At 41.4% G+C, this 144179-nt stretch overlaps 1 protein-coding gene and 1 pseudogene across 2 annotated transcripts; both read left to right on the forward strand.

Moving 5' to 3' along the window:
* Nucleotides 1-24873: 24873 nt before the first annotated feature.
* Nucleotides 24874-92274, forward strand: Baalc (BAALC binder of MAP3K1 and KLF4). Of its 2 annotated transcripts, XM_046464904.2 has the most exons (3): nt 24885-25218; nt 78521-78687; nt 91999-92274. In XM_046464904.2, the coding sequence occupies exons 1-3, from the start codon at nt 25059-25061 to the stop codon at nt 92107-92109; spliced, it is 438 nt and encodes a 145-aa protein (XP_046320860.1). In that variant the 5' UTR covers nt 24885-25058; the 3' UTR covers nt 92110-92274. The 2 variants fall into 2 exon arrangements, with proteins under 2 accessions (XP_058441633.1, XP_046320860.1); XM_058585650.1 differs by lacking the exon at nt 78521-78687 and having other exon boundaries at nt 24874-25218.
* A 46245-nt stretch (nt 92275-138519) lies between these two features.
* Nucleotides 138520-139523, forward strand: LOC124106959 (L-lactate dehydrogenase A chain-like; annotated as a pseudogene).
* The last annotated feature ends 4656 nt before the right edge of the window (nt 139524-144179 follow it).

Raw genomic sequence — 144179 nt, forward strand, 5'->3', positions numbered from 1 at the left:
TATGGGATCCTAATTAGAATAAGTTATACTCCATGTATGCATAACATGTCAGAATACACTCTATCATCGTATATGTCTAAAAGAATAGAAACTAAAAATAAATATATAAAATCACACTGAAAGAAAGAAAGAAAGAACACACATCAAGGTAAACAGCACCATCCCCCAGTTTCTGAGGGATGGTAGGGGCCAAACTTAAGTGGGCACCTCTGCCAGAAGCCATCAATGACCCATATGTGAACTGAGACGTGTACGTGAACTAAAGTGATGTTGAAGCCATTGGGCAGGAAAGCCTGGTATCAGGAACTCCTAGCAGCAACCCCACTGGTTTGAGAATGCCTGGTTCATGTGGCTCTGCCTAGCTCCATCTCAAGTTCAGCACAGCGCCAGACATGGGTGACCTGCTGGAGCCACACAGCCCTCTCGGAGATGGGTGTGGCTTGCCAAAATGCCAATCAACCTGTTTACTGCAAGACCACTCAGAGAAGCAAGCACCCAAGCAAGCACCCAAGACTCCTCCCGCTGAGACCTTATCCCTGCCTTTAATATACTCCCCTTTTTTAGTTGTTCAGTTCCAGCTCTTATCAGGACTGGAAGACCTATCAGGCGCTCCCCTTTTATATCTAATCTCTGGCTCTGTCTCTATTTCTTACTAGTTATTTCAGACTTTTTATTTCTCAGTGGCTCACACCTCCTGACAGGAACCTACCCTGCAGGGTGCGGGTCACCTAGCAATACACCCCCTCCTGAGTTTCAAAACTACCTTCCCTCAGAGATACAAGTCTGTATCTCTGCTGTAAAACACATTAGTTGACCCAGATGCCACCTGATGGCAAAGCCAGCCTGAGCGGTGTGTGACCCATGCTGCCGCCCAGTCCTCCCACTTGAAGGCTCGTTTTTGTTTAACTTGAAAATGTGTTTGGACAGGACACCTGCTTGACTGTATGAGGGAGTCAGAGTCCTTTTCTGTCTGTGGTCTTTCAGGTGACCACCAGAGATGTGCGTCACATTCTGGGTTTAATGCTCACCTAGTGCTAGAATCACATCATTTTCTGCTGCCTTTGTGGATGGACTCCTGAATGGGAGAGTTCGTAACAGTATTTCCCTAGCAATCCCAGTGTCCCACAGGGTGTGTTCTGTGCCTGGCCTCCCGCCTGCACTCCAGATTCCTTCTTTTGGGGGGTGGGGTACTACAGATTGAACCCAGAGGTGTTTTACTACAGAACTACATCCCCAGTCCTTTTAATTTTTAATATTGAGACAGGGTCTCACTAAGTTGCTTAGGGCCTCACTATGTTGCTGAGGCTGGCCTTGAACTTGCAGTCCTCCTGCCTTAGCCTCCCCAGACCCTGGGATCACAGCATGCACTCCCTGTGTCTCACTTTTTCTTTGTATAGCAACAGTTCTCTTTAAGGATTCAGACATTTTCTAAGAGATGGTTTTAAAGCTGGTTGAAGTACAGATCAGATATTACTACTTTCACTGGAAGGAAGGGGCTTATGGAATCAAGAGAAAAGCAGTGAACTGTCAAATCGCTGAACTTGAGAATGATCCATCCGTACCTGCTGTAGTGTCACCTCTCCCCTAGGAATTCGCCATTTTCACTGTATCATGATAGTATAACTTTCTTTTCTAATCACCTTCAACATTCACATTTCTCTCAAATCCCTGGTCATGATCTGTAGCATTATATTTGATAAACTCTTAAAAATATGGTTTGCCCCACTCCTAGGTTTGGGAGCAAGAAAATGAATGCATGTGTCTATAGAAAGAAACTTGTGCATTAATATTCACAGCAGTTTTATTCATGATAACCAAAACCTGAGTGCAAACCAAACACCCATTAACAGGCAAATGGATAAATGAATTTTGATATATTCATATAATATTACCCTGCCATTAAAATAAACAATGATTACATGGCATTACTGAATCTCAAGAACTAAACTGAGTTAAAGAGGCTAAAGACTCCAGACACAAAGACTACACACCATGTGAGTCCATGTACATGTCCTACAACAGGCCACCTAACCTACTGTGACAGGAAGTGGCTTGGTAGTTGCCTGCGTTGGGAGTGGGAGAGACTCACTACAAATGGGCCCAAAGGAAGTCTTTGGAATGATGGACAGCACACTGTCTTGGATTAGGGTGACCTCCTCAGGCTGGTGAGACCAGTGTTGGCCACGACACATACTCCGTCACTTCTGCCTCAGCCCCCTTGCCTCAACTCCCTCGCTCCCGGAGTGGCTGGTAGGGGTGTTAGGTCACCTGAACCAGGATTTCTGAACTGGGAAATGCCAGGCTGGTGCCCTTTCACCCCTCAAGCCCTTGAGGAAGCCCACGCTCAAGGTGGATGGAAACCTAATCAGTGTTCAAGGGTCTCTCTGAGACCCCTTTCGGATATTAATTTTATGGTGTCCATTTAAAACACTGAATTACAATCCAAGACAATGTCCCCTGCCAGAGCTGTGGACAAAGAAAACAGCCCCCTCCCCCAAGTCCCCCAGCTTATGACATACAATGGCAATGTCACTGCCTTCAGGGACAGCTGTGTGACAGAGAAGCAACTTTCCTTTCCACATTAGCTACCACTGGCAAGAGGTGGTTTTCCTGAACCCGACACTGTCTGGTTTTGAGAAAGAATTTTTGTGCTTAACCAAAGACAAAACCTGACAAGAATTCCTTCTAGATGAATCAGCAGGGAGGAGATGAAGTGACTTTAAAAAAAAAAAAAGAAATGAAATATTTAGGGACAGGATTTTCTATTTCTCCTCCTGGGGAAGAGACCCCTTAATATTCCCATCAGCACTGACGTGTGTGAATCACGGCACTCTCGTTAAAGCATCGTGACTCATCGCCACCCCGCCAGCTGTGGGCTGCGCACGACTCTCCTGATGCAGGCTTTCCCCAGGGAGAGCTGGGGACGCACCCTTCCCAGCTGCCTGCCGCTGGAACCAGCCCTCTGTGTCTGTGTCGCTTCAGACTCAGCTGGACTAGGGATAACTCAGATGCCAGCTTGGCACTTACAATGCAGCCACAGGGCTTTGCAGGGGGTCACTCCCTGTTGTCATCCTGAGGATCCTCGGGACTTTTGAAACTTAGAATCTATGACATCGGGGACACTCCTTGAACCTCTGCAGATTGGCTGCATGTGCTTCAGCTGTCACGCGCATCACCCCCTCCCAAAGACCCTAAGACAGAGGCCAAGGTGATGGGGTGGGAAGGCAAAGGGCCCCATAAAGACGAGAGCTCCCCACTTTCCTAGACTTAATATGGAAAATTTGAGGTTGCCATTATCTATATTAAAAGCTGATTAAATAAAAAAGAAAAAAAAATCTGTTCATTTGCTATGAAGTAGATGTTGGGTTGGCCCCAGGAGGCCAAGACCCAGGCTTTCCTCTCAAGGAGCTCCCAGGCCTGTAGGGGAAGCAGATGCAGCAACCCCATCCCAGCATGCAGTGCTTCAGAAGCAAAGATAGTGACAATAAGCAGGAGGGTTGAGGTGTGTAGAGAAAATAGAGAGCAGCCCTGGTCCCAAACCTACTGGTGACAATAAGAGAGCTTTCATTAACCAGGTAACCAGGCACCAGGCTAGATTTTCACACACTCAGCTTCCCTTTGCCTTCGAACCCCTGCGGGAAGGAGCAATATCATCCCCATCCTATAGGAGAGGGAGTTGGGAGTTAGAGAGGGGAAGGTGCCCAAGTCACCTGGAAGGCACAGCCCACTCTCCCTGGTGGCCCTGGGGGCCAGAGGCATCCCTATGAGAGGGATTATTCTTCCAAGCAGCACCACCATAGCTGGCAGCCCTGTGGCTTGCTTCTAGGTGTGCCTACCCCGAGGTTCAGGGGATCCTGCTCTGTTTGCACTGGTATTGAGCCTTGGGGTGACTCAAGAAGGGAAAGCTGATGTAGAGATTGGGACCTGAAAAATGAAGAGTCTACAACAGGGAGGTGGGACTGGGTGAAAGATTTCTGGGTACAAAAAACTATCATGGATTGAGGGTGCCCTTTAATTCATTTGTGTACCCCAGGGACCTCGGGATCTGACCTTATATAGGAGTAAATTTGCTGCAGATGAATTTAGATGAGGTGATATTGGAATGAGGTAGGCTCTTAATCCGAGACGACAGATGTCTGTAAAAGGAGGAGAGGGCCGGGAGCCATCGCACAAGCCTGTCATTCTAGTGGCTGGGGAAGCTGAGACCAGAGGATCTCAAGTTCAAAGCCAGCAACTTAGTGAGATCCTGTCTCTATATAAAAGGGCTGGGGATGTGGAGCAGTGATTAAGCACCCCTGGGCTCAATTCCCAGTACCAAAAATAATAAAAAAAAAGGACCTGAAAATGAGGAGACAGAGACAAAGAGAAGATGGCTGAGAGGTGATGGCAGACCAGAGCAAGGCGTCTAAAGCCAAGAACACCAAGACTCTTGCCCATCACCAGAAGCCAGAAGAGAAGCAGGGAAGGGATCATCTCTCAGAAAGAACCAACCCTAACACCTGGAATCCAGGCTTGTCACCTCTGGAACTATGAGAGAGTGCACTGCACTTGTTTTAAGTGGCCCATCAGTGGCACCTTGTCATGGCAGCCCAAGGAAGCTCACACAGAGCGCTAACACAAGAAAGATCTTGGTGTTTCTGAAGAACCATTGGCAGGCCCGTGCCGGAAGTGCCAAGTGAGAACAAAGGAGGGCTTCCTGCTCCTCTGGCTGCGCTGTGCATGCTGGTCACTGCCCTGCCCCGGGGAGTGGGTGGGAGGATTGCGAGGTGCTCCCAGCCTCGCTGACACCTGCACCCTGAAGGAGCCTTCAATGCAGTCAGAGGAGCTGGCTTCAACTTGCCCCTCTCCATTTCTAACTAAACTCCCACCTTCCTCGCTGTCACAGGGGGGAATAATAATGACTGTCCTTGGGCTCTCTCTAGGGGTGCTGGAGGAAGCAGGGAAAGTGTTTGAAAGCTCATTGGGAATCACGTGCACCCGAGTGTTAGGTACACCTTCTTCCGTTGCCCCAAGTCAGCAGACTCCCAGGGAAAAGAGTAGGCAGCTGCTTATCCTTGCAGGGCTTACTGTAGTTATAACGGCATTCTCAGGTCCCTATCAAAAGAGGCTGGGGACAGAGCAAGGGACAGGCAGAGGTCTTTACGATGAGAGCAGATGGAAAGACAAGGACAGAGCTTCTCTACCCTTTTATTGTTCCCATTCCTATTCCCACCCTCACGGTAAACCTAGTGAAACTTCAAGACTGCCAAACACCCTTTAGGTGCTCTCTGGTGCTGGAGGGACCAAGGGGCAGACACTTGAGCCACATTTCAAATCACAAAGACAATCTGGCTTGAGTGGCCTGTGGTAGCCGAATGAGGATGCTCAACGAGCCGCACTCCCAACCACAGGACTCAGGATGGGCCTGCCCGGGCTACCAGATGACCGTCCCACTCCCTGGACAGAGCTGGCTCTGGTCTATTTTGAAATGGGTTCTGCCCCGTAGAACCACCTGCAAGGCAAGTGACTCAGCAGAGTGAGCCTGGGTCTGAATGTCAGAAGCCAAGGCCTGGGGGCAGTCATCAGTGGGCAACTTGAGGAGCATCCTCTGGGCCAGGGAACTGCAGTCAGGTCCCCTCACAGAGGGATCTCCGAGGGACCTAAAAAGCTCTACATGGGAGAAATCAGCATGTGGCATGCCACACCCCGGACACTAATTCCAGAAAACTCAAATCTGACAACATACTGTACTAGGAATTCCTTCCTTTTAATTGCACCTGCCATTCTTCCCCACTCCGGGTCTAGAGGTGCTAGAAGAGTACTTGGGTAAGCTGAGGCAATGGGGAGAAGTCTACCATTCCTCCTTCTCGGCACTGATTTTCTGAGCCTGATTCAGGCTTGAGGGTTTTGTTTGTTTGGTAGTGGTGATGGTGGTGGTGTTAGTTTTCTTACTTTTTTAAAAAGGGGTATTCCCCCCCACACACATTTTTTATTGGTGTATTATAGTTGTACACAGTGATAATTTATTGTTACATATTCATATATGCACATGATATAACAATATAATTTGCAGGCCTGAGTTTTAAATCGGCTGTGAGTTAGCTTTGATAGTCAAAAGGACTGGATTTACCAATACCTGAAAAAGACTGGGTCCAATGGTTCACATCTATAATTCAGTAACTCATAAGGTTGAGACAGGAGAATCATGTTTAAGGCCAGCCTCAGCAAATTAGTGAGGCCCTGTCTCAAAAAGAAAAAGGACTGGGGATGTGGCTCAGTGGTAAATTGCCCATGGGTTTAATTCCCAGTACTAGAACCCAAACAAAAAAACAAATCCCCCCTTCCACAAGATATGCCAATACCTAAAAAAAAAAAAAAAAAAAAAAAAAAAAAGACTATTTCTTAATAAACAGAGGACTGGAAAAGCCACAGGGCCTTCTTAGAATTCATCCAGGGGCAGATGGTCAGAACAATTTGACAGGAGCTGCTTAAAGAGGAAGTAGTCCAAAAGAATCAAGCTTTCTTTTTTTCCCTTTTCTTCTCTATACCATACCAAATCTTAGTCTCTCAACAAAGTTATAGTTCGATGAGTGCTAACCATGGAAACACCTTTTCTGGGAATGAAAGGATTGGCAAGCCCACTCTTTGCATTGTAGCCAAATAAATATTCACATAAGAGACCTATATTAGACAGTTATCAAACATGGGTATGAGGAACCATCCTTTTCTTTCATTAATTTTATTTAGATTTAATTCTAATTTATCAATAAAAATGCGTATTTCTATTTAAGTAATTCTTTTTTTCCTTCAAAGAAATAAGTGAGTCTATTCCTTGAATTGGTCTTTGCCATAATGTTTGTGAATTGAGATGGCTAGAAGAGATTGCAACTAAGATATCAGTGTTATATATGTTTGTGGGTACTCTGAAATGAATAGGAATGTATTAAATTATAAACTATTTTTAGAATTACTAAGAGTTTAGAAAGAATATGGTACATATTGAGTACCACAGATTCTGATGCTTGAATCTCACAGTTAGCTCTCCACATCCATGGTTTCTGCATCTACAGATTGAACCAATCACAGAATGAGAATATTTGGGGAAAAAATTGCTTCTGTACTGAACAGTACAGGCACTTTTCCTTTGTCATTATTCCCTAAACAATACAATTCTTTACATAGTATTTTCATTGTATTAGACATTATAAGCAATCTAGAGAAGATTTCAAATATACAGGAGTATGCACGTAGGTTATATGTAAATGCCACACCATTTTACATAGGGATTTGTGCACCTGTGGGTTTGGTATCCATAGAGATTCAGGAACTAATCCCCCAGGGATGCCAAGGGTGATTGTACATTGTTCTTGGCATTTACATAAAACCTTGTTTAAGAGTAATTGCAACCCAACTTAAACTAGTTCAAGCTAAAAGATAATACACTGGTCATGTAACTGGGCAGTTTGGGGCCATGTCTGGTTTTAGACGTGGCTGGTTGCAGACTTACCTCTCCCTGTATGTCTTGGCTCTGCTAGTTAAAGCTTTAATTCATTCAACAAACTTTCCTCCTTTGGTGGGCAACAGGTCTACTGGCCCTGTCTGCCTCCTGCACTCCCTCCTTCACAGCTCAGCTCATTCCAGCAGAGTCCATTTAGCAGTGAACCCTCAGAGACAACTCAGGTCACATTCTACCTCTCAAGGACCAGATTCTATCATAGTCATGGGAAGTTGAGATTGGCAGCTGGTGACAGGTGGCCATCTCTGTAGTGGGAGGCTGCTGCACAATGGTTGACTGTCTCATTGGGACCTCATAGAATGGACAGGGAGTACCCTCCCCACCTGGAGGAACTAATAGAAGGACATGGAGCAGCACTGACCTCAGCCACTACAAGCCCCATTTTCTTCTTTATGTACAAAGTTGGCACTTTCTTACCTGGAATTAAAATGGCATTTCTTTACTCTGTGCCACTGTACCTGCTCTACCCAGAGTCAGCCTTCCTATCACGGAATTAATGGTCTGGAGAGAAATTATTTTGAGTACGTGTAGTTTTCTCCCTAAGATAATAGAGTTTATTTCTTAGACCTCTTATCCATTTATTTATAAATTATTAATATACTATGTATAAATAAATCCTGAAGAGGATTTAAGGCATCTTCTAACAATACAAACAGAATATAAAAAATTGGTTGAGGGCAAAACCCAGCAAATACCAAGTAGGAGGAGAACTAGGAAGATGATCATCAAAAGAAAATGGAGCTTGTATTGGCTGAGGTCAGTGCTGCTCCATGTCCTTCTATTAGTCCTTCTATTCTGCCCAAACGCAAGGTGGCTAAAATGCTAATTAAAAAAACAAAACCCTGGTTTTTCTGGCCTGAAGAATCAGATGATAACACTCAAGGAAAGCATAGGGGAAAATTGAAAGAGGTATGTGTGGAATTTGGGAATGGAAAGAGCCCAAATTCTGTACATAAAATTTGCCCAAATCTCTCACTATTAAATCATGCACATGGAGGGCAGTATCCCAAATCATCCACATACTAAGAAACACAAAAATACACTCTCAAGAAAAACAAACATGAATGGAGGCTGTTCCAAAGAAGACCTAGATGTTGGAATGAGCAGATAGGCTTACAAAGCAATTATGATAACAATACTCAGTGACATAAAGGAAAATATGTAATAACTTAAAGGCATAAAATCTCAGCAGAAAAATAGAAACAATGAAAAAAAACCAAATAAGAAGCTTCAGTGATAGAGAACTCACCTAGCATGCATAAGTTCCTGGGTTCCATCCCCAGAATGAATGAATGAATGAATGAATACATACCATGAAACAAATAATGCAATATCTAAAATAAAGTCATCAATGGGATTAACAGCAAAATGAAGATGAAAGGAGAAAGAAGTCAGTTTAAAAAGATAATTATCTTATCTCTAATTTCTACCTCTACTTTGCAAAGGTCAGTCATAAGTTTACTGTCACCAAAGCACAAAGGGAAATCAGATTATGGACTGTGTTGCTTCCTTAAAGGGTCGTTACATTATATTACAAGAGGCTCTAATAGCCAATCCCTACGTATCTGGAAAGACACTTTGTGCTAGTGATTGAGCTGCTGTCCCCCCACTCTGACACCCTATTATACTCTGCTCTGCCCTGCTGGAGTGGGTATTCTGAAAACCGCGTTTCATTTTTGCCAACTGGTTCCTTTTTAGGTGTTTCCACTCAGGGCAACAGGAGAGTGGAAGGCAGGAAGCCAGCCAGGGATTTTCTTTCTGTAGGCTTGCTATTCCTCTTAGCCTTTCCTCTAGTCCTTTTTCTGGCAGTTCCAGCTAATTCTGGTCCCTCTAGTTCAGAGGTACCACACCTGCAGGGCCATGCGCTGTCTCCTTCTTGGAGGTGTGCTGTGCCACTTTTATGTGCTTATTTTTTTTTTTTTCCATTTAACTTCTGCTAATCCCAAACTCGTCCCTTTATTCCCTCAACCTCAGGGTGAAAGTTGCTTCCTGCACATACTGTCTGTGTTAACCTGTTTTTCCTTTAAAAATTTTCAGCCTTCACATACTTGCTTTCAATGTTTTTTTTCTGTTTTTCTGACTAGCCCTCAACAGATATACATCCCTTTTAAGACAAATCGTCATGTATAAAGCTGGCTGTGGAAAAAGACTGTGAAAGATAAAGTCTGTTCTTGGATCCAAGATGCCTCCTTTCAGGCCTCTGACCCACCACAATCATAGGAGACCCCAGGCTCCACAGCCCCTGCCAGCCTGTACGCCTTCATTCTACTACCAGGTCCTCAGGGACCACCTTCTGATAGGTAGCAATAAGTGGTCATAGACTTTGGGAAGATAAATTAATCCCCTGGTATGCTGGCTAGGTCAAGTGTTCACCTCCCAGATAACCTACCTCCTTGGCTTAGATCAACATGCTTCTTAGAAAGTCTTGGACAGAGTGGTTAACCAGTATCTTTCCATGCATGTTGGCACTGCCATCTGCTCTGTCCACACAGGGCTTAGATATTCCTTCCTCCTCTGACACTTTCTTTCCTAAGTCAGTGGGAAGGTGGAAGAAGCTCATGAGTCAGAGCAAAGTCAGACTAACATGTTCCAACATGGCACCGTGTGACAAAGGGTGGCTTCCAGAGCTGTACAGATGCTAGGAGAAATACAGCCATTCATTTTTAGCTGGTACAGAGAAACTTGTTGAATTTTCTTAGGTAGTCATTAAACTTTGCTTCAAGTAAACAAGTGTAATTTATGTTCCAGATTTTATGTACAGTTGATAATTAACAACTATCCCTTCTTCCCCTTTCTGTGGAAAAGGACTTTATGTGCTGTGACTCAGATCTCCCATAACACATATATTTCCAAGCTTAGAAATACTCTCCTAACCATACAATTTAGTCAACCAACCCAATGCTTTAAGATAGTTCAAGATAACTCGCGTGTGTCACGGGCGGATGGCTCAGTAAATGGTAACTACAGAATATTGTGCTGGACTGTATTTCCTAAAAATGGCCATAACAATCTTTTCCTCCTCACACATTCTTTTAGAACCATGCCATTCCCCCATCAAGAGGTGGAATCTACATTCCCTCCCCTTGCACCTGGATGGGCTTTTGTGATTGCCTTGCCTGGTGGAACATGGGGACATGATGCTCTGACCTTCTGATGCTAGGTCATGAAAGGTGACGGTACTTCTGTCAGCTTTCCTTCCACCCTGCTTTTCTTTGGAGCCCTGAGACTTCATGTAAAAAAAAAAAAAAATCTAGCTACCCAAAGCCCACCATGATAGAAAGTCCTGAGAGCAAAATAACAGATATACACTCCAGAAGTCCTGCTATTCCGGCCATCAGAGGTTACCCAGCTGAAGTACCAGACACATGAACGAACTTTCAGATGATTCTAGCCCCAGTAACCACATAACTGCTACTGCATAAGAGAAGCCCTCACATCCACAAGGCAATAATATATTATTGTTATTGTGTTAAGTCACTAAGTTTGGGGTTCATTTGTTGTATTAGCAATGACTAACAATACCTAAGTGGATGCTAAGTGCTTTGAAGGGATTTCCTCATTTAATCCTGATTTTCCCTGAGAAAAGCATTTTTAGTCACAGTGAGGCAAAGGACCTAGACGAGGTCAAACTGTAGTGAATCTGGGATTTCAATCTGGACAGGCTGACTCTAGAGCCCAAACACCCAACCACTAGACCCTAGGCCTGCAGTATGCCCATCTCTGCTTCTCTGCTGGGTAATAGCATGTCCTCTGACTCACACTTTTATTGTCCTGTCCCCCGAAGCAGAGAAGCATCATGAGTGAGCAGGGGAGGAGACAGTTCTCTTGCATCCAGTCAATGCTGAACCCCCATATTATAGTTTTATTCCTTTAGCTTTAAGACTGTAAGTTGCTTTTTAAAAGTCTCCACCGTTGGTGGCGGTGGTGGGTGGATACCCGTTATCTCACATTAGTCACTATACTTAGCGAGGATGAGTTTATAGGAAGCTTTCCTGTTGGGAGATTTTAATGGCAGCTGGAGGCAGGAAAGGGAAAGAAAAAGGAGGGAGGGAGAAAGGAAGAAAAAAAAAACAGCAGAAGCAGGGAAAGACACCTAGAAGGGAAAGGATTCAGGGGAGGCTGAGGGGCTAGAAGCAAACACTCATTGTCATTCAAAAATTGTACTGGCCGTCTACACTACTCCAGGACCTTCATTCAGTTAGCTTCTGTGAATAGAGTGGAACACAATGTCCTACAGGAGCCCACTCCTCCACAGACAGAGAGGTCACAGGCTTCTTGGAAGAGGCAGCAGATGCACTGACAAGAGTTAGCCAGGCCACAGGCAATGGAAGGCAGGCAGAGGACAGCATGAGCAAGGGCGGGGCATGGTGTCCCACAGCCTGGAGTTGTTCTGAAGAGCTGAGGGTAGAGGGCAAGTCGGGACCTCTGAGAGATGAGCCTGGCCTAGAGGTAAGATGGTCCCTGCCAGTCATTACAGTTTGGATGTTGTCCTGTGGGTGATGCAAGGCCACCAAAAGGTATCCATTCTTTTGACAATTCTACGATGTTACCTAGTATTGGTGATTGAGTTTTATTAAATAAATGCTAACTCTTGGACAAATCATTAACTCCTTCAAGGTAAGAGACTTACTGTGAAAAATTTGTATTCCCATTTATTATTTGCTCAAAATAAGGTGCAAGGGCTGGACATGGAGGTGAGATGCTGGCCCACCTCCAGGGACTCCACAGTCTGCCTGGGTAGGTACAGAAGGGGAAATACAGTCACATGCCACAAAGGGACACTTCACCTATGACACACCAGTATATAGCGGTGCTCCCCTATTTTGTGAAGATGAAAATCCTTATTGCCTAGTGATGTCCTAGCCACTACTGTCCTAGCTCAACTCCTGAATGGCCAGTCATGCAAAAGCATAGCACATACATACAATTACATACAGTACATGCTGCTTGGTAAGGAGAATGAAGGACTCCGCTACTGTATTTACAGTTTCTGTACTTACTAACTTTTGTCATTATTTTAGATTGTACTCCAACGTATAACAAACAAGCTTATGGTAAAGCAGTCCACCGTGTCACTCCAGAGTAGCCTCAAACATCTCACATTTAGTTCATCTCTTGATCACATTAAGGGCTAGGGATGTAGCTCAGTGGTTAGAGCCTTACTTAGCATGTGGTAGTTCTGGATACCGAGAAAAAAAGAATAAAGACATAAAAGAAGCCACATCAAGTGGTTGACCTATGTAATCATCTAGATTTGTGTAAGTACATTCTATGATATTTGCACAAGGATGAAATCACCCAATGATGTGTTTCTCAGGGTATATTCCTTTCGTCAAGTGATGCCTGGCTATAAACAGATGATTTGGGCTATGATTGCTCTGGCCTTGAACTCTGATGGACTATTGTGGTTTGGGACCATTTTGAATCCCTTTCCCTACTCTTTCTCTTGGAGACTCCCTCCTCCCAATTTTAGAAGTGGCGCCCTTGTCTAGGCTTTAACAACCTGCACTCTTGTCCTCAGCCATAGTGATTGTCTCAGGGCTGGGCACGAGAGAACCCTGCTTTCTGGCTGAACAGGAACCTGGAATGGGTGAGGTGGGGGCAACTACAGCCTATGGCTCCTATGACTAAGCTATGAATTCTTTTTCTAGAGAGAAAATTCAGCCCAGGCTGGCTGAATTTTCTATCAATCAACAGAAAACACAAGGAGGTATTTATTAGGAGGGGACAGTTAGGGAGCCACATATAATTGCACATCTCAAACACATGTGTTTCTGTGCGCGCACGCGTGTGTGTGTGTGTGTGTGTGTGTGTGTTTGCGTGTGCACACATGTGAGTATTCCATGGCCCCTGGGCTGAATCTTGAAAGGCCAGCAGGAATTAACCAGAGTTATTCCAGGCGGAGTAGCAGGTCTCTGCCTGCCTCCTAACATCAGAGCAGGTGAGATTCAAAAAGCCTTCCCGGGCCTCTGCACCTTATTCCAGTGCTTCCCCCCAAACTTCTGTTGAGGAAAAACTCCTTCAGATGTTAATAGATGTCCAGAGAGAAAAACCAGTCTCCTGAGAAGAAAATTGCTCTAGTTTCTGCTGGTTTTCTCTCAGCCTTTAATATGTTAATGTGCAACCAACAATAGCATGCTTTGTCTGTAGAGCACAAATTCTGAGCTCTGTGTGGAACAGTTTTGTAAAGTTTATGAAGTGTACTTTTCATTGAGGTGTGGAGTAATAAATGATTCAGTAACTCTTAAGTCCTGCCATCCTAGGTCTAATTGACTACACTGTTGTCAAAACAAATTACACAGCACCGAAGACAATATAAACATAATCTATAGGGGCAAACATGGCCTTGGTAGATGACTGCAAACTTGTCAATGGTTCAGCCTCTCTCTGCTTTGCATATGAATGGCTTTTGGCATTAATTTGTTCATTGGAATACAGTGTAGACAGCTGGATCACTGCCATGTACAATGAGCGTGTACATGTATTATTGGTTCAGTTTGTTGAAACTTCAAACAAACAAGCCTATTTTTATTAATCATACCATGGGGATAACATTCAGCAGCTGGTTAGGGGAAGGAGAGCCAGCAAGACAGACATAGTTGTGGGGCTTCCAGTGCTGAGGAATTAGGGGGAGGTACAAACTAAGTCACAAGACACGGGTTTGTGTTTTGACCCCGATTACTGGCTGTGTGATGCAATCCATGTCACCTCCCCAAAACTCACTTTTTTCATCTGTGAAATGTGAATGCTGCACATAATACCTGCTTCCTGAGGCTTCAGTGAACTAAGGCATGTGAAATTGTTTTTCATACTGGGAAGCTGTATGAGTGGGTCCATGTGATCCTTTCCCCTGTTCTGAATCAGCCTGGGTCACTTTAAGAATTCAGTCCACTCAAATTCCTCCCCATGCTGGGACTCCTAGGCAGGAAGCACTTACTGCCCAGGGGTCTTTTTGCTCTGAGCACCTCATGTTCCTGCTGAGGGTGCACCTGATGGGGACTAGGGTTAGGCCAGGCTCTCAGAGAAACAGCCCAGCTATGGGCCATGTGCTGGACACCCTTCCCCTCTCCTGTGCAAACCTCTGTCTTCTTGCACCCTTTCCACAAACTCCCTCTTGTTGAGGTAACTGAAGGGTGTGGCTGTGTCTCTTAGCTTAAAGGAGCCTGTCATGGGAAAATCTCAAGATCCCAAGGAGAGAATGGAGGTAGCTCATAGTAGGAGCTCCAAGAATGGAACTGTTGGTGTCTATGGCCTGGGGCCTGGTAGACAACAGGGGAAACTTGCAATCAAAAACAGAGCAAGGAAGCTCTTTATGTACTGATACGGAGTGATCCACAAGACATTTTCCTAATTGAAAAGTATAAGTTTTGCGATGGTATGTATAATCTGTATCATTTGTGGAGCAAATTGAAAATCATAAAATAGCTCTGAAATATTATATAGAATCTATTGACCCTAGCTGTCTGTTAGGAAGGAAGCTTGGGAGCTGGGGGGTCTGTGGGCTGTGGTAGGAGAAAGAATTTCCACCAAACAATCTGCAATATTTTTTCTGAATATTTAAATCACTATTTAAACCATCAAATTAGAAAAATATATCCTAGCAGCTCAGGAAGCTGAGGCAGGAAGATTGAGAGTTCAAAGCCAGCCTCAGCAAAAGCAAGGTGCTAAGCAACTCAGTGAGACCCTGTCTCTAAATAAAATATAAAACAGGACTGGGGATGTGGCTCAGTGGTCAAGTGCCCCTGCCCCCGAGTTCAATCCCCAGTACCAAAAAAAGAAAAGAAAAATATACATTAAGAACATAGCCTATGAAGTCAATCAGTCCTGGGTTTGAAAGCTGCTCCATAATTTATTGCTGTGTTATGCTGAGCAAGCAACTCAACCTCTCTGAATTGTTTTCTCTACTATAAAAAATAGCAATGCCTATCTATTTAGCATATAGATTCCAGTAGGTAGACCAAGTTCAGAGCCTCACCTAGCACATAATAGGCCCTCAATAAATATTCACTGGATGAATAATGAAATATCCTTTTATAGTAATTTAATTCTTGACTCTAAAATCAGTTTTCCACACAACTGATTTAAAAAAAAAAAAAACACCAAAAACCACCAACAAGAAACAGATTATTCTCTTTGACACTGCTATTTATTATTTTTTAAAAAAATTGAAAGTTGTTACCCTGCTCTGTACCAGGTACCTTGGCTTTTCTATTGGGCATTTCTGTTACTTCCCTGGGCACCTGAGTCTCCTGTTAGGACCAGGAGCCCTAGAGGTGCCAAAGTGCATTTCTCTCCTGTTTTCTAACATTTCATCTGGCTAAGAGGTTGCTGAGGGGGTGAAATCTATGCCCTGATATCAAACGCCTTTGAGTGAAACTGTTTTCTAACTTTTGCTACAGCCTCCTCCTTTCTATGGCATCTGGAAATAAATTCATAGAGGAAGGGCCTTTGGAGACTGGGTTCAGGGTTGGGGCAGGAGGCCAGTCTGAGGAACTGCACCAGGTTGACAAGAACCTTCCTGGTTTCTGACAGTGAAGGCCTGGCTTTGCGAGGAGACTGCTTTCCCCAAATCTTCCTCCCAGGATGCTTCTCTGTCTCTCAAGCAAATAGAGCCCATCTGGGCCTGTGTTTAGATATGTTTACAGACATTTGAACAACTCAGCTTTACATCATCCCTCCACCTAAAAAACAACAACAAACAACAACCACCACCTCTTGTCACCACCTTCTTTTCTCCCTAGAACATCTGCCTGCCTTCCTGTGGAACCTCCAAAGGTACATTGTTCTTTCTAACATGGGGCTTATTTAGAAAACTGTTCTTGTCATTATTATTTTTTTAAAACAATCCTGAAGTTCTCTTCTTATTGGAGATGCTTTGATAGTGAAGTGCCCTATGTTTTGACCTGCGTGATACCAGTAGATCTTCGAAATTCATTAAGTGAGTTTCTTGCTGATAGTTGAGAAGACAAAAATGCACATCAGTTAGCTCAACCTTCTAAAAGTATCTGTCAGGAGGTAAAAATCAACAATGAGGACAGTTCAGACATTCCACCAGCCCATGTGTAATTTTTACAAGCTCATTTCTCCCTGCCAGCATAGCACCCCATGCAGCACAGATGATAGAGGAAAATCAAACCACTGTTCATATTCATGGCTTGCTCCTGGATTTGGCCATATGACTGTTTGCAAGGGAGTTTTAAACCATGGAAGGACTATTTTTCACCCATTTCCAGTAAATGTTCTATTTTTCCTCAATTTTGGACAGGATTATTCACAGCATAGACACTGCTTAGAACTGGAAAATTCCTCCCAGCATCCTTAATAATCTTTGTTCCACCCTCAACCCCCATGACTTACAGGAGAGCGCACGTAGATTTCCCACAATGGGGCTGTCATTCAAGAGGTCCTCACAGACTTTCCACTGGGCCCTGTGGTATAGCTGCTCATTAGATGTGTGAGGTCACTGGTCCCAGGGAGACTGGTGTTATAATTGAGAGGATGGACTTTGGTGTCCTGTAGACCTGGGTTTCAATCCTGGCTTTGGTGTTTGGAGTCGACATTGGACAAGTCATGGGACTCATTAGGACTGCATAACTATTAGCTGTTAGTCACTGAAGCAGGTACCATGGATTTCTGAACACAGATTTATTTGCAGAGGTGGGAACAAAAACAATTCTGATGCTTGATTCAATTATCCCCCAATTCAGGCAGAGTCAGCTCAACCCACCCTGCCAGCCAGCGTCCTAGGAGCTTCATGTCTGTGGACACCACTCATCTCAAGATCCCCCACGAGCTACCTCTGCTTCTTTCCCATCAGCTGATGCACTGGGCTCTCCCTGGAGGCCCTGTTTTCACTTGGGTAATTAAAAGACCTGGTTGTCTGCCCTGCTCATTTTCCCCATGTCCCTACTTACTTTAATCAGGAAGTCATGTTTGTCACTTAGGATAAGGCAATTACTCTTCTGGTGACTGAAGACCAGCAAAAAGCACACTGAACCTCATTTCTACATTTACGTTATGAGGACAGGATGGAGCCTCTCACTCCTCTCCTACTCTGTCTCTTATCTGTCCTAAGCATCCATCACAATAGCCACAACGGAAATGGCATCTCCGTCCCATGCTGAATCCAGTGCTTCCTATGGACTAATTGTCCATGTTCCTCCCAATCTCATATGTTGATGCCAAAATCCCTAACAAGAGGGTATTTGGAGATGAGGGCTTTGGGAGGTAACTAGAGCATGAGGGTGGACCCCTCATGAATAGGATTAGTGCCTGTTAAGGGGATGAAAAGACCAGCGCTCCCTCCCCACTCTATGAGCATACAACAAGATGGTCATCTGAAAACCAGGGACAGGGTCCTCACCAAACTGGATCTGCCTGCACCTTGATCTTGGACTTTCCAGCCTCCAGAACTGTGAGAAATTTCCCAGCCAATGTATATTTGTTATAGCAGCCCAAATGGACTGAGACAGTGTTCAGCATTCTCACACATATGTTTACAATTTTACTACATACTCATCTATTAATACCAAGAATCATTTTGCCAGCTTTGATGCTGATCTACATGGGATCACACTGCTATACATACTCATAGACATGCACACATCACAAATAAGTCTTTATATTCTCATATAGCATTATTATATATACACATTATTTCCTATTTTGTCAAGTAGTAATAAATCTTCTATAAAACCTTCCTGGGCAAAAAAAAAAAAAAAAAAATCATCACTGCTTCCCTGAGCCCAGCCGTGGTGTGGTCTGACTGCATGTACAACTACAACTAACAGCCTGGCTTATCCCAAGAAGTGATAGAATGAGTTTTCTGCAAGGGTTTTTCTTTGTTGTTGTTGTTCAGAGCAAGAAGCTCAATTATTTGACTACTTTGTGCTACATGAACATTTCTGAGAGCCTTCAAGAGCTCCAGGAAACAGTTTGCTTTCAAGATGCAGGCACGGTCAGAGGTGAGAAGAACATTCTGTTCTACACCTCGAGCTTTGCCTGAGAAACCCAAGCCTGTATTCCTATACTCTTGGCATTGTGAGATAGCAATCTTCCGCCAAAAGCATCAGCCAAAATTGTATTATTTTTTGTAGTATGAGGGACTGAACCCAGAGCCTCATACATGCCAAGCAAATGCTCTATCATTAAGATAGACATCCAAAACCTTTTGTATTCTATTTCAGTTACTCTCTTTTCAATTTCAGTTACTCTCTTTTCATCAGATTATATTCCTACAAGTGCCCTATTGATTCTCATACTGAGCTTTAGATTTACTGAATTGCTATATTCTGAAAGTGTGGATTCCCTCCCTCCCCCAAATTCATGTTGAAACTTAATCTCCAGTGTGATACTACTGAGAGGTGGAGTCTTTGGGAAAGTGATTAAATCACAAGGGATTAATTCCAATCCTCATGAATGGGATTAGAGCCTATATAAAAGAGATTAAAGATGGTCAGCTAGCCCTTCCAGTCTCTTCTACCATATGAGGACATGGCAAGAAGGTACTATCTTGGAAGCAGAAAGCAACCCTAACCAGACACTGAATCTGTGGACACCTTGATCTTAGACTTCTCAGCCTTCAGAGCCATGAAAAAATCAATTTGTTGTTTGCAAATTAGCCAGCCTATTTTGTTATAGCAGCAAGAATGGACAAACATGCATGCTGTCAAAATCTTAATGGGCATGTACACAGAGAGCTGATATGTAGTAGAAACCACTGCTCTTCAAAAATGCTGTACAAATACATGGAGCCATAAAAAATGCTCTTTCTCCAAGCAGGGGGAGAAATTTATAGTCTGCTCTTTCTAAGAGAAGTGAGATTCCCTGTTTATGAACTAAGAAATCTAGACTCTAATTTTTCTGTTCCCGACATTTATAGTACCCTTTAGTAAGTTACTCAAAATTTCTTTGTCCCAGTAGAAGAGAAAGCATAGAGGACAGTATTATGAAACTCGCCCTGTACAATGTTAGATGAAACAGAAAGTGATGGCTCTAAAGGTCTTGAGAGAACAAAATGGGTTATTCATTACATTATATCAATGAGCTCGCACTACACCAGAAAGTAAAATAAAGTCAGAGATGTGAAAACATCAGGAACTGCTTTGTCCAATGTTTTAATCTGAGATATGATAAAGCATGATAAAGTTTTAATTTGGGGTATGATAATGCTACAGAACATTAAGTTAGCCACTGAAAGATTCTGAAAAGTTTTATTATCATGCAAAGAACTTGCTAATCTCTCTAGCATTAATTTTAAGGAGCTGGCTACTCTTCTTATGAGAATTATTTGGTTTAAAAATTGCTAAGTGGAGGAAGAATTAACTATACAGTATTTAGTTTCCCATTGAAATTTCATTTCCTATATAAATGTTCTGTGGTAACATATCCAATTTCTTTCTGCAAAATTCCCTATTTTTTTCTAGCCTCCTAAACCAAATTTTTAAAAAATTTATTTATCCTCTTGCTATTTTAATATCTCAGTTTTCCTTTCTCAGTTCCACCATGTTGGTCAAAACGTTTACCTCATCTCTCTGCATCCCCTGAATTCTAGGTGTACCATTCATTTTCTGGGAGATGCAGTTATTCTTTAAAGGGAAGAGATGCATGAATGGCTCCTGTCAAGTGACACTTTCTGACTTTTTTCCTCCAGAAATGGGGAGTGGAATCACTGTTGTGCTTGGGGTGCTGACTTTGGCTTCTCTTCCTTTACAACTAAATTACAATTTATAGATTGATGTAGATTGATGTAGAGGTATCATCCAGACAAGATCAGGGAACTTGGGATGCTGCTCAGTGGAATTGCTTTCACTCCTCTAGGGGGAGGGCTGGGGCTCTGATTCTGGCATGCTCCCTGAAACTGGAGCAGTGGGGTGGCACTAGCTGAGGTTGGGCATTCAGGACTGAAAGGACATACAGGAGTCTACTTGGCACTGGCCCAGAATTATTGCTTCTATTGTACCTTATTTGTACTATTTCTTTTCTGGGAAATATTGAAGCCTGTAAGGCAGCAAATCAATCATTATTCCTTTTAAATGACTGTTCTGAAGGCAGGTTAGGTTCCTGCTGAGACTTCTGTCTACCTTACCAAAGTTCTCCTTTTTCACAATGGTTGGGCTGAGCCCACTGATACAAGGCCACAGAAGTGAGACCTTGGAGGTAGAAGGGTTTTGTGCCCTAAGGCTTCATTCCTGTTTCCATAGAAACAAGCCAAGGGTGGTACCCACTATAGGGGGTCTTAAAGCCACATATACTTTGGAGAATCCCATCCCATAACACACACCACTCAACAATAGTTTTTATAGACATAATTTACTTCATTGTTTTGGAGGGTTTTGACAAAGGCTTTTCAATCCCCTTTTGATTATGTTTTTGCTTTCACACTTAATGGAAAACGATGACCAATTCAAGTCAGTCAAATTAAAGACTCTGAACAGATGAATTAAGATATTTTTTCACATCTATTACGTTTTTTACATATTAACATTTAATTTATTAAATGATTCCTTAGGATTTGGGAGAAAATTCAATTTCAACTAGGGAACTATAATTTTAAAAAGCACAGCTGTGACTTCAGCTCTGCAGAGGTCACTATACTCTGACTTTGGGAAATTCCAGAAAATTCTCTGAGCTGTAATTTCCTAGCTGGTAAACAAAGAACAACCAACCATCTGCCAAGTTCAAAAATTCTCTAGATACCTGGGTACAGGGATGCACATCTATAATGCCAACAACTGGGGAGGCCAAGGCAGAAGGATCGAAAATCCAAGGCCAGTCTCAGCAATTTAGTAAGACCCTCAGCAACACAGTGAGACCCTCTCTCCAAATAAAAACCAAAAAGGGCTAGGGATGTAGCTCACTGGTAAAGCACTCCTGGGTTCAATTCCTGGCACCAAAAGAATAAAAGTAAAATAAATTTTTAAAAAAATCTCTGAATCTATTGTGTTATATTCTTGCAAGAAGAAATTCTATGGAAAAAAACAGAATGTTGTATTGTCAATGATGATTATGTAGGATTGGTAATAAGAACTTCTATTTGCAGGAAGGTTGTCAGTAGTAACATCAGGAAGGAAAAAAGAGGAAAAAGAAAAATGACTACCATTTATCAAATTTTTGCAACACTGTCAAACAAATTCCAAGACCTTTTCACATATGTACACAATTATTTCCATTTACAGATGTGAAAACTGGCAGATAGGTTAAATAATCTGCCCAAGGCCATCCAATTGTTAAGTGGCAGAGTCAAGCCTTAAAGTCAAAGGGATTCTAGAACTTACACTCAATCATATCCCTGTATTACTTCTTGTTATTCATCAATTACACAAATGTTTGATGGACGCTGATTATAGGAAGACATTGAATTAATTCCACCTGAAGATCCCAAGATGAATGAGACAATGTCCTTTTCCTCAAGAAGCTTAAAATATACATGGCAGATACTCAGAAGTATGTGTGGAATGAGTGACTACTCTCAACCTAAGCTCTTTGACAGCCATCTCTTCTGTTCTGAAATGTTAGTGATTCCATTCAAATCAAGGCAAGGACAGCTATTTGTGGAAGGGATGCATGGATGGACCTTGGACTTAAGGGCCCACAAGGACACATGCAAGAATCCTGGAGAGCAGGCCTAAACTGGTGGTAGAAAGAATAGTGGGTGGGTCAGTTCTGCCTGCTCTGCCATTTTCAGTACAGAACTCCAAAGATGAAATTTTAACAGAGAATTTGAATTGGAACCTGGCTATACAGGTCATTCTGAAGAAAACCTGTCAAGGTAAAAAGACAGAATATGTTTTACTTAAGTTTGCTAATTTTCTTTATAACTTCTGAAATATAGATGGGTGGTATATGGCTTTCCATGTATCCTCTTCTCCAGGAAAAAACAACAACAAAAAAAAAAAAACCAAAAAAAAACCCTAGTGTATGATAATCTATGTACCTAATTTAAAAGTGAAACTTTAACAAAAATAATAAAACAATTATAACAATATATTGTTAATAAGACAGCCCAAGATGTGTGCTAAGTGACCAATGGGCAGTGTATTAGCCAGGTTCTTGTTACTGTAACAGATAACTAAGATAATTTATAAGGAAAAAACTTTTATGGTGGCTCAGTTTTAGAGGTTTTAGTCCGTGATTCATTGGTCCTGTGGCAAGGTGGCCCATCATGGTAGGAGTATTTGGTAGAGCAAGCCATTCATCTCACGCAAGGAAATAAAAGAAGAAGAGACTGGTGTCCTGGTACCTTCTTCAAGGGCATGCCTCCAATGACCAGAAGACCTCCCACTATATTTCATCTCTTCAGGTTTCTGCTACTTCCTAATAGTGTCAATATGGTCCTAAGCCTTTAACATATGGGGCTTTGGGGATCATTTTGAATCAAACTATAGCAGGCAGGTAGTATATACAGCATGAATACACTGGATAAAGGGGTGATTCAGGTCCCAGGCAGGACAGAGTGGGATGGCACGAAATTTCATCATGCTACTCAGAATGGTGCACAGTTTGAAACTTATGAGTTGTTTCTGGAATTTTCTATATAAAAATTTTGGAATTCAGTAGACTGTGGGTAAATGAACAGAGAAAGCAAAACCAATATTCCTTTCCACCTACCATTTCCAGATCTCTCCAAGTCAGTATGTTTACCTCTGATATTTCCTTCCTCTGTAATTGGCAATCCTACTAACTCAAAAGCTTGTATCCTCCAACATCATTTTTCTTTCTAGGAGCCTCCAGAATACCCTCTAGGTTCTGTGTGCACCCATTTTCCATTTGCCTCTGGAGTGATGGTTTCCTAAAACAGATCTGATGTTGGCAGTGTGTGGCTTAAAGCCTTCCAGCATTTCTTGGGGTTTTGTTTGTTTGTTTTAAAGAAAAAAGTTCAAATCTTTTTCTATGGTCCTTTCCACCCCTGTATCAGGCTCCGGCCTATTCAATCTCACATCACATTCATTTGGATTCCTTTTCTCACCAGGCCCTTGCTCCAGGACTTTCTTTCATTTTCTGGAACTTCCTGAGCATCTTCCAACTGAGGCACTCTTTCTATTCTGACTGGTTTCTCTCATATGGACTCTGATCTCAGCATGAGGAGGAGGAACCCCTGGTCTTGATCCCATAAGTCTGTGCTCCCCAGATTCTTGTTAGTACCCATCTCAAGGGCCTCTTACAGCTCCAACCCAAGCTTTTAGGATTGAATTACAATAATTAAAGTGAATTTCATTACTACAAAAGAATACTTCATTATTCCTCCAGTGACTATTGGGGGCCTATTTAGTATGTGCCTGGTTAAGCTCTGGACTTGGCCTACCTACTGGATTCTACATGCTAAATATTATATACATTGTCCTCTGATGTACATTCTACACATTGTGTAGGATATAATGAGTAGTATACCTTTACGTTGTGTTTTGTATACTTTGCTGTGTTAAATAGAATGTTACAATCTACATACAATAAGTATTATACATGATTAATTATATAGCTAATTATATGTACTACAACAATGTTTCACCACAATAAGAATTTAGCAAACATACATTCAATAAATGAATATAATATTTAACACCATATTCTATTCTAGGAATGACTGGTCATTGAGGATTTATTCTTCCAAACTCTTCACCTTTCCCATCCCTCTAGGATGGTTTCCTTCTTTTACCTCCTGTTCTAGGTTCTTTGTACAGATAAATTCAGAAGCTTATTCAAGTCTGAGCTCTAGGTCTGAACCCATGTGGACTTTAGAGTGTACCAGAGAAAGAAAGGCTGAATATGGGTGGTGGAATTGTGGAACTAGTCAAGGCCACTCCTGGGCTTGGAGGGAACCCTGCCATGATTCCCACATCACCCAGGGAGGGGTCCTGGATGGTCCTGGTGATCTTTTTTTTCCCCTTGAGAACAAACTTCAGAGAATCATGAAGTTGCAGAACTGGAAGGGGTGTTATGGACGGGGTGTTGCCCAATTCTCTGAAATCATAGGTCCTATTCCCCAAACCAGCCAAGATAGGGCACTCACTCTTCTGAATTCTTGGTGGCCACACTGTCTCCCCAGTTTCCTAGGATTGTATCCAGCTCCACTGCTTTTAGAACAAGTGTCCAGAAAGCTTGTGAGCCCCTTTCTAGAAAAGAAGGGAGGGAGCAAGGGAGGAAGGAAGGAAGGACAAGTAGGTGGGTGGGTGGATTATGCGTGAAGGGATAGTCTGGATAGTCGCCTGGGAACCATAATCCAGGCAGGCGGGGTTGTGTCCCTCCCGGGACCCTCCTCTCGCTGCTGGCTGCTGCGGTGGCTCCCACACCCAGGCCTGCTCCCGAGCACTTAGGAAGGGGGTAGAGAGCGGGGATTTGGGACCGGGTGGGGGGAGAACTGGGAGGGAAGAGGTAAGGGGAGGTGGGGAAGGGGAGGGCCTCAAAGCCGAGAGGAGGCGCAGCAGGCGCTGCAGGAGCTCCGCGCGGGCTCCGAAGCGATGTCGCTGCTGCCACCTTCCCTCGGGCCGGGGCTGCGCCGCCCGGGCTGAGCCACAGCGCCAGCAGCTAGCCGAGTGGCCGCCGAGCAAGATCACAGCGCGGGAGGATGGGCTGCGGCGGGAGCAGGGCTGATGCCATCGAGCCCCGCTACTACGAGAGCTGGACCCGGGAGACAGAGTCCACCTGGCTCACCTACACCGACTCGGACGCGCAGCCCAGTGCCGCTGGCCCTGACACTGGCCCCGAGGCCGGTGGCCTGCACACGGGTGAGTGAGCCTGCAGACCCCCACCTGGCCGCCCTCCCGGAGTCTGCGCCGCGGCCCTGGCCACCCAGAGAGAAGCCAGAGGGGTCCAGGCGGCAGGGGAAGCAAAGGACCCTTATGAACCGATGGGGGAGGGGGACAGTGACAGGACCTGACCACTCAAGCTGGGGTGTGGGATCGGGGTCGACAGTAGCCGCTTACAGAGGGCTGAGCTAATCCCCCGAGCTTCCCACCAACCCAACGCTCCTTTGCCTTGGCCAGTGCATGCGCGACCGACCGGGGAGGGATGGGTGGGAGGATTTACCATCTGGTCCATACGCCTACCTCACAGCCCACACCACGTCTCCCACCCGACCCGGTTTGCCTTTGCCTAGCTCTGGTCCAGCTTCCTCTCTGGCCACCTGCGTACCCAGTGGTTTCATCCACTGGCCACCTGGCCCCTCTCCTTTGATTTATAGACAAGACACCGGAGTAGGATCGCCTGGGTGGAGTCTTCCTGTTGCTTCCCTAATCCTTCCTGTTGGGCTTCCAAAATCAGGGCCAAATAAATGCATGCCTACCCTATTACTTTAACTTACTTTTCAGGCAGTTATTTAACAGTGCAGAACTTCTTTCCCTACCCCCTGTCGTCTCAATATAAGACAGGGCATAAATTTTTTTTTACTACAAATTGAATACTCTTACCTAGGTCATTCTCCAGCCACCAGAAATCTGATAGGATTTGCAAAGAACTTTCTAGTCCACTCACAACAAAGGATTTTTTTTTTTCAAGCAAACTCTAATAACTACAGAGATGAAAACTGTTGCTATGTATTAAACTTTGATCATAAATGTGTGACACTAAAAAGAAAAAAATCATTGCTTATTACATGGATGATGTCAAAAGCCAGATTGATATTTGGATTTTAAAAGTTTTGTTTTCTGACTGCTTTATATAGGCATTTTTGAATGATGAAATTTAAAATTTAAAAATAGGGTTAATTTGAAGCATAATGTGTATTTTATGGAGGAAGAAAAAAATGTAAACTACTTTTGAGACTAATAACGCTAAATCAATGCCTCTTAAATTAAGAGCTGCCATGTTAGCCTTGAGGATAGGACTCTTCATCTTTTAGGACCAATGCTGGTTTTGTTTAAACAAGATGGGGTTGGCTGTGTTGCCCAGGCTGGCCTTGGACTCCTGGGCTGAAATGAATCTCTTGCCTCAGCTTATTCAGTAGCTGGGACTCCGGGCATGTGCCTGGCCTGGCTCCTTTTTCCACATAAGAAAATTCACACCCCACCTCCCCACCCCCGTTTTTTTTTTTTTTTTTTAAACTGAGAACAGTCTGTGAAAGCTGTCAGAACACTGGATTTCTCTCTAAATTTCCTGACTCAGAGAAGCAATCATAACAATTATTTTGTGTGGCCAATGCTTTCATCAAGTTTCCAGATGGTGTGTTGGTCACATTCAGTGTCAAGATGAAGATAAGACATGAGCCTCTAAAGGGACTTGTACACTTTGGATGTAAAAGTATTTCCCAAGGAAGTAGTGGTACTTCTCTGCAGAGTTCAAGGCCAGGGCTGCACGGCAAGGAAATAAGATTGAAAAGATCTGGCATGAAAAAGAACAAAGTACAGCTTCAGAGAACGGTTGCCTTGGTGACTGGCCCTGTATGGTGTGAGAAAGGGGGGGGGTGAGAGGGAGGGAGGGAGGGAGGGAGAGAATGGATGTGAGAGTTGTTATGGACTGGATAAATATGTACATACATGTTCCTCAAGTCTTTCCCAACATTCATTCACTTATTTCTCTGCCATCCTAACTCAGATCCCATCCATCAGGAGATCTGATCCCTGCAACAGGTGGGGACTGGGACAGGCACGCTGTTCATGGAACTTTGCCAAACATGGGACAGTCTTGCCAGGCGGACAGTCCCGAAGATGGATTCAGTTGCAGCTCCAGGACAGCACTCAAATTGGCCAGACTCTTAGATGGGCAGCAGCATTTCAATTCCCTAGAAATTCCCATCAGCCTTGGAGCAGAGGAACATTTCTGAAGACAGAGGTTGAGCCAAGGCTTCCCTTGGAGTACACTGGTATTCTTGGGGGTCTCTGGAAGAGTGGCTTGATTCCTGTGGCTTTACAGCCTGGAAACTGGTCATCTTCAGTCAGTGGGACGTCTGAGAAAACTACAAATCTCCTGGATTTCTGCCACCCTGGGAAATTAGCTTGGATTCTTTATTTTTTATTTTATTTTATTTTCCTTTCTGCCACCTCCTCCTGCTTCACGTAGTCCCACCAGTGCTTTAGCCATGAATTTAATCCCATTAGGGGACACCTAAAGGATCTTGGTGACTATATGGTCATAGGAAGCTAGAAGATCAGTTTTTCCTGTTCCTAGCAGTCCGTTTCTGTTGGAGGGGGGGACAAATGGAAGTACTGGATTCAGGAGAGTCCAGATTGTTAAAAAAAAAAAAAAAAAAAAAATCAACCCAGTCCAGTCCAATGGTTTTGCAGTGGATTTTAGAGCCAGAGAGGGTCTCTGGAAGTGATATACCCAAGCAAATGGACTCTTGGTGAACTGTCCCAGTCTGCACACTACCTCAACCACTTCAAAGCTCTTACTTACTTCTGGTACCCTTAGTCCTCAAGAACCCTTTCTTTCTGGGCCCCAGTTACTCTCCTTTATTGTCAAATTGAAATCACCTTTCTTCTGGCTACCTTAACCTCAGGACCATAGAAGGTAGGGAATGGACCCAACTCTTCTTTGTGTCTTCTATGCTTAGCACAGGTGTGACACAGGTTGGTGTCTCATGAAGATTTTCTGAATGAGCAGGTGCTCTGTCCAAACCTGCCCTTAATTCCCATGTGCTCTTCCTAGATGCCCCCTCTTTAGTTCTTCCCTATAGTGCTTGCTGTTGAACTTCCCCACTTAAATCTGTTTAACCTCAGTCCCTCCAAGCACCTTTCTGATCCCATAGCTGCTGTTAAAACAAACAGGAAAGCCTCTGCCCAACTTTATCACACTCTGCTACAACATCTGGCCCAGCCTCAAAACTCCATAGGTCTCCACACCCCAATTCCATAGCCATGTCTACTGAAAAACTCCAATAGGCATATCTGCTTTGAAATCCCACTTTAATTTTTCATACTCTATCCAGATTGAGGGTGTATCATATGACAGTGTTCAGTAAAAATTTGTTGAATTAATTGTGCACTTCACTGTGGGGCAGGGAGCATGTTTTCACTTCTATGAAGGAAGGAGTATCTTGTCTCTCCTCCTCACTCAAAAAGTGATCCTAAGCCCCTGTGCTTGGAGATCATCTCTACTTGCTAGCAGAACTGAATTAAATTTTTATATTTGACTATTATGTAGGCTAGAATTTAAAACTTAGCTGAAGCCAGTGTCTGATATCCATTATGTCTCTATTACCAAGATCAGGCTCTCCGACAAAGAAGGAAATTAAATTGGTCTGACATGACTTAATCCTCATAAAATCAGTTTGCTGGTCTGATTTTTACTTCTGTTGTCAGATGGGAATCTCCAAGGAGAAGGGGAGTCTGAGTTTGCTGTGACCTAGCCATTCCATACATTAGTAACTTCCTAGCTTTGTCTCACTTTAATTGCAAGTCCCTTTTTAAAATTTCCCCTTAGGCTTTTCTCTAATATCTCCAGAGAATACAACATTTCAAATTATTATCGTATGAAAATTCCCTTAGTTTAAGGAAGTTTGAAGAATTAGAGACAGCAAAATGATTTACCTAAATAAAAGTCAAATAATATGACAAGCATTTAATAATTACTATTAGCTAACATTTATTGACAACTGATCAGGGGCCAGGCAGTGTACTTGGCAGTTTATGTCAATCATATTATTTAATGTTTACACCCAGGATAAGATAGGAACTGTTACCACCTTCCTTTTTACAAAAGGGATTGAGATTTAGAGTTGAGTACCTTTTCCAGCTCAGGACTGGGATCCAGCTGATTCCGAAGCCCACACTCCTAACTACTGCCTTTCTTGTTCATAGAGATTTGTTATAAGATTCTCTGTTGGCAGTTGATGGTACTCAAAAGTTTAGTACATCCTCTAGATGGTCCAGTCTCTCTGACCACACAATTTTCTCTGCATTGTCCCTGAGATATCCCATCGATATCTCTTCCCTAGGACAGGGGGTCTTCCCATGCCATTGCAGAGCATCTTCCCTGCGATTTCCACCTGGTAAAATCTGAACTTATATGATTAAGTCTTGAACAATTAGCTCCTTTCAATCCTTGAAGATGCTTTCCATCTCCTCTAACCTCCTCCAGGCCAGACACATGCAGTTCCTTAATCATTTCTCATGTCTCTTGTGGGCCTGACCATATTCCTATACACATACCACTAGGTTTGTCAAAGTCTTTCCAGATACAAGGGACCTAGGGTAACTCCAAACTCCTGCTGTCAGCTCAACAGCAGAGGGCACTTGGAACATTCTAAAGTGGCCACAGAAGGAACCTCTCTCCTCCTGCAGGTAAAATCAGGTTAGGATTGTTTTTCTGTTCTTGTTGTTGCCATATTACCTTGATGACTCACACTAAGCTTGGGTTTTTTTTAAAACCCTTAGATTTTTTTTTTCTAATTCAATTGGAGTTCTGTGACATTAGGGACATTGTATTTTCCCTGCTATATTCCCAGCACCTGGGACAGTGACTGGAATATAAGTGGCACTCAATAAATATTGAATTAGTTTTTTTTCCCCCTGTGAATCTTGCATCAGAACTATTGGTTTCAGTAACCACCAGTTGGGATTTTTGCATTTTTTCCTGTTAAAATTCAACTTGTTAGTTTCCCTTCAGTGTTTAAAATTGCTGATGTTGATTCATGTTATAGTGCTATAAAGAGAATATTCCAGGTTTATTTTTTTCCCCTGTGTTGACAGACTAAAGATGAAATACATTTGCTCTTCTGTTCCTTCAATAGACGTTTGGCACAAAGATAAAGTCAAGAAACATATCTTACCTAAGAGGTTAATAATGCAGGAGACACAGACACAAAAGTGAACACACTTCAGGTCAGCATGGAACTGGAACAGCATGAAGGGAAAGTGCTGGAGGTGTCAGAGGACCAAGCAATTCATTCTGCCTGGGAAGGAGGTAGTGCATGTACAGACATATGCAGTAGCCCAGCTCAGGAAGTAGGTGTTTCTGAGCCCTTTCCTACTGGGAGAGGTTGAGGAAGGCAGCTCAGGTCATGAGAATGCCTGGGCTTCCTGAGGGACAACCCCCACCCCCATTCCCTTCTATATAATAGTTACCACTTGTGGTTATATTTTATAATACTTAATGACCGATGTCTGCTACCCTTAAGGATGGCTGTCAGGTTAGGTAAGGGGCCTTTTCATTCACTATTATATCCCTGTGTCTGGCTATGGTATCACCTTAAGTGAGCTAGCTCTTTTGAATAATCTCCTAAAATTTTTATGTGTCTATTTTTTTCCCCTGTAGACCTCAGAGCTGATGAAGTCTTTTCTCATCAGTTCCATCTGCTCATCTTTTTTTTGGGTTCTTGTCCACATGATTGGTTACATAGTCAGAAAAATGTCCCATCTGCCTCATGCCCCTTTTCCAAACACCAGCCTTTCTGTTATAAGGGTTGTTTTGCAAAAATCACTAAAAGAAACAGGTGGCAACCATGCAGTTTATGAAGTTTTAGAAAGTCTCACATCCTCATGGCCCTTGTCTCCCAGGCAGAGCATCCACAGCCTGCCCTGGGAGCCCAGACACGGCACTCACCGGATCACATTGCCCAAGCTTGCTCGTGCTCTGCCTGTCCAGGTAGGCTGTGAGCTCTTCCACCTTACCAATGTCTGCATGCCTGCCATCTACCACACATTTGTTGAATGGCTATGAAAATGAGTAAATGGATTAATGAGAGAGCTATGCAAATGAAGCTTGGTCTGTCTTATAACCTCTTTCCTCTCATCTTGGATGTTCTTGTCTTAGACATTTGGTCCATTAAACCTTGCCTTTGTTGTTTACAAGAAAGGCAATTCTGACTCTAATCTGAGATGAGTTTAAGGTGACTCCATGGCTGGGTGTAAGAGCTTCCTAAGTGCATTTCAGAAACCCTCTGATGGTTGAGGACCTGGTAGGAATGATAGACTCCTCTCAGACATCTAGGGGTCTTTTCCTGGCCTGCCCTGTGCTCAGCAATGCCTCAGACTGGACCCCTCAAGGCCCTGCTTTCACTCTAGGGTCTGTGCCCTATGACCCATAGCACCTTCCTGCAGATAAGACCATTTGGCTTATTAGAGAACTTGGGTGTCTGAACCTGTTGGTCTTGGTAGGCATTACCCGCAGCCTCTACCTATTTCCAACAGACCAGTTGGATTCTGTTGCAAAATTCTCTCCCTGCCAGGACTCCCACAGAGATTCTCTGGCCATTCTGAGCATCAACTGGCTCCCATCTAGAGTGCAGATTTGATGGGTATACCCTGTGCCTTAGTCCAAATTGTGATCTAGCCCTTCTAGTTTAGCTACCAGTACCCCTTACTTCTTCCCATGTTCTCCTCCCCCTCTGCCCCACACCTAACCATCTCCATCCAGTGCAGATGAAATTCTTTTAGAATGTTGCTATGGACTGAGTTGTGTCCACCGCAGCTCCACCCAAAATTCATACATTGAAGTCCTGACCCCCAACATAACAATATGACCTAATTTGGGGATAGTCTTTATAGCAGCAATCAAATTAAAATGAAGTAATTAAGATTCTACTCCAGTACAACTGGTGTCCTGAGATTGGGCATATTTCCTTGACATTTAGAGTGAAATAGCTTTTATTGATTATCTACTATATGTGAGAATTTTCCTTTTGGATATCAGTTCACATTACTCTCCAAAGTAACCTCATAAACCATTGTTATAACCATTACCTGGATGAGGAAACCTTAGTTTCAGTGAGCTTTAGGAACTGAGTAAGATCACCCAGCTAAGAAGTGAAAAAGCCTAGATGGGAATTCATCCCTCATTTCTAAACCCAGGCCATGCCCATTGTACTGAAACTGCTAAACATGCATTTAGTACCTTCCTCCACCCATCTGTCTGGTGTGGGAGCCTTCTGCCAGTACTTTCAGGGCTGAGGACATGAATTTGCAGCTCAATGGCACATAGGCCACCTCCTCGCTATACTAGTCTCTGCAGAGCAGGGATGCTCTGAGAATCAGCTAGATCCCAATCACCTGGGGTGCCTGGTAAAGATGGGCAGAGTAACATAGTCTGTGGTTTCAAATGCAATACATGTTCTTTATAAATTTTTAAGAAGTCTAGAAAAACATGCAGGAGAAAATACCACCTCTGTCAGCTTCTAGGCTTCATCCTTCAGATCCTGCACCTGGTTGTAGACTTACATGGTACATTTGATGTGGATGATGTTTAAAGTTCAGGAGGTGTGGAGAAATCTCCCAAAGTATTTGGGAGCTCAAGGGTCAAGAAAAAAAATACTGTTTCTCCTAGGTTTAGGAAAATATTTGGAGAGAGCAGGAGCCAAATTCTCGTTTGAATGGAGGAAGATCAAGGAAAAAATGGCCCTGGATAAAGTGAAGGGACTTTTCTCCCTTTATTTTTTCCATACTGAGCAAATGTAGTTGAATTCAGCTACTCTCTGCTGACAGCAGCCAGAGGCTGTGAGCCTTATGTGGAAAGGCTCCAGGCACCATTGGCCAGTTACACAGCTAATATTTATTATGATAAATACGTACTGTGTGAATGTGGTTCCTCTTATGCCACCTCAACCCCCTGAAAATGGGTTTGGGTTTGTGCTGAGCATGCAGTCTTATATTCTATCCAGCAGTTTTCTGGAATGTACAATCCTTTTACAGATATTGAGGCACAGCCTTTGCATGCATGCATATAGGGGGTTTGGGTGTAGGGACCAGTTCCCTATCTTAGTTTCAAATGCCCATGAAGTCAAGCAGGTTGGCTTTCTAGTATTCCAGCTGGCCTCACTCCATATGCACTGTGTCTGTGGGTCCAATCGACTAAGTATGGAGTGTCTACCTACATCTTGTCATGTGGCTTTTGTGTAAGGAAGTAAAACCAGAAGCCTGAGTAGGTTGTTCTTAATCTGGCTCCATCTGCTTCCCAAATGGTACAAATTTTTCCGAGATTCTAGGATTAGGTTCCCTATTAACCTTCATTGGTGGCAATATTGTGAGTTTTGGTTTTTTCCTCTGTGACTTCTTGGGCATTTTGGTGGGTAGTTAGGCAAAGGTGAGTCAGTGGCAGCTGGTCTGATGTCCTTTGGCTGGGAAGTCCCACCCAGAACATTTTGACCTTCTCCAAGCCATTACACTAGGCTTTGATGTAGCCACAACCCCAGGACCATGCCGGATCTGGTCTTTCTGATTAAACTTCCCACACTTCCTCACTAATGAGCCAGTTTCTCCTTGCTCATTCCAGCCTCAAGTCCTCGGGTGTCTCTCTGCTCTCTTAATCCAACACTATCCATGCTACTTTCCTTGGAGGCAGGATAGTTCTTCAGTTAAGGAATCTGACTTGAACAATGGACAGTTATCAGCTGTGTAAACTTGAGGTTTCTTAGTTGTTCTGGTTTCACTTATCACTTAGTAAGATGGGAATCATAGAAGAATTAGTGCATTCACAAATATAAAGGGTCCAGAGTTTCAGTGCTGCCCCTCCTAGTAGCCAGGACCCTTTGCCTCCCTGGGTGTGACTGTGCTCATCATGCCAATCTTAAGCCTTGGGTCACCCTCCCCCTCTGCTTCCTACATCCCCATTTCTGAGCTGTCTGGAACTGCTGGAAAGGGTCCATGTGACTACATATCATAGCAATCCATGTCCTAGAAACTTGGGGGCTTTGCCACCTTTGGCAATTCTACTAATTCCTTATTAATACACTATGACAGTCCCTATGTTACCCAAGGCTAACTTATTCCTTCCCCTGAATACCAAAATAAATCAAAGACACGCTACAAATTCTTTCTTTCCAATCACCCACTATGTATACTTCTTGCCTCTTCAGAGTTTTAAAAACATCTTTAACAATACTTCCCTGCAACCTAAGTGGAGGGAAAGGATTCTAAGTGCACAGATGACGCTGTTCCTTGTAACCATAACGAGGACCTCATAGGCAGCTCTACTTGGGTGCCAGTCTCCTCTACATCTCCACTGGCCCTCCCTGAGCCCACCCCCTTCCTTGGACCACTGCAACAGCCTGCTCCCATTCTTGTCCTTGAAAATGCATTCTTATAGCTCAGGAAGGACCATCTTTTAAGTACATTTATCATGTCCTGTCACTGTCTTGTTTAACACCCTCTAATAGCGTCTCTTTCTACTATAGGTGGAATGAACCCCAATCCCTCTCCTTGTTCTCCAGGGGCCTGCCTGACTCATTCCCTGCTGCCTCTCCAGCATTGTTTATTCTGTCCTCTTTCACTGAGAGTGTTCCAGCCACACCGAGTCCTCTCTATTCTTTGAACACAGCACGTCCTTTCCAGTTGCCAGGAGTTGGCAATTGCTGGAATATGCTTCCTCTCCACAGGTCAGGCCCCTTTACATAATTAACCCCATCTCTCCCTTTGGCTCTGGGTTCAGATGTCACCTTCTCAGTGACACTATCTTGCCCAGTGATTGTCTGGTTATTTTCTTCCCAACAATAAAAGAACAAGATAATGACTGTTATTTCTGAACTCCCTCATTCCATGGGGGCAAGGGCCCAGTGCACTCACCCACTGTTGGAGCTCAAGTGTACAGCACAGTACCGAGAACAGAGTAGATATTTGTTGAGAGGAGGGAACCTTTCTCATCTTATGTACTGTATTTTATTTGGCTGCATGAACAGAAGGCAAGTTTAGCAAGTTCATAGTTTCCACCACAAGTTTGGAGGTAGGCTGCTGCACCTGCTCAACGATGCTCTCCTGGACCAGGCCCTTCTGTGGCTCTACAGTCCTTAGTGGGTGGATTTCACCCTCATGGCTGTAAGATGTTGCACCAGCTTATTTGAGATGGAAAGAACCCAGTAACCTTGGCTTGGTTCTCATTGGCCAAAATTGTGGGACATCCTGCTGGCTGCAAAGTAGTCTAGGGAATCAAGACTTCTAGCTGAGCACGTGCCATCCTAAAAGCATCAGGGTCCTCTTGGCAAAGGAGAAAGGGAGAGAACAGATACTGGGTAGAGATTGCCAGCAGGGTAGCTGCATCATTCATCCTAAGGCTGTGATCTGAGAGGATCCAGAAGTAGATAGGTGGGGGGGGAGAGAAGTCTGCTAACATGATTGCTGGTATTAAGATTTTGCTTTAGTAATAATAATATGTTAAATAATAATGTGTGAAATGAGTAAAGCAAACATAAGCTATACATTCACATATTACATGTGTTAATACTGAAATATTTCTTAAAATAATGCAATAATACCCGAAATACTTAAATCATATAGAATGGTCTTTTGCCTTGGACTCTGCTCTCTTGCATGAAGTGAGTGGTAAGCATCCCTTTGTTTTCTGTTTTCCTGTAAGGCTAATGCCAGCCAGAGGCGAGTATGAAGCTCATTCCATGGCACCAATCTTCCAATTAGTGAGAACATTTGTGGAGGGTCCCTGTACAGCTTGTCACACTGCTGCTCAGCCTGGGGGCTTCTGTGGGAAAAGTTGCAGACAGCCCATTGGCAAATTTAAAAGAGTTGACAGTGTTTCTTGTGGAAGTTTAAAAAAAAAAAATCCTGCTGCTGTCTCCAGGGCTTGTAGACTTCAGCATAAGAGGAAACCAAAGGGTTTGTAGAAAACAGCAGGGCTGTTTGGAAAACCAGTCACCATAACAACAGGGCATGGCATTGGTTACAATGAACCTGAAATTGCCTGTGTACCTTTCAAAAGAGGAAGGATCCAGGTTTAAGCACCTCAATAAACAATAAATGTGTTTGAAACCAAGTCCTCATTAAGTTATTACCTTCCCAAGGACATTCTGGCCAGTGTTTATAGCTGCTAGACTCGGACCTGCTTACTGGGCTATCAGTGATATATGAATGCCACCTCTGCCTTCTGAGGATGGCTTCCATGAATCAGGTGTTCGGTATGTGCAGGCACTGCATATTTATTACCTCCGTTAGCTCCACCTTACAAAGAGGGGTGTCCAGGAGGTAAGTTGACTTGCTGAAGTGCAGACAAGTAGTTGATGGGGTTTAAACCCAGGTCTGTCTCATTCTGAGCCCTGTGGCCTTGGCTGACTGCTAACTCTGCTTCTCATTGTCTTTTACTTAGACATTTGCAATAGCTTTTGGACTGTTCCCTCCCCCATTCACACCCACTCCAATCTCTTTCACACTGTTGCCTGGTGAACATTCCTGAACCAAAGCTGGCACCATTGTCATGCTGCTCTGCTCAAAGTGTCATGATTTCCCACCTTCTACAAAATGTGAATGTGCCTGCCATTTTGGGCCTTCTTTCCAGCCTCCTCTTCCACCAGCTTTCTGCAAATCCTCTCCACTCAGCCTGACTGGGGCTATTCTTTGAAGCACCCGATCCATCCCACTTCCTGTGCCCCAAACACCTCCCAGTTCAGTGTTTCTTTCTAGCACGTGTTTTAGGGTACTCATTCTGTTTTGAATTTTCTCATTTACAGCTGTGACTTATCTTTGCTGTCAACAGATATGCTTTTAGAGTTGGTTAACAGAATCTGATGGACACCTACTGGGGAGAGCACCAGGGAACACCACCAGCTGGGAGGGGTGAGGGGCGTGGCTGGGGTGGAGGAAGTTGAATGGCTGTTGCAATGGGGTCTTCAGCTGATCCCTGGGGGGAGCTCTGGAGCTGGCATGACCCTTCAGCAATTGCCATGAGGAGCCAGGCCATTCTACCCTACATCAACCAGACACTGGATGCAGGCAGCTCCCAGTAAAAGGACAAGACCCTGGGTGAATCCACTTCCTTCCCCAGAGGGCAATTCCTAGAGAGACACTCAGCTGTAGGCAAGTTGAGGTCAAATCTGCCTGCCTCCTGGCACCCCGAAAGTGAAGGATCTGGTGTTGGAGGTGCCAAGGAGACCCAGTTGGGTGCTACAGAGGACTCTACAGGCAGGAAACACCATCACCATATTCACCTTTCTGCTTCCCCAATAGCTCCATATTGCCATTCACCTGGGGAATCTAAGAGGTGAGGCAGGACAAAAAACCTGCATGTTTAACAAGTTCTCTAGGCCAGTGAAGAGAGAAGCTTCACAGGCTCAGGGTGCCATGAAATTCTGAGTTTTTAACAAGCTCGCAATGCTGCTGTTGCTGTTGGTTCATGGACCACTCACAGGGATCTGAGGTCCTAGATCAAGATTGGCGAACTTTTTCAGTAAAGGCCACATGGCAATAGGCTTTGTGGGCCACATGTATTCTCAATGTTGCTATTTTTAGTGTCAAAGCAGACATACACAATGGATGCATGAATGAGCATGTTTGTGTTCTTGCCCGTTCCTGTGCTAAGTGACTGTGAGGCACAGCTAGATTAAGAGTCACTGTCTTTGTAGCTGAAGGCAGCGTGAAAGAAAAGAACATAGAGTTTGCAGGTACTAGTCCCAGCTCTCAAATGTACCTGCAAATAGCTCAGCACATGCCTAGTACTCCATGTTTGTAAAAAGAACCAGGAATGAAGAAATGGGATAAACTTTTTCTCATTTTGAAGGTAGTCTTTAAAAGTCATTAAATTCTCTCTGATGATATTATGTCATTAGAGATTTCATTATGCAAATTATGCTCTTGATTGGGGAAGAATATCATGCTATCACTTAGAGGAAGGCAGAGGGCGCCTGAGGATTAATTTCATCTCCTTCCTGGTTCTCAAAGGAGCTTTCCCTGCAGAAAAATTGGGACTTTCCTGCCCCTTCAGCCCAGGTCACTGTTGATCAGTTTTGAGAGCAGCTGCTGTGGCCTGAGTTGTTTTCCCAGCTGACCTTGATTCAGATAGTCCTCCTTCTAGCTGCCCCTGGGAGGCATGAGGAGATGATTATCTCCCTGTGTCTATGCTCCCCTCACTTTTCCTTAACTCTCAGTTCTTGCCACAGGCTGGAATGCCAGGGTCGAGGGTTTTCAGAAAGTCGCTGCACGTCTGGTTGGTTCTGAGTCTGGGCAGGCAATGAATGGGGTTCTGTTATGATGTTTGCTTTTCTGAATCAGGTGTTCCTTTGCAGAGGTGGGGGGGGAGGGCTGCCAGCCATTACATAAGTCTTAAGAAAATACCCAGTGAACTTCCTAGAAAATGCATCGTTTAAATGGAACCTTCTAAAAAATGTTAACAAAGGGACCCAGAGAGTGTGTCCATACTCTTTAGCCCCCACTTTTTTCTTTTGCACATGAATCAAAAATCCAAACACTGACTATTCTTGGGACCCCTCTAAATCTCATTCATATGCAAAAAAAGTGGAAAATGTAAGAAAAAGTTACATGAGAAGATGATTTGAAATGATAGCTTCATTTGAGAAGCAGACACCATCTGGTTATAGTTGCTCAGTGCAGCTCTGGAACCCCTCAATCATAGATAGCCTCAGGCATTTATTGTGATAGCATTTCAAACTAGCATTTACAACTTTAATAAAACTATAGCATGTATTTCAAGCACATATACTATACATATGTAAAGTCTGAGTAGAGTATAATGAACCTGTGTACCATCACCTAGCTAAAGCTACTGACACATGGCAAATCTTATTTTATCTCTGCCTCTATTTTCTTTCACCAATTGGATAAGTTTTAATCAAATTCTAGCACTCATATAATTTATCATAAGTACTTCAGTATGAATAGCTAAGAGAAGTTAGATTAGACCATATGAAATTATTATTTTTATAGATTCATACAGTGTAATATAAGCAACCCCATATGCTTCAACCTAATATACAAATGTAATACCATTTCACATCTCAAAATTAACTGAAATGCCTTCATTCTTTGATATACAAATTCAGTCAGTGTCCACATTTCTCTAATGATTTTATAAGTGTTTTTTCTACAATTTATTTGTTTGCTTCAGGAAACAAACAATGCCCATTCATTGTATTTGATATTTTTCTCAGGTTGCTTTTAATTTATGGGTTTTCCATTTCCTCCCTTCCTCTTTCAATTTATTTGAATAAACTGTTGTTGATTTTGTAGAGTTCTGCACCCCCTCCCTTTTTTTCTTTCTTTCTTTTTTAATTTTGTTGACTGCATTTCTATGGGGTTTTTAAAAATGTCCCAGTATTCAGTTAGACAGAAGGAAAAACTTCAGGAAGTCTATTGTGGGAAATGGTGATTATGGTTAATTACAATGTGTTGTACACTTGAAAATTGCTAAGAGTAGATTTTAAAGAATCTCATCACAAAAAAGTATGAAGTAATAAACATTAATTAGCTTGATTTAGCCATTCCACAATGTAGACATATGTCAAAACATTATGCTGTATATCATAAGTAGATACCATTTTTTTTATATGTCAATTAAAAATTTAATTGAACAAAATGTTCCACATTCCCTGTAAACTAGTGATTAGAACTATAGGCTTGATGAGGTTCAGTTTGTTTTTTTTCTGTTTTGTGTGTGTAGGAAGACCTCATGGGTGGGATGAATGCTTTCCTTTGTGACACACCAGGAACCACACGGTACCTGGTTATCGCATTTTTTGGTTAAGATGGCCATATATACAATCTGATTCATCTATTGTAAAGTTTCATATCAGCTTTCTACCTAATGGTTTTAGCAGTTATTGATAATCATTATTTCATTAATGATCACAAAATTGTGATATTCTAACATCTCTTCAACAATTATGTAGATTTCTTTATACTATGCTTGATCTTAGTCAGAAGGCCAAGAAGCAGTTGCAATTCTTTTATAAAGAACAACTTTCCTCATTGCACTGAAAAGGCTGAGTAAATGTCTAATTGATACTTCCTATAATTATCAATTCTCAGTTTCTTCCCTAGTACTCCAATGACAAGTAAGGTATTATTATGAATTCATGGATTTAGTATGTTTTAATTCACTGCACTTATTATTATTATTAATTTTGCACTCAAATTGTCCTGTCTTTTGCTAGTGGAAGCTCCTCAGTTTGACTCTTTACTCCTGTTGCAGAACTCCAATAGTCTTTCCCCTGTGGTATGATGTATTCCTCTAGGCTTTTATTTTTCCTGGGTTAAACCTGAAGTTAACCATTACTTTTTTGGAGGTGGGGGAGAGGGGTGGTACTAGGGATTGAACTCAGGGGCACTCGACCACTGAGTTACATCCCCAGCCCTATTTTGTATTTTATTTAGAGATAGGGTCTCACTGAGTTGCTTAGCACCATACTTTAACTGAGGCTGGCTTTGAACTTATGATCTTCCTGCCTCAGCCTCCCCAGCCACTGGGATTACAGGTGTGCGCCACCACACCCGGTTGAAGTTAGCCATTTCTTTAAGGAGCCCCATTCCTTTAACTGAACTATGATATTTAGATGCCACAATCTGGGCTCTGGGATGTCTGTTGCTACTTGTTTGGTTGTCATTTATATACCTTTTCAGTGAACAGAGCTAGGAACAATTTCTTCTTTTTTAAGAAGAAGAAAAAAAAAACATGTTTGTATTAATGTATTGATAGTGGAGATTCAAATTTTTCATCTTTAAAAAATGTGTATATACTAAAATCCTTGATTCCTACTTATTTGCTTTATGTTATATAGATAACAATTATTGAAAATATCTAAAGATTTTTAAAAATGTCTATCCTTAGGGTAAATCCTAATAGGAATATACAGTTAAATTACTATTTTTTTTCCTTATGATACTGAGGATTGAACCTAAGGATGCTTTTTCCTCTGAGCTACATTCCTAGTCTTTTTTATTTTTTATTTTATTTTGAGACAGTCTTGCTAAGTAGGTGAGGCTGGCCTTGAACTCATGATTCTCCTGCCTCAACGTCCTGAGGCCCTGGGAGTACATGCATACACCACCACACCCAGGTAGGTTACTATATTTTAAAAAAATCACTTAAAATAATTTCTTGCTGTGTGGTTAAGCCATCATTTTGCCACATGTAGGTTCACTGATTCTTTTTGCTTTTTTTAGAAAAAATTGTTGTTTCTTTCATTCAGTTTAATTTTATGTTAGACAAACACTTCCATTGTTCCCATGACAAATCTATGAAATAAACTGCATTTACAAAGTCTAGCCTTCATCTCTGCCTCCTACGCTGTTCTTCTATCCTCTTACAGAAATAATCTATTTTTAAAAAGTAGATACATGCATACACACAAAATACACACACACATAATATACATAGTATATACATATATCACACTTACATGTACATATATATTCATATGTCCTCCCTTAAGTTAAAAGGTAGCATACTATCTCATTGTTCTGTACTTTGACTTTTTCATTTAACAATCTATCCCAGAGATCACCACAAAGCACTATATAGATAAGTTCCTCATTCTTTTTGTAACTCCATAGTTCCCAATTGTGAGATAGATCCTCGTTTACTAATTTAGTTGCTTACTGATGACCATTGGGATTGTTTCCAGCCTTTTAGTCCTGTCTATGTGTCCTTTCATCTTTACCAGTGTATATTTAGGTAGATTCCTAAAAAGGTTATGACAGGGCCAATGGCCAAATGCAAATGTAATTTTGCTAGATCTTGCCAAATTCCCATCAGCATTGTACAAGTACATGCCTGTTTCCCTACAGCCTAGCCAACAGCATACATAGATTGTCAAACTTAGGGATGTTTGTCACTTTCATAGGTGAGAAATTGTTAGTTTTAGTGTCCATGTCTGTGAGTGAGGCTGTTGGCATTTCATGTGATTATGGGTAAATTGCCTCCCCGCCCCCCCATACAATCTGTTCACATCTCTAGGCTTATTCTTTTGATCATATTCACTGTTTGCAAATCTTCATCCTTTGAGGATAACTGAGATGTTTTGAAAAGTAAAAAGCCCCTAAGGTTATTCAGTGAATAAAATTGCTGGGGCTTTGCTGTCAAATGGAGCAGCTGGGCTGGCTGGGCATCTTTCTGTCAGCACAGTTCCAGGGCTTCTCCATATGGTCTTTCTGCATGGGCTAGTTCAGGCTCCTCACAGTGTGGTGGCCCGAGGGCAGTTAGACTGTTTACATAACCACTCAGAGCTCCAGTGCAGGCCTCAGCTAGCAAGAGAGGAGCTGCCTTGCCTTTTATGACCCAGACTTAGAGGTCATGTAGCATCACTTTGCCTATGTTCTCTTGGTTACAAGTGAGTCACAAGCCTGCTCACATGCAGAGGGGATTTAGATTCCAATTGACGGAGGCATGGCAAGGTTCTACAAAGGCATGGCCGTTTTAAGAACTGTGAGTGATCTGAGATTTTACTCTACAATTAACCTGTCATTGTCTCATGGATGCCAGATGAGACACGAAACTCCTGGGTCAGAAACAAAGGACTATAGCACAGCAAACTTCCTGAGTATTAGCATATTTCCCTCACATCTCACAGGGGTAAAGCAGGTGGAATCCTGCATACATGTTACAGATTTCTGTTTCTACAATCACTGAAACTCTCCATGTAAAGGTACCAGTGACCCTTTGAAGAGTCAGTGCGCATTTCCCTTGACCCCTCTGCAGTTTACAGCACCACATGTCTGGCCAATATCCTCTGCCCACCACTTCCTCCCCACTTTGAAATCCACCCTCTCCCATAACACTGTTTCTTTCCCACCTCTGTGTTTCATCTGTCTCATCCTCCTTTCCTGGCTCCTCTTTCCTGGCTCCCCCATGCCCCTCCCATAGGTCTATGACTATTCACATCCTTTTCCCAGCCCCCTTTCCATATTCATCAGGCTCTCTCTTGGTGAGCTCATCCACTCTGGCTCTCCCTAGTAGATGTCTCCCACTGTTCCTCCTCCAGACTCTAGACCCTCATTTCCAACTACTTGTAAGATACTGATTATCATCAGCCAGGAGCCTCAAATTCAACTTATCCCAACCAAGTTAGTCTCTTCTTCCCCACACCCACCCTTCCCACTTCCACACACCTGCACTGGATTAATGGCATATAGAGTCTATAAGATAGCTGAAACATATTATAGTTTTCTTCCCGGAACAAAGTATATCACTAGCACAGGAGCATGCCTACCTCAATATACTTTCCTTAGAGTTTAGTAGTAGGATAATACTGCTATTTCAGCTACTTTCATGGTTAAAATATGAAATATTATGGATCTCCTAATTGTATATATTTTTATGAATTGGATTTCTTTCACATCTTCCAAATATGTTCCTCTCTGCCTAGCAATCTTTGTCCCTACCAGTTCCACGCTTTTTTTTTGGGGGGGGGGGGGGGGGGGGGTGCAGAACTGGGGATTGAACTCAGGGCCTCACACATTCTAGGCAAGCACTCTACCACTGAGTTACACCCCCAGCCCTTTTTATTCTGAGAAAAGTTCTAAGTTGCCAAAGCTAACCTTGAATTCTCAATCCTCCTGCTTTAGCCTTCCAGTAGCTGTGAGCCAATGTTGAGAGCCACAGCCGAAGGGGCCCCAGCAAACTTCCAGCTGCCGGCTGATGATTGGCTCACAGCGGCCCCAGCAACATCTAGCTGATTGGCTCCTCTGCGGTGATGCTCATTGGGCTGTTTCCCTGCCCTTTCAGACCACGGAGCTGCTCATTGGGGGACTTTTTTGGCTCCGCCCACGTGACCCAGCCAATCGGCCTCAAGAGCAAGAGGATTGTGGGAGGTGGAGAGAAGCTTGTGTGGGAGAGAGAGGCTTGTGGAAAGCCGGTGGTGGCAGTTGAGGCTCTGAGGGTTTTTCCTGAGAGGCTGTTTTGTTTGGCATGTGTGGTTCTAAAAATAAAGTTAGTTTCTTTTGACAAGTGGCTCCTGATTGTGCCCAGCCAGACTGCGGCAGTGGTCAAGTGCCCCAGAGTTCAATCCTTGGTAACAACAACAACAAAAAAATTATTTCCACTGCTATAGGGTTAGTACATGTACATGTACACAGGTCTGCAGAAATTATGTCTTTCCCCCATGAGAGCTTACAAGAAATAGGAGTTTCATTCATTTTTCTGAGATTGGCAAGTCAGTTAAGTAACTACTTTGTGATCCATCTTACATTTTAATAATGAACGGTTGCAGGGCTATAAAACTATGGAATTTCAAACATGGCCCCATGGACAGTTTGCTGGGTAGCTGGATGGCTGTACAGATGTGTGGCCATTAGCTTATGAATGTGTGAAAGTCTTGCTCTCTGACCACAGTCTGCATGGCTCCATGGCTAGGTATTTGAGAACTTGGAAAACCTTCCCTTTGCTTTCCTATGAGTTATATCATCACTTCCTCCAAACATTCTGAAGTGGATTGTATTTTCCACAGGGGAGCCACTGGCGTTGGTGTGACTACAGCACACACTGCTAACATTATGTATTCCTACGCTTGCTCAAGGGCAGTATGGTTCCCTTGTCACAAAGAAAACCAAGAATGTCCCCATCCTTTTCCAAAATCCTCCTCTCCCTACCTGTTAAGTTGGTAATGAGCACAAGGGGAATAAAACTGTGAGCAATACGGGAGAAGGTGAAAGAAAAGCTACAAATAAGTCACGTTCATCAGAAGCACCTCATAGCTTCTGAGGAATCATGGAGATCAAACTCTGAAATTTTTAGGAGGTCATCAAGACAAGAGATTCAAGGCCCTTCCTGAATTCTCACAGTTTATCAACAACAGAACCAAAACCAGAACACATTTCTTATCTGTACACTGACTGGAAATTTGTCTTTTGTAAAACGAATACTTGGGTATTCTACTTACTATGGGCCTGCCACTCTTCTACAAGTATAACAAAACCCATTTAGATACTTGTGATAACCTACGAGGTCAGTGACCCCGACTTTGCAGATGCTGCTGCACAGCTGGTAAGGCAAAAGCCCTCTTTGTCCCATAGTGTTTTTAAAATAATACCTACCCTCCCCAACACTGAGGTGCAGATGAATGATGTAACATATGTCAAGGACTCAGTAAGTGCTTCATCAGTGCCAGCTATCATCATGACTGCATGACATGTCCTCCTCGTGTCCCCTCCCCGCCCCCGCCAAAATTCTCCCTTGCATCTAGCATGGGGATTCATCTCCTTTCAGTTGTACTCCATTGATCATTAGAGCAAGTTCTCCATTGTTTGCCTTCGAATTAAATGACCACACACTGTCAGTGCAGGATGAGGACATGTCCTGAGGAAAGGTCGTCTTTGTCCACTGTCTTTTAATGATTCAGAATTTAAGCTTCTACCACCCCACTTCTTGCTTGCTTCTTAGAGTGCACTTGCTTTTTTCTGGAACCTTTGTTTCTGCCAGGCTCTGATCTTGAAATGCTGCAGGCCTGCCCTTGGCTGTTTTGTTACAGCCAGCAGAGAACAAGAGGGATAGGTGACGGATAAGAAGGAGAGAGCTAAATATGCACACTTGACAAAGCATCAGAGAGCCCTGCTTCCTTATTTTGATTCCAGAGACCTTCTTGATTCAGGATTAAAATGAAGATGTGTGGGTGGAAAGGGGACCTGAAGGCAGATACCCTGTTTTGGAATGGACAGGGTCACTAGTAAGGATAGTTTCCCAGGGCCAGTATGTTGGGGAGAGGGAAATAGAAAATCTTTCAGGACAACAGTAAAATCACTATTTTTTTAAAATTATTTAAATAAATATATTTGAATGCATCTCTGGGTTGTTGAATTTGTTCAAATCCAATGAACACATTAATCATTAATTAGGTGCTTGTGCCTCTTTGAAAGCCTGGTAATAATCCTCTTAAAAGGAAATTGTACCTATTTAATTTCTTTGTGTGTAATGCTGAATACAGCATCTAAACTGGATTTCTAATCCACAGTGCCCAAAGTGACTTAATGTGGTACAAAGGACATATTAGCATACTTTAAATCTAAATGGATTCTCAAAATACACATCTTCCTGTTTAATTCTCATGATTGACTCATAAGACAAATGAGGAAACTAATTCTAATAACAGGTGAAATGTAGTCTTTTGCCTTCGTGGATTACTTAAGTCCACCATTATGCCCCAATGGTTCTGTGTTTACTTTGTTAGAGGTAACTTTTAATTTTGTTTGCTGCAGGTTTGGCTTTTGCATGATAAAGAAATAAATGCTATTGAAGGACTTAAGAGACTAAGAAAGCCCAAATATAAATGGGACTTTCAGGGCAGTATTCTCACTGTTTACCCTGAAAGGAGTGAATTTTGGGGAGCAATTTCAAAGTGGTAACCTAGGCAACAAGGACTGAGCCCTAGGCCAGCTTACAGTCTAGAGCAGTGCCGTCCAACAGAACTTTCTATGATGATGGCATATTCTGTTTTTTCACTGACCAGTACAATAGCTGGGGTCTATGGATCACTTAAACGGAACTTGTGCTGCTGAGGAAAGGAGTTTTTCATATTACTCAATGTTAGTTTAAATTTACATAGCCCATTGTAGCTAGTGACTATCGTATCAACACAAGTAGAAGAAGAGACGGACAACAAACTGATTCACACAATTCATTACTTGTAATTGCTGTAAATGCCATACAAAGGAAGAGTTCCACTTTCCAGGTATTGAAGGACAGCCATTGTGATTGGCACCTCATGACAGTGAGGAAAGGAGCAAGGACTAGGGCCAAGGTGAAGCTGAATCACACAGGATGCTTGTATCATGATAACATGGCCTTATCCTAATAGTAATGAAAAGCTTTAGAAAGGTTTTTGGGCAGGAAAGTGCCTTGATCCAATTTTATTACATTTTTTAAAAATGTTATAAATTTATACTCGCACAAACCAAAAATATCCTCGAGTAGCTTCCTGGGTAGGAGGTGACATATTTTGAGACTTTGCATTTCAAAATTTTCTTCATGCCTTGTACATTTCACTGGTATTTTGGCTGGGTATAAAAGTCTAGAATGAAACTTATGTTTCCTTAGAGTTCTAAAGGTATGGTTTCATTTCTTCTACATTCCAATGTTATCATTAACAAGTCTGATCTCATTCTGATTCTTGATTCTTTGTATGAAGTTTATCCTTCCATGTTCCCATCCCCTGCTCTGTCTCCATGAGCATTAAAAGAAATCTAATAGCCTTCAATTATGGAAACATTTGTTTTAAGAAAATTAGAGTACTAGTCTAGGAGAAAAAATAACTTATATTTGCTCTCCTATTTTGGGGGAGGTTTCTTCAACATTATCTCCTAAACTTTGTGTTAAATTTTTCATTTCTCCTTTAATTTACAACTCTCTTTTGGAATTCCTTTTTATAGCATCCCATTCTCATTTTTCAAGAAGCATTGTGTTTCTGATGATCATATCAATTAGATTTTCCTTATGGTGTTTGTTTCTTCAACTTTATTTCCCCCCCTTTGTTTTTCTGTTTTTCTTTTATTTGGAGACTTTCCTCAAACATCTGGTGGCCTTGACTATTTTATCATATTTAAGGAGAGAACACTAAGATGTTGGTCAGAAGGTCTGGTATGAGGTTGGGACTGGAAATCCATTTTCTTCACTGCAGGGTATCTGCTGGTTCATTCCTTTCAGGAATACTTGATGTCTGTTGTTATAGGCCTTTGGAGATGGGGTGATTAGATTCCACTGAGAAGATTCTTCCAGTTCCTTACCAGGAGGGTGTTCGACTAGTATCTGAATATTAGAAAACTAGTATCTTAATATTCCATACAGTGGTCCTGAACTCAATTGCTCTAAGTGATTCTCATTTCAGAAACTGTGACCAAAAAACAAAACTAAGTTCTTTAAGGATGGAGGAAGGGCAGTCATTCAGATCCTCTGGGTTGGGAAGAGAATATGAAGTTCTAACTGCTATCTAAGCAGATTTTGCACAAATCCTTTCTCTCCCTTCTTCCAAAAATATCTAGTGCCTCCTATTCCCGAGTTCCTTGGGGACATAGGGATATAAACTATGTCACTTCTCTCCCCTTTTCTGCTTGGATTCAGCTTTCAAAGCACTATCTCATCTCCTTTCTGGCTTCCAAAACTGTGTAGCCTCTCTTCTCTTTGTCCTTGTGGGTTTATGCCTTTGAAAGTTTTTCTATATTTTGTTTTAGTGGGATTTGAGAAACAAAACTAGTTGCATTTGCAATTATAAAATTTGTCATTTCAGAACTGGAATTCAATGAGCCCATTTAAAAAATAAAAAAAAAAACCTCGTTTTTAATTGTTTAAAAAAATGGATTTGCTGGTTCTTGGTGGTTTTCTTTTTTTATACATATATTTATTTATTTTAGTTGTAGTTGGACACAATACCTTTATTTTATCCATTCATATGTGGTGCTGAGGTCGAATTCAGGGCCTCACATGTGCTAGGCAAGCACTCTCTACCACTGAGCCACAACCCCAGCCCCTGCTTGAACATATTTTTCTACAGAATTCAATTCAAGTCCTAACTCCCAGTACCCATGGGTATGACCATATTTGGAAACAGGGTATTTGCAGATGTAATCAAGTTAAAATGAGGTCATACTGGATTAGGTGAGCCTTAAACAGATGACTCATGTTCTTATAAGAAAAATGAAATTTGGACACAGAGGGGAGACAGTCTTGTATCATTCAAATCTCTGCCTCCATTTTCACATCTACAAACCGAGGATTGCTGGCAACATGATAAACTAGAAAAGAGGCAGCACACTTCCTATCTTGCCCACCTCTGTTCAGCCCTCCTGTTAGGGTGGCACCTGGAGAACTGAGGAGACCCAGGCAAGACAAGCTTCCTTTAAATAGTCCCAAACCTAGACTTCACACGAGAAAAGGACAGACTCTGTCTGTCCAGAGGTCAATTCTTCAAAAATAAATTTGTCAATGAGTGAGTCTGCCTGAATACCTGAGCACTATTCCCAAGTTTGGGTTCTGCATCAGCTGTGCTGCAGCCCTTTCCTGGGAATTATTAGTCCAGGATATTTTTTAAAATTATAAAATATATATTCATAAATTGCTGTTATAGCAAACCATCCCAAACTGCTTATGTTCTAGTTTTTCTTAAAGAACTTTTGTTTTTACTTTGTTTAAAAATTTTAATTGACATAAAAATTGTGCCTATTTATGGGGTACAGTCACTGAGGGTAATTAGCATTTCCATCCCCTTAAAGTCCAGGTTCTTTTCAGTGACTAGGCTTTCCTTTGCATCCACTTCTGCCATCCCAGATCTCTCCTTAGAACTCTGCTGTGCTCTTCTTCCTGCCCTAACCAGACTCTGCTCTTGTCTGCTTCTTCTTCTACATGGGATAGCATATAGTTCAAGACAACTTTTCTAGATTGAATTTTAAATAATTTTCTGCTAGTTTTGGCATATTGATATTTTTCTGTTTTCTTGGAGGCTGGATCTAGAGATTGAACCCAGAGGCTATTAGCCACTGAACCACATCCCCAGTCTTTGTATATTTTATTTTGAGACAGGGTCTTACTAAGTTGCTTAGAGCCTTGCTAAATTGCTGAGGCTGGCTATGAACTTGGGATCCTCCTGCCTCAGCCTCGGAGCTGCTGGGATTATAGGCATTGTGCCATTATGCCCAGCTTGGGATATAGATCTTTGGCTTTTCCCCACCTTCAGTACAAAGAGCATTTGACTAGCTTTGACAAATGGATCTTTCAATGAAAATGGTTTTTGGTGAATAAGAATTTGATAAAATGTTGCAGAATTCAGACATCTTATCCAAGAAAACCTCCTTTGCTCTAGGAAAGCAGTATAAGGTCATTAGAATTAGGTAGCCTGAATTCTATGCTGGCATGCTTCTTACTCTATGAGGCAAATTTCCAAATCTCTAGTTTCCCTGTAAAATGGGAACAATAATGCCAACTTTACAGGTGTAAGGATTAAATGATTCCAAGAATAACTTAAATGGCTTTCAAAAAAAAAACTACAATTTACTTTGAAATGTGCACATTAAGTTTGGTTAAGCTATTCCTTACAGCTCATAAGCTGTCAATAAAGCAAAGCACAGTTTACAAAGGAGAGACCCACACACAAACTGGAAATCCAGAAATGTTGATTTAATAAAACCAAACAATTTTGTTTTATAAAAATTTAAATGCAAATAATTGGTTTTAGTTGTAGGAAAATACTTTTGCTTATTTTTTTAATCTCACTTTTGCCCACTGGATTCTGATTTTTGAGTTTGATAGATGGTGTTACTCTTACAAAAAAAAAAAAAAACATTAACCATCCACTATTGCATTGGAAACTTTCAAGATGGGAACTGTGTGTACCACATAGATATAAATTTCATCATTTCAGCACAGAGCCCCTGTCTTACCCAGTGATGGGTGAGGATTCCATTCTACCACCCTTTCTCTCCTTAAATGACTCTGAAATCTTCACCCATGGGGCCATTTTGCCTTCACATAGTTCAGAGATCTTATTTGTGTGTCCTTTCTCATACCTCAAGACTACTAAAGGAATTGGTACCAATTTAGCCTTTATAAGACAAATGTGAGCACAAAATTATGGAATTCTAAGTTGAGATCATTTGGATGATCCCAAATTGACTTGTAATGTTTTCACAATTATCACCAAATGGAAGCATAAGGATATATCCTAAGCCTCTCACAGCTAACTGCTGTGTTTTTAGGCACATTGACCAACATGTAGGAGAGTTCTGCATGTAATAGGCATTTGGTAAATAAACGTTTTTATAAAAATTATTCCAAAACCTTGCATTAAGGACAGAAACTTCCAACATTTAAACTTTTATCACTTTTTTTTGTACTAGGGATTGAACCCAGGAACACTTTGCCACTGAGCTATATTCCCATCCTTTATTTTCTATTTTGAGACAGGGCCTCATTAAGTTATTGAGACTGGGTTGAACCTGTGATCCTCCTGCCTCAGTCTCCCAAGTCACTGGGATTATAGATATGTACCACCATGCCCATCTGCATTTAAATTTCGATTAGTTATCAATGATTTCATATTTCAAAATACTAGATTTCAGTGATTCTATGTTCCAAAAATTAAAAGAGATGGGGGGAAATGTTACTCCACTTGAATTGTGCCAAAGTTGAACCGGAATCTAAGTAACTAATAACTGTTGTGCCAGACATGAGTAAAGTGATCACAGAATACAAAGTTAACATGGCTCTTCTCACAGCCCTGCAGTCTCTATAAGAACCAGAAGGCCCTCAAGAAATTCCTTTTAAGACCTGCCACAGAAAGAAGGAAGAAGCTATGGACAGGACAGTCATTCTCACAATGGGCAAGTCTGGCCTCGTAGAGAACACAGGTTGACTTTGATCCATGCACAACCTAGAGAATAAAAATTACAGTTGGGTGTGGTGGTGCATGCCTGTAATCCCAATGGTTTGGGAGGCTGAGGCAGGAGAATCACAAGTTCAAAGTCAGCCTCAGCAACTTAGTGAAGCCCCTTACAATTTAGCAAGACCCTGTCTCAAAATGAAAAACAAAGGGTTGGGGATGTGGCTCAGTGATTAAGCACCCCTCAGTTCAATTCTTGGTACCAATAATAACAATAATAATAATAATAATAATAAAGTATTCAGAGTCCCTTTTGAAAGAGTCAAATTCCAAAAGCTGAAGACTAATTAGACTCTGAAAGTGGGGAGGGATCCTGAATCCATTCATCCCACCTCCTCCATCAAGATGGACTTCTCATGGGAAAAGTACAAATATGAAAATTCCTATTTGGTGGTCAGGGAAAACCCCCTAGCATCTCTTCTCCCGTCCTCCCCTTCTCCTCCACCCTCCCACATGGTTTGGGAATACAGAAGAAAGTCATTTGTGTTTACTCAGAAAAATTGAAATGACATGGGACCTTCTCACACCAGGCACAGCCAGGGGTCCAACCGTAAGGCAAAACACATGCCAAGTCCTGGGAATGGCTTCCTGCCCATGGCCTGCCATGAAGCAGACTCTTCTTGTGGAGACCTTGGGTATCTGCTACAGGGATGCCAGCTAGTTGATTTTGTAGGCTCACCTTTGAAATGCATGATGCAGACGAGGGCAGAGGAAACTGTGGGTGAGTGAACTTGGAAATATACAAATATATAAAATACAAAGGGTGATTCATAAATTTTTGGATCTAGAAGAGACCTGAGGATACAGACAGCCACTTCTCTAGTCTCACTCCAGCAAGGCACCTGGACTCAATAAATTTGGGCAGTGCTCCACACCATGAACTCCTGTGAGTCATAATGTACACAGTACATTAAAGGCAATGAGAAACTTGGAGCAAATCGACCTGTTACCATGTATAGCAGAGTTGAATGGTGGCCCCAAAGCTAGGGCAACAGACCTAATCCCCAGAACCTGTATATATTACTTTACATGGCACAAGAGTGAGTTAGATAGGGTTAAAGACTCTTCGAGTCAGTTTTTTCACTGCTGTGACTAAAAGGACCCAACCAGAACAACTGTAGAGGAGGAAAGGTTTATTTAGGGGATCAAGGTTTCAGAGGTCTTAGTCCATAGGCCAGCTCCATTCCTCAGGGCTCGAGGTGAGGCAGGATATGAAGGAAAAGTATTGCAGAGAGCAGTTCACATGATGATCAGAAAGCAGAGGCCACTTGCCAGTTACAAAATATATACCCCATAGTCCTGCCCCTAATGAACCACTTCCTCCAGCCATAGCCCACCTGTCTCCAGTTACCAGTCAGTTAATACCATCAGGGATTAATTCACTGGTTGGGTTAAAGCTATAGCCCAATCATTTCTCCTCCAAACCTTCTTGCATTGTCTCACATGTGAGCTTTTGGGGGACACCACATCTAAACCATACAAAGACCTTAAAAGTAGTAGTTTTTCCTGGATTATCAGAGTAGGGGAGGGAAATATTATTTCTCTGCATATCCTTTTATGGTTTAGGCCCCCACAGTAAATGATAGGTTAACAAGAAAAAGCCTTTAAATTGATTTAAGTTACATATGACATGGGAACACTTAAACAGAAACGAAGATCCAAAGAAATGGTTATACCTGTATATTTTGATGCTAGGTTTGCTGAAACAAGTATAGAGAAATATGAACAGACAAAGAGCTTGTTCTAATGGTATTAAACCAGGGAAAATTAGCAAGATTTTTTCCTCAGATTCTCCTATGTTCCTGTGTCTTCAGAAAAGGATCCTCCCAGGGCGGGGCTGTGGCTCAGTGGTACAGCACTTACCTGGCACATGAGGCACTGAGTTCAATCTTCAGCACCACATAAAAATAAAAATATTGTGTCCACCTACAACTAAAAAAATACATATTTAAAAAAATAAATTACTTTTTCCAGTTTAAAAAAAAAAGAAAAGAATATTCCTTATTTCCTTTTCTTTGGGTACATGGAGGGCACCTCTCACACAGTCTTGGGATGTGCTTCAGAGAGAGGTCAGAAAGTCTTTCCTAGATTTTCAGGACCTGCTTCAGGGCAGAAGGATAGGTAGAGAGAACTTCCTGCTTCTGCTGCTCTTCAGTGTGTCAAGGAGGCATATTTTGGGGTAGCATATCCAGAACCCTAACATCAGGATGGAGTCCGTATGCAATCACATGTAGCTTTATGAGGGAGGGAGAGGACAGTTCAACGTTACACCACACACAGAAGAGAAGGTGATGTCAAGAAGGAGGCAGAGATGGGATGATGTGGCCAACAGTCAAGGAGTGCTGACAGCCACCAGAAGCCACAAGAGGTAAGGAACACCAGCAGGAGGCAGCTCTGCCCTGGCAACACCTTGATTCATACTCTGGCCTTCAAAACTATGACAGAATGAAATTCTATTATTTTAAGTCACCAAGTCTGTGGTCACTTATTACAGCAGTCTCAGGGAACAAATACCCTTTTGTTTGATGCAAAGTTGACCAAACTTAAAAATGTATTGTAACCTTTTTTATAGGACACTAGTTATCTATTCTGTAAACCCAAAGCTTTGTGAAATCTTCTCTGGGAAACAACACTTGGGGTGAATTCTGAATGACTGACCCACAAGCGGCATCACTGAGAAAATTTACAAGTCTGGAACTGTCCTTAGGATACTGGAGTTCGCAGGATGGCCTGCAACCTGGGCCATGCCATGTGCCTTCCTTTGGTTCTTTCAGAGAAGGAATCCTGTCATTTCTTGCTACTGTTTACCTCTAATCTATCTGTATTATTTTCTGTCTATGGATGTCATACTCAGAGCATGCTGTCATTTCCTACTAGGTCACAGAGATGTGCTTCTTGAATGTTTTTGTGATCTCTTCCTATATTGCCTTAGAGGGATTGGAGATTGTTTAGAGATAGTCTTTTCTATCTCCAAAGAATATCAGGATGCTTAGAAACAGAAATTAGAGGGTCTCACGTGGTTTGTTATTGCCTGTTAAATCCAGTGCTTAGCCTATGCTTAGGTATTACCTACATTGCTTTCAACGACTGCTGAAAGTCGCCACATAAAGGGAATTCATGATCCTAAACTCCAGTGCTGTGTTGCTTTTCCAGGTAGGGATCTGACCCATGTATAGATCTTTGCCAAGGATTTCTTGATTACCTACTTAGTAACTTGTTCCTTTAAACACTATTCCATGGGCTCTGAGGGCAGAGATTTTGACCACCTTTTGAGCCTTCCCCCAAACTCCATTCCAAACCCCATGGATTAATTCCATTAGAAATTGCCAAAGACATGGGGCACAGTGGTGCATGCCTGTAATCTCAGCAGCTCAAGGCTGAGGCAGGAGGATCAGGAGTTCAAAGCCAGTCTCAGTAACTTAGCAAGGCCCTAAGCAACTCATTGAAACCCTCTCTCTAAACAATATTTAAAAGGACTGGAAAGGCTTAATGGTAAAGTGCCCCTGGGTTCAATCCATGGTACCAAGGGAAAAAAAAAAAAAGAAAGAAATTGCCAAAGACAATGTCTCTGGGGGACCCAGGTGGACAAGGAATTATGTAAATAGGTTAGAAAGTGTATCCTCAACAGAGGGAAAACTGACATTGTCTCTAAACCGAGACTTTAAAAGTAGAAAATTTAGATATCTTTTCTAAATTTTACATGGGAAAATGAAAAATGGGTCAATGGCCTCTGGCAATCCTCGGACGGGAGAAAATGACCCTAAGAAGAGGAAAAAAATCACATCACTTGATAAGGATAACACATTAGGCCTCCTTGCAAGGATTTCCCCGATTTTGTGGCTTAATGGACGGTGCTAAATGACAGGGCCAGGTTGGGCTTGGAAGGGTTTGTGTCAGGTCACACTCCACTTGTAAGTAATAGAAAACCCAATTTAAACTGGATTAACTAGTAGGGAAATTCTTAGTTTGACATTGTGACGGTGCTGATGTAGAATGAGTCGAGGTTAAGTTCATTCCACCCATCACCCTCAGCCTGACAGCAAGATCACACGGCCATTCCAGGTGCCATGGCCACACACAGCTGCAGTAGCAGGAGGAAGGAGAGAGACTGCCCCTTGTGGAAGGGCTGTGTAGAAAATTTAGAAAAAAAATAATAAGGCCACCTCTCCAAAGCCCCTGCAGGCCCCAGCTGACTTCCCAAGGGTTTCTATGGCCAAAGTTATTAATTTCTCCTGAATCAATCACTGCCAAAGAGACCAAAGGGCCAATACTTTTGGGATCCATCAGTTAGTAAAGTTTGAAAAAGAAAAAAATTGTGTAAAAGGAAAAAAAAAGTGTGTGTTCATGCTAATAGAGTTGCTAACTTTTGATTTTCAAGGTATGAAAAAGGGCTCATTTATTATTACTACTGTTTCATTGGAAAGGATCCCTTTCTCTCTCTCTCTCTCTCTCTCTCTCTCTCTCTCTCTCACACACACACACACACACACACACACACCATATTGACTGCCTATTATGTGCTCAGTACTATTCTAGGCCAGAATATAACAGTGACATAATTAACAAAAATCCTTGTCCTCATGCTTGAATTATAAGTATAGGGTAATCAATTAAGAAAATTGTGGGGCATGATGGTGCACACCTGTAATCCCAGCAGCTCGGGGCGCTGAGGATCACAAGTTCAAAGCCAGCCTCAGCAACTTAGCAAGACCCTAAGCAACTCAGTGAGACCCTGTCTCTAAATAAAATACAAAATGGGCTGTGGCTCAGTGGTTGAGTGCCCCCGAGTTCAATCCCTGGTAACCACCCCCAGAAAAAGAAAGTAGTGCTATAGGAAAAAAAAATAAGGCCAGGGAGAGGGGACAGGAGTGGGTAGGGCAGGAAGCTCTGGCCGAAGGTGGCGGGAAGCACACCAATGTCTCTAAGGAAGGGTGCACACACATATACAATACATTTTCTCATGTTTCTCATTGTACCACACCCTGGGGAAATCTCTGTGACCCAACATTTGGAAACTTCTGCCCTGTGCTCTCCTAGCTTCACAGAGGTTAGAGGTGGCTGGGATTTCAGGTATGCACCACCACACTCAGCTTCTCTTCCATCTTTAAGGACACCAAAGCTTACTTGGAGCTTGAGTATTTTAGGATAATTATCTTAAATCCAGCTGATCATCAACCTTAATTCCATTTACAACCTTAATTCCCTTTGCCACATAATTTAACATATTCATAGGTTCCAATGATTAGGAGTAGACTTTTTTTTTGTGGTACTGGGTATTGAACCCAGAGGCACTTAACCACTGAGCCACATCCCCAACCCTTTTTAATATTTTTATTTAGACAAAGGGTCTTGCTGGGTTGCTAAGAGCCTTCTAAGTTGCTAAGTGACTTTGAACTTGTGATCTCCTGTCTCAGCCTCCCGAGCTGCTGGGATTACAGGCATGTGCCACTGTGCCGGGCTAGGAGTGGACATTTTTGAGGGACTGTTATTCTGCCTACTATATGTCACCAGAATTGTGCTCAATACATAAAGAGCTGCAGGGAAGAGATCTGACATTGATTCACCACCTATTATATGTCAGACAGTGTTGGGTACTTTCCGGGTTATCTTGTTTAATGCCCCAACATTCAATCCCTAATATATAGTGAGAGGTTTGGTGACCACAGAACTCAGTCCATGTGTCCTCTAGTCCATGCTGCCCCATATTACCCTTTACCCCCTCCTAAATAGGGTGTGAGGCTTTAAAATATAGTGTATATGGGAATGAGGGACAAAAGCACAGTAAGAAGACACCTTCTGAACCGAGGGTCCATCCAGTCCTAGCATCTGGTGAGCTCATGTCCGCTGAGGGGATGTCTGGGGGCCACTTCCTGCTTCCCTGCAGGAGACGTTCCCTGGCATGTCTAAGGCTCCTGCCAAGAATCAGGCCTGCACCAGCCTCCGTGCCGTCCTCGCTCTCTCCCCATGAGGTGGGTGCTACAGTCTGTTTTATCAGATGAGGAAACCGAAGCTGAGTCATAACTAGCCTAAGATCACTTCACAAGGTGGTAGTGGTAAAGGTACTGGCCCAGTTGCTTGATGGCCAAGCCAATGCTCATTGCACTGCATTCAACAGAAGATGCCAGTAAAGATGTGGGGCATGAATGAACCTGGTTCTTTCTGAAGATTCCAAAATCCCTGCTTCTCGTCACTAAGCACCACTTCCGTTGCCCACAGGGATTATTTTCTGTCTCAAGGCCTTCTTGAGGAGCTTATCTTTCTGCCTTCCCTGGAGACTCTTCATTTAATTTGCCCAAGAAAACACCTTCCCGCTCTCTCAGCTTGTGTCTCCTCATACCCATTTCACAGTGTCCCAGCCCCAGAAAAGAGACACACAGCAGAAATTGGTTTCTGGAGTTTATTATCCTGTGGCTACAAGTAAATGCACTTCTGACTGAGAGAACGTCAGGTGGTTAATCTTGAGCCAAAATATTTGCTATGATTTGAGAGGATGTGATTTTCCAAGTTTACTCCAAGTGAGTAAACTTGAGTTTCACTGATCTCTGGATATATACAGGCTCACATGAAAAGCAGTGAGCATAATTCACTTCTCGCTCCCCTTGTTCTCTAGGACCTAGCCATTCTGCAAAGTCTCTCAAATTTCAGGGAGTCCCAGGAGTGTGTCTCACAAATTATTCTGGCCAGGTGCTACTCTGTCACTATAGGGTCCTGGTTTTGGTTTCTGTTTTAGATACTCGCCTCTCATTATTGTCCCTTTCTTGCCTGGAACACATTTTCCAGTCATTTATTTTTGCACTGGGATCACTTTCAGGGGACATTTAAGACCCCTCTTCATTAATACCATAGTCTATAATGTTGTAGAAAGTGGTTCTCAACCCGACAGCTTCCTCACTAGCAACCCCCACTCCAGGACATTTGTTGATGGCTAGAGAGACATTCTGGGTTGTCATGAATGGAGTGGGGGATGATACTATTGACATCCAGTACGTAGAGACCAAGGGTGCTATTGAAGAGCCCCCAAGTTTAGGACAGCTCCCACAACAAAGAATTATGTTCCCAAATGTCAATAGTTCTGTACATCAGTGGAATATTACTTAGCCATAAAGAAGAATGAAATTATGACATTTGCTGGTAAATGGATGAAACTGGAGACTATCATCCTAAGGCCAAATGTTCTGATAATATGGATGCTAACACAAAATAAGAGGTGGGAGAACAGAAGTACTTTGGATTGGACAAAGGGGAATTAAGGGAGGGAGAATGGGAATATGAAAGACAGTAGAATAATCAGACATAACTTTCTTAAGTTCATATATGAATACACAACCAGTGTAACTCCACATCATGTACAACCACAAGATTGGGAAGTTATACTCCATGTATATATGGTATGTCAAAATACATTCTACTGTCACTTATAACTAAAAAGAACAAATAAAAATTTTTTTTAAATAGTTCTGTGCTTAAGAAACCCTGCTCTAGAGTTGGGGTTATATTGTAAAGAAAGAAAGAACTTTCTCTCTCCCTTTTTGGGTTTTGCTGTAATCGGACAATGTTTTAGCACACAGGTTTTGAGGTCTTACTATGCACCCCACTTCTCTCCATGGGGTGAAATTGTGAATGGAAGACAGATCTGAAGGACAAATGCTGATTCTCTTTAAAGTGCTCCTCCCCTCCCTCCAGCCGCTGAGGCTGCCCCTCTCCCTTCCTGGGGGGTGGCTTGCTGGGCTCAGCTCCTTTTCTTCCCCTAGTGTTTTATTTTTAGGAGGCTCTTTAGTCCCTAATGCAAACACCCTGCTGACACCCACGAGTTTGTCCTGACATGTCTGAACTCCACATCAGATCCCAGCTTAAGTACAAACGATAGAGATTGATGTCCAAGTGGTACAGAAATTACATAAGTACTTGAAAGGTGGGTTCGTGGTTTATACTGTGTCAGGACTTTTGGTGGCAAGTAATAAACAAATCACATCCCCAAACCAAAACCCTTCTGAAAAAGAGAATGGGTTGGGGACTGTCTTGGCTCAAGTAACAAGACCACCAAGAGTAGAGATGCCCTCAAGAGAGGCTAGATTTTTGGGGGCTGGGATTGTGGCTCAGTGGTAGAGCGCTCGCCTAGCATGGGCAGGACCCAGGTTCGATCCTCAGCATTAAAAAAAAAAAAAAAAAGCATTGTGTTGTGTCCATCTACACCTAAAAAATAAATTAAAAAATTAGAGGCTAGATTTAAGGATCAAGTGATGTCACACTCCATGTCTCCCTCTTCCATTCCTCAAGCCCCTTCTAAAGAATGATGACTTCCTTCTTAAGGTCTAACCTCTTAAGAGGCCTAACCATGCAGAGACCACTGCCACAATCCCCTCACAAATCCCAGATTCAAGTTCAATGGGACAGTAAGCCTCTTTTTCAATAGCTACTGCAACAGTCGAGAGATTTACTGACTCAGGTCACGTGATGCCTTTGAATCAATCACAGTCCAGGAGAATGCCAAGTGGTCATTAGTTTTGCCCTTAGTCACATGCTCCGACCCAGCCCACATGGTCTGAAAGTGGGTGAGTGGGGTTACTGGGGAAAAGGTAACGCTGAAGGACAAGCCCACTGCATATGGTTTACATCTTAGGATCTGTTTAATGGGCTATGGGATGATATTGGGTAGGTCAGGAATGGGATATCTAATGAATGATGTCTCCTTTTAAAAAAAAAGGAGAAAGCAGGGATAATTTTGTGTTTAAGAAAATCAAAATGCATGTTGTGGGGAACAGGGGTCTGAGAAATGTAGAGATTTCTAAAGGAATCTGAAAGAAATATGTCTGCATGTTCCTCAATTTATTTTTTATAGCCCCACAATTAGGCACACATTCCTCTTCTCGACCTTTCAACATCTAAAGGTTCAAACACTTAGATTTTTGCTTGGTACTATGCCAAGATGTATTCAACATGTTTTTTTTATATATATTGATTTATTCATGTTTTAGATTTTAACCAAAATTGCCTGTGGAATCAATCACATCTTTGTATAACAAGCAACTTCCTAAAACAATGTCCCACATTTTTTTGAAATGTCAGAAGTACTTTTGAAATAATTGTTTTACTCCACTAGACTTCAAAGTACATTTTTCAACCTATGTAGACACTTTATTTATTTATTTTTTTTGCGCAGTGCTGGGACTGAACCCAGCACCTTGTATATGCTTAGGCAAGTGCTGCCAGTGAGCTACATCCCCAACCACCATACTATTTTCAAACATAATTTTTAAATGAAAACCTATTTTTAAGAAAAAATTTGCCCTTATATTGGTCTCTCAGTTCAGTAGCAAGGATTAAATAAAATAAAGCAATTAATTCAGTGCCTGACATGTAGGACTCCCTGTAAGTAAATCTCCTTTCTTCTTATGTTTTGGAACATTTAAGAAAATCTCAAATAGAATATTCTCTCCATTTTTTTAGACAGGGTGATTTTCATGCTTGCCAAAAGGTTATAAGATATAAACCTAAGACGCAGGGGTTTGGGAGTTTTTGGTTTTTTGTAGGTTGGTTTGTTTTAGATTCTAGAGATTGGACCCAAGGGCACTTTACTACTGAGTCACCTCCCAGTCCTTTTTTTATTTTGAGAAGGATCTCACTAAGTTACCCAGATTGGCCTCACAGTTGTGATACTCCTGTCTGAGCCTCCTGGGTCACTGGGATTCTGGATTCACTCTGCCTGACTAGTTTCATCTTAAATAAAGCATTTTGGTCTTAAAATATGTGTTAGCAATTAAAATAATGTAAAATGCATTAGGAAACAAATTATGAGAATTTGCAATCATTGCATTTTCTATGCTTTGAGAGAAATAATATAAATGGGATCAAAACCTGAAATGCCAGAGCTCCCTCAAGACCTTTCTTCTTGCCAGGTTAGCAGAGATGGCTAAACAAAGTGATATACTTTTTTTTGAGGGAATCGGGGCATTGGGAATAAACAAGAATAATTGTTTAGAGCTCAGTTGTGTGATACTGACTGCAAGTGGAGGATGTGCTAAGCAAGACACTGATCCTTGGCTATCCTGATCAGGCTGGAAAGGTGAAGGAGACAGGACAAATTTTGTGGGTAGGGCAATAACCTGGAGGTGGGCTGGCCCTAATGAAGTACTTAAGGACACCAGCCTGACTGGCAGGTAAGGCCTTTAATTAGAACCAAGCCTGTATAATCACCATAAGAGGGAGCACTTGCAAACCAGGAGAAGGTGCTTGAATGTGAGGCAAAGAGGCAAATGTGGTGTGAGGAAAAAAGCCAGCTTTTTGGAAGAGTCAACCTTGACCATGATCAGGATGTACTGGGCAGTGGAAAGACATTGGAGTCAGGATGGCGGCTAGAGATAACACAGCAACCTGGAGGTGAGGTGACCTGGACCCTTTCAATGGAGAGCACAAAACCACATGAAGAAGTACACAGGGGTCAGGCTCAGACTTGATTATAGAGAATGAGGGAGTGAAAACTCAGTTTGTTATCCAGAGGCTAGGAAATCGGTGACACGGTTGGCAGAGGTGGCAGACAGGAAGGGGAACTGGCCTGAAGAGGAGAAATGTGACTGGTTTGGACATGTGGAGTCTGGAGTTACCCAAGAGGCTTCTGGCTGGTTCTGCCAGGCTATCCACATCACTTCCTGAACCTCTCCCCCAAATCTCTTGAATCCAGCCTGTTCAACTCCACCCCTCCCCTCGTTAGAGTGGATGCCCTCATCATCTCTTGCCTCTACTCTTTGAGATAGGAGAAAGGAAAATTAGCTGGGGCTGTCTCATCCCTTTTAATCTCTCCTCCTTCCTGTCTTCAGTCTTTTCTCTCATGTTTCATTATGCCCATAGTTTTGTTTTCCAATGGTTATTACTTTGGCATTTATATAGGGATAATATAAAGTATTGCACTGGATTAAAAGAAAATGGTTATTAGAGAGTAATGTGTATCCTTGAGAGCATGGAACCATCTTTCCTTTCATCTAATGCCACTCTGAGACTGGACCACCACTTGATTTGTAAGGATTGCACCAATTTGTATTTTCAACTCTCTCACTAGATGGGAATAACTGGAGGGTGAAGATGCTAACTATGTCTCCATGAAACATCTGGAGTGTGCAGAGTTTCAGCAAATACTGGTTGGGATGAACTAATAGGAGCAGAAAGTTGGGTATCAGATTTGAGAAAAATACTGAAGAAGGATAATGGTTTCTGAGAGAATATATTAGAACAAAAAGTGGGGGAAAAATTCAAAGGGTAACTGTTTTTCTCTTAGTGATGCATGAGCCCTGTTTGATTTTTTTAAAAATATGTATGTTTCTAGTTGTTGATAGACCTTTATTTTATTTATATGTGGCTGAGAATTGAACCCAGTGCCTCACACATGCCAGGCAAGTGCACTACTGCTGAGCCACAGCCCCAGTGAGCCCTGTGTGATTTTGGGTGGACAAATTATAAAGTTTTGGGTCTGTGGTGTGGAGTCTGGATAGAGCAGTCCCAGTATTGCACTTAAGCTCCTGCATGACCTTGAGGTTTTCCAGAGGGCTGCCTGCCTTCTTGTGCACCCCTGAGGTCTGATCCACATATTCTGAATGGTAGCCTTGAAGAAATATCAGTTTTGCTGTTGTTGATACTGAAGAAAAACTGCCTTAGAGGAAAAACCCTAGGAGAGATTTTGATTTCTCTCAGTCCATGAATCCCCCGGTTCTATTATGCCAGAGCCAGCAGAAATTCTGTTTCATAATGGAGTCTGTGCAGTTAAGGTGGGGTCAGATCACAGTTGATTGTGTGAATGATCATGATGTCTAAATACTGCCATTGGAAAAGATAACCACTTCCATGAATATCAAGATTGATAATATAATGATAATTTATATAATCCCAGATCTTTACAGGAATTTGTCAAAAGGGAAAGAGCTTGAACTCAATTTCTTAGAAAAGTAAGCCTAAACCACCTTTCATTCTATCCCAGGAAAGTTAAAGCAGAGGAACTGGGAAACCAAGAGTCAATTACTGCATATCAGAAATGCAAAATCAAGTCAGTCGAAGTAGAGTTTTTAATTTTATGTGGCCAATAAAAAGCTCAAAGCACCACTGTCTTATGTGACTTCTGCAGAAGAGATTTTGGATATCACCATCCACTTACGCATTACTAGATAGCTATACAGGAGTAGGTTGTTAAACATCATCCATTCACTCAGACCAAGTCCTTTTGAAATTGTTATTGCAAACCTTTTCATCTACAGTGTGGTTACAGATGAATAGCCTAATTAATATACTATTGTTCTGAAGTCTCCCCCTTTTTCCCCCTAAATATTTAATTGCACTCATCAGATGAGATTTTTGGCAAAAGCCACCCTCCCAAATGGTATCACTTTGTCTTCTGAGAGTGGTTTCCAATTTGAAAATCCTACTGGGAAGATAATATCTTAAAAAAAAAAAAAAGCCTTCAAAGGGGTAAAGGAAACTCCAGAAGGTGATGAACCCCAAGGCTAGGCTCCCCTGGCTGGACTCCCTGGCTCCATGCTTGAACTCTTCAAATGGATTCTCCACGGTATTCTGAAACAGTGTTCAAACTTAACAAGGAACTATGGCCACCATAATTTGTCTTTCTTTGGTCTGTCTTGTGCTTCACCAACAGCAATACCTCCTAGACTTCTTCAAATCCCAAATACCACCTCCAGAGGGCAAGGACTGAGCCTTTCTCTCACCTCTGGCATCTCAGAGAGGCACAGTATATACCTGGTGCAGAACTACACGACGTACCCCATCATAGGCTTTTCTTTTGCTCTGTTCATTTTTCTTCACTATGACAAAGACCCAGTAGGTAGCCAAGCCCAAACTGTCCTTCTAAAGAAGGTAGGATACCCAAAAACCTTATGAACATGATGCATCATTTTTTATCCCTGTCATAAATCACATCAGCCCTCTGATCACATGCAATAAGCAGACCCTGATATAATAGCAATCTGTCCTGTCAATCAGCGTCTCTCACTTCAGATTAGCCTTGCACTTCCCAGTTGTCTCCCTGGGGCCCCTTAGTCTCCAGGCCTAAATCCCTTTCGGTGTTGCTATCTACTGAATAGGTAGGAAACAAAATTATAGCCTTAGCAAAGTTGACTTTTGATGATATTCTCTTGTCCTGACTCTTTTCTCCATGCCCTCCCTTTGCTCTCAGAAAAGAATCTGAAATCAAATGTTGGCATGTCATTGTGCCTGGGGGTGAGAAGGTGTGAAATTAACCCTGACTGTGTGCCAGCTCACCCACTCTTTTCTTTGATGTGGATATCATGATTCTCATTTTATATCCAAGAAAATTGAGGCTTAGTGATGTTAAGTAGTAGGGCAGTGGATGGGAACAAGATGTCTTCAGAGTAGTATAAATCTTGGTTTTGAGTTCTGGCTCCACTACTGGCTGATTGTCTAAGGAAGTTATTTAGCCCCTCTGAGCCACTGTATTTCAGTTTGTAATAATGGAGTGCAAACTGGAGGACTGTACTGGCAACCTTCCTAAAGTCCTGAGGGGCCGAGTTTACCCATAGGTTTGTGCCACAGAAATGGCACCCATTTGCATAGATACTGCACGCAGCAGAGCATTGCACACTTGGTAGACAGACACCTGGTAGATATTCTTTCTTTGGAAAGGTCACACAGCTTGCAAAAGGCAGAACTGGGGTTTGACTACCACCCTACTGAAGCACACCCACCCTAGCACCATCAGCCCACTGCCAAGGCACCCGTTAAATGAACATGAACTTAAGTCACAGGAACTTAAGGATGATCCCAAGAGGATCATCATCAAAATGGGGTCAAATTCAGTTACATGGCAATGATGGGGGTAGGGGGTTCACAACTCAAATGCTGCTCTATCTCATAAGAAAAATATCACACAGGAAGGAGCTTTCCTTCTGGTATGCAACAAAACTTCTTTGAAATTTTTGTTTTAAACCAACCAGATACTTTCCACAAATCTCTCCTTCCTTTCTCCCTAATAACCACTCTTCTGTGCCAGCCCTTCTCCACCTAAATACTTTTGAATACACCCATTTAATGCCTGTCTTTTCTTTAGCTTCTTTTCCACTTGTTAATTACATTTTTTTTTTCCAACCCAGAGGTAAGCAACAGGATCATTCTAACAAAAATCCCAGGCCTTTAAAAGATTGGGGGAGGTAGAGTGGCAAGGACATACAATATCATATAATATTATTTAATTTCTGCCATGGAAGAATGTGACTATGTTAGAGTGTTCCCTCTCAACCCAAATGCAAGCTGTGAGGTCATTTTAACAAACAAAACCCCTCTGCCCTAAAAGACTGGAAGATGGAGTGGGGCAAATTTAACTTGCCATATCCCCCTCCTGGAGCTAACAAAATTTTAAATCTTAGTGCTAATCACAGTAGGAGAGTCTATTCCCTGGTGTCAGCCTTTCTCAAAAATACTCCAGACTGGGTAATTTATAAAAGACAGAAATTCTCACAGTTCTAGAGGCTGAGGCCAAGATCAAGGCATTGGTGGAGACCCATTCCTCATGGAAAGAGCCTTCTGTGTCCTCCCATGGTGGAGGCGACAGAAGGGCAAAAAGGGAAGGCATGTTGTATTCTTACTTGATGGAAGAGTAGCAGAGCAGAGCAGGCCAGAGCTGGCTCCTTTTTGAGGCACTAATTCATTCATGAGAGTGGCTCCCTCATGATTTAGTTACTTCCCCAAAGGCCTCAGCTCTTACTACCGTCATGGGGGTTAAGTTTCAGCATGAATGTTGGAGGAACACAAACATTCAAACCATAGCACCTGGGGAAGGAATTTCAATCATCAGGGAAAAGGAGGGTGCAGTTTTGAGGGTGGGGCCCCTTTCTGTTTGGTACAAAGTCGGCCCCATAGGCCTTCCAGCCCCAGGATCAAAGGTTCATGGGTCAGGCCCTCAGCACCCGGCTGGAGTTCCACATCAAAGCTACCCTAACCTAACCCTACCACTGACCCTTTCCAGTAACCATTCAGCCACCTGTGGCAAGAAGGACACCACTCTTGTCGCTTCTACCCCAGGCAGTATCCCCAGGTCTGTCACCAACCCTCCTGGCTGCTGGATTCAGGGTCCTCTTTACTAAGCTGAGGTCATTGGAGAACTGCTTTAACTGCTCTGACCTTCATGAGAAGCTATTCTGCCTTTCTGTGGCACAAACCTATGGGTAAACTCGGCCCCTCGGACTTTAGGAAGAACTTGGAGAAGATTGCTGGTACAGTCCTCCAGTTTGCACTCAGCTTTGAGGGAATCCCAGATTCCAGCCTCAATGGGGAGCCCGTGGGGAATCAGGGCAAGCTGAAGAGGAAGGTGGGGTGAGCGTCTGGAGGCCTGTGACAGGACTCCACTAGTGCGACCACACTGGGTACTCCAAGCTGTTCCTCTTGCTCCCAGACCTCCACTGCAATCATGGTTCATGATATAACTGCTTCCCTGAGAATCTTAGCTGTTTGGTACATCAAGAGGGGGGGAAAAAAAACACTTTAACACCTAGAGGTCCATGTGGCAGCTTCTTCCTGCACAGATTACACTCTGGCAGCCTGCTTCACCGTTCAAGACTCAATAGACATTTCTTGAGTGCCTAAAGTACACCAGACATGAAAATAAAGGTGACAGGCATGGTCTTTTGTCTTCAGGGAGCTCCTGGCTACTGGGGCAGTGATAAATGCTCCAAAGAAGAAGGATAGCACTGTGGAGAGAACAGGGGAGCCTGGCCTGATGTGGGGGAAGATGTGGGAAGCCCTTCTCAGAAGCCGTGTTGCCGTTGAGATAGAGAATTAGCCAGGCAGTGAGAGCAAAAGAGAAAGTGCTGTAAAGGCTCTGGGTGCCCCAGGGGTGGAGTACAGAGGGCAGGGGAGAGCATAAACCCAAGGCCAGAAGCAGCAAGAGAGCCTACAAAGCATGTAGGACTTGGGTCTATATCCTCACACATTGAGAAGTTGAAGAAGTGGGCCCATGTCAGATTCTAAAAGATTGCTCTGACTGCCCAGTGGAGAATGGAATCCACAGACTGCCATTTGTTGTCTTAGTTTTGCAGCCTCTGTCCCCTTAGTCAAGTTGCCAGAAGTCTGCAGCACCCTGGTTTGGTGAGCTTCTCTGGAATTATTTTCTATCTCAAAGCATGTAGCCACAATCTGTATGGGGTGGAGACAGACTAAGACCACCTGGCTGCACTCTTGACATGAGAGGGTTGAGTGCAGTAATAAGCCTGGCAGTGTCTCCTTAGTGTTATGGGATACACGTCTAGTCTTTAGTTGGTGACCCCAAGGGCCAAGTGCCTGGCCAGAGGGCAATTTCGCTTGTCTAAGAAATAAAAAACGCACCTAAGGAACACTCCACATTCATCTTCTCACTGGTCCCTGCAGTGTGACCTGCTCAATTCTGGAAAGCAAGTTACTTTAATTCTAAAGATCTGTTCCACCCTTATCCTTGAGGATAAAACAGTTGAGCTACAGATTATCTTTAAAACAAACAAGCCTTTCATTTATTTTGATGACACCATACATCCACTCATTATTGCCCAACTCTGAAAAAAGAGAATATGATTCATTGTAGTTTTTTTGTTTTTAATGTTGTGAGTAAACATAAATGCAGGCAAAAGCAAAAGTTTCCAACCCTGGCAGACCCAGAAATGGAATCCTGGCCCTGACACCAACCTCAGGACCCCAAACAAGTTAACCTGTCTGACCCTAGGTATCCTCTTCTAGAAAAACAAGATGGGGGAATACTAACATCTACCTGCCAAGTTGATGTGACACAATGAAGTAGAGTTTGGAATCCAACTCCAACACCATGCTATTAGCTATGAATCATTTCAGGAGTTTTTGTCTTTGCATCCTTAGCTTTCAATATGGGGTCTGCATGTGCCCACAGATGTTAATCTCCTTTCTTTTATTAATCTTCATGCCAATGGTGCCCAGTCTTTCCTTTTGAACACTGCTCAAGACTCCCTGCTCTGTGGCATGTGACTATAATCCCAGCTGAGGCAGGGGAAATCACAAGTTTGAGGCCAGCCCAGGCAACTTAAGAACACTTCGTCTCAAAATTTTGAGATAAAAATGGATGTGAAGAAGAAATAGAAATGGTCAACAAAATATGAAAAAACATTCAACATCTCTAGCAATTAGAGAAATGCAAATGAAAACTACACTGAGATTTCATCTCACTCCAGTCAGAATGGCAATAATCCAGAATATAAGCAACAATAAGTGTTGGCAAGAATGTCGGGGAAAAGGCACACTCATACGTTGCTGATGGGACTGCAAACTGGTGCAACCACTCTGGAAAGCAGCAAGGAGATTCCTCAGAAAACTTGGAATGGAACTACCATTTGACCCAGTTATCCCACTCCTCAGTTCACACCCAAAGGACTTAAAAATCAGCATACCGATTCAACCATGTCAATGTTTATAGTAGCTCAATTCACAATAGCTAAGCTATGGAACCAACATAGATGCCTTTCAACAGCTGAATGGATCAAGAAAATGCAGTGTATATATACACAATGGAATATTATCCATAAAGAATGAAATTATAGCATTTGCTGGTAAATGCATGTAACTGGAGACTATCATGCTAAGTGAAAAAAAGCCAATTCCCCAAAAACCAAAGGCCTAATGTTCTCTGATTTGCAGATGTTAACACACAATAAGGCAGGGGAGAAAATAAATGTTCATTGGATTAGATAAAGGGGAGTGAAGGAAAGGGATTGGGGATGATGGTAGGAAAGACAGTGGAATGAATCGGACATAACTTTCTTATGTTGATATATGAATACACGACCAGTGTAACTCCACATCATTTACAACCACACAAATGGGAAGTTATACTCCATGTATGTATGATATGTTGAAATACACTCTATTGTCATGTATATATAAATAAAAAATTAAATAATCCCAGATCATGCTTGATTTCAGTCACATAGTAACCCACAGGTTCTATAAACAACTACATGCATTGTTGGAATGACTCAGTGAACAACACTGACTGAGCCAGAGAGCTGGACTTCTCATCTCCTGATTTTAGAAGGGTTGAACTTCTCTATAGAACAGAGAAATTCAGAAAAACACTATAGCAATGTATTAATCCTTGTGTGTTGTTCTTGTCCTTGTGTCATCATAGATGGCTATTTTTGATAGCATATTTGATGATTTAATGTGGTAGGTTCAAAGCTGTTGCTAATGAGGCAGAATATGATATAGCTCCATTTAAAAAAATCATTTCATAAGTAACAAATGAAAATATGCAGAAATGTTATAAATAACAGCCCTTTATACCATCCCATGATCCTGGTCCTTTATCTTTTTCCTAAAATAGACATTGTTACCAGTCTGTTGGACACCCTTCTGGTCCATTTTCTCTGAACATGCACTCACACGAATATCCCCATCCCCCCAAAAAACCTAATAACATAGTAGGTAACTATTTTCCAACATAAAAGCTATCTTATATACATAATTTATGCTCTACTTGCTTTTCCACTCATTATATGTTGGACTATTTATAAATCTTCTTACCTCTAAATGGTTGCATAGGAGACCATAGAATAGGTAAACCACAATTTATTTAGTAGTAATCCAGATGATGAATGGTAGCTATGCTGATGACATTCTTTCCTATTGCAGCAGCATGAAGAATATCCTCAATAGGCCTCTTTTGCAGTGGTAAGAGGTTTTCTAAATTAAATGTTATGAACTGAAATTGCTGAGTCATAATGGTATGCCCATTTCAAACTTGAATATATTGTTAATTTTCTTATAAAGTCATTATTTGCACTCCCACCAGCAGTTTATGAGGGAATTCATTAACCTCATACTTTCAATATTTAATAGTCAGACTTCCTAGCTTTTGCCATCCTGATGAGTAAGAAACTAAGTCATTATTTAATTTTGGGTAACTATTTCAGGTTTTTTTTTTTTTTTTTTTTTGGTGCTGGGGATTGAACCTAGCGTCTCATGCATACAAAGCAAGCACTGAGCTATATCCCCATCCCTATTTCAGTAATTCTTAAGAAAGCCGTAAGTTACCAAATTGAATTACAAAAAAAAAAAAAAAAAAAAAAATCAAAGGAATCAGGCAGGTGTTTTATATCCCCTAATAATATTCCAATGCACAATATAGGGCAGGTTTCCAAGGGATGCTAAAGGATTGATTTCTTTGGGAGATTTTAAAATTTCAAAAATTAAAACAATTCACTTGAATAAATTCTTTTAATTTTTACAAACCCAAATATATTTTCTTAGATCTAATCAAGATATATCATCTAATTTCTAATGTCCACTTCAGAGAACAATTTAGTGCTAGCTATTTCCAATGTGGAATGAGCCTAAAAAGAAGCTGGTTTTTGTACTAAACTCAGAAAATGTCAAGAAAAAAAACCCAGCCAACCAGGAAATCGGTTGCCACTTGCTTAAAGGGCTAACCACTCCAAAAGTGATAGAATCAGGTTGCTATTACAAAATAACTCCCACTGGGTAATTTATAAATACAAATTTATTGCTCAGCGTTCTAGAGGGTAGGAAGACCAAGATCAAGACACCTGCAAATTCAGTGTCTGGTGAGGGTTTGCTCTCTGCTTTAAAGATGGCGCCTCTTGTTACTTCCTCACACAGCAAAGAGGTAAGGCAGCTCCTTTCAATCCTTTATAATGGCATTATTCCCCCCATTTTTTTCCTCCATTTTATTTTGCAGTACTAGGGATTGAACCCAAGGGTGCTCTACTGCCATCCCAAGCCCTCCCCCATCTTTTTTTAAAAATATTTTTTAGCTTTAGTTGGACACTATATTTTTCATTTTTATGTGGTGCTGAGGATTGAACTCAGTGCCTCACGCATACCAGGCAAGTGCACTACTATTTGAGCCATATCCCCAGCTCCACCCCATTTTTTTTTTTTGAGACAGAGTCTTGATAAGTTACTGAGGCTGCCCTGGAACTTGCCATCCCCTTACCTAGGTCTCTGGAATTATAGGCACGCACCCCTTTAACAGACTCATCTTAAGGGCAGATGCCTCATGACTTAATCACTTCTTTAAGACCCACCTCTTAATACCAATGCACTGGGTTTTAGGTTTCAACATATGCATTTTGGGGAGACACCAACATTTAGACCATAGCAGAGTGGAAAATTGCATTTGAAGATGGATTCCCTTACAGAAAATTTCACCAATTAAGAAAACAGTTTAAACAGGTGCCATGGGATATGCCTATAATTCCAGCAACTCAGAAGCTGGGGCATGAGGATCACAAGTTCTAGGCCAGCCTAGGCAGCTTAGCGAGACTGTCTTAAAATAAAAAAATAGAAAGGGCTGGGGATGTAGCTCAGTGGTAGAGTACCCCTAGGTCTATCCCCAGTACTGAAGAAGGAAAAGAAAGTCTAAAGGGCAGGCCAGCAAGCCTTGCATGATTCCAGATACCTTTGAAACAGTTTAAGGGAGTCTCTTCCCTGACTAATTAGATTTGTCAACTTTATGGAAAGAGGCTAGACCACAAGCAGGACATATTGTCTGGACATGTAAAGAAACAGGATAAGAGATCAAAGTAACCCTCCATATCCAAACAGAAATGGGGCCATGATGGGCAGGGCCTTCAGTATGGGAAGTAAATCAGCCACCAGAGGGACAGTGTGAGCCTGAGGGCCACTCCTCACATCTAATTAACTCTTGTAACATTTTGCCCAGGCATCTATTAGTCATCCTGGGAGAACATTCCATGGTTAAGAGTGGCAGTTTGGTGGGACGCCTAGGATTGTACAGATGGACAATTTTCTAGAGAGACCATTTGAGCCTGAGAAGGTAGGATCCAAACTGGGTCACATGGAAGCAGAAAGAGGAGTTAGACATATGAACAGATAAGATTTATTACCTTCTGAGTATTCTCCAACTTGCCTCCTCCTCCCTCTCACAAATATAATTGTGTCAACACTGGACCAAATAATCCCCTTTCTTCTCCAATGAGAATTCAATCTTTGCCATCCACCTCTCTACATCATTTCAGGTATGAAGCTGGACTATGGAGAGACAGGAAGAAAGGGAAGGTGGATGGGGATAGGTTTAAGCTGAAAGACTACAATCTTAGTAAATTGTAAGTCTCAGGTGTAATCCCTGCACCTGGCATGGTGCCTGGTACTTAGTAGGCATCAAAAATTTTTTAATGATTGGCTGATTAAAAGACAAGTGATAAAAGGAATAAGTCATTTATGGTGAGGAAGAAGTAGATGAAGGAGGAATAAAGCTGAGCAGAAATGTTGGTAGATAAAGGTAGAAAATATTAGATCAATATTATTATCTAATGTCACTTCTTAAAAATTACACATGGCATCTGAATTGAAAACAGTTTGGAACACCATAGGCAAAATGTCAATTATCCCTAATTGGTAGACTATAATTTTCATTTTCTGTTTTTCTTTTTCCCCCCTTTCCCCTTAGCCTAGTCTTCTACATGAAACATCTAGTTCTTATTTATAAAAGGAAACACAAGGAGTTAGGGGGACACAATTCAGCCCATAAGATTCATTTGTTAAAGTCATATTCAAACCACAGGTACCACAAAATATTATTGCATTTGGTGATAAGACCTTTAAAAAGGTAATTAAAATAAGGTCATCTGGGTAGGCACTAGTCCCGTACAACAGGTATACTTATACGAAGGGGAAATGAGGACACAGACACACCCAGAGGAAGGCCCACATTAAGACAGAGAAGACAACCAATCATCTATAAGCCAAGGAGAGAGGCCAAGTTTTAACACCTTGATCTTGACTTTCTAACTTCCCAGAACTGAAAAATTTCCCTTGTTTAAGCCACCTCTCCTGTCATACTCCGTTATGACAGTCCTAGCAAACTAAGGTACATGTTTTAAACAGTTAAGAGAATTATTCAAGGGAAGGGAAAGAGTAAAGGGAAGAATGCCAAAGAAGTGTTTTAGGCAATTTGAGAGGAAGGCTCTGGAAAATAGGATACTGTTATGGTCACAGCAATATTGCGCACTTCAGAAACAGACACAAAGCATTTGATGTGACAGCACTTTGAACTTATTAGAACAGCAGCAGTTAGTAGAGATATGGTTGAGTACCTGCCCCCAAGAACCTGCGCTGTGGGGATCTTGAGGCAGAAGGGATGCTTGCAAAGGGGAGTTGTCACTGAGAGATCAAAGGGAGGGAGGGAAGTAAGTGAAGCTTTGGAGAAGACTGACGGTTCCAAGGACAGCAGCAGAGAGAAGGAAAGTGAGGTTCTGACTTTCCCTCTTGGCATCTCCCAGTTGGTTAGCTTATCTCCTGGGCAGCTCTTGGACGAATTCAGGCTGGATTTCACATAGACAGGCTTCTCCTTGCTTCTGCCCACTGTCCTCAGTTCCAGCTGTTACTCCGGCAGGTGTCCTCATCTGCCACTGAGGCACTATAGGGAAGCCATTTCGAAACCAACTCTTGTGACCAAGGGCAGATGTAACTAGCTGGTGATTCATCTCAGGGAACAGAGGTTTCCAATGCCCTCCTGGATCAGGACCCATAGCCTTAGGGGGCTGTTGCTAGTACTGCAAGGGCCCTTAAGGGCTGTACAAGTTCACAAGTTGGTCTCTTCTCCAATCACTTCTGTTCAAGCCCAAACATGTTTCTTTGTTTTCTTCAGTCAATAAAACATTCCAAAACGTGTTGCTCACCGTTTAAAAAATACTAGCTTTGTTGAGCTATAATTCACATACTATACAATTGACCTATTTAAAGCATACAATTAAATGATTTTTTTTTTTAAAAATGGTTAGGGCTGTGCAACCTCCCCCCAATCGATTTTAAAACATTTTCAGCACCTTGGAAAGAAATCCCACACCTATTAAGAGTCACTTGTTTCCTCCAAAACCCCCATCCCTGGTCAATCATCAACTCACTTTTCTATCTATAGATTTACCCATTTGTGAACAACTTATAAGGCATAAGCATAATATATATAAAATGAATTTTCTATAACTGAAATTTCATTTGGCATAATGTTTTCAAGTTTCATCAGTATTATGTGTTGTTACTTCACTTTTTGTATTGCCTGATAATATTTGCCCATCCATGATAAATATTTTGTTTCTACTTTTTGGCTATTTAAATAATGCTTCTATGTGAACATTCATGGCCAAGTCTTTGTATGGACAGAGGTTTTCATTCCTCTTGGGTATAAACCTAGGAGTGCCACTGTGCATCATGGTAACTGTCTAACCATTATGAGTACCTGCTAGACTCAAAGCAGCTGCACCACTTTACATTCCCACCAGCAGTGTAGGAGGGTTTGAAATTCTCCATCTCTTCATCAACATATTTTTTATTATAGCCATTTTAGTGGCTGTAAATTATGTGCTATCTCCTCTTGGCTTTGGATATGCATTTTTCTGATACCTGATGAAGCTGTTCATCTTTTCCCAGGTTTATTAGTAAGTTGCATATATTCTTTGGAGAAATGTTTATTAAGATCATTTGCTCACGCTTTAATGGGGTTAACTTTTTCAATGAGTGGCAAGAGTTCTTGGAAAGTAAGAGTTCCTTATCAGGTAAACAATTTTCAAAAATTCTCTTTCATTCCATAAATTATCTTTTCGCTTTCTTCATGGTGCCCTTTGAAGCACAAAATTTTCCAAGTTTGATGATGTCCAGTATCTCTATTTTTTGTCATTGTAGCTTATGATTTGGAGATCATTTCTAAGAAACCATTTCCTAATCCAAAATCTTGAAGATTTGTACCTATGTTTTTTAAAAGCATTTTATACCTTAAGCACTTACATTTAGATATTTGATTCATTTTAATTTTTGTGTATGGTGTGAGGTAGGGGAGTTCATTCTTTGGCATGAAGATACCCAGTTATTCTAGCACATCTGTTGAAAAAGTTCTTTCCCCATTATTTTGTCCAAATTATTTTTCCCAAAGACAATTGACCATAAATGTAAAGCTCTTGTATTTTCTAAGAATATTTTCATGATAGCTATGCAAAAGTGTTCATATCATATTATAGTATGCTGCTGATGATTATTCAGATTGAAGAAATGACAGACCTTTTTATTCTAGTTCATTTTGAAAGAGGAGACAAATTCTAAGTAGTTAACTAGTCTCAATTTATACATTAATTCAGACAAAATTATCATCAGCCATGTGTTTTGGACCTGAGCCCAAACAGTTTGATGAACCAGAATCTCATCTGATATGACTTTAGCAATCTATTTGAGAAGAATCTCCTAATGTCTTATACTTTGGTTTTCTGTCATTGAATGGAATGCCTGGCAGGTAGTTTTTGACGATTCTGGACAGACTGTGATCATCTTCTCAAAGGACAGCCAGGTGGTAGGGTCAAGGAGAAAACCTGCTCCCCATGGGGCTCCCAACTATCATTTTTAATTTCTATACTCTGCCCTTCTGCCCAGTTCCACTTCAAAAATAGCAGGCAGCTTTGGCAAGAAGTCACTGGTTGCAATTTATCAGCAAGCTTTGGACACAGCTGTTTCCCATCTTTTGGCAAAGTCAGGGATTTGGCTTCTCTCCTAGATGGGATAAAAATTTTGTGGAGGGTGTCAAAAAAGACACATTCCAGGGGCACACAAATGTCTCTTAATTTACTGCTAATAAGATTCACTGTGGAAAAAATATGGATGAGACTGTATATGCAATCCTCAAAATTAGCATAAGTATCAACTGTCGCACATAGATATGGATATAGATAGATCTGTATATAATGTAAACAAGACTTTGCAGTCTTTAGAATCTCCCATATCAGAATCTCTGGATGGGCAGAGGACTTTTAAAAATTAATATTCCCGAGTCCCTTTTGAATCAGAAATTATGGGGGGATGGCTTTGCCTGTAAAATAAAGGTGATTCTCCCACCTCCCTGGCTTGAGAGAGGTAGTATACAGTAGACTTGCAGATGGAGCCCAGAATGTGGGACAATGAAGAGATTGAATAATGATTCCCATTTCACGGGGCCCCTATAAAGATGAAACGACACAACATGCAGAAAGGTTCTAACAGTTGTCTGGCACCATGCACAATGCACACCTATTTCTGGCACAGTACCATCTGCCTCATCTCCTAATGCCCCTCTCAATAGCCACATTAGTTACATTCTTGATTTAGGAATCAGCAATCAGCCAAGTGCTAAGCCACTAGCATAGTGAGCCTAATAAGCAGAAAACTCTGACAAATAGAAAAATAGGGCCCACTCAGGGACCAGCACTGCCATCCAATGAGCAGGGGTTATCTACTCGGTGTTGTAAGAGGTCACCCCATGGGGTCAGGATTATGGGGTCATTAACCATTACTTCTGCCTGCAACCAACCAGGTATTTGCTGCACAGATTTAAACTGTATTTCCTAGGTTTTTGTTTTAAGACTCAATCTTAGAAAACTTGCAAAATACAGAATACAAGAGAAAAATAATTTTTCCCTCATCATCCAGAGATATATGCTCTGTGTAGGAGCCCAGAATATGCCATTCCAAAAATATGCTGCTTTGCCATAAAGACTATTTAGAGCTGAAGGAAATTAAATTTTTTTAAAAAATTTTAAATATACTCCTTAAGCTAAAAAAAACAAAAACAAAACAAAAAAAAAAAACTATGTCCTCTAAAAGTAGCACAGCCAGTCATGGTGGCACACATCTGTAATCCCAGCAGTTCAGGAAGCTGAGGCTGGAGGATTACAACTTCAAAGCTAGCCTCAGCAATTTAGTGAGGCCCTATCTCAAAATAAAAAATAAGGGCTGGAGATGTGGTTCAGAGTAAAGTATCCATGGGTTCAATCAAAATAAATAAAAGTAGGATATAAATTCTTGGATTCGGAGGTTTAAAAAAATAAGTTATAATTTTGGTTTAGCCATCAATGAAAAGTGAAAACGCCAGACAAATGAGAGATGTTTAGTCTGTTTATAGAAGCCCCTAGGAATGGAGGGGCTGCTGACAGGGAAGGACTAGCCATTTGCTTCTAGGCCACACCAGATCTGCCTCAGCCTGGCTGACTTCATGAATGTGTAACGCAGCTGCACAGGGACACCCACCCCCGCAGGGCTTAGCAGAGGCCCTGACTTAGATTTGATGTTCTGCAAGAGCATCTTAAAGTTCTTAGTAATTTTGTCTTTGAATTCAAGTTTTGTTAAGTGAAATTCAATGCCACAGAGTGCACAGCCCTTCTAAATCAAGCACCTCACTGTCATCTTGCTGGTGGAGTAGCCTGTGCCCCCCACCTGGCTGCTCCTACTTCTCAGTGGCTACTGCAGGACCTCTGTCCACTTAGCGCCTCTCTCATGCTTTCTAGGCCCTTTTGTCTTCCCAATCAGATACTTTTCATCTTTCATGAATTCCTCAATGTCATCTTCTGCTTGCTTTTCAGTGAGGCTATTTGTTTAAATTTCTTTAATTTCTTGTCATTTGTTATGGGAGGCACTTGTGTGTAGTTCAACACTGAGATGGAGTTATTGAAATAATATCTATATCACTTTCAAATCAGTAATCTCTCTTCTAGCTATTTATACCAAGGAATTAAGAATAGAGCTTTAACCAGGTGTTGTGGCTCGTGCCTGTAATCCCAGTGACTCAGAAGGCGGAGGCCAGAGGATCACAAGCTCAAGACCAACCTCAGCAATTTGGTGAAGCCCTAAACAATTTAGCAAGAACTTGGCTCAAGAAATAAAGAATTTTTAAAAAGCAGCAGAGAATCTTTAAAAGTATTTTTAGAATGACTTTAACCACAAGGAGTTTCATCCCAGTAACATTTATTATTAAAAAGGGGAAACAAATATTCAATCAGAAGAGACTAGTTAAATAATGGTGATACATCCTTACAACATAAGTGTGAAAATAATATGGCTGAATAGTTCATGATATGGGAAATCAATGTCTCAAGTGAAAATTTCAGGTCACAAAATTATTTTTATTAAAAAAAGAACACATTCTTATAGAAAAGGACAATTCTGCATGGTGGGATTTCTGGTGACTTTTTTTTCCTTTCTTTTTTTAAACTCTTTCTCCTAAATTTGGAATTGTTTACAATAACTGCCATGTAAAAGCCTCTGGTGCCACCCTCTGCTTACCTCCTCAGGTGTGCTGGAAGATGGACCGTCCTCTAATGGTGTTCCCCGACCTACAGCCCCAGGTGGAATATCCAACCAAGAGAAGATGATGAACTGTGGGACCCAGTGCCAGAATTCCCAGAGCCTCAGCTCAGGCCCTTTGACCCAGAAACAGAATGGCCTTTGGACCACAGAGGTAGGGCTGCAACCACAGAATCGGCTCGTGACTGGAGAAGAGAGGTGGAACTTGCTCTAGGTCAGGACCACCCAGACTGTCCAGGGAAGGAGCACCTCAGCAATAGATATTCTCCACCCTTTCCCTATAAAATTACTGTAAACCTCACTCCAACCTCTGCCTGGAGGGTTGCCATTTTTGTTGAAACAGCAGAAATGGGTCCTTGATATTTGTGCTCTAAAAGAAGTGTTGTGTTTAAGCACCGCTTTGTTCAAGTGACTTCTTCTCTAGGGCAGCCCGTGTCCAGGCAGCCTGTGTCCAGGCAACAGGCCAGTCTCAGGTTGGCAGGGTAGGGAACAGGGAGAGGATGAAGGTATAAGACCAGTGTGGTAGTGACCACACACCTTCCAGCCAGGTGGGCAGTGGAAGTTTCCCCAAAGATGGTCCTCATTAGAATGTGTGATGGCATCACTCCAAAATGCTGCTGTTGGAAAGGAGGCAGGGCTCTGGTATCCCTGAAGTTGGCTGGCATCCTTTCTAAACCTTTTTCACCCAGAGTTGTTGTTGAGAAGTGTTCCTCCTGCCACCATCAGGTCCTCCCGTGGGTGTGACAGGGCACAGGCCAGAATCCTGATGGTAGGCCAGGCTCAAGGGGCTGCAGTTTCTTCCTCCCCCTCCTCCTTCTAGCCTCCCTCCAAATTCCATCTTCCCTATGCCTCATCTTCTCCGCTCTCCTGCTAAAACTCACTAGTCCTATCCCTTCAGGCCCATGCCACCCGTTTTCTGAAGGCACAGTTTGCTGTCGAATGATAGAATTCTTGCTCACATCAGTGAGCTGCTTGTCTAAATCTTTGGTCAAAAACTTCTTGCCACTTCAGCCTAATATTCATTAACTAAGGAGCCTGGCAAAAATCAATCTCTCTGAATCTCAGGTTCCTTATCCACATAGTCTAAATAAAATTACTAAAATGAGTCAAGAGATGGGCCTGCGGTTACCAACAAAGATGTATATAACAAGGGCAGTGCAGTTTAACAAAGGATAGTTCAATATGTGACACCACAACCCATAAAAGGAACACTGGAGCCCTTCAGACACTGTGAAGGCAATGGGAGTTAATTCTGAGCACAACAGTGGCTTCCTAGGGTCCTTTATTGTCCGCTTTGCCTCTGCAAATCTGGCCTTCTGTAGACCTGATCACTTTGCCATCTCTCAAGGCATTCTGGGTCTGAGAACCACGCTCAGAAATTTGGTGACAGTTCTAATGCAGGCCCAGACATTTGTCCCCTAGCCTCTTCCCCACACACATGACCCCACTCTTTAAGCCAGGATGGCCCTCAGCAGGGAGGAGGCAGAATCGCCTGGTGGATGTCATGATCCATGTATTATATTTCCTCACATTACTTTCTGCCCTCATCCATCATGTCAAAGTTGTATTTTGTATATTAGAAAGTACTTTTAGGTTAACTGGCTCATTAAATCTTCCCAAGAGCATGGTGAAGCAAGCAGCATTCCCATTTTGTGGGCTAGGGATTCTGGGAGCCTGTGTGGCAGTTAAAGTAGGGTCAGGCAGAGCCAGCCCCTGCAGGGTTTCAGCCACAGGTTTATTTGAGTGTGTGATTGAATACAGGACCCGGACATAGCTGTAGAAGTGCTAGATGGGTGACATAACTTTACAGTGAGAAAGTTGAATATTAGTAAGGTCGAACATAAGATCTTAAAGTATTTTTTTTTAAGAACAATAATGTATCAGTTAACTACTAACAGTATGTCATGCTGTGTAACAAAGCCTGTCAACATTCAGTGGCTTAAACAACCACCTTTCCTCCCTCCCTCATGGTCAGCTGCAACTTAAATGGATTAAGTCTGACTTTAGCTTCCAGGTCTGGCTCAGTCTGTTCCATGTGCATTATTCTGGAAATTATACCAGGGCACAATCTCTCTCTAGGGCATATTTTTCTCGTAACTCTGATGAAAACTCAAGGGGGCAAAGCCAAAGACCTGAACCCATCTCATGTCTCTGTTCCTATCATATCCACAAACACTAGTCAAAGCAAGTCAAATAGACCAGCCCAACATTAATGTAGCAAAGAGAGAGGTAAGGAGAATGAAAGATTAGGAGCAATAACGCAGTCTATCATGCATACCACACACAAAATGCACCAGTCATACATTCAGTGAATTGTTGTAAGGTGACACATCCAGATGAAGACAGAACATTAATGCCCCAGAAGTCCTCCTTGTGCCCATTCCTAGTCACCATCTATCCCCCACAACATAACCACTCTTTTGACTTCCAGCATTATAGATCAGTTCATTTTTGAGATTTTCATAAATGGGATCATACTGTTGTACCCTTTGTGTCTGGCTTCTTTTGCTCAACATTATCCTTGTGAAAATTACCCACATCATTGTGAGGTTGCAGCAGTTTCTTCATTTTAATTGTGTGTGTGTGTGTATTATATATTTTATGTGACTACATCACAGTTTAACTATTCTACTTGATGGACATTTTAGTCATTTCCAGTTTGGGGCTATTGTGAACATCACAGCTATTAATATTCTTGCACATGCTCTTTGGTGGACTTTCTTTTCTTTAGGTTATATACCTCGGAGTGCAATTGCTGCATTGTAGGATAGGTCTATATTTGACTTTAACAGATCTGGGCAAACAGTTTTCCAAAGTGATTGTACCATTTTATACTCTTGCCATCCGTGGATGAGTTCCAGTATCAGTGATTTGTACTTAGTCTTTCTTAAACCCATGACAGCATTTAATTGTGTGTTCTAGGTATAGCATAAGGGCCTAAGCACCAATATATCACCTCACTTAATTCTCACAACATTTGGATCAGTATCTAAAATGCTGATAGTTCTCAGCTATAAACTGCAGATGACAATAACAAGAGATAGCTAAGGAAAGCTCTTCCCCACCAACATATCCCATATTCTGGAGGCCTATGTAACAGTTAAAGTTGGGCCAGGCAGAACCAGCTGCAAGATTCTAGCAGCGGTGGACACAGTCACAGGAGAGCACTAGCTACACACCTGACCAGTGTGGCCCCAGGGAAATGCACACAGTGGCAAGCTCTCTGTGCTCTTGTTTTTATGAATTAACTAAGGATGGCTATGTTGTAACTGTTTCAAAATAAGATCAGGGAGCAGATAGCTTTGGTTTTAAGATTTCAGACAATTACTGAAGCTTATCAGTGGTCCTTGCATCTGAAGATAAATCAGACAACAGACATCTAGAGTCCCTCAAAGGCCAAGGCAAAGGTTTTCTATCTAAGGTGTCAGTTTATAAGGTAAGTTTACCTCTAACTGAGGCTTCTGCTGCAGAGCTTTCTTACACCAACACTGTGGAAGGTTTTCAGGTTAACTAGAATCTGATTAAAGGAAAGAGCGTTCTTCCTATTCCTTCCTAGGACTTGGATTTATGGTTTCTTTCTAATTCATCTTTTACCCTGGCTGAAACTTCATGTATCTTCAGTATCTGCTGGTCTTCCTTTGCACTCCCTCCATGCCCCCAAGATGACCTACCCATGGTCCCTGGGTGACGATGGCTTGACTTAATGATTTTTTGACTTTACAATAGCACAATAACAATGGGCATTCCATAAAAACCATATTTTGAATTTTACATTTGGATCTTTTCCTGAACTATCAATAGGAGATATAGTCCTCTTCCACACTGGGCAGCCAGGAGCCGGAGCCCCAGTTCCCACTCAGCCCGACAATCACAAGGGGACTGTGTTGCTAAGCTATGAAGTTCGGAAGACTATGTGTACTAAATACATTTTTGATTTATTCTATTTTCAACTTGCAATGGGTCTCTTGAAATGTAATTCCATGGTAAGGAGAGGAGCAACTGTGCTAGCACTTGACAGTGTTCCCCTTGTGCCCCATCAGGCTGTCTGGCAGATGGTTCTTTGGCATTTTCTTTTTAAAGCTTTCCTTCTCCAGAAGACTCCTCTGGAGAAGCTTGCAGCCCTACCCACATGCCCAAGGTGGCCTTGTCATTCAGACAAGAGTGTGTGTGTTAAAGACAACCCAACTAGGTTTGGAAATTTTCCTCATCGGTTCCTATAGTGCTCTTGAGAGCCGTTCATCACATGTCCATTGAGCGCTGTTCTAGAACCAAGGATCCAAGAGGGGAGCAAAGCAGGTGTGGCATTTGTTCTGGAGCAGCTGCCAGTTTTAATTGGGCTAAGGATTGGAACAGATAATGTAAATAAAGCAGTTACAAACAGATTGATGCTCTGAAAGAACTGGAAGGTCACTAATAGCGGGTGGCAGCTCTGTATAGCACAGATGCATCCCACAGTTCAAATAGCTTTCTAAAGGGTGATGGGGCGCAGCTCACAACAGTGAACAAAAAGCACCTGCTGCTCCGAGTCCTCCTCCACATTATGTGCCATCTGACAGACCACACCCTCCTTTCTCAACTCCCCCTGGGCCCTGCCTTCTACCTGGTATTAATAGATGCTACCTGGCAAAAAGTGATCTTTCACAAATTGGACTCAACCATCTAGGTCAGCAGCTCTCTTGTTGCATCTTGATTTCCTCAATCTTTTGGGACTTTATTGACTCTGTAGTATCTGTTGACTTATTAGCTCAGTCTCCTTCACCTCCCCCAGCTGTGCTCAAACAACAGGCAAGAAGGCTCTGTAGTATTGCTCATCTTCAGCTGATTAGTTGTTCAGGATCTCAGGGCTGCCTCTGCTTATTCTCTAGCCCTCATGTGCCATTTCCTTGGGCTTAGAACTCCCATCCCAAGCCCCGACACTCCATAAACACAAAATTCAGAGAAGGTAGAAATATATATGTGGACGTAGCTCTAAGCAGACACAGCTCCAAGTATGTGGCCAGCATCCCAGTGAGCCTTTGTGTCTTCAAAAGCTGCATATTTTCCAGTTGTTTTATTATTTTTGGCAAAATGCCCAGACTATGCTAAAGGAATTAGCCCTTGTCTGGACAGAGCTCTTAGCTAAAGGGCTTCCTCCTTCTGTCCCGCTCCCAGTGTCTGGCCAACAGTCAGAAGGATGGCTGAAGCCCCACAGAGCTGAGAGAGGAGGTCAAGAGAGGAGGAGGAATAGGATTAGCCTAGAATTTCTCCTGGACAACAGTAATAAGAGCCAAGGGAAGAGATTGGAAAGTCATGATGAGTCTCTCCTCATAACACAAGACATCAAAACAAACACTAGACATCAAAAGGAAGGAGAGAACAAAAGAACCCACAGGGGAAAAACCAAAGAGGGGAAGTGCCCTTCTAAGTGTGAACTGGACAGGGGGCGGTGGTGAGCTCAGTATTCTTTCCAAGCTTGGGGAATCCTTGAAAGTTTTGCCTTAAAGTCTGATCCCTGTCTTCCAAGATGAACAGCTGGCCCCTAGTAGAGTTGCTAAGATGGAATATTCCCAGATTGGCTTCACCTTAGTGCTATGAAAATCATGAAACAGCAAACCAATATATAGAATTTGGGAACAACTAGAGGTTTCTTATTGTCAGTATTGCTTTAATGGAGACCTGACTCAAAAGAAGTCAAACATCTTGAGTTGCCACTTGCAAGGCACTGGTCTTCAATATTCTAAGGCGGAAGCAAAGAGGAAAAATGTTTCGAGTTCCTACTATGTGCCAGGCACTATATATGGCGTTATGTTTCGCCCTTACAACTGTGAAGGGTAAACATTGTCCTTCCCCATCTGAGAAAAGAGGCTCAGAAGCTGAATATTGGCCAACATGGCCCAGGGAGTAATGATTTGGCTATGCTAGAATTCCAACTCCCATCTGTCTGCCTCCAAACCACACGTCCTTGCTTCTCATTATCTGAGGTATAGTAGTGGAAAAGTTAGTGAGCTTTGGCAAAACAGTGGGAGACTGGATGTGGGACCTGGGGCCACCATCTCTAGTTCAACTCACCACCAATGAGATGTTGGCCTTGGGCAAATTGCATTAGCCTGTATGATTTTGCAGTGAGATAGCTGAAGTCAAATACAGTAAGATTCTCATCTGTCTCTCAGGAATGTTGCAAGGAACAATCAATTATGGACACAATTGAAATCCAGGAGGAAAGCTGTTGGGCATTTAGGTAGAGCAATGCAAACAAGTTCTCTTGAGATTTCTCTTGCCTTTTCTTTCTGAAGATTTACCTTCTCACATGTGTTCTTCCAATTATTTATTAAGTTTCTATTATGTGACAAACATTAAGTTAGATGCTAGGGATACTGTAGTGAGCAAAATAAACTGGGTCCTGACCTTCTTAAAGTTTGTAATCTGATGAGATAGTAAAACAAAAAATGAGTAAGTAAATAAATATACAGTTCAAGCTGTGGTTAGAGGCCAGGATGAAAGTAGGGTGTGGGGAGAGAGAATAGCAGCACTCTGATGGTATATATTTAGAAAATCCCTGCAACACTCCACAGAAAGTTAGTAGCCAGGATTATCTGTGGGGACAGCTCGAGGGGCCAGAGCCTGGAATCAAGAGTTATTTTTCACTGTGCCCTTCTCTACTCTTAATTTTTTTTTACCATAATTATGCATTGTTCTTATACTTTAAAAACAGTAGTAATATAGCCAGGTGTATTGGACACTGCCTGTCATCCCAGCTACTTGGGAGGCTGAGGCAGGAGATTGTAAGTTTGAGGCCAGCTTAGGCAATTTAGTGAAATTCTGTCTCAAAATAAAAAAGAGCTGGGGATATAGCTCATTTGTAGAGTACCCTGAGTTTAAATCCTAGTACCAGCAAAAAATTTATATATTAGTAATATAGAAAAAAACAGTGTCTGATAAATCAAATCTCTAAGTCCTGCTTTTCTTTGTTATCTGCAAAGATCTGTGAAAAGGTTTGTACTATTCCATATTAGGTGCGGACAGTTGTGGAATCCAAATAATGCTGAGAAAATATCTACTTCCATTTGGAGGGAAACAGAGAAAAGACTGAGCAAATTTAATAGCTGTCCTGAGTCCGGTTCTCCATAGAGCAGCCAGGCTGTCTCTACCTCTATAGGGAATGAGCTGGATCACTCCCTGACTTCTGAACCCCAAGAGAAACTGGTCCATCTGGGTTGGAGACTGCCAAGAAGTGATCACAGTCAATCTGGTTACCCTTGAGAAATGGTAGCCAATAAATGACTTTTAATTAAAGAGGCAGTACCAGAAAGACTAAAATTCATGATTCACAGGATATTAAGCTTGCAGAAATTAAAATGAGGCAAGAGAATAGAAAAGCTGTCAAATTAGGTGAGAAACAAGAGGTGTCAATGGTGACAGAGCTCACAAAACAAGAATATTAGAAGTGGAGAAAGGATTGAATTAGACAGCTGTAAAAGAAAAAGGTGCCAAATAGGATTTTCTCATCATCAAATTGAGAACCATAGGATTTTTAAAAGCCACTGATTACAATAGGGACATATTTTCTTTTCCTATCATTAAAAGGGTGGTGTGGGAATAAATACATTTATGTGGTATTTGTTAAATACCATGTAAAAGGGGGAACAAATCTGTTATATAAAGTGACCTGAGGGACAAAATGTCATAATTTTTCCTTGTACCTATGTAGCTCTATTTTTTCATTGGAAGGCAGGAAGATCCCCACTTTTTTTTGTTGTTGCTGCTGCTGCCCTGGGTATTGAACCCTGGGCCTCATGCATGCTATGCAAGTGCTCTATCACTGAACTACATCCCCGCCTCCTTAGAGCAGGTACCTAGAATTGTAGTCTTTCTTGCTCTTCTCTGGGCTTGGATTGTAAATTTTCCAAGTTGTAACTAGGTTATAGTGACTACCAACCATCTTGATATCCTCACAGCTGTAAATGGAGTGGGTACCTTTCAGTTGACTCCAAAGCTTTCAGATTCTAAAGCTTCTCTTTTAAAAAATGTTTCCAAGAAAACACATTGTTGTTTTAATTGTTTACTTTGTTAAACTTAATACAGTAATTATTTGCAAGTGGATTTCTTTGTGGCTTGAACCTTCTGGGCTTATAACTGAACTACAGAACTCTAGTTTTTCTTTATCCAAAAGGGTATCTTTTAGAATTATTATTGTCGTTGCCATTTATTTTTTTTATGTAGTTCTTATCTGAATTTCCCTAATAGCTAAAGAGGTTGATCATTTTTTCATAAATTTATTGGCCATTTGTACTTTTTTTTTTAATTTTTTATTGTTGGTTGTTCAAAACATTACAAATTTCTTGACATATCATATTCCACACTTTGATTCAAGTGGGTTATGAACTCCCACCTTCACCCCATACACAGATTGCAGAATCACATCAGTTACACATCCATTGATTTACATATTGCCATACTAGTGTCTGTTGTGCTCCGCTGTCTTTCCCATCCTCCACCCTCTCCCCTCCCCACCTCTCCCCTCCTCTCTCTACCCCCTCCACTGTATAACCCTGAGGGTCTCCTTCCATTTCCATGCAATTTCCCTTCTCTCTCCCTTTCCCTCCCACCTCTCATCCCTGTTAAATGTTAATCTTCTTCTCCTGCTCTTCGTCCCTACTCTGATCTTAGTTACACTCCTTATATCAAAGAAGACATTTGGCATTTGTTTTTTAGGGATTGGCTAGCTTCACTTAGCATAATCTGCTCCAATGCCATCCATTTCCCTGAAAATTCTATGATTTTGTCATTTTTTAATGCAGAGTAATACTCCATTGTGTATAAATGCCACGTTTTTTTATCCATTCGTCTATTGAAGGGCATCTAGGTTGGTTCCACAGTCTTGCTATTGTGAATTGTGCCGCTATGAACATCAATGTAGCAGTGTCCCTGTAGCATGCTCTTTTTAGGTCTTTAGGGAATAGACCAAGAAGGGGAATAGCTGGGTCAAATGGTGGCTCCATTCCCAGCTTTCCAAGAAATCTCCATACTGCTTTCCAAATTGGCTGCACCAATCTGCAGTCCCACCAGCAATGTACAAGTGTACCCTTTTCCCCACATCCTCGCCAGCACTTGTTTGACTTCATAATGGCTGCCAATCTTACTGGAGTGAGGTGGTATCTTAGGGTGGTTTTGATTTGCATTTCTCTGACAGCTAGAGATGTTGAGCATTTTTTCATGTACTTGTTGATTGACTGTATGTCCTCCTCTGAGAAGTGTCTGTTCAGGTCCTTGGCCCATTTGTTGATTGGGTTGTTTGTTCTCTTATTGTCTAATTTTTTGAGTTCTTTGTATACTCTGGATATTAGGGCTCTATCTGAAGTGTGAGGAGTAAAGATTTGTTCCCAGGGTGAAGGCTCCCTATTTACCTCTCTTATTGTTTCTTCTGCTGAGAAAAAACTTTTTAGTTTGAGTAAGTCCCATTTGTTGATTCTAGTTATTAACTTTTGTGCTATGGGTGTCCTATTGAGGAATTTGGAGCCCGACCCCACTGAGTGTAGATCGTAGCCAACTTTTTCTTCTATCAGACGGCGTGTCTCTGATTTGATATCAAGCTCCTTGATCCATTTTGAATTCACTTTTGTGCATGGCGAGAGAAAGGGATTCAGTTTCATTTTGTTGCATATGGATTTCCAGTTTTCCCAGCACCATTTATTGAAGATGCTATCCTTCCTCCATTGCATGCTTTTAGCCCCTTTATCAAATATAAGATAGTTGTAGTTTTGTGGATTGGTTTCTGTGTCCTCTATTCTGTACCATTGGTCCACCCGCCTGTTTTGGTACCAGTACCATGCTGTTTTTGTTACTATTGCTCTGTAGTATAGTTTGAAGTCTGGTATTGCTATACCGCCTGATTCACACTTCCTGCTTAGCATTGTTTTTGCTATTCTGGGTCTTTTATTTTTCCATATGAATTTCATGATTGCTTTCTCTATTTCTACAAGAAATGCCGTTGGGATTTTGATTGGCATTGCATTAAACCTATAGAGAACTTTTGGTAATATCGCCATTTTGATGATATTAGTTCGGCCTATCCATGAACAGGGTATATTTTTCCATCTTCTAAGATCTTCTTCTATTTCTCTCTTTAGGGTTCTGTAGTTTTCATTGTATAAGTCTTTTACCTCTTTTGTTAGGTTGATTCCCAAGTATTTGTCGTTGCCATTTAGAAGTAGTAGTTATCAAAAACCTTATATTAAAATGATGACATCAATTTGGTATGTTTCCTGACACAACTTTTCAAATGAAATTAATGACAATAGCTATAACAGGGGTGGCTAAGTGTCCTGATTTGTTAGGGCCTGGAGAAGATTCTGCAATGTGGGACTTTTTATTTTAAAATGGGACAGTCCTAGGCAAACCAGAATTGATCACTTTTTCAATGCTAAGTGACACACTTAATTCTCTCCAAATATCTAAGAAGCAGGCATTATTTCCCTGTTTTTCAGGTAAGAGAATAAGACTTAGGTTAAAGCAAGGTTTTCACTAGGTCCAGGTCTGACTCCAAGGCTTATGCCCTGAACATTCCATGGTACAGACTTATGATCCACAGATTTAAGAAACTGTCCCGCTATAGTTGTGATTCAGTGGCTGCTCTAAGGATTTTGTACCCTTTGACTCTTTACACAGGCTTAGAAATACAGAATCATCCAACTACTGAATTTTTGCTCAGATTTTTTTAAACTTAAAAATTGACCAAAATACAACAGAACATTTTCTGTGTATAATCTTAAATAACCGTTTGTAAAATCTTGCCAATACTGTTCTAAAGAAAAGTACTTTTGTAGTTTGTAAAGTTTGTATTTCTATTCTGGAAAACTCTTATCCCCCACCAACTTAGGGGGACTCTGCCAGCAATTTAGCTCATTTCAATCATGGCCTCTGTCTATTCCCTGCTCCCGTTTTCAAAGCATTCAAGTAATAATGCCCCAAATAAAAGTCCAATGGAACTGGCCTCATCATCACCGCATCTTTCTTTAGGTCACAGCATTGGTAACTTCTTTTCCTGCACAGCACCTGTGTGATGAACAGGTAGGAGGTAAGTGCTAGTCCTGATGCAAGTTCCAGCTTCAAAGACCTCAGTGTAAGACAGAAATCTAAACAGTACTGACTAATGGTTTTTAAAGCAAAAGAACATGGACAAGGGCAGGGTGCTTGTTTGAGTGGATGGATGGATGGATGGATGAACAAAGTTAAATTGAGGGCCTCCTATGTCTCAGAATTGATGAGGTGTGCCAGGAACATTAAGAGGAAAATAGTGAAAACCTATTCTTGAAATTAATGAATAAGTCTAAAGCGACAGTTGAGATTTTCCTTGAGTGCCCCTCAGATCACTCAAATTATTATCTTAGGCTCTGCTTCTTGGAAACCTGGCCTAAGATGCAAGGGATTGATTGAAACTTGCATGTTAGTGGGGGCAGAAGGTTAGGACAGAGGATCAAGTTCAGCAAGCATGAGAGCCGAGCTGAATAGTTGTAGTTTGGACTTATCTTCATACTATAAGCAGCTCTGGAACATGAGTGGCTACAGATTTGTAGCTCTATGAGGCAGAAGAGGTAGCACTTTGCGGGGGGGGAGGGTACCTGGGATTGAATTTAGGGGCACTTAACCTCTGAACCACATCCCCAGCCCCATGTTGTATTTTATTTAGAGACAAGGCCTCATTGAGTTGCTTAGCACCTTTTACTGAGGCTGGCTTTGAACTCATTATCCTCCTGCCTCAGCCTCCTGAGCTGCTGGGATTATAGGCATGTACCACCATGCCTGGCCAAACTTCATCTTTCACAGTCTCCACCCCCCCAAAAACCAGATTTTTTTTTTTTTAATCCCAATAATCAGACACTGGATAGGGCCGGGAATTTGTGTGTAACCTCTTTGGCATTTCTGGGATAGGTGGCTCCAATCATATGATGACAGTTTCTGGAACAGTGCTACTATGAGTAATTAAGAGCCAAGGCTTAGTAGCTGGGAGCCAGAGGTATCAGCTGAATAAATGGAATGTGTAGGGGGGCATCACCAGCAGCCACTATAAATATACAGGTTTTTATTTGACATGATAGAAACCTACCTATAATTTGCTAATAAATTCAGAGCTGCTTATTTTTTGTCCAGTGGTGGAACAGTCCACCATTTCTTTGGATGCCTATGGATGACATGGTTGGCTTGTGCTTAGGGGCCATGCTGAATGAAAAACAGACATCTAGCAACTCCAGACTCACAGCCAGCATGGACAGATCCTTGCTCCATAAGAGCTGCTCCACAGGATCTGAGACTGTTTTCCAGGAAGCAGACTGTGACGTATCATTACACAGGATGTTCAGTAGGAAGTGCCCCTAGGGTCACCACCTGTGGAAGGGGAAGATGAGCCACCGTACAGTCAGACAGCAGCCTCTGTCAGCTCCCATGGGAGCTCTGCAGCTGAATGGCACACCAGACCTGGCCTACCTTAGGCCAAAAGGGTCAAGTCTTTATTTCCTTCCCTTCATCACCACACTGGGCCACCTACAGAAGTTCAACCTTGAGTGAGGTGGCTCTCTGAAGCTGAAGTCACTCCTGAAGGGACAACTATAAGCTGTCTGCTGACAGTATTCCCTGGAGCTGGGCAGCAGGTCCTCCCTGGAGGGGGGATGGGCAGCACATAACCTCACGCATCCCTGGGGAGACTTGAAAGGCTCATCTCAAGTCACGCCATGCTTACAGTTGAGTGGAATGGGCATGAAATAAACCCCACTTCTAGTCATTTTCACCTTGGGAGAAGTGGTGGGTGGGCACATATTGAAGAACTTATAATTTACTTAATGCTTTAATACTTAGTTAATCCTAGGCTTTATCACTGATCTGTCTTTACTTAGACATGGAATAATTCTACTCTGCAAGAGTTTTTCCCCTACCATTTTATTTAGTAACAGGCAGTATGGTATGCACCATAACAACATTGTGAGGTAGATATTATTCCCCATTTTACAGGTGAGGAAATGTAAGATTAGCAACGTTTTAAAAAATAATTGCCCATGGTGAATGATATAGACTATATTTGAACCAAAGTCTGACTCCAGAGCTCAAAAACTTAAGCACCCTATTAAAGCCAACTGAGAACTTTTATCTATTTTGATGGATGTTAGCGAATTCATTTGCTCAATAATGAATATGTCTGTTGCCAGGTTCTCACTAGGTGAGAACCTGGCATTGGAAATTCAGAGAAATCTCTGAAAATAAGTGTATGCATATATAGAAACATGATACACCATTAATATGTACAATTGTTATATTTTTCATGTTCTAAATTTAACTTAAAATACCACTGAGTAGGAACTTACATGTGTTCTTGTAGGTCATTCTTCTGACCTGTGTGTTTGTAACAATTAACAGAAATTAATGTCAATGTGAGGATTTTTTTAATCTCTTAGTAACTCAATTCACTGTTTCAAACCTTTTTTTTTTTTTTAAACAGGCTAAAAGAGATACCAAGAGGATGTCTGCAAAAGAAGTCACCATTAACGTTACAGACAGCATCCGACAGATGGACAGAAGTAAAAGAATCACAAAGAACTGTGTCAATTAGCAGAATGTCCTCTGAGTAGAAGAGCCGAGGGACTTCTGAAGTGCCCTTCATGGTACTGGTTCCCATCAAGCAACCTTAAAGAAGAGAGCCCCATTTGCTATATGTGGACACTGCTGAATGAGAGATGGTTTTACCCGGCCGCAAAACAACAACAACAACAAAAACTACCTGAGCTGTTGGGACTCTCTCAGCCTCCTGTTTGTCACATAAAGTGATTGTATTGAACAACCCTTGAATCTTTTAATAAGTTGCCAAATGTATGGCAACTTATTAAAGGTTTGGCTCTTTGCACTCCCTGTAATAGGGTCTGGTATAGAAGTGGAAAGACAAAGCCACAGGTTGGTTTATCCAACAGTTCAGTAGGAGGGATGGATTTCCTGGGTGAGAGATTTACACACCAGTGCCAAGCTCTCTTGGCTTTGGCAGTGAACAGTTTCAGGCTTTTTTTTTTTTTTTTTTTTTAAATAGTGTCATAATAAAACACTGTTTTCACTTAAAAGCTGGCTTTCACCCAGCTCCCAACCCAAATATATCAGAACCTGAGAAACAGGAAAACTCTGTTATTCTTGTTTCCTTAGCTCAGATTAGATCCAGTTTCATAGACACTAACTCCACTGGAGTATCTTTGGAAGGTCTCTGACATGGTCAGACATGTTTTCATTGGCCTGATAGGTCCTCCTAAGCTGGTGTCCATATGTTGCCCTCTGAACTGTAATGACATGATCCTTGTGACCTATGCATCCAACTTGGGACACCTCCCCCACAAGACTCAGCCCAACATTGCATTTTTTTCTTAGCTTTCTGGTTCCCTTTCCTTCTCGAAGATTTTTTTTCCCCCTCTCCATTTGGGTCATTTGCAATTTTAATCAAAGACTGGATACTGCTCACAGGAGGGAGGTCACCCAGGAACATGCGGCGGCACACATGGCTTCCCTTTGGCCTCTCTGTGCACAGCCCCAGGACTCGATCATCTTGGTATCTGCAAAGTAATTACTTTAGAAAACCAGTACCTGGTTGATGTGTATTCACATTGACATTAGATCGATAAGCACTGTGTTAGAATAGGAAGCTAACACAGTGAAATGAGGTTTTGATAGGAATAATTTTCTAGCACTTTTTAAAAATATGTTCAGCTTGACATTTTCCTTTGAAATAATGTAGCATGATTTTTAAAGGATTATTGACATGACTAAGTTTGGAAAAGGTAGGGTTAAAGTTGTACCAAACTATACTAATAAACCACATTTTGCAGAAATAGGCAGCCTGATGGTGTGTTTATGTAACATAGTCCAGAAAACTAACATAAGCAGGCTAAAATTCAGATACTCAACCACTCATCTGCTATTAGTCCTCAAACACAAGTAGCTTTATTTGTTCATCATTTCATTTATAGAAGACACATTTAGTAATTGAACATTAAATGTCAAGCCTGTGCCAGCTAGAAAGCAGATGTTGAGGGATTTGCTGTTTAGCCAATTACAACTGCACATGCTGAATCCAACAGCAAACTTAATTAGGAGACTGACTTAGACCCTAAGGTATATTGTGTGCTGTGAGTGGCTCTGCAGTGGAATCTCGCTTTTATGCCAAGGGTAGATTTATGTCAAACTACCCGATCACTGTATAAGCCTTTACCATATACAAAAATCACTTTCTAAACCTTTGTCATTTTGATTCCTTGTTAAAGGGCTTTTGGGGAACTTTATGTTCTGAAATTTTTACAAACAAGTAAAACGTGTGACTTCTGTGTGTGCAGTGGCATCACTCAACAGGCACCCCCAACTGTGAGGTTGGCAATGGTCCCATAAATTCAAGGGCTTGTCCCTCCAGGGTATGTGTGCTGTCCACTCACTGTACTATGGGCTATGGCTAAGCCCAGCTTCTCTTTATAACCTTATTCCTCTCAGTTCACTGGGTCTTCTGTGTGTATAGATGTCTGTGTATAGAAACGCTTTCTCACTTCTGGGGGAGAAGGGCATAGAGCGCATGTGATCTGGCCCTCCGCAGAACAATCTGGATTTCACTGGGGTGGTGGCCAGAAGCTAAACCATGGCACTGAAAATTCATCTTTTTTCATGTGTGTTTAAGACAGGAGCTGATTCTTACTATCCATCCTACTGGGTTAATACTTTCCATTGCAGAGTTTGTGCCAATAAAGTCCTTAATTTCAAATATATAGATGGTTATAAAGAATTTTTACTGGAGCCTTAAAAATTTTTTTTTAATAGCTCTTCACATAAATTTAAGTTTCAACAAAGGCCTTTTTACAGGCAGAGTTGAGTTAGTACACTCCTGTAATCCTGGCAACTCAGGAGTCTGAGGCGGGAGGACCCTGAGTTCAAGGCCTGCCTCAGCAATTTAGAGACCCTGACTCAATAAAATGTAAAAAGGGATGGGGATGTAGTTCAGTGATAGAATGCCCCAGAGTTCAACCCCTAGGACCAAAACAAACAAAAATACAACAAATAAAACCCCAAATATTTTACATTAGTGATACCTATGAATCTTAAAAAACACTCTTGTTAGTGTAAATTGTAGCTAAGAGCATTCTTACCCAAGAAAGTATTTATAGTCTGCTCAGCCAGTAGACAATCATGCTAAGACAAAAGAGAAGGAAGTGTACCTGCAAAATCAGTGCTTTCCACCATAACCTGATGCCTCTCAGAGAAACAAGGTCAGCCTGGCTGGGAGACTCAGCACTTAGAGGGAATTCTCACTGATCTGAGACTGGGCCAAGCCCAGGTATAACAGGGTGACTTGGGCTATTGGAGAGGACTGGTGAGCTCTTGGAGAGTTTGGGTCTGGTTATCCCTCCAGAAAGGGTGACCTGACCTGGTATAAGAAGGTACCTTTGGCAAAGTGACTTTAGAATTCAAAGGAGGTGGAAATTGTACCCCTTAGAACAATTGCCTAGATTTAAGGGGAGGGAAGCAGGGTCCTCCCAGGCTGCTGCCAATCCCCTAGGAGGTGGGGGAGGCTGTACCTCCTCACCCTTTCTGCATTGCCCGTCTTTACAGTGCTCCCCACTCTCCAGGCTGCCGGCACACATTCCTGTTTGCACTCCCCGACTAAACCTTGCTAACCTTCATCTGTTTGACCCTCATCAGTCCACACTTGCTGGTTGTGCCACATGTCACAGAAATGCACACCATTCACATTTGTTCCTCTAAGCAGGGTTCCCAGCTCCCACTGCTGGCAACTCTTCTGCTGAGACCAGATGATGGACATGCTATATTTGACATGTTCTGCTTCTCAGCAAAAACTTAAGAATTTCACATAAATAGCCAGCTCTGGCAGAGACTCCCGATTTAGAATTCCGATCCACATTCTCCCCTTCTTCCTTAGATAGGCACAGCTAGTTCACTTTGAATGAAGATTACATTTGCCAGTTTCCAAATGAAATGATGAAAGTGAGGAATGGAAGCTCTCAGGAATTCTTATAAAAGAACACCAGGGCTTTCCTTTCTCTTTTGCTTCCTGCTGCCTGGAATGAGGCAGTAATGGCTGGAGTCACATCTGCCCATTAGGTCTGCAAATGATTTAAGGAATGAAAGCCATGCCACACCAAGCAACAAGTCCCATGAGCCCTGGACACCCTTAAGCGCGCGCACGTGTGTGCGTGTGTGTTAGAGAAAGACATTTTTACTTCACTTAAGCTGCTGCTTCAAGTCACTATTTACAGCCAAACCCAATTCTAGTTGGTATGCAAACTTTTTTTAAATCAATAAAAGAAATCAATGACAGCAGAATGCATTACAATTCTTATTACACATATACAGCACAATTTTTCATATCTGGTTGTAAATAAAGTATGTTGACCAATTTGTGTCTTCATACATGTACTTTGGATAATAATGTCTATCACATTAACCATCCTCATTAACCCCCTGCCCCCTTCCCTTACCCTCCCACCCCTCTGCCCTATCTAGAGTTCACCTATTCCTCCCTTGCTCCCCCTCCCTACCCCACTATGAATCAACCTCCTTATATCAGAGGAAGCATCCGGCATTTGTTTTTTGGGGACTGGCTAACTTCATTTAGTGTTATCTTCTCTAACTCCATCCATTTACCTGCAAATGCCATGATTTTATTTTTTAAATATTTTTGTTATTGATGGACCTTGATTTTATTTATTTGTATGTGGTGGTGCCGAGAATTAAACCCAGGGCCTCACACATGCTAAACAAGTGCTCTACCACTGAGCCACAACCCCAGCCCTTATCTTCTTTTGAAGACTTGGGAATATCTTTCCCTCTTGTACTGTCAATGCCACTTGGCCACAGTCTGCATGGGCCAGAGCTGGGGTCTCTGGATTGTGATGATACTGACCACTCACTGTGGCTTGCACATGATAACCTCTGTATTTCTTGTCACTTGCCAAAGACATTTGAGTTTGCAAACTCTGCTCCAAATTATATTCCCAAATGTCTGGTTTTCTTGTTCTTTTCAGGAATTACTGACATACAGAAGATCTTCTTATCCTGTCCTGCCAGTCTGAGAAGTAGTCAATCTCAGGAAAATTTTCTGAGTAGGCTAATTACAAGTATGACCTAATTTTTAAAATTAAGCATTTATTCACTCTTATTACTCTATTTATTGAGAAGCTTCAATGTGCCAGAAGTTGAGATAAAACAGATTTGGTCCCTTTCATCATAGAGCTGATGTTTAAATAGAAGAAACAGACAATAAAAACAAAGAATGATCCCAACAACTTCAGATGATTTAAGATGATAAATGCTGAAATGAGTATATACAGGAGGAGAGGAAGTAGAATAGAAAAACTTTTTGCTTTACTTCATAGCAAAATTTCTCAAAAGAGGACAGTAATTAGAAAAAGATGAAGGGTCAAGGAGAGTTGTTTTGTTTTGTTTTTAATGTGGGGACAGACTAGAGTCCATTTCTCATCTGTTGCAACGATTCTATAGAGGGTAAGGTTGATGCTGAAAGGGCCAGGTCATTGTCCACGGAGTTAATTATCCCTGAGAAGGTGAGAAGAGAATAGATAGGTAACTACATTAAAAATTTTTTAAAAAACTTCTCTGGCAAAAGTGTACATAAATCAAGTTTAAAGACAGAGTTACATATTGATACACATTTTTTTAAATGAGAATAAGAACCAAAAGTAAAAAGGAAGATAAAACAGGCAGAAAGAAACTTAAGTCTCCAATAAAACACCAGAAGATCTTCAGACTCATCAGCAATTAAGCAAATTGAAACCAAGATGCTGCTACCTTTTCACCTGATTAGCAAAATTTTTTTAAAATTGATAATACGCACATTGCAAAGGGTATGAGAAAGAATCTCAAAGATTGTGCATTCAAAGAAATCTGTGATACTACTTAGGATGTCATAGGTGACCCTTCTAGGGTCCCCAACAGAGCCTGAGAATTAAATTGACAGACCAATAAGAGAAAAGCATGCATATATATTTGATATAAATTTTATATGACACAGGAGCCCTCATGAAGAAATGAGCCACAGGGTGGTGAAAAAAGTGCTTTTATAGGAGGCCGACCAAAGAAATGCAATGGTGGAAAGTAGCCAAAATATATGGGAAGACCAAAGGAAGAGTAACTTTAGCAAATTTTTTTTGTACAGAATTCTCTCAGCCTCAAGTCCCTGTCTCTGCTGCTAAGCACGTTCCATTCATCCTAGTACGGTATGTTGGGAAAAGTATAAACGGCAGCCATACCCCAGAGAAAAAAAACCCCAACATGGCGCCTAAGCACCTCTTCTTCCTACCTTCTTTTCTGCAGTGGCGCGAGAAGTTCCCGCCCGTGTGAACTCTCCCGCCGGCGCCAATTTCAAATCTCGCTGGCGGGGAACCTTAGCCCCAATGAGAACTAATTCCTGGGCTCCGGAGCTGATATCTGAAAGAACTTGCCAATAAACGGGTTGCCTGCCATTTATCTAAACCCTACCATCTCCCCCTTAGTTCTATATAAGCACACTGCTTTTTGCAATAAAATTGGAATTCTCCCGGCGAAGTGTCTTGGCATGGGGAATTCTTTCAGAGGACATCTTTTATAAGTGAGAATTATCCCTTACTTACAGAAAGAAAAAGGAAGACCTGAACGTTCTTTTTGAACCTGCTGTTGCATTGTTGTTTTTTAATAAGTGCCTTTAGCTCAAAAATCATACTTAGAGCCAAAGTGGCATTTTATGGTTCTGCCACTCTTTGAATGGCAGTTTGACCAATTTATTCAAATTTAAAATGTACCTATTCTTTGACCAAAACATTTCCATTTTCAAGCAGGGCATCTCTTATGGACCGAATCAAATCCCAACACCCCCCTCCCATTCATACCCACAGTATGACTATTTGGGGACAGGGTCTGTAAAGAGGTAATTAAGATAAAATGAAGTCATTTGAGTAGGCCCTAATCTAATTGGTAACCTTCTACAAAGGAGAAATTAGGACACAGACACAGAGGGAAGACACTGGGAGACATCAGAGGAAGATGGTCATTTACAAGCCAAGGAGAGAAGCCTCAGGGAAAAAAAAAATTGACCTTAATCTCAGATTTCAAGACTCCAGATTGTGGTAAAGTCAAGTCTGTTGGCTAGGCCAGTCTGTGGTGCTTTGTTATGGCAGCCCTAGAGAATGAATACAATGCCCCCAGAAAAATACCCACATGTTTTTATAACCGGGTATGTGTGGACCAGTCCTCAGTCTTTTGAAACTTGGTTTCCAAGGAATGGAATAACAGGGTAGAAGAACACAGTTCTGCAGCAAACCTCCCCCACCCCCACCATTCCCTTCCCCTCAACTCCTTTAGCACACCCCTAGGGACTTCCAGCGAAGCCATCTGCTCTCCTTGGCCTGTGGGCTTCTCCTATCACATCCAAGAAGGAGCTGCTAGGGCACTGGTGTTATTGGTGCTTCCTTCCCTATCCCAGCATGCCCCAGTCAGTGACTGATGGGAGCTCCCTTGACCTTGGGTGGGGTGATGCTAAGCTGTGTTTTAAATTAGCTCCTAGGGCGTTCCCAGCTGTACTAAGCTCCAGTTACCCAGCAGGTAGCTGGCTGAAGAACATTCTCCTTTATTGAATATTTCTCTCATTAATCTCCAGGGTAGATGCATTGCTGTGGTTGCAGGCATTGATGTGAACAGCATCCTCTCCTCTTTGTTAGAAAAAATATTAGACCATGATACTAAGACCTGGTTTCTGCCAGTAGATAATCCTCCTTCCTAGCAGGGGATCTATATCCTGGGGCCATGGATCTATAAATGTTCTTTTTATATATGTTGTACAATAATAGGCTTTAAAATAAAAATAGATAAATGGTCTGTTTTGCTTCAGAAGTAACCTCTGACATATCCTAGGTGTAAAAAGTAACTTGGAAAGGAGCCCCCAAAAGGCACCTTAGCAGAAGTCACACTACGTAGTTTCAGGGGCAGGCAAGCAATAGAAATGAACATTGTAGATGACCACTAGGGGGGTAGTGGAACCCGAGATAAGAAAATGCATTCCACACTTGAGTACTTGAATTAAAAAAAAAAAAAGCTTGCTACCATAATTTCACAAGATTTTACAATCCAAGTGATGGGCTCAGAGTTAGACTTATTCAAGGAATTTTTTTTCCAGATCCCCAACTGATAGTATTTGATACCTGCTTACAATTGGTTTTACCAAAATGCTTTTGCTGTTTGACTTGTTCTGCCCATGATACACTTCTACTTGAGTGCTTGTGCCCACCCCTGAATCCATTGCTTCTCTGAAGAGACCATAGCAAACATGGGTAAGGAGAGGATTCCAGGGGAAATAATTGCACCATACCTTGTGTTGGTCAAGTGTCCTGCTTCGTTTTCCCTGATGGAAAAGGTATTTGCATTAGTTAACCCAACTCAGAATCCAAGACAGCATCCAGGAAATATTATGCCCAGCATGTTTACTAATTAAGCATCTACAATTAGTAGTTGCTTGGAATGCCAGAAAAGTCTTCAGTTGCCAGGGAGCAGGCTATGTTCTCCAGTTCAAGTTCTTCGTTTCACTTTTCCTTCTCAGGCCTCTACCATCTCACCCCCAATTCTACTATCCCACTGAAGCCATTTTCTAGGGCCACCCATACTTTAACCGCCAAATTCAATCCTCATCCTGTTTGACCTTTCTGTGTCAGTTTGTTAATATCCCTCATAAAATTTCTATCAAACCAGGTGGTTGGTACATGTCTGCAATCCCAGTAACTTGCGAGGCTGAGGTAGGAGGATCACAAGTTTGATGCCAGCCTCAGCAACTTAGTGAGACTTTGTCTCAAAATTTAATAATAATAATAATAATGGGATGGGGATATAACGCAGCAGTAGAGGGTCCCTGGGTTCAATCCCTGGTGTCAAAAAAGAAAAAGTTCTCAGTCTTTGTGATGTTACCTTTATGATTCTAGACTTGTCAATCTCCCAATTTTTGTTCCACCTGCTCCTTAAGTGTTAATATTTCTTAAGGTCTCCTTTTCAACCTTTCCTTAATAGGTTCTACCATTATTTTTAAACCCCTTGACAGCTTCATCTGATTGATTCCGTGGCCTCAATGATTTACATCCCAGGTCCATTCTTTGTTCCAAGCTCCTGCACCATACATCAAGTGATCCCTGTACACCTTCACTCGGATGGCCTACGTAGCAGGATTTTATTATCTGTCCTCTAAACATCTTTATTCTTGGGCACCAAGCTGGGCTATCTTACTCAGTCCCCTTTGAGGTGAGGCCTTAAATCACTTCAGCAATAGTTAACTTGAAATTATTTCAAATTGTTCCCACAAGCCATCTCCCATGGGAGACAATAAAGGCCAGCATAAGAATTTAAGCTTAATTCTCTTGGGAATATGGAACTATTAAAGGATGTGACATGTTCAGACAATGGACCGTCCAGATTTAACTCAGCAAAGTCTAGTTATCTATTGCTAGATTGAGCTTTGCAGTTTTCATTTCTTAGGCGTTCAGGTAAAATTCTTCTTTTAAAGGAAAAAGTAAATAAGATTACCCTTGACATTTTGTTTGCCTTTTAAATTTTATTGCATTATCCAGCTTGTGTTCTAATAGTACAAAATAGCCATGTATGACCTGAAAAGCAAGGGGTGAGAGCCAGAGGGCTTAGAAAAACAGACAGCACAAGCTTCAGGTACAGGAGACAAATCCTAACTTGACATCTTCCAACTGTGCCCTGGGGCACATTGTGGAGTCTCGGGAGACTCACTTCCTTCAGTGGAAATCACATCATCTTTTTGAGATCTTATCAGTGAGGATTAAGTGAGATAACATGTAGATAGCATGGAGTCTGCACATGATAATCATTACTTTATGTCAAGTACCATTCTAGGCACTTAGGTCCACTATCTCTGATCCATCAAACAGCACTGCCACTTCACTTTACAGATGAGGAAACAAAGGTTCAAGGCCAGACAGCTAGGAAGTGGCAAAGCTGGGGTTTGAACTTGTTTGCCTATGTATAAACACTCATGCTTTGTCCCTTGTGCCATGAATAAATCCTCAGTAAATGTTCATTTCCTTCCTGTCATGAGGGAATTAAGTAGCCTCGCAGCTTTTTTTTTTATAGCACCAGTATCTCAGCACTTCAAGTTGTCAGTGCCAATTGAGGATAAATTATAGCACCCTAGCTGCAAAATTGCACCTTTAACTTTTTTCTCAACTGCAATAAAGCAGAAGCAGTCTTGTACCACAGTATTAAAATTACTAATAAATTTTGAGGGTCTTTAACATGCATAGTATATCTAAACATTCAGGATCTCTTAAAATCTAAACATTAAGGAATAACTGCTCCTTCCTCTTTGTTCCCAAATAAATGAAGCTCTGAACTGGCTGGATCCCAAAGAGAATGAAATGCCAGCCTGCAGACCCAGCTATTGCAGAGGTTGAGACAGGAGGCTTGCTCGAGCCCAAGGTATCAAGGCCAACATAGATGACACAGTGAGACTCCATTTCAAAAAAAGAAAAATGAATGAAATGCCAGAGCTGGCGGATAGCACTGTGTCTTCTGCATGGTAACCTCTCAATCATTCACTGTGGACTGTGTAAAACAGGATTGTTTTCTTTACTTAAAAGAAAAAAAAAAATCACCCATAGAAAGAATTACAATCACAGACTGGTCAGTTAGAAATGACTGCACATTTGAATCACCTGGGGAGATTTAAAAAACTATGGATGCCTGGGTCTCCATAAACTAGATTCTGATTTAATTGGTCTGGTGCGAGACCTGGACATCAAGGGGTTTAGAAACTCCCCAGAAGGTTCTAACATACAGCCAAGGTTGAGAACCAATGGCTTAGCAAATCACTGACACAAGTGGTGTCTCAAAAATTCTCTGAGAATGTCAATCAGACTCCCTGGGTGTGCAGGAGCATCGCTTACTGGCTTTGTGACCTGTACCTATCATTTGACCTCACTAAGCTTTTTGCCTATGTATATAATGGGGACTCTTAGTACTCACAGCGTCAGGAGGGCTTAGTAAGGGTGTAGGGAAAGTGCTTAGCCCAGTCCCTTGCATATGAAGGTAGACAGAAGGCTGCTAATTATTAAACTGTGATCCCACAATGAAAGTTCCAGAACAAAGCATTTAAAATTCAGCTCTCAAGGGCTGGGAATATAGCTCAGTTGGTAGAGTGCTTGTCTCACATGCACAAAGCCATGAGTTCAATCCCCAAGACCACAAAAAATAAAATAATGATAATGATAATCAGCTCTTAAGGGTGAACATACAGAGGGCTGGATTTTTAAGTACTTTGTTCTCCTGTTCCACAAAATGTATCATTTTTCAAGATAAGCACTTCTTTTTCAATAGAAAGTGTTCCTTGGAATGGGGAAAATAAACATCTTTAAGAAACCTTCCTAAGGCTTCTTAGGAAACACTAGCTCAGGATAACAGTGAGAACTCTCTAGTTGGTTTTGGATTCTGGAAATTTTTATTTTATTTATTTTTATGTGGTGCTGAGGATTGAGCCTAGTGCCTCATACATGCTAGGCAAGCACTCTACCAGTAAGCTACAACCTCAAACTTGGAAACTCTTAATGTTGTCCATTTTAACTTGATATGTTATTCAGAAAAACTGCAGGATAGTGTTCTCCAAATTGGTAACTAGCAAGTGAGAAAAGAGTTTGGATATAAAGAAATTTCATGTGAGGAATTGTAGAGACTTGGATTTGGGCTTTTCACATTTTTCTCTTGCACCATTGAATTGTCCAGAACTTGACTTCAAAGAAGTAATGCTGTTCTCTAGGAAAGCAGAATACCCAGTCCTACTCATGTGACAGGGCTGGCAGTACCTCCTGCAGGTCCAGAAAAGACCCAAGTGAATATGTATATTCAAATACAATACTTGAACAGGCATAGAAAATTAAATCCTTTAAGTAACCTGTCTCAAATAGCTTCAAGATCCCTAAAGAGCAATAGGATGATTCACTTAAGCAAAACTGAGGTTCCTTTTTGAGATACGAGAAATCCTCTGGACAAAGACAACAGGATGAATTAGACTCTGGTGACCTCACCCCTCCTATAGCTGCCTAGATCACACTTGCCAGCCTCAGGCCATAGGCCCAGGATTTGGATAGATCCAGACTCAGCTCCAAGCTGGGCTACTTGTATACTTCGCTCACGCGACATGATCACAATATAGCTTTGACTCTAACTGTCCCTTTAAGATATATTCTACAAAGGGAAGGTTATTTATTCCATCTCCAGCAGGCCTAGGACTTTTCTGGACGTTCTTAGATAACAGAAAACCTTACAGTCACTGTGAGTAGCAAACATGGTCTCAATTCGGCAATTAGAATAGCAAGTCCTAGAAATTCATTAGCTGTCAACTTTTGCTCAAAGATCAAGATCTTTCCTCCCCCTTCTCCAGACCTGCAGTTGGCCAGGGAAGACTGTGATCAGCTCCTACACCTGCTTTGCTCACTTCCTCCCTTTCGAATTTTGCCAAAGGATGGCAGGAAAGGGAATCCAGAGTTCCTCCTTGACAGTTAGAAGCTTACCGCCAGATCTCAGTGTCCTCTAGAGCTTACATTTTTTTCCCCCTTTGGAATTGTTTTACCTGGGTTTTCTTCAGGATCCTCATAAACTCCCCTACAACACCTCTGACTAATTCCTGTGATGGAGATGACATAGCCACCATTACCCTCTTTGCCTGTGGGTTTTAGTGGTCCACTCCATACAGATTCACTGTTGCAGCTCATGACCCCCCTAATCTGTCCTCAGGGTAGGAGTACAAATGGCCCCAGGCCAGCTCTTGTACCCCTGGGTAATATCTGCCCCAACGTGGGGTTGGCAGTCAGATCAGACCTATGCAGACGGGACATTTGAGACCCGAGTGACCAGAACAAGCCAGCTGCACAAAGACCCAAGCACAACTCAAGGCAGAATGAAGGACAAGTGCAAAGACTGAGCACAGCTGGGACAGAGGGAGAGAGGGACAACAGGACACAGTGATAGGAGAGCAAGATAGAGACAGTCAGAAGGGTCTCATGGGACATGGCAAAGAGGTAGGATTTGTGTATTTGTGTGTGTGTGCGTGTTTGCTGTAGGCTTTTATTTTAAAAAAGTCTCCGATTTCTATTTGGAGTAATAGATGGTATAATGCCAGATTCGTGGGACCCCAATAGACCTCCAGGAGCCGAATCCAATGCAATCACACAAGAGTCTTTATTGCAAGCTCAAACCTGGACTCACAACCGTTTCCGACGCAGCAGTCCTAGGGAGCGAGTCCCAGTCCTTTGTTCAGTGAAGTTTTATAGGTTTGGGGGGGAATACTCTCTGCGTCATATCACACAGCAAATCATTTCACACCACAGGGGGGGAAAAAAAAAAAAAAATCAAACTATAACTCTTAACATTGATTGGCACAGTCACTGGCGGGAACAAGTTGGGTAGGGGTGATTGGTTAGTACAAGAGGGGGATTCCTTTCAACTGATTGGTTTAAGCCACGAGGGGTGTACGTGCTAAACTACATGGTTTACCAACATGTTATCAACCACCATAAACTACTGGGGGGGTCATCTGGCATTCCAGGTATTTTTCCCCCGTCTCATACTGATTAGTGGTTGCTAGGGGGTTGCTATAGGTCCTCACCTAGCCTAACTGAGTCAGGGACACCTGGCGCTGCAGATTTCTCCTGTTGTTTGCAGACAAACAACTCAGCAGGGTGGGTATGTGCCTAGGAAGGCTCTGTGGGATTTTGTCTATGGATGAGAAAACTGCTTAGAAATGCCATGTCCCAAATTTACATAGCAAATAAGTAATAGAATTTGGATTAAAACCTAAAGCTAACATTTAGATACATGAGGAATTCCAGATGAGGAACTTCTATTGCTAAGATCATGAGAGTCCCAGCCACGGGCAATTTGTTCACCCTATACCTAGACCAGCAATCACCCACCCATGTTCTCCTTTGGTGACAGCAGCTGAGATGAAAGTGATTATAATGAGTGACTTTATTCTTGTCTTCAAAGAGTTTTAATTCTGTTCTTTTTTCTATGTCCATGAAATATGTTCACTTTGAAGACTGAGCTTTTCAAGAGGAAATCACAGAGCACTAGTCACCATGTTCTCTTGTTTGGAATAATCAGAGCAAGAAAGACAATCTTTCTGAAAGTGATACACAATTAACTCTCAAGACAAAGTTCAAATCCAAATTGGTAGGAAACGGGCAGGAGAGAATAAGGCGTCCCAAACTGAGCTCAGCATCACCCCAACTCAGCCACACTCCACACTCTTCAGTGTATATTACCATTATATCTTTCTCTCCCATCTTCTTACCTCTCTTCCCCTCCCCACTTCCTGAAACCGCTCTAATTCCCTAACTCTATCAATGCACCTGATTGGGCAGTGGCCCACTGCCCATCAAACTGCTCAAAACTCTAGGGTCACCCATGACTCTCCCTTCTATTATGGAGTCCTATCTCATACACTTCCAAAATGCTCACATCCGTCTTTCCCCCTCAACTCAGGTGGTCAAAAATCTCCTGAATTTCTGCAGAAGTCTCACCTGTCTGTAATCCAGGCACCACATTGCTGACAAATTATCTTCCTAAAATGCAAATCTGATCAAGCACTGGCTGTTCGATTTAGACTCAAATAAGACTGGCTTCCTAAATGCCTACATCAAAATCTGGCTTCTTCTGTCAACTTCAGTCAGTCCTATATTCAGAGCAGATCTTCTCATTGGAAAATGGGAACTCACCTTATGTTTGGGATTGCTTTATTGGTGGCAGTGAGTCAGTGGGTGACTAAAAGACAGCCCTCATTTCCTTTCTTTCTGTGGGGTCCAAGCACAGCCCCTGTCCCTGCAGCCCCATCAACCCTGCAACAGGAAGTTGGCCAAAGGAATGTGTGGGTGTGGCTGGAGTATGGATCTTGGAGCCAAGAGATCAGTGGAACTTCATCTCTGCCACCCTCAATCTGTGTGAGACCTTCAACACATCATCTAACCTGAATCTCCTTTGCCTAATCTGTAAAGGAGAGGCACTCAATAAACATTAAATGTGAAATTTCTATGCTCTAAATTTCAGTAGTTCTCATTGCTTAGTGTGGTTGTTTTTCAAAACCCACCCTGTCTCCATAGCTCTCACCAGCCTGCACTTATTTTATGATGCAAATAGCCTGCCTCTGGTGCTACTCAGAGCCCTCTGAATATCTTTGGCACATGTCCTCAGGAATGCAGCCTTCTCTCCATCACTGCTGGAACCTTATTCTTCTGAGAATCAGTTCTAGTGTTACCTTAATCCTCATGAAGCTTTTAATTCTCTTAACCAAATATGACCTCTTCCTCCACTGAATGTTCCACCCCTCTCTATATATAGCTTATGGTGCCAATGTATCCATGTGATAGAAGTTCTTGTGTTCATCTTAGTAAGGGATAAATATGCTTCACTTAATCATAAGGACCTTAACTCCACAATATGTTAATAAGCATATTTGAGATATATAATAAGTTGAAAATACTCATGGGACATTTGACACCAGCAAAGTCCATGACCTAAATTCTTAATTCGGAATTTATTAACTCATTTGTTCATTTATCAGACACTTACTGAATTTTTTTTGGGGGGGTGCTGAAGATTATATAGAGAATTTTAGAGTTCCAACCCTGAAAGATCTCATAACAATCAGACAGCAGAAATACAATGTGATAAAGAAATAATAGGATATCAGTTGATAAGCATGAGTACAAATACTTTATTATTACTGGCTATAGTGAAATGCCTCCAGAGAGTCCATTTTAGTCTCTGGGAAAATTCTCCTGCCTAGATACATGAACCCAGTCATATTAGCTTAAGAACAGGGAACAAGGAAATATTACCTATATTATGCCTACTACGTGCCAAGCAATATATATACTGATTTCATTAATATAATCTGCATAATGTCATACATTTAGAAGTTATGAGCAGTTACTAAACCCAGGACACTGCTGTCAGCTTCCTGGAGAATGGGACAGCAATCTGAGGATATGGATAGCTTGGGCCTGGTGTAGGAAACCAGGTTATAATCTGGAGCCACAGGGATTTGTCTCTCAACCAGGGATATACGGCCTGGAGAGGATAAGAGGTAGAAGATCCTACAACCAGCAAATGTAGTAGGATATTCCAGGTGACAACTCAGGAAAAAAAAAAAAAAAAGCCCATTTTGAAGCCTTAACATGAAGTGCCCTGCCTGAAGTCCTGCCTTTGAAAATGCCACTGCTTCTAAAGTTCCACCCAGGGACCTGCAGAAGCCTAAATTTTATCTAGAAAATTTACGAACTAAGCTTCCATTTCAATTTTTTTTTTTTTAAACAACTGGGGATTGAACTCAGGGGCACTCAACTATTGAGCCCCATCCTCAGTCCTATTTTGTATTTTATTTAGAGACAGGGTCTCACTTAGCACCTTGCTGTTGCTGAGGCTAGCTTTGAACTCAAGATTGTCCTGCCTCAGCCTCCTGAGCCACTGGGCCATTCAACCATCTTATGAGAGCCATGGAATTCAGAGAGACTAAACCTAAGATGATGGTGTTGTGAGTTCTACGAAGACCACATGCCATGCTTTGTCTTCCAAGAATCTAGGAAAAAAAAAAAAAAAGGAAGCTAAACACCGACTTGGTGGAGAGATTATGAAGATAGCTTTCTGGGAATAAAAATCCAACAAATGTTTTTGCCATAAAATAGAAACAAATTACATGATGTAAGAATGTTTTCAATTTTTTTTTTTTTTTTTAACTTCTAGAAGAGCGATGTAGTGTTCTATCTTTACCCAAACACTTTACCTTCTAGTAAAGGTATGTTTTCTATTGTAAAGATGGCAGAGCTGTGACTGGACGGGGCTTGTTCCAAGTTCAAATGGAAAAGTGGCGAGGACAGGGCTTATTTTTGCAGTTGATACCAACAGTAGACTATAGACAGGTATACATAACCAAATTGTTTGGAGTTTGGTGATGCAAGTTCTACTCTAGTCTTCCTTCTTCCAAGAGAAAGAAACTTAATCTACTCAGGGTTCCCATATGTTCTTCTCAGGAAGTGCCCAAATGTTGGGTGGGGTGGGCTGTGTGACAGCATTTGGACCTCTGTTCTTCTCTACCCACATTGACGTCTACTGAGGTGTGCATCACTTCCTCGGGACTTTGGTCTATGGTATGTCTGTAAGGTCCTTTCCTATCCTGTGGGCTTATCTCATGGTACACAGAAATATTTTATGGTTTCTAAGACCCACTGGGCCCAGGAAAGCAACTCTGTGCTGCCAAGACCCTAGTGCTGCTATGCAATGTGGGGGTCCCTGAAGTCATACTATTACTCTGTTGTATGTTAGGCTACAGATGCTTCTGGGGAGCTGTTTGGGACCTTCTGCCCAGACAGAGCATACCACCTGTTCCCCACTGCTATTCCCTCCCTTCTAAGGGCTCACCTGGAGACCCCTTACTATCTTATCCCGATTCCACAAATTTGAGTTCTCTTATCCCTCTCCCTTTTGAGACTGCCATTAAAACTCCAAGGCCAGGAAGATACCATGTGATCAAAAGGGAGGCGAGGTCATAGGGTAGCAGAAAACTCTGGGGAAGGCGAGTAGGTAGGTTTTGCCCTCGAATGGCACTTGTTAGTTTCTGCTTGTTGATTCTAAATGACCACTTCTTCCAAAGAAGAAAATTAAAATTAGAGACATTTAAAAATGTCCACAGACTAATTCATTTATCCTTTATGATCTATCATTTCCGAGTTACAAATATTAATTTTTCTCTTTAGGGAATCAAGTACTGACCTCGAGTCATTAGGACGTTTATGTTAAGGTGTTGGGGAGAGGGGCAATTTACCACATGGGCACACAAGCTGGCAGGGCACATTCTCCTTACACTCCAAGAGTGCTATAATCTCACTTGCAAACTTGACACCATTCCTTTCTTGCCCCAGGCTCTGACATCTTGCCTCCCATGAGAATGCACAGCAGCATCACGACAGATTTAAGAACAGACCTGGCTGTACAACAAAGAATATGTGATGCCATTTATACCATTTGAGGGCAGTAAAAGGCCCCATCTGTTCCAGACATCTCCACCAGTGTGCAATTGTCCCTTCCCTTGGGACACTTTTGAGTTATTACCTTAGGTTAGAAGGCATAGATTAGAAGATCCTGCTTCCCAAAGGCTACACCTCTTCACCCTGTTGTATTGCAGGTTAAGTTTTGACATGAAGTTGGGAAGGGAACACCATTATTTAAGTTGTAGCCCAGCTGAAAATTCTCTTATTTACCTAACCAAGTTCTCCATTTACTATTGGGGCAACTTGGAGAAAACAGTTCAAGTCTCTGCTCAATTTCCTACTCTGGATTCAAGTTGAAGAGGGCAATGTTGGCTACATTATATAGCAGCAGCACATAAAATTAGAGGGAAAGTTCTGGGGGATCCCAACATGAAACCAGGATGTGAGATCACTGGCAGAGGAAACAGCAGGCACTGGATTTGGGCAGACTTTGGTTCAAACCTTGGCTCCAACAAATTCTGTGTATGATTTGGGGGTGAATTATGTAATGGTCTTAAGGCTGAATCCCTCCCTGTCACAAGGAAGGGGCTCATATTACAGAATAAATGAGGCAATCAGCATATACAAAACATACAATTGCCAGGCACAGAATAGGTATGCTGTATTCAGGCCTGTCCTCCCTTTTCATATATATATTTTTTTAATTTTAAGGTTCAAGGGAATCCTTTACAAGAAAGGGCAGGGGGCACAAATTCTATATAGGCCTCTTCAGAATTGAGGTAAAGATTTAGAATTGATCAGAGTAGATGGGAAAGGAGATGAGGAAAGGAGATGAGGTCAAATTGCAATTTCCTGTGATGGGTAATTGTAAGGGTTATAAATAACACCCAGGACACTGTGCCATAGTTTAATTAAACCTGTGGCACCAAACTATAGAATCTACATATTAAACCAAACATTTAGAAAGTTTTGAGGTATTTCTAGATATTATAAATTATTTGGAAGCAATGCTCCATGCACTTGATATGCTTGTCAATGGTGGCTATCAGCAGGTAATTTATGATGCATTTGAAGATACCCAGGTGAACAAGACAACATGAATTCTTTTATTTTAGAGAAGATAATTTATCCAAGATACTTCACTTATTCTTTCTAAGCTCTAGAAAGAGACTAGATAGGTATTGTCCACCTGTCTAGAAATAGCCCTGGGATTGTGCGAAGTGTCTTGCAATGAAAGCTGTGAAGGAAGATGGTGCCATTTGGAAACAAAACCCTGTGCGTGAGAACGTGATTCATGCTCCATGTTATTTCTTAAAGGGCTCAATGTGACCTGCTCTGGTAATAAATTCAAAGCCAGAAAAACCCCCAGGGCAGGCTGAGGACAGTAGGAACAAAGAATTCAAAAGGGCAGAGGAGTGAGAAGAGCAAGTTTGAAGGGCATGAAGGAAAGAAAGTGATCCAAGGCTTAAGATAAACCAGGTCACATGGAACATGTCACAGTTGACTGCTTTGTAATAATCTTACAGGAACTGTGTTGGAAATCAGTTGAGCTGAGAGTGTGACAGTTTGGTGATTCTGGGTCAGGTCTTTTTTCCTCTTAGTACTGAGGAATAAGGAACTAGCCTCCCACAGGGAATGACTCACCCTCGTGCTGTGTTCTCCCCCCCATTAAGGATAGATACTATAATAAAACAGAAAAGAAAAAAATCATGCAGTGAGAAGCGAACCTGGGTCATTTAGTCAGCAGAGCAATGTTCAATTCCTAATTCCTCAACTCATATTTTAAAAGAAAATGGGTTAAACTTTTCTTATAAAAGTTATAAGTGTTTATGTTACCCAGTATGGTCTAAGAGCTTGGATTCAGGAGCAGGACAGATGCCTATTCAAATGCCAGTTCTTAATGCCTACCTACATAGCTAGAGTTCTTATTTTATGGATGAGGAAGCTGAGGCTTGATAAGAGTAGTGCTTATGCCCTAGATTTGATGTGAGGATGAAGTGTTGGTGCTGGACACAAATCACAAGTGAGCTATTGATGTTTAAAATATGGAGAGAGGTACATATTTAGAATTGATGGCTTGGTGTGAAAGCACTTAGGATGGTGTCTGGCTCACAGTAAGTGCTGATTGAGTCTTAGCTCCTCAACAGCAAACTGGCATGGATTTCAACTATGATGAGATTAAGTACAAGTTATCTTGTGATAACTTTCTTTCCCTTTTAATTGCCAAAATGCCTCCTAAGATGAGTGATGTTTATCCCAATATTTCCCAAAGTTACACAATAAAAATACTCATCTGGTCCATGTGACCACAAGACAATATTGAAATGATTAATACATATGTACTAATGGATATTTCAAAATGTTATCTCAATACCATACAGCTACTGTATTTTGTAAACCAAAAGTCAAGATATTCCTTGTATTCATAGTCTGACAATATAACAGAACCTTTAGAATTGAGACTTCTCAAATAATCGTGTGTATTCTAGATTCTATGACATAGAAACTTACTGGGATTGATTGAACCTTGCCATCAAAACTGCTTTCTAATCAAATTCTGGCCTAGGAACCCTGTAGCATGCCTCCATGTCTAGATGGGATGGGCCTTTTCTTGGGGGAAGAGTCCTGGAAGGTTGACCATTGGTACGATAAGCAGGAGGAAGGCTGGCATCCTGGCATCCTATCTGGTTTCTGTAACATCTGCTTTTAAATAGCAGCTCTACCTACCTGCATTGCAAGAGAAGGTAGCAAACAGTCTGATCTTCTACTCCTTTCAAAAGCCTCACTGTGAAGATATTTATTGATCATGGAGTGAAGAATGTACAGTTCTTAGCCCCTTTTAGGTACTCAAAATGCTAGATTTGTATCACTGAACTCAAGATTATCTATGCACTATAACCGTTTATTGAGCACTGGCTAGTGCTAGGCAATAAGTGAAACTCTACTTTCATTATTTCACTTCACCCTCAAAATAACTATCATTCCCCTAGGGCTAATGCTGTGGACTGGCTACTCAAAGTTACTTCTCTATTTAGTCATTGAGATGCATTGGCTAGGGACAGCTCAACCTCAAGGCGATTGGTAGATTTGTTGTTGTTTCTGGAGCCAAAAAAACACTTCGTAGTTAATGCATTTCATTTTATCAAGAAGGAAATGAAAGTTCAGAACTCGAGTAACTTTTCCACCATTATGTGACCAGTAAGTGCTAAAGGTAGAATGTGTACCCAAATCTGCCCAACATCAACTCTGTTCAACTGAAAAAGCAGCTAGCTGGATTGTTTTCTCATAATATTTGCATCAGTTTACCTTGGTCTCATCCTTTCCAAACCTTTCGCAGAACTCAGAGGTAATAGCTGAATCTCACAAGAAAGGCCTCCACAGTTTAAAAAAATTTTTTTTTAAATTAGATTAAAAAAAAAAAAAAAAAAATCAATTCCAGAAACACCAAGTTGTGTTGTTTTATTTTCTGCACCCGTACTGGGGATTGAATTTAGGGCCTTGTACATGCAAGGCAAGTGCTCCACCACTGAGCTACATCCCCAGCCCTGTATTTCCTTTTTGTAGAGAACCATAGTGCATATCAAATAAGTTTCTGAAAAATCCTCCAAATAAACCTATTTGATTTTAACTGGCTCAGTGTTCCCCAACTTCTTTGGACATGGAATACTTAAAAAAAAAAAAAAAAAAAAAAAAAAAAAAAAAAAAAAAAAAGGACATTCCTATTAATCTTTCAGAACATTGTTCCCTAGAACACCAATTTGAAAGATTACTCACTGAATTTCAAGTATTATTTCCTCAGCTTTGGTTTAAAATAAAAGCAAGTCATAATTTGGTCCACTTGGGGACCCCTATGAAGTCTCAAGTGATGAGATGAGAATTTGGTGCCAGAACAAATATACACCTTCTAAGAAAGCTGTTTGCTAATGAGAATTTTGTGACTTGGTGTGCCTCCCATCCTGTTTAGGCTTTCTGAAGTTCAAAGTCAAATGGGGAATAAGTGCCATACAGGTTCCTGGGATTTATGTTTTGTTTTTTTTTTTTTTTTTTTTTTTAAACTCTGGCCCTAATTTTCCTTGTTTCAATTCTGTATTTGAGGGAGTTTGGGTGTTTTTTTTGTTGTTGTTGTTATTGTTTTTGATACTGGGGATTAAACCCAGGGGTGCTTTACCCCTAAGTTACATCTCCAGCCCTTTTTATGTTTTTATGTTGAGACAAGGTCTCATTCAGTGGCTTTAAACTTGCAATCCTCCTGCTTCAGCTTTATTTCCGAGCCCCTAGGGCTATAGGCATGCACCACCAAGACTGGCTGTATTTGAGTTTTATTTGAAGTTATCCTTTATGTTATTGTAAATGATGTTATAATATTTGTGGAATAGAGTAGAAACAAATTAAACAAATCAAAACTGACCTGAAAGATATGGCCTCTGCCAATATGGTATGAGCCTATGGTATCTGATCAAAGAATTGACTTTTTAAAATTGATACTATAAGACTTTAGAATTACAGCTTCAGAATATCTAATACAAGAATAGATCTAAATAGGGAGATATATTTTTAGTACTGGGGATTGAACCCAGGGGGACTTAACCACTAAGCCATATCCCCAACCCCCGTTTTATATTTTATTTAGAGAACTCATTAAGTTGCTGAAGCTGGCTTTGAACTTGAGATCTTCCAGCCTCAGCCTCCCAAGCCAGAGATATATTCTTATAGATGGAACATCAATGCCTTTGCTGAACTTCTACTGGAATCAATTCCACTTCTATAGATTACAAAGCTAAGTCAATATGTATACCATCAAATTCAATAATCAAACTAATCACAGCCTTACAAAAAATAATAAATGAATAAAAGACATGCCCTATGATATGTGCCTACTTCAGAACAATTCAGTTAAGTGCTAATTATCACCATGATTAAGAACAGAGTTTCGTATAATTGTCAACACAGAGAAATGATGAGATATGCATAAATTGGTGACTTGAACCTTTCACTGAATGGTCAGGCCAATGAACCCTAGAGCAATAAGCAAATATAACTAAGAGCATGTTGTGAAGTACTGGGGACATGGCTCAGTGCTTGCCTACCATGCACAAAGCTCAGGGTTCAATCCCTAGTCAGGGGCAGGGCTGGTGGGGGGGCATGTAATATACCATGAAATCCAGAGGAGATAGATGAACTTTCATTTCCTCCTTGAAAAAATGAATTGCTGCTGCATCTGTTGAGGTAGTGTGCTCAGGTATTGAGTAGGAGCTGGGAAAAGCAGTTCAGAATGTTATTTTCAGCTGCCATTTTAAACTCCTAGAGAGCTTTCAGATATCAAATTTACTGATAGAGGCCACAGAGAAATGAAAAGCTTTCATCTTTATAGCCCTAAATTTGACTTTAATCCCAGGCACAGTGACTTCTTGGATCCATTTCGTATATGAGGATAGAACATTTTGAACTATTAGCAATTTGCTTCTTTCTATTCTTTCAGGGACCAAGAAGCTGTCCTTTCTGTGGCTCTCAGGAAAGGATTGTTATGATACTAATGCAAAGAAATAAAAGGAGCTTTTGAGTTTCTGTGCAGACCTTTGCAACTCGGGACAGCAAATACATTGAGAGAAAATTAAAGCCAAATCCATGGTTAGAGTTAGGAGGTTACATAAAACTGAAAATGTAAAGCTTGAATACAAGATTTCTGTCTTGCAAAAGGTCTGGTAGGATAGAGCTGATGTGGTCAGAGATTCAGACTCCATCTTTATTTCAGTTTCATCCTAGGCTGACTTGCACCCTCAAGATGACCTCTTGGTATAAGATGGTTGCTAGAGCATCAACTATCACATCCATATCTGAGGTAATAAGAAATAAAACAAGGACTACCCATCCCTTCTTGCTTAATCAGCCATCTCAGAAGTCCCACACCACACTTAATGCTTATATTTCATTTGCCAGAATGTAGTCACATGGCCATGTCTATCAAAGGAACCTGGAAAATATAATCTTTTAGTAGGACATACAGCTGATCTAGATTAAAAATCAGCATTCCGTTAGTGAGGTAGAAAGGGAGGATGTATGTAGAACTGAATATAGTTCTCAACTGCACCCCTAAAGAACCCGAGGTGTAAAGTTGATACCATAAGTACAAATTGAGAATAATCCTTGCTTATAGAGGAGCAAGTCCTTACTGCAGATAAAAGTTCTTTGGACTGAGGGATAAGGGGAGGAAAAGAAAGGAAGTGGAAAGAAGGTGATGTTTTAGGTCCCCAGGTACAGGAATTAGACGTAAGATTTACCAACAGATCCTCCAGAGGGCTACCAGAAACCTCAAAGGACTGTGAAAATACAAAAGCAGAGAACTCTTATGCCTTGCTCCCTAGTGAAGACCCAGGAAGTAACAAGCCTTGTGTCATTTCTCCAAACCCGTCTGGGGAAATGTCCAAAATGGAGATGGTACATAGCAGGTCTGGCTAGGCAGAGCCCCAGGACAAGTCGTGAGATTTCCTGTGACCCCCACAGTAGTGTGGAAGAGAATCAGAAGTGTCCTAACCCTTCACTCTCCACTAGGACGGACTCAAAAGTGGCTAAGAGAGGCCAACAGGTCTGCCAGTTGCGAAGGAGATGCAGGGTGACCTTCTTGGACCAACTACTGGAGAGCAGATGGAGAAACCAGATGTCCCAGAAGTTTCCTGCAGGGATGATGTGCATCATTGTAGATGCCAGCGGGGACAGATGTCTCCCCCTCTCAACACTGGCTTTTGAAAGATCCCCAGAATTGCCCAATCCAGGAAATGGTGGAGGTGAAAACCCTATTTCACTCAAAAAATAAAATCTTGATTTGAGAAAATTTTAATTTGTCTCAGCTTTAAAATGCTCAGGATTGAATGGTATCACCAGGCAGAATTTGGGGGGAAGTGAAGAATTATAATAGAAATTTTTTTGTGTGCAATTGGGTATGACTTGCAAAAACTCATTTGCAACCCTTACTTTCTCAATTGTCAGATCTCACTTTTGGAAAGTCATTCAGCTCAGAACTTTCCTCAATGGTATATGAGCAGCAATGACAAATGAGCATTTTGCTGTTTCAACTGAAGTTATTTTGAGTGAATAGCCCTTGTCACATTGCTTCAATAATATTGTACCTCATATCTATGACTCACAAATAATCTCTCCAGCCCTGCCAGCAGGTACCTACACAGATGGTCTAAGAATATTTCCCAAACAAGTGGTATCTAAAGTGACTACTTTGTCCTAGCTTGCTCAGGACTTCTCTGGTTCAGCAATAAAAAGGTCAGTATCCCAGAATCCTTTTCAACAGTCCTGGACAAACCAGTATGTATGGTCACTGCTATGGTCTGGATATGGTTTGAGTGTTCCAAGACCTCCTGTGTTAAAATTTAATCCCCCTTGAGGTATTAAAAGGATGGGAACTTCATCTGAACATGGTGTTTAGAAGTGGGACTTTTGGAGAGTGATTAGATAAGGTCAGTAGGGTGGAACACCCATGACTGAATCCTAGTGGCTTTATAAGAAGACCTGAAGAGGCACACACATGTATTCTGTCTCTTGCCATGTTATGCTCTGGACCACCTTGGGACTCTACCAGCAAAAGAGTCATCACCAGATGAAACCTTCAGCCCCATTAGCCCAAACAAACCTCTTTACAAAGCAATACAACTCAAGTATTTAGTCATACTAAGGAAAAGTTGATTAATAGTCACCCCGACTATAGTAGAACCACCTGGAGGATTAAAAAAAAAAAATTTCTGTACTCCACCCCTAGACCTTCTAATTCAATAAAGGTGGGGGCATTGAGACTTTCGCATTTGTAACAAGTTCCCCAGAGATATAGTACTATAGCCCTCTGAACTAGCCAAAGACTAATCTGTGTCTTTTCCAAACATTAAATATCTTGATCAATATTATTGCTTTTATATTAATCAGTGAAATATATATAATCAGAGCAACATATTTATGTGAAAATATATATATATATATATATATATATATATATATATATATATATATATATGTCATAGAAAAAGCTTTGGTCATTTTTTCTTCCTCCTCTCAGAGCAGTTCCCTAGACAAGACAGGTTGGTGGAACTGCTTATCTCTGGGAGACTAAACCTTCCTCTTCAACCCTTCCAAAAGTTCTGTAAGCATCTGATTTTCTAAACCATTAAATCCCTTTCTCCTAGAACTATCAAAAAGTGTTCTGTTACCTGTAACTAAATCCTGACTGACACATCATGGGACAATGTACCACAGGGTCTGAGAGATGGTAAAGGAAAGGGAAAGAAGTTAGGACACATTTCAGTACTAGTGGAGTACTGAAATGTAATGAAATGAATGAAATGAAACTCAGGTTTCCTGTGAGTGTAAGATATGTCTAAACAAAGATGCCCCTGCCCACCTCAGCCATTTACAGGGAAAATAAACCCAGCTGTAAAAAACCATATCAATTCACTCCTCAACAATTACTATAGTCAGGGAGAGATGACCTCATCCCCCTTCAACAATAAGCCTGCCTGACTACCTCTAAACAAAAGAGAAACATGCTTCTCTAACACAGAAAAATGAACAGGCTTGAAATGGATGGGGATCCCAGAATGATGTTCTAAGGAACCTTCCCCAGTACAAATATCTTACCCTAGAGAATTACAAGTGTGAACCAGCCACAATTAAAAACCCTGAGCCAAGTGAAGACCAGAGGTGCAGATCCTGGCATACTAAGAGGGTTAGTTAAATATAGTCTAGGAATCCCCAAATTCTCCTATATCTCCAAAGATATCAATTTCAAAGCCATTCCTTTTAGAATTTTTACTTAAGCCTTGAGAATCCACTTACCATGTAGAAAGGAAAAAGATGGCAGATATTCCCCACTACAAGGTCACCAATTTGCTAGATCAAGTATGGAAGGGGAAAAAAGTGAGGCATGAAATCTTGATGTAGACAACCCTTGATTTTAACTCAAACAAGCCAATTAAGTTCTTGAAACTTGATTATGCATGCAGGAGGAACTGGTGTTAGATACTAAGGTTAATGTTCAGCTGTGCTTCCACTAATATTCAGCCCCATCCAAGAGCAGTGCACCCACACACTTGGGGAAGTACCTCAAGGCATTAACCTCATTCTCTTATGCCACTTTAGGTAACTTACACCATCCAATTTTAAAATTCTGTGAGTACACTTATTTGTCAATTTAAATTTTTTAAAAAAGGATCAGCTGACTTGCAAAATAATTGCAGCTGATGCTTGGAGTGTAAACTTGATTACTATTCTTACTATTCTGTAAGATCCCACTCTTCTAAGGCCACAGAGTCAGCACAAGCTTTCTTCTCAAAACTTGAATTGTTATCTCACTAGAAACTTTTGTACCTTATATTATAGGTGTATGGGTGAAAATTACATGTTACAGTTCTTACATTTCACTTTGACTTCTCTCCGGTTGCACTTTGTATGAACTGTCATAATTTCATCCACTTATTGGAAGTCATTCAATACATAAGGCTTTGAGTTACAGGGACAACAGTAAAAGGGTGGTTGAAAATGTGATGACTCATTTCTATTCTAGTACCTCTCCAGTCCTTAAAACAGCAGGGCCTTTGCAAGACTCAGACAAGTTTCTAGAATTTCAGTTGTTGCTAGTGTAGTTCTATCAAGTTAATAAGATTTAGACAAGCAAAAATTAAGAGGCTTCTGAGTATCATGACAGGGAGTCCTGTTTCACCATCTTTGGAGAAGCTGTTCCCATCTAAGATTTTGTCTACTTGTCTCTTTCACCTGCTCCGAGCTAGTTTGAAGTCAAAAGACCATCCCAGAACTTGACTTGAAGTTTATTAAAAAAAAAAAAAAATTAAAAAAACCTCTTGATCAAAATAAAATCTCAGGTCACCATAAAAATAGTCGCTTATCTAACCAAAGTGGCAAGACTTTAAAAGTATAAACATAAAAAGCTACAGAGTCATAGGAAAAATTCCAGCTTTTCCATAGAGGACTCAATTCTCTTTAGTCCTTCCTTCAGAAAGGCAAATAAAGACTAATACACTTAATAGGAAATTAAGAGTAGATCAATTCTCCAAGAAAACACTGTTTAACTTAAGGGACACAATTCTACAACTTAAGGAACCAAATTCTAATTTTTCTTAGTTATACTTTTGATATTAATGCTTCATTCTTGGGGGAAAAAACTTAATTTCCTTCAAATTTTAGCCTGTTTGATCACATAAGATTCTTTTCACAAGGGTCAACCACCTTCCACAATCTTTTTATCCATTCAGTGATTTGTCCTATATTTTTCCTTTTAGAGCAGTCATACTTTAAGACTAGAAAACTTATTCTCCCCACCCCGCCCCCCAAAACCCACATCTTTCTTACCCTATAGCTTCACCAACTCAAAATGCATAAGGATTAGTTATTTTTTGTTAATACCATATATTAGGATTATTAACACCTTACAACCTTAATTTCTATTGATAACCTAGGAAGCCATTTTGAATTGTTTTGTGTTGGCATTTTGTAGACAATGATAGACCCAACCTGATTTTCCCTTAAAATTGGGAGCCATCTCGCCACAAAGCCATGAAAAGATAATTTCAGCTTTACTATAAATTCTGCAAATTCTGAACCTGCTTGGAATGCCTGCCCATGCCTTGAACTCACCCATGCCTGGCTCTGACCAGATAGCAGCCCTCTCTGAAACTTTAGTGAGGCCTCAAAATCTTGGCCTTCCCTGGCCAGATAACGACCCTCTCTGAGGCTCTAATGACCTTCCTAAATTCTGATGCCGGGGCCAGCAAAAATGTTATACTCAGAGTTTTGTCATCTGTAACCCCACTTTGTGTAACTTTCTGGACTATAAAGCTGGGCTGCAGGAAAGCTGCAGGGCTGTCTTGTTCCCGCGGTTTTTGTGGGGAGAGGCAGCCCGGCCGGTCGAAGTAATAAGCTTGCTTTAATTTGATTTAATTGGAGTTAGTGGTCTTTTCTTGCATTCTGGTCTAACAAACACCTTTCTTCTCTACACTTTGAAAAGATGTTCCACTAGCAGAATTCAGTTGTATCAAAGCAAACTGAGGTCAGTACTATATTTGCTATTGAATAGGTGGCAACACAAATATCTGACATAAGAAGTTCAATTTAACTATCTATTTGCAGGTACTAACAGAGCTAACAGGAGTTGATGATTCTTTTCTTCATTGCGTTTAACACTTAACTTTCTCTATTTTTTAGAAAAGCTTTTTTTTTTAATTGCTGGGACCAAAATACCCAACAAGAATTTAGAGGAAGAGTTTATTTGGGGCTCATGGTTTCAGAGGTCCCAGTTCATAGAGAGCCAACTCCATTTAAGTCACCACATCGTGGGGGAAGGGCCCAGTGGAGGAAAGCTTGTCAGAGTACCTGGCAGGTGAGGTAGGGAGAGAGGGTATTGGGAGGTTAATGTGGTCTCAAGATGATGAAGTCTTCCAGGGCACACCCCCAGTGACCCACTTCCCCCAGCTATACCCCACCGGACCAGTTATCATTCAGTCCATTCAAACTAGGATGGACTGATTAGAATGAGAGCTGTAATCTAATCATTTCTGAAAATCCTGTGTTAATAGGAGCTTTGGGGGATACTTCATATCCAAATCACAACTCCTACATGGTGTTCATGCACCCGTTTCTCCTATGATATTTCATAGGAGGGAAACCACATCTTGTCATTTTATCTCTGGTCCTAGTACAATGTGTCACACAGATGTGAAATGGACTCATTACATTACCCATTCGAAAAAAGCCATAAACGGCCATTTTCTTTTCAGAATAATTTCTACAAGCCTACTCCAATCAATAAAGTTAAGTGGAAAAATCTGCTAGTCAATCCTATAACAAGCTTCAGTATTTTAAAATATTTATAAGATGTTTGAATCATTTTTTAAATTATCTACCCACTTAATCCAACATAATTCAAAACCTCAAGTTACTGAAAAAGATTCTTGAAACTGAGAATCTTATAATTGTGTGTAGGGGATGGTGGTGCTAGGAATCAATGGAGGGCCTCATATAGGCTAGAAAAGCACTCTACCACTGAGTCATATCCCAACCCCCTAATTGACTTTATTATACTTAAATTCAATTAATAAAGCTACTCATTTAAGGAGTTAAGCACCACCCCCAAACATGTAGAAGGCTCCTTTCAAAACAGCAGAATGCAAGGCCTTCTGGCCTTTTTTTCCTCCCTCCACTAACTTAGAAACAGATCCTCCAAAGATACTCGACTTCAGCCTTCTGAAGATCAACTCTCACAGAAGTTTTTGCCTCACCCAGACAGACCTCAGTTCCAACCATCAGTTCCCCTGAAGGATCACCCATCTCTCCCCACCCCCCAACCATATGTTCTTGGTCTCCTGATGAGTTTACCCATTTCAGCCAGAGGTTAGTCAAGGGGCCCTCACCCTTTTCTTGAGGGACCTGCCAACTTATTGTTCTAAACCCCATTACCTGCCAAGAAAAGCACAAGTAGGAAGCCTACTTAAGAAATCAAAGGAAGGCTCATTACCCAGACCAGAGACTCTACCTTCTTCACTATAAAGTTGCCTGGATTTAATTGTCTTTCTCCATGTGCAGAGAGGGTGCCATCCTTACAAATGGAGACTTCCTTCACGATGTGAGTTTCCTTCACTAGACATAGATCTCAAAAACAACAGAAACAGGCAACCAGGCCTGTAGTTCAGAGTGCACCACCCTAGACCCTAGTCCAGTTCTTATCTAAGCCAAACAGTCACCACAACCCCAACAGGTTATATGCCCCCTCATAGCACAGACTAACCCTTGGTATCATCCCAAGGTTATGCCCTCACAAAGTGGCTAGAGATCCAGAAAGTGTGGCTCTAGACTCTCAGCATCCAGTAGAACCCATAATTCCCAGTCTTCTAGCAACTTCATCCAAGCACTCAACCCAGCTCAATTCGTTTGTTTTGGCTGACCCAGTCAGACCTTAAGGCCTCCCTACAGGACCCAGTCCTGTTTCTACTAAAACCATTTTAGTTCCATTTCTGATTGATTCCATCAGGCACCTGACACCTCCCTTCAGGACTCAGTCCTGTCTCTATCACATTTTCCAAGCCCAACCTGGACCAAGAAGTTTGTTCAAATTCCACTTAAAGCACAAATCCATGGAGCTCCAGAATAAAGACAGAATTTATCATCCCCAGTTGTCTCAAGAAAACACTGAGCCAGGGCTGGGGATGTGGCTCAAGCGGTGGTGCACTCGCCTGGCATGCATGCGGCCCGGGTTCGATCCTCAGCACCACATACAAACAAAGATGTTGTGTCCGCCGATAACTAAAAAATAAATATTAAAAAAATAAAAGTTCTCTCTCTCCTCTCTCTTTAAAAAAGAAAAAGAAAACACTGAGCCAATGGGCTCCGGAGTACTTACCTCTGGTTACTTGATGCTCTGGGGAAGACACTGGAGCTCTGCTTCCCATCCTGTGACTACTTCTAAGTTGTTGAAGTAAATTCCTTGGACCAGATAAACTTTGTAGCATTTGAGCAGAACAAACGGACGATTTGCCAGGTAAGCAGCTACTAGAACGAGAGAGAGTTCTGAGAACACCAGCCACGGTGTTCAGAGAGCATTTATAGAAAAACCAAGGCACGAAATGGAAAACAACTTAATTGGCCTCAGACTCATTAACTAGTCAATTGTTCCCAGCTTTGTTAGTTAATTGACTACAGGGCCTTCTGTGACTAACCAAAGCTCAGTTACTGTAATTAAATTCTACATTGAATTTGTCTGTTGGGCCCAGGGCAGGTGCCCAGTCCAAACCCACGGCCTCCCCCCAAAATACTATTCAACACCACAATAAGGCTAGACCCAAGACACGAATGAACCTTGAAAACTCTACACTGAGTGAAATGAGTTAGTCACAAAAAGTCACACTGTATGATTTCATTTATATAAATTGTCCAGAATAGGCAAATCCATAGACACAGAAAGTACACTAGTGCCTTCTAACAGCTGTGAGGAGAGGAAAATGGTGACTGCTAATGGATATTCTTTTGGGGGGTGATAAAAATGTTCTGACATGTGGTGATACTGGCACAGCATTTCAAATACTAAAATCAACTGAACCATACACTTTGAAGGGTTGCATCTTAAGATATAAGATTAAGTTGCAATTAATAAATCATATTAGGTTGGGAGTTAATAATTTGTGTCTTAATCCTTCAGCTATTTTCACTTGTGAATGATCTAGAAATGTATCACATATCCTTCAAGATGCCTGAAGCTGCTCCATGACCAATTTACATTTTTTTGAGATATTGTTATGATCCTGGGTCATTTATAAAAACATACATCAATTGCTTTAAGAGTAATCGCCACACAAAGTCTCTAACTCCTCTGTGAGTGGATTTTAAGTCTCCGGAAAATGGGCAATGATGAGGACATCAACTTTTCCTGGTACATGACTGTTTAGCTGGGAGGAGAGGGGAAAAGGAACATTTCTATCTGAGACCCTATTATCAGATAATTTTGTGCCTTTAGAAACAAGATATAAATTTTCTAAGTATTTCCTTGTAATTTGCTAAGTGAAATGAATATTAATTACCATTCTGACATCATTTGAGTGTTGTTAAGTTTATGAGCTAGTGAGCCTTAGTCACCTGAGCTGAGGAGGGCAATGATGGGGTGAGGAATGTGTGTTTGTCCAGAACCCAATACTTGTTTGGCCCACATCACAGGATTGCTGCAAGGATCAAAGTATGACATGTCTGAGTAAAGGCTTTATATCTACACCAAAAAAACAAGAGGAATCATTATTATTTGATGAACCAGAGAAATAGTTCAGAAAATTATCAGTGATCTGAGTTTCTGTTTCATGTCCTCACACGTAGGATCATGCCTTAATTGTTCATACAGAATTTTGGCCTTTGAAAATTGGCATAGAAGTAATATAAAATGACAGCATTCCCATTAACTAGAATACACTGCTACTATGACTAAATAACATGTCAACAGAAGTCTTAACTGCATAATGAAACTTTCTCAAACATTAATAGAATTTGAGGCATAATTGAGACAAAGGCTTAAAAGCACTTTGCAAATGGGAAAATGCCAAATAAGTGCCAGTTGTTATTATTAATTGACCAAAGAAGATTTATTTATTTATTTTGACTTTCAAATTTCATGTTAAAAAATACCAACCAATTTCTAATTCAGTCCCATGACAGTATTTATTGGTGTCATCTGCTGGAAGTTTCTGAAAAATTGATGAGGTAAGATGAACAGAATGATAAACAGCACAGCACATTGCTATTTTAGGTATATGGATTCTTTGCATATTAAAATAAATGTAGGTAAAGTTCCTGGCATGCATTTTTTGGTATTCAAATTGGCTGTGTCAAACATTTTGAAGCTGAAGAAAATGAATGTGTTTTATGAAATATAGCATTTAATTGTTCATTCAGCAACATGTCTTGGGCTCTTGCTATCTGCCAAGCCCTGTACTAAGAACCAGGCAGGTAAAGAGGTATGAGTTACTGATTTGCTTACAAGGTATCTGGGTCCTCCATTTAATGAAAACACCCATAAATAACTAAGTGCAATACTTTAGAATAGGTGAAAATTCCTTGGGGGAAACTGAGGATGGCTCCCAAGTTCAGTGGGTGGTGGTCTTCTCCACAAAATACTGAAATCTACCATCTTTGCAAAAGAGGGAGAAAGGAGAAAATTACTGAAGAAAAATCCAACTTGAGGAAGTAAAGCTTACAAGCAACTAGAGGCAGGAATTTTAAAAATCCACAATTTCTTCAATCCTGTCAAACATCATGATGTTAAGTGCTCTTGATAAGATTTTAATTAGTTCAGTCTTGGGTCTATAAATGCACCTTGGATTTCAATAGAGTGCATAAGCCCTGCAGGCCAACATACTTATCATAAACTCAACAGAGTTTGTCCCCAGTTAATTCAGACATACAACTGTGATGAACTTTTCTCCTTCTCAGCAGGCTCACCCCAATCAGTTCACTTAACCCACAATAATGCACCTCTGCATTTTATGTGACTGAAAATTTTGGACCCCATCTATGGCAGGTTACTGGGGATTTCCAGGTACATGGAATGAAGTTATCTTTAGATCAGTGGTTCTAAACTTTAGCGTGCATCAGAATCACCTGGAGTGCTTCCTATAATACAGATTGCTGGGTCTCACTTTGTCATTTAAAAGGTCCTAAACAGGGTCTGAGAATATGCATTTTTCTCAAGTTCCCAGGTGATGCTGCTGATGGTGGTCCAGGAACCACACCTGTGAACCAGTGCTTTACACTATGACACCATAAACTTAAAGAAAACAAAGACAAAATATTTATCAGTTTTTATAAGCACTTTAAAATAACTTAAAATGGTTTGATTTTAAAAAGTAATGCAGGGGTACATTGAAGAATGGAGACAATCATAAAGCAGAAAATATAAATCACTGTAAATCTCAACACCCTGAAATATCCACTGGAAACATTTGATATCTCTCTTTTGATAAGTGTGCATATGATTGAAAATATTTTGTATAAATAATTTCTGTATCAGATTTTTTTTTCTTTTAGCATTGTGTCTTGAGTATTCTCCATATTATTAAAATTAACCAATATGGAATGCATTGGTGATCAGATTATTGCCTGAGCAACTAGGATTCAAAACCATAGGGACTGCAGAAGCAGCCAGAGTTGACTCCATCCAAGGAGCAAAGGTGATAAAGATAAAGGCAACTTTATCTTACATGTCCCACTTGTCATTGGCCGGGGGCTGCTTCCAGACTATAAACTTCCCAGCTCTGCCAGCCTCTTGATGCTTGGGTCAAGAGAAAGCCCTGAGAGTCTCAGGTGCTCGCAGTAAGATGACATCAGTATGAAAAAGAACAATAAATGAGTATGGGTTGCTGTGGGTGGGTAATCAATAGCATCTACCACAGGCAACAAATCTAGAGTGAGGATGGAGCTTGTCAAGGAGATGACTCGGAGAAGATAACCCATCTAGTATTCTAATATAGGCATTTGTGTTTTTTAAAAAAATCAGTCCTAATTTTGATTAGTTGAATCTTGCATTGTTCGTATTGAAGCAGTTTTTATAGAGATGTGTTTTTATAGTTCTAGAGAACTAAGCCTCACAATCTGCTGAGCTCATGGCTTGGACACAACAGACTCTCCATCATGCTTGCTCTGACTCAGTCCCACAGGCATTCCTTCATGCTGTATTGTTTTCTATAACAACATATTTTGGACTGCCTATTTTAGCACTCTTTTTGCAGGTGGTAGACTCTTCTGCAGTAAATTAATTCTATTTCTCTCAAGAACACTATGGATTAGGGTAGTTCCAAGGCTCATTGCAGGCACTTGGGGTAGAGCCTTTGGGAACACAGAGTTGGTTACAAAAGCTCAATGCAGCTGGTTGTAGCTCAAATGCCACATGTTGGCACTGTTCTTAACAAAATTTAGTAGATTTTCTTGAAATAATGTTTCTTCATTATTATAAGCTCTTCAGGCAATTTCTAGAGACTTTGATTTTTAAAATGTTTTTACTGTTATATAGCTGTTTTGCTGGTGAGAGAATCAATTGAATGAACTCCTTGCTCCATCACTTTGGAAGTCCTGCCTCATCTCTGTTTTTCTTTCCTTGATCAGTGGGTGGTAGGAGGATCATGAGTAGGTAGGAAGACAATGATAAAATGTCTCCCCTTTATGGAAAGATTCTAGGATCTTCCCATCCTCTGAATGCTCAACCGCTTTAACCATTAATAGGTGGCATTAATGTTGAATATGTAAAGAACAGCAGGTATAGGTTGTAATTTTTATTGGCGCTAACATCAGCGGATAATCATGGAATTAGGTAAATTAACTATTTTAGCATACCTAAGAAATCTATTTTAGGTTGACATACAAAAATTTACCATAAGGATAAAATTCAAGAGCAGATCTATGACTTCAGACATTGAAAAAAATCTTTTGTTTTTCTTTGTTTGGGGGAAGTTTTTATTTGTTTTGGTACCAGGAATTGAACCCAGGGCACTTAATCAATGAGCACATCCCCAATCCTTATGTATTTATATATTTTTGAGACAGGGTTTCACTAAGTTGCTTGGAGCCTTGTTAATTGCTAAGGCTGATCTCTAACTTGTGATCCTCCTGTTTCAGCCTCCAGAGCCACTGGGATTGTAGGCATGTACACCACACCCTGCTAAAAAAATGTCTTTGAATTATGTAAGTGTTTGTCATAGAAAAAAAAAGGCTATATCTTTCCTTGCCAGAGTATTTTAATTGTTTAGGCAGTCATTCTAGTTAATAATCACTCTAGTTTTGGTCTAGATAACAGTCACTCTATTTTTTTTAATATTTATTTCTTAAGTGTAGTTAAGACACAATATCTTTATTTTATTTACTTGGTTTTTTATGTGGTGCAGTGGATCGAACCCAGGGCCTCGCACGTGCTAGGCGAGCATTCTACCGCTGAGCTACAACCCCAGCCCCAGTCACTCTATTTTGATTAAATCCTGACTCTTCATTTCCTTTCACCACAGCGTAGTGGTTCTAGGTATTTCAAATAGGGAATTTAATAGAAGCCATAGTTATAAAAGTGCTGGAAGGGCTGAAGGACCGGTGACTAAGATAATTTAGAGATTAATAACTGGGGAATCTGCTACCACGCTAAGGCAAGAGTAGAAAGGAAGAAAGTGACGTTAACAATGCATCAAGCCAGGCATGGTGGTGCATGCCTATAATCTCAGTGGCTCAGGAAGCTGAGGCAAGAGGATCAAAAGTCTAAAGCCAGCCTCAGCAAAAGCGAGGCATTAAGTAACTCAGTGAGACCCTGTCTCTAAATGAAATACAAAATAGGGCTGGGGATGTGGCTCAGTGGTTGAGTGCCCCTGCGTTCAATCCCTGGTATCAAAAACAGAAACAAAATAGGTGCATCAAACATTCATCACTATTACTACCGAAGCTCCTTGGTGTTCCTGCAACCACTGAGACATTCCATGGCTTAAAACTGCCGCTGCTGCTAAAACTGCCGAGGACCCTGGAGTTTATAGCCTTCAGAGGTTTGAGGAAGAACAATGGCATCTCCCAACTCCCTTGACTGCATTTCATTGGCACTGGGAAGTTTATTAAAAGAAAGTGTTGTTTTCAGGGTCTAGAATTTAATTCTATCCAGTATAATTTAATTCTGTCCAGTAGAACTTCCTGATCTACAACCTGTGCTGGGCGGGGGTTCAAAATGGCAGAACACAGAAGGTCACTTACTGGTGGCTCCATGGTGTAAAACCTAGAAAGCAGATAGGCAGCTTCTCTGCAAAGTGGTTGTAAAAGGGGGGCGGGGGCTATACTGGAATTTAATACTATTTTAATACATTTAAAGCAGATTGGGGACTCAGGAGGATATAATAAAATAAGGAAGTAATCCCCAGTGCCACAGCCGCTGCCCCTGCTGGAGGCACAGCCAGAATGGCCCCTCTGCAAGCACAGTGAAGCCATAAAGGAATTCAAGGAACCCACATTTTTAGGATGCCTGAGGCATGCCTGGGTATGGAGACTTTAGAGATCAAAGACACTGCCAACTCAACTGAAAGGTGCTGCACAATATCCTTGTGGGAAAGAAGTGGCATCTCTCTTGGCGTTATGGGGAGGACAGAGGGCTGGCAGCTGGGTGAGCCCTGGCAAACCCCAGTTTGGCCCTGCATGGCATGGAGTGTGCCTAAGTGACCAGGAGAGAACCTGTGCTATGTGTTACAATCGTCCTGGCCACATAGGGATGACTGAGTGCTTAAAATGTGGCCAGCATGACTGAGGAATTGCAACTGAAATTTATTTAATTTTAAATTAGTTTAATTTGAAGAGCCGCATGGGTCTAGTGGTTTCCATATTGGACAGCACAGATTTAGCACCAACAATGCAGAACAGAGCATGAAAGGACTAGATTGGAGCACAGAGCAAGCAGGCAAATGACTTGAGGAGGCTCAATGCTCATACAGATCTGCCTCCTACCCTAGCTGTGTCGTGCACTAGCCATGTAATCTTGGGCAAGTTATTCAGCTTATGAAAGTCATCTGTAAAATGTCAATGACCATAAAATTTACCTCCTAGGATTATAGTTATTGGCAGAATGAAAAAAATGATGTAACCATTCAGCAAATGCCTGACTCACCATCAGTGCCCAATAAATGTTCATTATAATTATCATCAAAATAAACATTTCCAAAACTTTGATCATGAGAGATGGGGTAAGATGCAGAAAATATACAGAGAAATGGTAATCCAATTTGTCTCCCAATGTCCTGTGAAAGTATTTGCTACATATTTTCTTGCCTTCTCTTTTCTACATTATTGTTTCTTATCTAGCAAGTGATTTCAGCATCTCTTCATTTTTCTTATAGTATGAACTGTATTTTTCACTTGGCTTAACTATCATGCTATTGTAGCCATACTATTATAGAAGGCTGACCTAATTATCATGTGCTATGGAAGTTCACAACGATGTTAAAATAATGCTTGTTGAACCTGACACAATGACGTAAGTTTTCTTGCTGTTTTTTGCTTTATTCCCAGGGGTGATTTTTTTGAACACCACTATGACATTCTAAGAGTCTTTAACCATAACACATTGCACTACATGTTTATGTCTGACTTTATCATGTTCTTAAAGATAAGAGATATATAAATGCTTGCAATTTTTTTCTAGTAGTTCAAATACATTATAGGGGCTTAAGTTATTATAACATGCAATATTTTGTGCCAAACCTAGCCATGTCTCTCACAATTTCTTCTGCTCTTTCAATGGTTTCAGAGAACAGACTAGGTTCTGGAGGCTTATCTCTTATACAAACAATGTTGATACGGCCTAGATGTCATCAGCTGCTTAGAGAACAACATTCCCATTGAAATGTTAGAAATTTCACAAGACAGAACCATCCTTGCAATTGTTTTTGAAAGAGCATCTTATCTTGGTCCAAGTCAGAAACAGTGTTAATGAGACACACCTGAGGGTTGAAGTGATTTTCCCATGAGGGTAGGGGGAAAAAAATATTTTCATTACTCAACCTCATTGTAAGACATGGTACATTTCTCAGATAACTTATGAGGGAGCTTTTATGAGTTGAGTTTAAATGGAAGCTAACCCAATAATAGCTTGCATGCAGCTATAGTGGACTGCTTTAGTAATATGTGCTGACATGTCCAGAGGCAAATTAGGCCTTTCACCAAAGACAGGCAAGGTCATGTATTTCTCTGTCATTTTTCTGTGGGTATGACATTAACACTAGTGGGAGCTCTTTGCATTAAGTAAAAAAACAAAAATGAAAAATACCCACAAGGCCTATAATTATGCAGCCCTTTCCTTTCTATATTACATCTACTCGTCATGTATGTGGGAGTTATTTTGAGAAGAATCATTTGCCAAGACTTGGATTATTGTTTTCTAAGCATTATAAGGCATTAGAACATGGAAGTGAAGCTACAATTTTCTTTTCTACCTCAACAAGATTTAAACCAGTGAAGGGAAATTAGCCCCTGGTCATTAGTTCATGCTTTTTAAAACAGACCACCAAGTTGCATGTCCTTTCACTTATTACTATGAAGTCTCATGTTCTGTTTAATGCCACATAAAGCTCTGGCAAAATGCACAAAGAAGGGCAATTCTTCTCCAGCTTTGACTTTCCAGATAGTTATGCTAGATCATGAGGGACAATCGAGACAGTCTCAATTATGGGATTACCTAATCTGGAAGAGTTTTGAATTTCTATTTTTGTGCACTTTTTAAAGTCACCTCAACACACTCATATAATTATTTTTCTGACAAAAGGAATAAGGAAGCAACATGGTGAAGTGAACCATGGGCTATTAGAGCTGAAAGGTACCCTGATGTTTGGATATCAAGTATCCCCCAAAAGCTCCTGTGTTGATGCAAGAATGTTCAGAGGTGAAATGATTGGATTGTGAGAGCTGTAACCTAATCAATCCATCCTAGTTCAAATGAACTGACTGGGTAGTAACTATAGGCAGGTGTGGTGTGATGAGAGGAGGTAGGTCACTGGCAGTGTGCCCTGGAAGGGATCATCTTCCCAGAGGCCTCTCCCCTTTCTCTCCTTTCTGGCTGCCATGAACAATGGAGCAGCAGTCCTCTACCACGCCCTTCCACCATGATGTTCTGCCTCACTTGGGCCCAGAGCAATGGAGTTGGACTACCATGGATTGAAACTCTGAAACCATAAAACAAAATAAATTTTCCCTCCCCTAAGTTGTTCCTTTTTAAAAATATTTTTTAGTTGTAGTTGACACAATACCTTTATTTATTTATTTATATGTGGTGCTGAGGATCGAACCCAGGACCTCACACATGCTAGGTAAATGCTCTACACCTGAGCCACAACCCCAGCTCCCCCTAAGTTGTTCTTGTCAGGTATTTTGGTCACAGTGATGCAAACTTGACTGAGACACGTAGGAACTATACAGTCTGTCCCCTTCCTTGAACACTGTGTTAAAAAAAAAAAAAAAAAACTCCAAGAGCTAGAGTGACTTGACCCCAGTTTTCTTCTGATTCTTCCCATGACACCATACTACACATAATGAAAGTGCATTGGATAAAATTCACAGCTTCCATTTGGTGCTGAGTGGGCAATAAAGGAAACATGCTAAGGATTTTATGTGCATTACTTCATAGAACCCTTGTGCTAAAGCTATGAATTCTTCTCATTTTGCAGATTTATAATCAGAGGCTTAAATCACAGAGCTTAATTCACAGAGGTAGTAAATGGCTGAGCCAGGATTCAGTACTAGATATGTTGACATACAAAGGCCATTTATTCAAACTCCTACACTACACAATATTGTCTATGCTAAATATTACTCACTCTAAAGTATCACCAAGATATGGAGAATAATTTGGGATTCCAGGAGACAGTGGGTAGTACCTACCTCTTAATAATAATAATAATAGCTACCATTAACTGAGTGCCCACTACAAGTCAGGCACTTTACATGTGTGATTTCATTTAATTATCACAATTTCTCTGTAAGATATGGATAATTATATTCATTTTTCAGATAAGGAAACTGAAAATTAGAGAAATTATATAAGTTTTCCCAGTCACAGTGTTGGCAAGTGGTAAAATGGGGCTTAGATTCAAATATAAGTAACTTGAGAGCCCACACTCTTAATCATCTTAAGATGAGTGCCTGACTCGGAGAACTGTCTAGTAGATGCTGAATGCAAAAATAAATGAATGAAAAACATGAATGAATAGGGACTGGAAAGGAGTGTTCCTGTTACATAATTTCCAAGAAAGGCTTGATTAGAAGGGCTTCAAAATAAATGTATAATGTTTTGTTTTGCTCCAAAAGGTAGAACTGTGGACAAATCACAGGAAACTGCAGACTTCCTATGGCTTCCTATACTGGAATCTGTCTTTAAAAAGTTCATTGCCTGAATGATATTCAAATATGTAATTCAAAGATTCTATGAGAGTCAGTATCTTTATAGAGGCATAATAAGGAGGAATATTCCAACAATGAGAGCTACCTAGTAAAACAGTGTCCTGCCCATCTTTGAAGGTGTTCCAGGTACATGACCACCTGCTGGTAGTGCTGAGAAAGAAATTATTAAAGTGGGTAATGTAAAAGATTGTTTCCAAAAATGGCTGTAGTTATTCTCTTGCTTTATACATTCCCTTTTGCAAGATGACTTTGAAATTTCTTCCATTGAGAGGTGGTATTTCCCCACTCACTTGAATCTGGGCTGTCCATGTATCTTGCTTTGTTCAAAAGAATACAGCAGAAGCAATATTAAGCCAGTTCTGAGCCTAGGCTTCAAAAGGCATTGCATGGTTTCAATCTCCTTCCAGAAACCCCAAGACTCCCAGTGAAAAATCCTAGGCTACTAGAGGACAGGAAATTTAACGGAAGAAAAGAGAAGTGCCCCCAATCAATAGTCACTCTACCTCTAGAAGTAGAGCTGCCTAGCTGACCGAAGATGCCTGAGGGAGCTCAGCAGAGACAAGGAGAACGACCCATGCAAATGGGCAATAATACATGATTGCCACGTGATTCTCTGAGACCAAGGTAAGATATAGGACCCACTCATAATAGTTTATACCACTGTCATCTGCCTATATTCCAGAAGGTCTCCAGGCTTTTCCCTAATGAACCTAGTAATAGCCCACATTAATTGGGTACCTTTACCACTTGCCAGACCACAGTCTTAATGCATTAGATAAATTAATTCTTAAGTCTCATAATAGCTATAGAGATAGAAATCATGGCAGGTTTCTAAGACACAGAGTTAGAAGTCCAGTTCAAATTAGAACCCAGGAAGCCTAAAACTATTGCTCTTGCTATTAACTATATACTACACTGCCTCTTGCTATCTGATCTGAAGAGGAGGGTTATCTGCAGGAACTGTACTTACAGTCACAAAAACTGGTTGTTGAATTTTCTGATGTTTTCACCAGGTGCTCTTCAGAGAGCCTGGGACATCACCAAATACCTCATTCTTTTTCTAGACTTCTTTGGCCTGAAAGTCATTTTTCTTGCTGTCTGTTTTTGAGGAATCTCACTATTAAGTCTGAAATTAGAACCTATGATGAGGAGAAAAGTTTTAAAAGGCATAGGAATAAGTAGAAGAAACTCTCCTTTACCAAAAGAGAATTGATTCCCCAGTACAAGAGTTTCCATCCTACCCAGAACTGGAAATGTCTGCAAATCAGATTTAGAAAAACGTGAGATAGGCTTATGCAAAAAAGGCTTATGCAGGGAATCAAATGCTAAGTAAAATGATTTAGACAAATATAATAGTAATGCCTATTATCCAAGATGATTTAGGATTTTTTTCCACTTAGATATAGTTTCCCTGAAGCTCATGACAATAACAAAATGTCCCAAATTGCTGTTTTTCTTGTTGAATACAATGGACTGCCAACACCTCAACCATAGTTAAGCCAGTCCAACAGGAAAAAAGCCAAGGAATGTGTCCATTCCAACATTTTATGCACGGTCTGACACTGTATAGCTTTCTGTTATGAGATTTCTTAAATGAGAACTCCATTTGCCAAACTGGATGAAACATGATCAAGACGAATATGCTTTTCTAGAAATTTCCTCTGCCTTGTCTAATTTTTCCATTAGAGTAGGCAGTATCACTCATTTTTCTACTTATTGTGGATTTTCTCTTTCTTTTCTTTCTTTTTTTTTTTTTTTTTTTTTGTCTCAGGGATTGAACCCAGGGGCACTTAATCACTAAGCCACATCCTCAGCCTTTTTAAAAAAATATTTTATTTACAAACAGGGTCTCATTAAGTTGCTTAGGGCCTTGCTAAGTTGCTGAGGCTGGTTTTGTATCCTCCTGCCTCAGCCTCCAGAGCTTCTGAGATTACAAGTGTGTGCCACCCAGCTGGGTGTTATTGTGAATTTTTTTAAAGATACCTCTTAGGCCCCCCACCTCCACATACACACACACAGTGGGACTCAACTGTTGACTTAATGTGGGACAATGGGAATTTTCTATCACCCCCTTCCCTCACTTCACTGTTAGGGATTTGACCCCTGCCTCTAGGAAGAGTAGTGAATTCCTGTACATTTGCATACAGACCTTCCTTTTGTTTTACCCACAATCTACTAAGGTTTTCAGGCACTTGTGAAATCTCAACTTTTCTTGTCTATAGTTTTTGAAGGTCATAATAGGGACTTCTTAACTCCTCTCATCCCTTCAAATTAACCATAGGATTCTCAAAAGACAGATGTGAGTCCTCTGGGTTGTTGTTGAAGAACTCTTTTTTTGCCTTCCTTTCTTCTTCTTTTAAGAATAATTTCTTTTTAGAGCAATTATAGGTTTACCGAAAATCTGGGTAGAAAGTAAGAGTTCCTTCACATTCCCTGCCTTCACATATAGCCTCTCCCACTGTGGATATGCTCAACAGAATGGTGTATTTGCATGTACACTGACACATTATTGTTGCCCAAAGTCCATAGTTTACATTTGGGTTCACTTCTGGTGTCCTACATTCTATGGGTTTTGACAGATGTACAGTGACCTGTATCTACCACTATATTATCATACAAGGTAGTTTCCCTGTACTAAAAATGCTCTGTGCTCTGTCTATTTTCCCTATCTCCAGTCTCTGGAAAATTGCTGTTGTTTTTACTGACTCCATAGTTTTGCTTTTTTCAGGATATCATATATTTGGAATCACACACAGTCTGATTGGCATCTAGTAACACACATTTAAGGTTCCTCCCTGTCTTTTCATGGCTTGAGAGCTTATTTATTTATTTATTTTTGGTACCAAAGATTGAACTCAGGGGCACTCTACCACTGAGCCACATCCCCAGCCCTATTTTGTATTTTATTTAGAGACAGGGTCTCACTGAGTTGCTTGGCACCTCTCCGTTGCTGAGGCTGACTTTGAACTCACAATTTCTCCTGTCTCAGCCTCCCAAGACTCTGGGATTACAGGCATGTGCCAACATGACCAGCAAGAGCTCATTTATTTTTAGTGCTGAATAATATTTCATTGAATGTATCATTTTACGAACACATTTTGTTTATCTCCAAATTTTGGCAATTATAAATAAAACTGCTTGCTCTGGTTTAAATATACGGCGTCCCCCAAAAGTTTCCATATTAATGCAGGAATGTTCAGAGATGAAATGATTAGATTATGAGAGCTATAATCTAACCAGTGGATTAATCCAATTGATGGATTAATAATTAGAATGGTCCAAGTGGGTAGTAACTGTAGGCAAGTGGGGTATGGTTGGAGGAAGAAGGTCACTGAGGGTACTGCTGGGGATTATACTTTTTTGTCCCTAGCTCCTCTCTCACTCTTTCTGCTCTCTGGCCGCCATGAGCTGAGCAACTTTCCTTTGCCATGTTCTTCCTCCAAGACATTCTTCCTCATATCATGCTCAGAGCAATAGAGTTCACCAACCATGGACCGAGACTTCTCAAACCATGATCCCAAAATAAACTTTCCCACCTCTAAGTTGTTCTGGTCAGGTATTTTGGCCACAGCAATGAAAAACTAATATACTGTGTAAACATTTATATACAGACTTTTGTGTAGACATAGGTTTTCATCTCCTTTGGATGAATACAAAGGAACACAATTGCTGGATCATATGGTAAAAATATGTTTAGTTTTATAAGAAATTGCCAGTCTGTCTTCTTATATATTTTGTCAGCATTTGGTATTGTCAGTCTTTGGGATTTTAGCCTTTCTTATAGATATGAAATAGTATCTTGTTTTCACCTTTGTGTTTTGGTTTCATTCTTACCCTTTACTCCTATGTACACACTATGCTGTGAGGTTTTCCTATTTCCTTCAAAGCATTTTTAAAGGTTACATATGTTTGATGTAAAAAAAAAATTGTAAGAGTCCCTTTTGCACATCAGACTCTGCCTTAGACTCTACTAACACCAATCAGCCACAAGCGACACAATGTTCAGTTTCTGTTTCCTTAGAATAAATCTTTTATTCTGTATTCTTTCCCCTATATCCTGGTCTCACCCAACTCAAACCTAGCTTATCAATTGTGTTTTTGTTTCAAACCAATTAAAATTTTATTGAGGAAAACATCCCATAACTCTCTCTCATACTTCCAATATGGTAAGCCCATGAGTGGCTTTTACAAGCTCAAGTATCTCAAGTTATTGAGCTGTCCAGGTAATGCTCTTGTAGCCATTTATGCTATAATGGATTTGTTAGTCAAATTAAAATGCAACATTTATCCTACACAGATTTTTACTAAAATGGAAATATTTTTTCATGATATTCCTCCTTAAGCCATCTCTTGCTTTAAAAACAAAAACAAAAAAGATTACATTAACCTTGAGCAAAAATATAGTCATTTAAGTAAGAACCAGGTCTTAAAATTAAAATGAATGTAATCATCCCAAACTATATTTTTAAAGAAACAAAAATTGACCCAAGTTTTTATTGTATTTTTAGTTGTTGTTCCTTAGTGGAATTACTTGGAGATGAAAACCACCTTAAGAGTAATTCAATTCTACTTACAAATATGGTGGTGTGGGGGAAAAATTTTTTTTAAAAAGATAATGGAGAACCCCCCCCATGGGAAGAAATTCCTTATCACTAATGCAGAAGGTAAATCAATGTAGAAGAATTTCCTCTTCCCATGAACTCCTTTTGGCAAGCTGGGTCTCTAGATTGGAGTAAGAATGGAAGGATAAAGGCTGGCATGGTTTTCCTCGGTTCAAAGATTTTCCTAATAAAGAACTCACATGTTCATAGACTTCCCAGCATTCCATTTCCCTTCAAATAGTTTTAAATTTTGTACAAGTGATACATTGACCATCTATATAAGTTTTGTTATTAGTAAAAACAAACAAATCAGTTTCATCTTCCCTTTTCCAGGAGAAATCAGTAAAACTCTTCAAAGTGTTGTTAATTGCTTCAATACTCACTTGAATCACTCCACTTCCCTGGTCTCCATTTGTCTCTTTGCTTTGTTGTCTATGCTTTTGGTGTCATATCCAAAAATCCTGGCAAAGATCAACTTCAAAGGGGTTTTTCTGTAAGTGTTCCTTTAGGAGTTTTACTGTTTCAGGTCTTAGATTTTCATGAAATTCATTTATAGTTTGTTTGTGGATATGGATAAGATAAGGGTTTTCTCAGCACCACTTATTGGGAGATTATCCTTTCCCCATTGTGTATTCTTGTTACCCTCATCAAAGATTAGTTGACTGTATGAATAGATTTAATTCTGGACTCTCCATGCTGCTTTATTCATCTACATGTCTACTTCTAAGACAATAACACATGGTTTGATTATAATAACTTTGTGATTCAGTTTAAAATCAGGAAGTCTAATGTTTCCAGCTTTGTTTTGCTTTCTCAAGATTTCCTTAATCAGCTGGAGATGCTGTTGCTGAGTGTAGATTCCATTGCTGCACACCCCTAAAGCCTTCTCAACGTGCACTCCCAATTCCTTTTGGTTCCAAGTCCAAGATGGCAAATCTCAAGGATCAGCTGATTGTGAATATTCTTAAGGAAGATCAGGGCCCCCAGAATAAGATTATAGTTGTTTGGGTTGGTGCTGTTGGCCTGTGCAATTAGTTATCTTAATGAAGGACTTGGCCAATGAACTTGCTCTTGTTGATGTCATGGAAGATAAACTGAAGGGAGAGATAATGGATCTCCTACATGGCAGCTTTTTCCTTAGAACATCAAAAACTGTCTCGGGCGAAGACTATAGTGTGACTGCAAACTTCAGGCTTGTTATTATCACAGCTGGGGCACATCAGAAAAAGGAAAATGGTCATCTTACCCTGGTCCAGCTTAACTGTGAATGTCTTTAAGTTCATTATTCCTAATATTGTAAAATACAGTCCACACTGCAAGCTGTTTCCAATCCAGTGGATTATCTTGACCTATGTGGTTTGGAAGATAAGTGGCTTCCCCAAAAACCATGTTATTGGAAGTGGTTGCAATCTGGATTCAGCCCAGATCTGTTAACTGATAGGGGAAATGTTGGGAGTTCACCCATTAAGCTGTCACAGGTGTGTCCTTGGGGAGCATGAAGACTCTAGTGTATCTGTATGGAATGGAGTGAATGTTGCTGGTGTCCCCTTGAAGAATTTGCATGCAGATGTAGGCACTGATGCAGATAAGCAACATTGGAGAAAGGTTCAAAAGCAGGTGGTTGACAGTGCTTATGAGGTGATAAAACTAAAAGGCTATACATCCTGGGCCATTGGACTGTCTGTGGCAGATTTGGCAGGAAGTATAATGAAGAATCTTAGGCAGGTGCATCATTTCCACCATGATTAAGGGTCTTTGGAATAAAGAATGATGTTTTTATAAGTGTGTCTTGCATCTTGGGACGAAATGGAATCTCAGATGTTGTGAAGGTGACTCTGACACCTGAGGAAGAGGCACTTTTGAAGAGGAATGCAGATACACTTTGGGGGGTCTAAAAGGAGCTGCAATTTTAAAGGCTTCTAATGTTATACCACGTCACTGTCCAGGATACAACAGGATTTTAGTTGAGGTTGTACATGTTGTCCTTTGTATCCGATCTGTGATTAAAGCAGATGGCCTGGGAAAAACATTGATTTCCTAAAGTTAGAAATAGGACTGGCTTACAAACCCTACAGATATCCTGCTGCTGGATGGTACTTAACTTGTATAGTCCTAAAACAGTTAGTGTAAAATTGTTCCACCATCTCTGAGATATCACTGCTAATGTTGTACAGTCTCCAGTTGCCCTTCAAACCAGATGTGTCATATGTAACTTCCTCAAACAGGCCTGGTCAAATTTTTTTTTCAACCAATCACATCCTAGGATCTAATGTTAAATCCAATATTGCATGTCTTGTGTATAATGAATGGTTCTAAAGGATTTTATTTTGTGTATTATATGTATCTGTAGTTTACATTTCTATATAATGTAAAAAGAAAGATCTACAAATAAGCAATGTAACCAGCTATCCAAGTGTCATGCCAACTGAAATATCAAATAAATCTTGAACAATGGGAAGAAAAAAAGATTTCTTTAGTCATTTAGGGTCTTTCTTTGTTCCACATCAATTGTAGGATCAATTTTCTATTTCTGTGAAAAATTCCATTGGAATTTTGATATGAATGGCATTGAATCTACAGCATTTTAGAGAGTATGGACATTTAACAGTATTAATTCTTCTAATTCATAGATTTATCTCATTTTTTTTTAAGACAGTGTTTTTTTGTTTTTTATTTTTAAGACAGTTTTTAAAAATCTTGTATACTCATTAGCAACCCAACAGGTACAATTAGGAATAAAATTGGGATTTTATATCAAAGGAATTTAATTATTGTCCAAATTACTAAATTTGAGGCAGAAAGCCCTTTTATAGATGCTAGCACCTTTAAAGAAAATACTACTTCAAACATTTGACTTTACATTGCTGCTTTTCTAAAAAACAAATAAAGGTTAAAGATAAAAAGATATTAGGTATTGAAAGTTAATAAAATCAAAACCCAGCAGGGTAAATTCACAGGCACAAAATATAATTCAAAGCATTAATACAGCTAAAACTGTTTTTCTGTATCATTATGAACCTCTAATTGCAAATGACTATACCAGAACTCCAAAGAAGCAGTCTTATACATCAAACTGTCATTAAAATATGTGGCTCTTTCCTGCAGTGTCATGTTACTACTACACTGATTTTATTGTTCCAGTAATACTGGGGGTATTAATTAGAAATTATATTATTTCTAGCCAACCATAATGATTACAACTCAAAGGTTAGTTGCTATGCTACAAAAACTGCAACAATTAGCTTTTAAAACAGAGAGCAACAGGTAATGTATTTCATATGAAAGTTATTCAATAAAGATTATCCTGTATACCATGTTCATAGATTCTCCTAAGTCAAGTCAATACATGCAGTCATGGGTAGAGCATTCAAGATCTGAACAAAGAAGTGATTGAGAGAGAACTTTAGGAAGGAAGAGGTACATGCCACTGTTCTGTTCTCCTCCCAGGGTCCCTTTTTTCCCCTCTGTTCTTTTCTATGCCTCTGTAAAGTCCAGCCTCCTTCAAATTGAGGTACCACTACTGCTATTTGCTCTCCAAGTCCCTATAGCCTCAGCAATAGGTCAGTGATCACAAACATGCCTTCTACATATATATATATATATATATATATATATATATATATATATGGAGAACCTAGGTGTTATGGTTTAGATATAATGTGAGACATTGCAAGAATTTTCTCATGTGTGAGACAATGCAAGAATTTTCAGAGGTGAAATAATTAGATTATAAAAGATATAACCTAATCAGTGGATTAATCCACTGATATGGATTAACTGGGTGGTAACTGAAGTCAGGTAGGGTGTGGCTGGAGAAAGTAGGTCACTGGGGGATATGCCTTTGGGGTTTATATTTTGTCCCTGGTGAGAGGAGCCGTCTCTCTGCTTCCTGGTTACCATGTCCTGAGCTACTTTCCACTGCTATACCCTTCCTCTGTGATGTTCTGCCTCATTCCATCCCAGAGCTATGGGGTAGGCTGAACATGGACTGAACCTCTGAAACTCTAAGCCAAAATAAACTTTTTCTTCTGTAATTGTTCTTGTCAGGTCTGTTGGTCATAGTGACACAAAAGCTAAATAAAACACCAGGTAAGGGCACATGGCAGGATACAATACTATATGTCTATACAGTTAAAAGTCATATATCAAACTAAGAAACTATTACAAAGAAAGACAGGAAGGGGATGGATTTTTACTATCCCTTCCAGGGTACACTGCCAGTGACCTAAGACCTCTTCCTAGACCCCACCTCTTTTACATGATCTACCAACTCCCAATAGTGCTACAAGCTGGGGGCCAACCAAGCCTTTAACACAGTAGCCTTTGGGGGTCATTCCCAAACTACTGTCATACTCAAAATTATTACTTCCCCCTGACTCCATGATCAGTGTAGGAGGGTGGTTTTGTTTTTTTTTTTTTTTCCTCTAATCATCACTGAGAGGACCTGGCAGAGCTCCTGGAGGTAAAACTCATAGAAGTATGAGTGTACCCTCTAAAGAATAGGCCCATTGGAAGTTTTAACTCTCAGACTTGTCTATATGAGTCTCTAGCAATTCATCAGTGACAGTTCCTTCCTATCTCTCTTTGTTTTTCAATTACCATGAATTGAGGAGCTTCCTCTACTGCACTGTCCAGCCATGATTTACTGCCTTGCACAGGCCCAAGAGCAACAGGGCCAAAAGACCACAGACTAAAACCTCTGAAACCATGAACCCAAATAAACCTTTCCTTCTTATAAGTTGATTATCTCAGGTATTTGGTTACAGTAACACAAAGCTAACTAACACAATGCCAGAAGATTGTTTTTCTTAACAAGGCCTGCACTCAGGAGACACTATTTTACCAGAGCCCAACCTATTGAGGGGTTTTATCAGCATATAATCAATCTTGGGGAAGGGAAATATCCAATCCCAGTGTCCTTTACCTATCCTGTCCCACTGAAGGAGACCAAAAAACTGAGAAGTACTTGTGAAATTCAAAGTCCAGGGGCACAGGCTCATCAAAACAGATCTAATCCAGGTCTGTAGAATGTTTCCCCTTCCCACACACCCTTAACAACAAATTATTAAAGTCCGATTACCACAGTTCCTTTATCCCAGTCCATCATATCTAGCTTTCAACCAAAATTTACAAGGCATATTATAAATCAAGAACCACAGTTTGGGGCCGAGTTCCGGCTCCCGGAACCGTCCCGGAACCGCCCTGGCTCAGGGCTGCGGAGCCCGCGGAGGCTGCTTCTTGGACCCTGCTACTATCAGAGCATACACCAAACACTAAGCGGCCGAATTCCGGCTCCCGGAACTGAGCCCGCGGGGGCTGCTTCTTGGAGCCTACACTTATAGGAGCTTACACCGAGCACGGAGCGGCCGAGTTCCGGCTCCCGGAACTTCCCTGGACCGGGGCTAGGAGCCCGCGGAAACTGTGTCTCGGTCCGGGTCCTGCTGAGGGCAGGTCAGGACTCACCCATTGCTTGGGTTGCCTGGCAAGGGGAACGAAATGCTGCCATTCGCGTAGGATACCAACATGGCAGAGATCTGATGTCAGCAGAAAGCGGTGGAGGAGAGATCTTCATCAATACCAGCGGTGACATAAGCAGTTGGTCTTCTGGTAAGGGGGGTGAGGCTCAGTCACCCGAGTCTCCTCAATTTGTCCTCGAGCCGGAGGGAAGGAGCCGGGCCGCCGCCAGCCCCCGGAGCAGGCCCAGCGGCTCGCCAGCGTGGTGACCGCGTGACCCCAATTGGAGAGGGGGCGGAGCGGAGCCGCCACCCACACCCGCCAGGTGGGCAGACCCACGACCCAGTAGTACATGGGCGTGGTAGGAGGGGCAGGGCAGAGCCGCCCTTCGCGCTTGCAAGGTAAACAGATCTGTGACAGCCTGGCGGGTCAGGCCCAGTGGCCTGCCAGTGTGGTACACACGTCACCCCAACTCGAGTAGGGGCAGAGCAGATCCTTATCCCACGCCCGGATCAGGCCCTGCCGGTGTGGTGGTCACGTGACCCCAATTGGAGTGGGGGTGGAGCGGAACCACCACCCGTGCCCGCAGGGTGAGCAGACCAGTGATCAACCTGCAGATCAGGCCCAGGGGTCCGCAGGCATGGTAGGAGGGGCAGGGCAGATCCGCCGCCCGCGCCTTCAAGGTAGGCAGACCTACAACAGACCGGCGGATCAGGCCCAGGAGCCTGCCGGCGGGGTTCAAACACCACCCTAATTGGAGTAGGGACAGAGCAGAGTCGCCTCCCTTGCCAGGAACAGACCCAGCATCCTGCAGGCGGGGTAGTCACGACACCCCAATTGGAGTAGGGGCAAAGCAGAGCCTCCACTCGTGCCCGAAAGGTGGGCAGATCTGCGACCGACCAGCAGGACAGGCCCAGTGGCCTGCTGGTACGACAGACACGTCACCCCAATTGGAGTAGGGGCAGAACAGAGCCGCCACCAGCTCCCAGAACAGGCCCAGTGACCTGCCGGCGTGGTAGCCACGACACCCCAATTGGAATAAGGAGAGAGCAGAGCCGCCGCCCGCACCTGCAGGAAAGATACGCAAGCAGTATGAAAAGACAAGGAAAGAAAGG

The sequence above is a fragment of the Marmota monax genome, unplaced genomic scaffold (assembly GCF_021218885.2).
Source record: "Marmota monax isolate L192 unplaced genomic scaffold, Marmota_monax_Labrador192_F-V1.1 WCK01_AAM20220418_F8-fsc00003, whole genome shotgun sequence".
Lineage (NCBI taxonomy): Eukaryota > Metazoa > Chordata > Mammalia > Rodentia > Sciuridae > Marmota > Marmota monax.

What these genes read in the sequence shown, in the direction of transcription:
- Baalc (XM_046464904.2), top strand. Translation starts at nt 25,059, where the DNA reads ATGGGCTGCGGCGGGAGCAGGGCTGATGCCATCGAGCCCCGCTACTAC. An exon ending in GGCCGGTGGCCTGCACACGG is followed by an intron (nt 25,219 to 78,520) that starts GTGAGTGAGCCT and finishes TTACCTCCTCAG; the next exon opens with GTGTGCTGGAAGATGGACCG. An exon ending in ATGGCCTTTGGACCACAGAG is followed by an intron (nt 78,688 to 91,998) that starts GTAGGGCTGCAA and finishes TTTTTTAAACAG; the next exon opens with GCTAAAAGAGATACCAAGAG.